The sequence below is a fragment of the Neolamprologus brichardi genome, chromosome 3 (assembly GCF_056152115.1).
Source record: "Neolamprologus brichardi isolate AB-2024 chromosome 3, ASM5615211v1, whole genome shotgun sequence".
Taxonomy (NCBI): Eukaryota; Metazoa; Chordata; class Actinopteri; order Cichliformes; family Cichlidae; genus Neolamprologus; species Neolamprologus brichardi.
The window spans coordinates 27419244-27545815 of NC_142106.1; the positions used below are offsets into that span (position 1 = coordinate 27419244).

Consider the following 126572-nt stretch of genomic DNA (forward strand, 5'->3'; position numbering starts at 1 on the left):
GACGCCTTGCAGTAAACATTGTCAGCCAACAGGAAGTGTGTCTCCATTGGCTCTGTGGTTTCCTGAAGGAAAGCAAACCTGGTTAAAGGTGCTTCATTATCAGTTTCTCTGCCACACATTTTAACTTTGGCCGACCTTCAAGCATCACCACCGCTTTGAACTCGACAATCTCACAGTTAAATGAAGAAGTCTCTGTGGTTTAGTCAGACAAACATGAAAAGATTTAGTTATTTCTGTGTTATTTACATATTTGACAAGTGGCCTGACTGATAATGTGATAAAATATTAAGTTATTGGCTCATTATTTAACCAAGTGTAATAAAATATGTGCAGATTGGTCCTTTTAAAAAAACTATTATTTTTTTAACAAGATACATTTTTATACACTGAATTACATAATTTCTGAACTGATGAAGTTGTGTTTTAAAGAGCTAAGAGTTTGGCTTTGAAATGTACATAATCAATACCATGTTGGATCATTTGTAAACAGTAGAGCTGATGTGTGATGTAAGGATGTAAAGTGCAGTATGATTGCTTCAATGTTTAGTTTAACAATAATTAAAGTAACTTAACCGTGTAATATTTCCAGCAGCTGCACAACACTGTCACACAGTAAAGCTAAAAATACTTTCTACATGGGACTTTTTGACTTGGATCAAGCGTTTTCACCAGCTGCTTAAAGCTCTGCTTTTCCACAAAGTTACAACATCAGTCATTTCCAGCCACTGCTTCCTCTGCCTTTTTCATATGGAGAGCAGTTAGCAACACTTGGTTGAGCCATTTGTTTATATATAGTATCTCCTTCTTTGTAACATGTCTGTACTCAATAGTATGATTTTGCATGAAGTGATGAAACATGTTTGTGGTTTCCACCTTTAGCAGGGACAGTTTTCTTGCGTACTCTGCACAGTATTGTGCTTTGTTTGAGGTTTCCAAAATTTTGTTGTACATATACAATAAAGGGCTATTCTATTTTATTCTATTGTTGAAGTAGATCTTTTTAAAATGTATATATGCTGACACTCAGTTCTCGTTTTCACTAGGGGACTTAAAAGCATTGCGTTGCTATAGCAATGATATCCTAGGATAATATTTTTGTATTGCATAAAAATCTATACTGTTGTTATCATGGACGATATGATGCGCCTCTGTAGATGATGGCATTTCGTCTGTCACGGCTTGAATTGTGTGTTGGTATTAAATGTACAGCCCTTAAATGGATACAGTCACATCTGCAAGACGGGAGTTTCCTCTGCGTCCACACTTAGTTGTCGGGTACCTCAGGGTTCTGTGCTGGGGCCCATTATCTTCTTTCATTTCCACATCGCTATTCATTGCTTTGCAGATAACCTACAGCTATGTAGGTCATCGCCTATACAAACCAGCAGCTACGCTTCTATTCAGGCACTGGTGAACTGTCTCAGAGATATACAATCGTGGTTGGAGAGAAACTTCATTAATCTGAACAAAAGCGAAACAGAAATTATTGTAATTGGACAGTCCAACCTGTTAGATGGGTATGACAGTGCCATTGGTCTCTTAACCTCTAACCTGTAAGGAAACCTTGGTGTGATATTTGACATTTCTATTACCTCTCGTCTAGACTGTTATAACTCTTACATGTTAGCTCTGATCAAACAAGCTGTACAAAATGCAGCAGGTCACTTTGACCGATCACATTACACCTGTACTGGCTGCCTTAAACCGGCTTCCAGTCGATTTCAGTATCCAGTTGTTTTAAGAGTCTCAGTGGATACAGAACTTTTAGCTGCCCATCATTTTTAAAAACCTATTTGTTCTCACTTGCTTTTGGGTCTAGTTGAGCAGAGTACTCTGTCTTTAATCATGCAAATGCAGTCTAATTTACTTGTTTTAGATTTTTTTGTCTATACTTATTGTGGATTTTGCGACTGTTGTATACAGTGTACATTTTGTATAAATTGTACAGCACTTTGGTCAACTGAGGTTGTTTAAAATGTGCAACAGAAATAACCTTTGACCTGACAGGCATCTCTATAAATGAATTCAAACCATTATTTGTTTGATTCACTTAACATCAAGTCAAATTACAACAGGCTCAACACATAATTACACTGGTGTCACACAATGGTAACATTTTAAAGTTGGTTCACAACAACCGTACGCACCTTCTTCTTCTGCATGTGTCGTAGGATTTCTAGCGTTTGTCTGATTTGAGGGATCTGGTTTTTCAACCTGCAAGCAAAGAGATGTGATTTGGATGTTATTATGAAGCATGTGTGGTGTGTGTCCTTATTCTTCTAAATTCTGCTGATGCTCTCCATTAAATAGCTCACTAAATGTCTTTAATATCTGTCCAAATCTTTGATTATCACTCAGAAATTATGTCCACCAGCTGATGATGTCCCATATTAACACCAAACTCTAATGACCTCTGTCAAACTCTGTATAAGCCAATAACAACAAGGTTAAGTGTTCCTTCACTGGTGTCACCTGAGTTTCTTCTGAGACAGGTTGAGCTCCATGTATTTATATTTCTGGTACTGTTCGTCCAGCCTCCTCAGCACCGCGTCCGCCGTCTCATTGCCGGGTTGCTTCATAAAAGAGTCGACATCCTCCTGAAAATCCAGGCAAGAGAGAAAGAAAGCATTAAGCAAGATTAACTAACAATGAACTAAACAATAACAATAAACCAGAAAGCAAACAGTTGAGCTGGTTTAGGCATCAGATTGGGATGCCTCATGAGAGCGAGGTGATTTGGGCACCAGGACACTGGAGAGATTATGTACTACCTCAATTCCAAAAGAGTTAGGATGAGGGCGACAATAGTGGTACTAGAAAGAAAGTTTTCCAACTAATTAGGTTCACTGGCAACAGGTCAGTCACAAGATTCGGTATAAAAGAAGCATTTTGGAGAGGCAGATTTCCTCAGGGTTAAATACAGGCAGAGGCTCAACAGTCTACAAATTGCAGAATCATTTCAGAATAAATTTTTCGAACGGCATCTTCGTGCCACGTTTTCAGTAAGTTAATGTTAAGAAACTTATGAAGTCAACTCTTCTGTAACAAAAACCATTGTACGTTATGGAATAGCTGGTGATTTGGACGTCAATGAGGACAAATAAAAGGCAACTACAGAAAGAACAACATTATAACTTTAGAAATTACTTTATTACACTATCAAGATGTTTAATAATTGGGCCCCATGTATCTTAAAGATCTCATAGCACCATGTCTTTCAAATTAAAGGCCTCTTAGACTCTTACTGGTCAGAAACACTTTGTTTCTTGACAAGGCTTTTATTGTCAAAGATCTGTTGGGACTTGCAACAGCTCAAACTGCTTCCACCATAAAAATCTGAAACAGACACATTTTAAAATCACATTTATAATATCTGTGAATCTGATGTTCAGCTTTTGATAGCCGGTTAGAAATGTACATGTGCTCCTTACAGGTGAGTGAGGGATAGAGGGAGCAGAAACGGAGAGATTACACATCCAGGAAGCAAAGCTGGACGTGGTGGCTGACAGGTGGAGATGGAGACTGTACATTGAACTGCACTGTGCTCTGACATGCACATGCATGTAGGTATATGTGTGACTGATACTTTACCAGACAACCACACCTCAACCTGTAAGCGACAGACCAACTCTAGTTTTAATTGTCTGTATTTGCTCAGCAAAGGCCAAAGGACATACATGAGTGAAGATTAGCAGTGAAATAAGTGATGAATTACTGAAAACTAATCACCTAAGTTGCTTCTCAGTAAATGAAGATCAATATTTTCTAGTTTCGGTGGAGCTTTGAACTGCTGATCTCATGAAACAAACACATTGAAGACACGGCAGTGGGCCCTGTGATATAATGCCCATCCTAAAGGAGAAAAATAACCTGCAGATCACGTGACGCTTAACTTTCTGCTGTATTTGCAACTGTCAGGAGACAGGACACCTGAGAGCAGTAGCTCATACATGTTCGGACGTATTCACTATACACTTTAAATCTAAATGTGCTCATCTTACTGCCTGATTATGCACGGATGAGGCTAATGTCACCAAAGCAGCCTCCAGTTAGACTGAATGAACTGACCTAAAGCCTAAAGAGGAAACGAGGCATAGTGACAATAATGCAGTGATGTCCATAGATGGAAACGAGCTGCCGCCCAGCCTGCACACACAGCAGGATTATCTGTTAGCTTAGCTGTTAGCCAGCATGCTGCACCCGCACACCGGAAGCTACAGCTACAAGTGTTTCTTCAGCGGAGTAATAACAAGTCAAACCAGCGACTCAGCGAGAAATGTCCGGGTTTACCCACCACAAAAACCGCTTCTGGGATACCGAGGTGCTTTCTCTTTGTCGCCCCTACGGCATTGCTGTTGTCTATGATCGCTGCCATCTTGGAGAGAGGATACTCCTTCCTTCCTGACGTACGAGCATGCGTACAACCGTCTTAAGCGGGGAAACAAGACTCTGTTGCTTCTAGTGGTCGCAGGCTGCAACTGGAGTAACACAAAAGGCTCACCGAGTATTTTTGAATCAAGAACCTTTTATTCTCACACATAATAATGATACATTATTGATGATTTATAATAGTGTTAGTAACATGTCTACAGCATTCAAGACACATATAAATTCAGCCAACTAAACAAAACATAATTACAGTACTGTGAAAAAAGTGTAGTCATCCCTCATTTCTCTATATATTACTTCCAAGGAAACAGACTTTCTTGTAATTTTTAAAGTGCTCTTGAGCAACAGTTTTCCAGGCTTTCTGAGTTATTCTCTGGAAATGGGCTGCTTTTTCATTTATTTTCAATCCAGCCCTTCAACCAGACCATTTCCAGTGGAATGCTTTTGATTTTTGTTTTTTATTTGATAAGCCACATAACACTGGTATGAATTATTCAAGCAAAAATGCATCTATATATAGAGTTTTTCACGTTTTAATTAAATGATTCTATCTTTCATTTCTCGCACAAAATATAAAAAAGAAGGGATGGCCAAAGACTTTTGCGCAGTAATGCAAATCTCAGAACACTCATGAAATAAAACCACGGAAAAGGGAAGAGTAGGTTAACTCAAGAGATCATGCAATGTAAATTCATTATGCAATAAAACCAAGAATTAAAAAGAAATGCTTTTTTCACTAACATAGACAAAAATATTTGAAGCTTCAGTCAGTAGCGGTCCTAGCCTGTTTGGCGCCCTGGGCAAACACCCCCTCTGGCGCCCCCCCCCCCCCCCCCCCCCCCTCCTAACACACGAAGAGAGCGACGAAGTATGCATTGTATGCAAACGTTGTATGCAAACGGCTACTAAACAGACATCATAATTCGTCATACAATGAGAACAGGACAAATCAACAATTGACACTGACTAATTAATATTATATTATTGTATATATTGTTTGGAGTTTAGTCTGTTACTGTTACTATTTTTACCATTTCTTCTTGGAGGAACTGTAACCCACATAATTTCCTTAGGGATTAAGAAAGTATCCTGATTCTTAATGTTTTAGGATACAAACCTGCCATTATCCAATGACACATCTGCTTACCTGTATCTTTTGCTCGTTTCTCCTTGTAGGAGTCATAATTAAATGTATTGAATTTTAATGATCACTCAGTTTTCATTTGTTTGGTTGCTATGGTGATGTGTAACGGGAGTCACGTGGGTGCTAGCGGCGACATTAAGAGGGCGTTGTCAGTCTGTCTTTCACTGGTTTGATTTTGACAGAGAGGAGGGCTGGGTAGCCGTAGTTTTTGTTGACCGCAGCACAACGAGTTTCCCCTTGTTGCATTAGAGCCTGTGATGTTTTAAGAGTTTGAATCGCGAGCCGATCACATTGCTCTGTAAACTTTTCAAGCACTTTAATAAACAAGCAAGCAATTCCACCTCTGGCATTACTGCGTAAAGTTGAGAGGCAAATAGACAGGCTCAGTCCCCGGCCTCTAGCGACTGTGGAAGTCGCTACACTCCTCCTATTCTTTTCTCATTTAAAAAATGAGAAAAGAAGTTTTAAAAACGGGTTGTGTGTGAGACTTTAGATCAACAAAATATAAAATATACATTTTAAATTGTTATTGATCCCTTTACCCCTGGTCCTAAAGTGTATATTTATTTTCTTACTCTTCTTATATATATTGTTTGTTTACTTGCACTGCTGTAACTGGAGCCTCGTCGTCTCGTCTCTCTATATACTGGACTGTATGTAGCGGAGATGACAATAAAGTTTACTTTGACTTCAGCAGCGAGCAGGCGCACCGAGGGCTCTCGCGCTCACTTTTCGCGTATAGAATTTTGAAAAAACATCGGTGCAAATTACAAGTCTGTATCATGATGTCTGGTGTTTTCGTGTTTGTTGGTTTGTTTGTAATTTGTTTTATTTTGCGAGTTGGTAATTTTTGCTGCTCCAGCCAGCCAGAGCATCCCCCGCCGCCCCGCCCTTTCCTCCCTGTGCCGCAAGCAGCAGGCGCACCTCGCAAACGGAGGGCGCCCTTACTCCCAGCAAACGGGCGATAGAAAACCAATGCCATTCCCAATATGCGCTGGCATGATGTCGGGGCAGCATGAGAACGAGCCGCGATGCCGCCCCCACCACGATGCCGCCCCGGGCAACCGCCCGTGTCGCCCGTATCTAAAACCGCTACTGGCTTCAGTTAATATGCAGGTTTGATGTGAAATGCGTCCTGGTAAAACACACGGATAAAATTTATCAGTCACTTCAAAACATCTCAGATAAATTGGTTTGAATTTAACTTTGTGAGAGACAAAGAACAATTCATTATGGGCAAGGAAGGTCAAGGAAGATATATTTCCATATTGTTTTTCATGATGCAAACCACAGGGAAATATAACTTCCTTACCTTGAAAATCACTTTTCTTTACCTCAATTCAAAGCAGATGTTAAATTTCATATTTGACTGTAATATTTCTCTGAAGACACCAACAGAGCTCGTCTTCTTTGGAAAATCATCACAGAAATAAGTCATCAAACGAGAGAGATTATGTACCACAACAGAAAGCAAGCAGTCACACAGATATCATGTGAAAAGTAAATGAATCACACCAGTTTTACAGGCTGTAAGCCGCCTTCATCCAGCTATTGAAACAAACAGTGTGAACTATGGAGTACACGCCTCTTGTTTTTTGATATCTTTCTTTTCTGGAGGTTTCCACCAGCTCACTTTTAGGTCACCAGTTGTACCTCCCAACTCATTTTTGACCTGCACAACAGAAAAGAGAATTTAATGATTACACCACAAATTATAGTCTGTTATAGTTACATTTTAAATGAAATTTTACACGAAAGAGACACAGAAAAAAGCAAATAAAGCATTTTTTCTGGGAATATTAATCATCTAAGACTGTCTTAAAAACATCTGGAAGGTTTTTTCCTTAAAAAATAAGTATAGACACTTTACTAAGATTTCTTAACATAAGTTACCGAATTCATGACAGACTCCATCACAGCTGGGTCTTTCATGTCCACGGAGGAGTCAAACGCAGCCAGATTCACTTTCACCAAGAGCTTCTTCCAACTTCCTACTTTCTCACTGGGTGTGACACCTTCGGAGAGGGCATCTGGCCTCAAACATGGGGACATCCAGTCACACTGTTAACATCTAATCAGCCCATGCCCTCTCACACTTTATCCTCCTTTCTCTAGCTGTCTGACTTTTCCACATCCATAATTTAAAACAAATTTAAACTTCAAAATCACTTCGTTACATTTTCTTTTCTTTGTTAATCTTAACGTAGAAAATTCCATCACATTCGAACCTTAATTTACTTTATTTCCGACAGAGCTGGTAATATTATGGAGTCCTCTTTAATTTTAGTTAACATCTGTAAACATTCCCATCATCATCATCATCATCATCAACATGAACACCAACATCACGGCCACTTCGAGTTCTAACAGCGATGATCATAAATGTGGATGCCTAAGACTCAAAACTAGCAACCAGTCATTTTAAAATAACAATAAAGTGTGTGCATTTTGTTTTGAACTTGTTCTATATATTTGGTTGCACTACTATAGTATATTGTAATATAACTGCAGCTACTTTTAACGACTCAAAGAGTTTCCACCAAAGACAGATATGCATGTAATTGATTTGTCACAGATTTAAAGTTAGATGCCGTTCTTGGTTATTTAACATAAACTATTTAACCTTCTGTTTGTACCTGTTTTAAATAATTTGCCCTTTACATTTTAAGTCTGTATCGTTTGATGTAAAAATAAGTTTTCTTTACAGTATTTGACATCTTGTGAATGACCAAGAATATATATATATATATACCAACGAACATGGTGACGTTACATTCTGCACTGACAGAAGATGGTGCCGAACATGTTCGAAAAACTTCAAGTTTAAGGACTTATTTCTTAAATCCATCTACGCAGACAGTGTTACAAGGCTCCATGATGTAAATTAGCTTATAAGTGTTTCATGTGTACTTTAACCACATGCTTAAATGCAAACCTGTAGAGAACTAAGAAAACGTGTGTGTGTGTGAGAGAGAGAGAGAGAAACACAAAAGGAGGAGAGAAAAGTTTTCTTCTTTTCCAAGTAGTACAGAAATTTAAATAAGCAATGCGTGGCACAAATGAGGACAGTGCTATCTATTACCTTTATAATAGCTTTTTTATATATAGCTTATATATAAAAGTGTCTCGAGCCAACTGTTGTTGGGATTTAGCACTATATGAATAAAATAGAATTGAGTTGAACTGAATCTACTTATTGTGTAGCTCAGAGGAAACAAACAGGGTTGAAATCAAACTTGAAACTTGAAGTTGTTAAATTGTTCTTGGATACTTACCAAACTGCTGTGAATGACCATCTGCAAAGTGGAACACATAAATGTGCTATATAAACAAATTTGACTTTGACTTTGACATCGCATGTATCCAGAGATGGGCAGTAACGCGTTACTTGTAACGCGTTACTGTAATCCGATTACTTTTTTCAAGTAATGAGTAAAGTAAGGGATTACTATTGCAAAAACGGTAATTAGATTACCGTTACTTTCCGTAGGAACGCTGCGTTACTGCGTTACTAAAACCGTGATTTTCTTGCGAGAATGTCTCATGACAGTGACGTAAGCGAGTGTGATGTTCGTGACAACAGCTGTGTGCAGATCAACAATGGATCATATATCGAGTGCGGGAGAGAGTATGAGCGTGCAGCGTTTAAAGCGTGGAAGTACTGACCTTATTTTGAGTTTGATTCCGTAAAAAGTGACAAAAACATTAGTGTCCGCTGTGCGTGGGAAGAAAACTTCTTTTTACAGTGGAAAAAAAAAACCCTAAACTTCCAAGCAAGCACCGAGTAGCTATGTCGTAATGAGAAACTCACAGAGAAACTGCGGTATCCTTCCACTGACCGCTGCGGCACACCTGCACCAGGATAAACCTCCGCCTACTCTACTCCTGCTTTACAGGTGAAAATAGAGCAAAAGGACCGCTAGTCTTTGACTTTATTTATTTTCTGCTGTGTTTAAGAATGGTGCATATAATTAAAATTTTGCTTCATGCATAAAGTTAAAAGATTAAAACTAACAAAACAAGTTTTAAAAAAAGACTTTTCCATTTGATTACATTTTGTATGATGGATTATGTAGAAAAAGTAGAATTGGGCTGAAAGATCTATCACTTTATCGCCTATTCAGGTTGTAAATCATGTTTTTAAAAAGTAACTAAGTAACTAAGTAATTAATTACTTTTGAAAATAAGTAATCAGTAAAGTAACGGGATTACTTTTTTGGAGAAGTAATCAGTAATTAATTACTGATTACTTTTTTCAAGTAACTTGACCAACACTGCATGTATCATAAATTCTGTCAGATTATTAATACTTGTTGCTAATCCAATTCCAGCAAAGATCCTGTGTAAAATGTAAATGAAAATGCAATTTAACAATGCCTGTAATCTTAGGTCCTTCTGGCAGCGCTTCATTAAAAGCAGGGATCGTTTGTTCATGGAAAACACTTCATGAGCTCAGAAATATTTGAACTTTGACATCTTTCTCTGTGAACAGAGTTCTCCATCCACAAATGCGAGTTAAAGCTGTATGAATCAGAGACTAATCCACACTTCAATTCAATTGAATGCAATGTTAGGGCCAAATCACACCACTCATGCCCTTTTTATATTATAGGATAAAGACCTGACAATAATACAGAGACAACCCAAACAATCAGACAACCCATTATGAGCAAGCAATTGGTTAAGAGGTAATGCTACACAGTGGTAAAAATGGCCCTGTCCCAACTTCTTTGAGACTTGTCACTGTTATCAAATTCAAAATGAGCGAATGTTTTTCTTAAAGTGGTACGTTTTCTACATTCTATTGTAAATACAATTTGGGTGTATTAGATTTACAAATCATTTATTTGTCTTATCATAAAATTAAAAGTAATTTTATTGATATTTTTTATTTAAAAGTAACATTTTAAAAATAGCCCTAAAAACTAAGTCAGACAGAAAAAGAGTTTAATTTTGAATCACAAAACCAAAAACTTCTAAATCTGAATTATGACAGATGATTCAAAGTGGACTTAAAACACTACATATATAAAGGCTAATTTACGCCATTGAGCCCTGCCCTCAAAAACTGACATGGATACAATTCTGTCTGTGAACCTGGATTTAAGACATAACAGTTTTTCTGTCAAAAAACAAGGATGTAGTGTCTACTTTCACTCTCTTATTGTCCCCTGAGTTATTGGTTCTGCTATTAGCTATCATAAACAAATTTAGACCTATTGACCACAGCCGACCAATGAACATGGTGATGTTACATTCTGCACAGACAGAAGATGGTGCCGAACATGTTCGAAAAACTTCAAGTTTAAGGACTTATTTCTTAAATCCATCTACGCAGACAGTGTTACAAGGCTCCATGATGTAAATTAGCTTATAAGTGCTTCATGTGTACTTTAATCGCATGTTTAAATGCAAACCTGGAGAGAACTAAGAAAACGTGTGTGTGTGTGAGAGAGAGAGAGAAACACAAAAGGAGGAGAGAAAAGTTTTCTTCTTTTCCAAGTAGTACAGAAATTTAAATAAGCAATGCGTGGCACAAATGAGGACAGTGCTATCTATTACCTTTATAATAGCTTTTTTATATATAGCTTATATATAAAAGTGTCTCGAGCCAACTGTTGTTGGGATTTAGCACTATATGAATAAAATAGAATTGAGTTGAACTGAATCTACTTATTGTGTAGCTCAGAGGAAACAAACAGGGTTGAAATCAAACTTGAAACTTGAAGTTGTTAAATTGTTCTTGGATACTTACCAAACTGCTGTGAATGACCATCTGCAAACTGGAACATAAAATAAATATATTAAACCAGGGACTGGTTTGTATTAGGAAGCGTGTTTCAAAGAGAACGGAAATATGTGAAAGTTCAACTTGGATCTGTTCTCTAATCATTTATGTCTCGGCACTTTCAGAATTACTGATGTGAATATTTTGGTGAAAGGTTCAGATTATAGTGATGTGGAATTTGTCAACACATTTTGGTTTCTTACTAACCAAACAGCAAGGGGAAACAAATCTAAACAGTTAGTGAAAAAGGAGTTTTATGATTTACACCACCTGACTGTGTACACTAAGTTTAAAACATGTAGTACTATAATGACCAGTTTCAACATTATAACAATATTATAGCTGCAGTGAACATTAGTAACCATTGAGAAAGTTTTCTAAACACCAGGGACAACTTTACAGTTATGATCCAGATAATTTCACTGGCCAACAAACCTGTTATTAACCAGTTTAGTAGATATTGTTAAAGGTAAACTAAAACGTCCTCGTTATTGTTACTGTTGATTAATAAAGTGTTATTGAATTCAGCACTGCCAGTCACAAGGTAGTTGCTTTCTACTGACTTTCTATTTGTCAGTATAAAAACACTATTATTATTATTTTTTTTTTTTTAAAGTAATATGTATTACTTTTTTTCCTTGGCCTTTAAATCAGAATGAGCTTGTACCACTTTTATTTGTCTTATGGTGGTGGATAGAAGGGGTCCTGGTGATGACACAGGCAGCAGAGTTCTGGACGCGTTGAAGCTTGTGGATGGACTTTTGAGTAAGACCAAAAAGAAGTGAATTACAGTAATCGATCCGGGACGTAACAAGGTTGTGGACAAGAATGGCAGTGGCATGTGGGGTGAGAAAAGGACGGAGACGATCAATGTTGCACAATTAAAAATATGCAGACAGAGTGACATTATTAATGTGTGAATTGAAAGAGAGAGTACTGTGGAGGATGACACCCAAACTTTTCACAGAGGAAGAAACAAAGACCGGCGAGTTATTGATAGTAACAGAGAAACTGTTGGTTTCTGGATAATGTTGACTTAGTGCCGACCAAGAGGAGCTCGGATTTGTTACTGTTGAGTTTGAGAAAATTAGAAGAGAACCATGAATTTAGTTTGGCTAAGCAGAGGGTGAGGGAGGATGGGGGAAGAGCGGAATCAGGTTCAGTGGACAGATAAAGCTGGGTGTCATCGGCATACCAGTGAAACTGGATATTGTATTTTCGGAAAATGTGTCCAAGCGGAAGAAGGTAGATAATGAAAAGAAGGGGCCCCAGGACAGATCCCTGGGGCACGCCAGTGGTCAGAGGAAAGGGCTGAGAAGTAAAGGATTTGAGTTGAATGAACTGAGTGCGATCAGACAGGTATGATTTACCTGTCTGGCAATACTTATCAGCTAGCATTCCTCCAAAAATGTAAAACTACAAGGAAATGTTTGTCCTCTTACACTATGGTTGACACGCTTACTTCCTTTGTTAATGTTGGATTAAGTTAATAAACAGACAACAACAGAAAACAATGGCCCCCTTTTATCAACATTTTTAATGACAAAACTTAAATTTATGTGAGGTTGTTGTAGTAAAGTGGGAGGATTTCAACCTGCCCTTTTTCTCTTGGCTTGGAGTGGGCACCAGGACTACAAACTTGGATTTATCTGCCCTCCCAGTCTCAAACACAAACCATTTAACTTCTGTTTTATCTTTTTGAAGTCATTTAACCTTTGCATTTGAAGACTGTATCAGTAGTTGTAAAAATAAGTTTTATTTACAGTATCTGTAAAAGTGGAAATTAACTGACTTGGTAAATATACAGAAGTTTTCATAGTTGTATTTTTTTAAAACTTTTTTTAAAATGTGATTTTATTTGAAAAATCTTTTAAAGATATTTATTAAAAAAATGAAACCCCATCCACAACAAAAGTCAAAATACGTTCCTAACAGTATGAAGTTTTTAAAAGCACAACAGTCTACCCATAATTTTGATGGCATTTTGTTTAATGTGCATATTTTGTATAACTAACACACCTTTATTGTTAAAGTGGTAAAACAATCTCCAGACAATCCTTATTGCATGTATCATAAATTCTGTCAAGTACGAACTGAGGATTCAGATGTGATTTAATGTTAAATCACGCGTTTTTATGAATAGAAACATCGAAACATTTACACTCATTGAGATATTAGCTTTTTCTTTAAAAAACATGTTACAAACAGTTGTAACACAGGATTACAACTTTACATTTACATTTATTTTATTTTAAAAATATTTTAACACAGTTGAGATTTACTGCTACTATGAGACCACTTCATCAATTCATACATAAAATTACTTAATTAGAACCACTGGGAATTATTTGTCCTCTGTAACTATGTTTATATCATACAAATTATACATTTTTAAGACTTAGTTTCACAATGACAACTCTTAAACAATCAGGACACCCTAATTTCCTGTTGTCAACATTTAATTCTGTTAACAAACCACAACCACACAATTAGAAAAGAAAGAAAGAAAACATTTGCTTCTCAGCATCCTTGATGACAAAACTAAATTTGTATGCATTTTCTAACATTTTGTTATACAAATGAAAGTGTCCTGTGTTGAAGCTTTTTTTTTAAGGAGCCATAGATCACAAAGCAAAACTAAATAATAATGTAACACCTAACCTTCGGTACAGGTGACACTCCCAAAACTAGTGTTTTGGAAACGGTGCTGCTACAGGACCTGCTTAGCTACAAACGTCACCCATCACTATCAGGTAACTTTACATAATTTTTCTGTAATGTTTGGTAATTTAAACATGTCCCTACTATAACATCTATGAAAAGGAGAAGATTTACAGTAATTGTGGCTGGTGATGACTGATAAAAACTATAGTCTGACAGATTATTAATACTTGTTGCTAATCCAATTCCAGCAAAGATCCTGTGTAAAATGTAAATGAAAATGCAATTTAACAATGCCTGTAATCTTAGGTCTTTCAGGCAGCGCTTCATTAAAAGCAGGGATCATTTGTTCATGGAAAACACTTCATGAGCTCAGAAATATTTGAACTTTGACATCTTTCTCTGTGAACAGAGTTCTCCATCCACAAATGCGAGTTAAAGCTGTATGAATCAGAGACGAATCCACACTTCAATTCAATTGAATGCAATGTTAGGGCGAAATCAAACCACTCATGCCCTTTTTATATTATAGGATAAAGACCTGACAATAATACAGAGTCAACCCCAACAATCAGACAACCCTTTATGAGCAAGCAATTGGTTAAGAGGTAATGCTACACAGTGGTAAAAATGGCCCTGTCCCAACTTCTTTGAGACTTGTCACTGTTATCAAATTCAAAATGAGCGAATGTTTTTCTTAAATTGGTACGTTTTCTACATTCTATTGTAAATACAATTTGGGTGTATTAGATCTACAAATCATTTATTTGTTTTTATTATAAAATTAAAAGTAATTTTATTGATATTTTTTATTTAAAAGTAACATTTTAAAAATAGCCCTAAAAACTAAGTCAGACAGAAAAAGAGTTTAATTCTGAATCACAAAACCAAAAACTTCTAAATCTGAATTATGACAGATGATTCAAAGTGGACTTAAAACACTACATGTATAAAGGCTAATTTACGCCATTGAGCCCTGCCCTCAAAAACTGACATGGATACAATTCTGTCTGTGAACCTGGATTTAAGACATAACAGTTTTTCTGTCAAAAAACAAGGATGTAGTGTCTACTTTCACTCTCTTATTGTCCCCTGAGTTATTGGTTCTGCTATTAGCTATAATAAACAAATTTAGACCTATTGACCACAGCCGACCAACGAACATGGTGACGTTACTTTCTGCACTGACAGAAGATGGTGCTGAACATGTTCAAAAAACTTCAAGTTTAAGGACTTATTTCTTAAATCCATCTACGCAGACAGTGTTACAAGGCTCCATGATGTAAATTAGCTTATAAGTGTTTCATGTGTACTTTAACAACATGCTTAAATGCAAACCTGGAGAGAACTAAGAAAACGTGTGTGTGTGTGTGAGAGAGAGAGAAACACAAAAGAAGGAGAGAAAAGTTTTCTTCTTTTCCAAGTAGTACAGAAATTTAAATAAGCAATGCGTGGCACAAATGAGGACAGTGCTATCTATTACCTTTATAATAGCTTTTTTATATATAGCTTATATATAAAAGTGTCTCGAGCCAACTGTTGTTAGATTTAGCACTATATGAATAAAATAGAATTGAGTTGAACTGAATCTACTTATTGTGTAGCTCAGAGGAAACAAACAGGGTTGAAATCAAACTTGAAACTTGAAGTTGTTAAATTGTTCTTGGATACTTACCAAACTGCTGTGAATGACCATCTGCAAACTGGAACATAAAATAAATATATTAAACCAGGGACTGGTTTGCATTAGGAAGCGTGTTTCAAAGAGAACGGAAATATGTGAAAGTTCAACTTGGATCTGTTCTCTAATCATTTATGTCTCGGAACTTTCAGAATTGCTGATGTGAACATTTTGGTGAAAGGTTCAGATTATAGTGATGTGGAATTTGTCAACACATTTTGGTTTCTTACTAACCAAACAGCAAGGGGAAACAAATCTAAACATTTAGTGAAAAAGGACTTTTATGATTTACACCACCTGACTGTGTACACTAAGTTTAAAACATGTAGTACTATAATGACCAGTTTCAACATTATAACAATATTATAGCTGCAGTGAACATTAGTAACCATTGAGAACGTTTTATAAACACCAGGGACAACTTTACAGTTATGATCCAGATAATTTCACTGGCCAACAAACCTGTTATTAACCAGTTTAGTAGATATTGTTAAAGGTAAACTAAAACGTCCTTGTTATTGTTACTCTTGATTAATAAAGTGTTATTGAATTCAGCACTGCCAGTCACAAGGTAGTTGTTCTCTACTGACTTTCTATTTGTCAGTATAAAAACACAATATTTGTTTTTGTTTTTTTTTTTAAAGTAATATGTGTTACTTTTTTTCCTTGGCCTTTAAATCAGCATGAGCTTGTACCACTTTTATTTGTCTTATTTCCTACTCAAATCTTCTCATTTAATGCTTATTTTTCTTAATTTTTCAAATTTAAATTTTTTTTAAAATCATGTCTTCCTTCCTCTTTTTATTATCTTAAATGTAATGCACCTTGGTCAATAGTTGTTTTAAATGTGCTATATAAATAAATTTGACTTTAACTTTGACTACGTAAAAGAAAATTATCGCATTGTAATAATAATGCATTTAATTCTTTGACTTGGTCAGGTGGATTTAAATGAGAGTTCCTTCTTTGATCCATTTTGACTCACATTCCCATGTTGCATCAACCTATTAGCAGGTTCACAATTTTGTTTGTATCTAAAGAACACACTTTTATCTGCAATAGTCTTTAAAGAGGTGCAGTTGAACTTGTAATAAACTACACAATGAGAAAATATTAAATAAAAATCAAACTTCTTTCTCACCTTTTCATAAAAGAATAGTTATCACAGAGAAACAGGAGACAAACAGTTGGAGAGCCATTTCTAACCACACCTGATTCAATTTGACTTATTAAATACAAATAACCACATGCCGAGCTCCACCCACAGGCTGATGTGTGGCCTTCCCATCACAAACAATATACCAAATCAAAGAACGTACCGGTCTTTGAGGACACTGACTTTTTAAATAAAAGCTCTCCATCAGGTAAAAAGCATCAGTAGAAAATTAAATTACTGTTATTGATTACTGATTAACCAAATGACTCAAAAAGGAAAACTATGTGATTGGCTGTGCGTGGACATTGACAGTGGATATTGGAAATTGACACAGTGGCATGCGGTGAATTTTCCCAGTACAGACGCAAACACAGAGTTGAAAATAACAAGTGGTGGAAGCATTTTCAAACCATTCCCTTTAGAAAATAAACAATAAAACACTACAAAAACACCTCAGCACGCGTAAAACTATTATTGGACAAATGTGCATAAAATATTAACAGCAAACATCAGCTGAATTAAAAAAGTTGAACATTGTGTAATATGGTTAACTGTCAGTATCTATAGGGGATTCAAATATAAGTGAAAAATGTAGGGGAAGTGTTGGCAGAACACAAAAACATACACCGTCTTTATATTTTTTTCTTGTTTGCAATTTGTCTCCCTGCAGCTATGTAAATATGTAAATACGCTAACAGTAAAGAGCAAATCACATTTTTAAACACCACCTATTACAAGGTTAATGTATAAGGGTTCATGGTTAATCACACAGTCATATCATGTGGTAAGTAAAATAATTAAAATGTACTTGCTCATTTGGAAATTAGGCCAACCCTGTCATGACTGCTGGGTGGTCCGAGCTGGATAGTGTAATGAAAAGACTACACACCTTTGTCGCAAGTTTGATTCCCGCCCGGTATCCAATAAGGGTCCTGGCTTGACCCCTCCATGCTAAAAGCTGAACTCTGGAACGGTGCAGCTACATGTGCAGCTTGGACAAAAGCATTTCACTACATGTTGTACACTGTATGACTGTGTATGTGACAATAAAGTTTGCTTGTTGCTGTTCAGTTTGAATTCTTGTTCATCATTAGTCTCTCCTTTTGTTTAATATATAGATTTGATTGTGATTTATTCTGTAGTATCAGTTCTTATTATACTTTGTTACTAGTTACCAGTTGTGTTTATAGAGTTTAATTAGCATTAACAGAGCTCCCCCCATCTCATCCTTCTGTCTTCCCCTCTGCTAAGTTCACTTATGTCCTGTCTGTCTCTTTTTCAGTGCGGTTGTTATTCATTCCCTTATTTACATGGGTAGACATTTGTTTCCTGTCTTTTGCATTTAATTTTACTTCTCCTTCTGTCCCATTGCTGTTGTCTCCCTGATTACTGTTTATTGTATGAATAATGACGTCTTTCCCTCAGTCCTTGCCTCAGTATCCTGTTTATTTTCCTCTCTCGTCCTCTTTGCGTTCTTCAGGCTCTTTTGGGTAATTTCCATCTGTTCATACACTTTGTTATTTTGCTTTTAGTAACTTGGCAACAGTCAAAAGCCTCTACATTATCCACACAGTCTTTAATCCCTGCATATAGTGACAAATTGAGATATTCCTCAGAGGTGTATTTGTAAGCATATATCATACTTCATTATTTTTGCACCACTACTAGCAATAAAGTACCTTATAAAGTGGCTGATGTGTGTATAACTAAATATTAAATATGAGTTTTGCTGAATGCTTGTCTGGAAGTTTTTAACAGCTGCTTTTTAGTAAAAAACAAAACAAACAACAACCCTTAAGTTAAGCTAATAATGCTTAGAATGAATTCTTTTGTATTCCAGTTTATTTCACTCTCCCCCTGAACTGTCTTGCAAGTATACACCTCACTGGACTCATCATAACTGAGCATCGAGTTGTGTTAAACAAACACATCTCCTTGTTCTTAAAGAGTCCTTACCTTTAGCAACCATCATCCTTCAGTGCTGAGTCACATCCTCTAACAGTTTGCATATTTTTTTCCTTTGTCTTTTACTGTCAACAGCAACATCCTGATTTAATTTCCCAATGCAAATCTCTCTGTGCTGTTCTGTGCAATGCAATTCTTAAGATTCTGCTACTGCTCAGTGTCAAACTGACCCTACTGAATGGAAGACTTCATATTGTCTTACTCTGTAGCCATATAATCCTTCACATATAAAACATGTTGCTGTACCAGTTTTGTTTTATGACACAATATTCTCACATATATAACTTGTTTATATAAATACCAATAACAAAAACATACAGACTGCTGTCATACAGAAATACGGAGCTGTGTTTCATGATGAAGGTGATTGTTTTACTCTGGAAATTATAATAGAGGAGATGAAAGAAGATGCCGGAGACGTGTGAACTTAGTTGTATAATGCAGTGAAGATGAGTCGGTGTCACAATGAGACTGGGCCATGTGAAATCACCATCATGTTTGACAGGGGGGAGCCAGGGGAAGGCAGCTGCATTCATATACAAGTTTCGACATGACTTGGAAGACCACGGAGTGTGTACTTCATAGAGCTCAGTGAAAATAAATATAAAAATAACCCATTTAAAATCCTGTCTCTTTTTTCCCGTGGGACAAAAAAATGCTCCCATCCCTGCAACTGCTATAAAAAAAACGATGTAGTAATATTTTTATTTTTATTTTTGCCAAGAACCAAGTATTTATTCTCAGTGTCTCAGTGATCTCTTATGTCTGCTGGTCACCTGTGCCTCAGTATTATTCCACAACTTAGACACTCACATTACTCACACTCTCATGAAACATATAGGGACTTGGGGGTGGGGACACTAAACGGCATCCAGGGGACGAAATGTTCATTCAGCCTCACCTCTGGTGCTGATGCCCACCTCTTAATTTTAAATCCATGTAGACACTGAGTGTTTTCGGGAGGGGCCGTGCTGACACCTGCTGTTATCTGGGCTGTTGGCACCACACCCCTCCCATGTCTTAGATGCACTTTAGAACAGCACTCAGCAACACCACATATGAGTGGGTGGAAAGAGGTATGGGGTCTTCACACTCCCATTCTCTGTTCGCCATATGGGGCAGGGGGCCAGAAGGAAGAGCTGGTCATCCCTGCAGCAGCAGGTTGGGCTTCCCTGCTACTGCAGGACTGCCTGGTCTACTTATTTTCACTCCAGAGTGAAGAGGACCATCTCCTGCCTCTCGGGGTGGATTGCCTCTCTGGGTGGATTGCCTCTCTGGGGGTGCTGGTGCCTGGACCTGGGAGTATAAAGTATGTATGGGGGAGTGTCAGTGTGTCTACTGCATTCATTTCTGTCTGCCAACAGACCCAGGGTCCAGTTCTGTCTGCTGAACTGGCCCCTGGGTCTGTTGGCTTCATGTCCTGGGGGGCAGGGCTTTGGCTTCCCACACTAGACGCTTACATGGAGAAACCTTATGAATAAAAGCGTGCTCACACGGACAGGTATACAAACAGGTACACACAAACACGATCACTATCACTCACTATCTTGTATTATTAGTACCTAGTGCTATTCAGTAATGTTTATTATTTATTATTTACTGTTATTAATTCATATTTTGGTTGTTGCCTTGGTTTCTCTGCTGTGTTTTTTTCAGCAGTTGTTGAAGCTGATTCTCATTGTTTCTTCTCTCTCACACCATTATCCCCCATCAATAGCAAAACACACTTATTTTAGTAGCATGGCACTCTTGTGGAAAAAAGTGTTACATTTTGCTTCATGCTCTGAACGGTAGCACCACCTGGTGGCCAAATATAAAAACTCAAACTTTAAGGTGAGTAGTCCAAAATAAAATCTTGCTATTAAATGTGGGATCAAAAATGTCATTTTTAAGGATTTTCATTTGGGCCTTTTTTGGCCTTTTGGACATTTTAGGATAAAATGTGGCGGCTTTTCTGTAGCTTAGCCATTTGAAGCTAATTTCTGAAATTGAGACAAAAAATCTATTTTTTTTAAAAAAAAAAAAAATTACAATATCTGGCAAATATGAACTATATTCATTCAGCACAGCCAAAATTCCATGAACATAAAAAATGGCATGACATGGAAATTTGTGCCACTCCGGAAGAGTGCCCTGCTGACCACCACTATAGCAGTCATAATCCCTACATTTAAAGTCCCTACGCTCACCTCCACATTCCTATATTTCCTTTTTAACATACCTTCCCTCACTCTCTTTATCTTTGGCCAACAGTAGAGGGTTTTCATCAGCACCCTTGTGGCTAACTGGAGATGGTCTCTGTCAACCCTGGTCTTAACTGATCCAGTGTAAAAATGTCCGTGATTATGATCCGCATATTTGATTTGTCCAAGATTTTACAGTGCATGCTATTCTTAAAACTTCTCTGCCTTGTGGCCATGGCGGCATTTTCTGTGTGAAAAACAGTGATGAGTGAGATTGTACTTTTTGGTTAGGCTATTTTTTATGAACAGAGCTACTGGAGCTCTGAGATTACACACAGAAAGGCTAAGACAGACACAGTGAGTATCAGACAAAGGGCGACCAAGTAGAATGAAACCAAATGCACCCACAGGTGCCTTTGAGAGTGCAAAACGTTTCATCAACATTGTTGTTTTCGTTGGGGAGAAAACTTACAAACATACAGTGCAGCACTTCAGAGTCACACTGCTAGCGAGCGAAGATTTATGTAAATTTGACAAGCTGAACGCACTCTGTACTGTACAGGAGACACGGCACGAGACTGATTGACAATGCTCTACAGCCAATCAGGATGCAGTACACAATGCGCTGTAAAAACAAACAAACAAAAAAAACACAACAAAAAGCATGCAAAATTGCACAAAAAAAGCGATGGCACGAAAGGTGAACTGCATGGGACCACTGTATTCACCTTCTCACAAAACAGCTCGCCTGAGAACACTTTGCTAACTGGGCTCAGTTCACTTTCAGGATGACAGCGAAGGTGAAGGTGGGAGAAGAAGAAGCACAGCTTTCCAAAGTGTTTCCACACAAGTGATGAAGATTTTCCTTTCTAGTCACTTTCTCACTCACTGTGTGTTAACAGACTGCTGTGGGTCCCACCAGTGGTTGCTCAGCAAGAATAGGCACAGGCCCCGGCCGGGTACAAGCCGCTCCCACCCAAGGAGTGGGGATGGGGATGAGGGATGAGCCAGGGATTGAACCACTAACCTTCTGATAAGTAGGTGACCTGCTCTACCACCTGAGCTACAGCCACCGACTGGCAAAGATGAGTAAACCGTCACCAGGTTTTGGATAAAGTGTACATTCACAAACCTGTCAAACCTGCATTTGAAACATTGGCTACCATAGCAGTATAGTACTGCAACATGGCATTTGGGTCTTTGTTAGAATTTCACAAACTCTGTTTTTGCCGTATATAATGCATCCATTTCCCATTTTGCAAGCAAAACATAAAGAAATGTGTTCCAAGATTTTTGGTTAGTACTGGACATCTAAAGGAACTCATATGAAAAAAAAAATACACACAGAAAAGGGAAGAGTAGGGTAACACAAGAACGTAATGATCATGTAATTTAAATGCAATATATAATAAAGCCAAACATTAAAAAGGAAAGGCTAAAGTGTGTTATGATTCAGGGTTTTGCACTGTTTTTGTCTGCCACACCAGAGGGTGGCATAGTTTGTATCCTGTGTTATTGATGTTATGTGAGTTCCTGGTGGAGGCTGACCATTGGTGGAGAACTGGGAGATGCCGGCTATAAATGAGGACCCTTCTGAACCGGCACGCCCCCTGCCTACTTCCTGTTCCCAACATACTTCCTGTTCCCAACGAACTGTGCATGTGGCTGCGTATGAATCTGTATGAGTATGAATTCTGGAATGAGAAGCTTTTGCTGTGTTGTAAATAGTTTTGTTGTGAGAAGCCATTTTGTTTTGGAGCCTTTTCTCCTGTTTTTGGTTAGGGAGGCAGGTAAGAAACCTGTATTTTCTTTTGGGGGTTTTTCCGTGTAGGTAAGCCAGTTGCACTTTATTTCTAGAGAGTTTTGTTTGTTGTTTTGGTCATCCTCACCCTGACGCCCGCTACCTTTTGGGACTTAATAAACTGACTGGATGTTGTAAATCTGTGGCAGTTTTTGGTTCGTCTTCCTTGAGAGCAGGGAGTGTGGGGGCATTTTCCTTTTTTTTTTTTTTTTAATTTTCCTTGTGTCGCACACCGGTTTCCCCTGGGCTGGGGTGCAACAAATGTAACATGCTTTTTTTTCCACTAATAAAGAGCAAAATATTCAAAGCTTTAATTAATATACAGGTTTGAACTGAAATGAGTCCTAATAAAACATACAGATGCATTTTATTTGATAGTTTTTCAGTCAATTCTCAAATAAAGTGGCTTGACTTTCAATTCTGACTTTGTGAGAAACAGAGAAAAATTATTTAAGGACAAGGAAGGTCAAGGAAGATATATTTCCATATGTTTTGTTTTTCATGATGCAAACCAAATGGAAATATAACTTCCTTACCTTGAAAATCACTTTCCTTTACCTCAATTCAAAGCAGATGTTAAATTTCATATTGACTGTAATATTTCTCTGAAGACACCAACTGAGCTCGTCTTCTTTGGAAAATCATCACAGAAATAAGTCATCAAACGAGAGAGATTATGTTTGTTTAACAACTAAATGTACCACAACAAAACACAAGTAAACATGCAGATATCATGTGAAAAGTAAAGATTAAATGAATCACATCAGTTTTACAGGCTGTAAGCTGCCTTCATCCAGCTATTGAAACAAACAGTGTGAACTATGGAGTACACGTCTCTTGTTTTTTGATATCTTTCTTTTCTGGAAGTTTCCACCAGCTCACTTTTAGGTCACCAGTCGTACCTCCCAACTCATTTTTGATCTGCACAACAGAAAAGAGAATTTAATGATTACACCACAAATTATAGACTGTTATAGTTACATTTTAAATGAAATTTGACATGAAAGAGACACAGAAACTGCTAATAAAGCAGTTTTTCTGGGATCGTTCCTTACCCAAGACTGTTTTAAAAACATCTGGAAGGTTTTTTTTATTAAAAAATAAGTATAGACACTTTACTAAGATTTCTTAACATAAGTTACCGAATTCATGATGGACTCCATCACAGCTGGGTCTTTCATGTCCACGGAGGAGTCGACAGCAGCCAGATTCACTTTCACCAAGAACTTCTTTGAACTTGCTATTTTCTCACTGGGTGTCACACCTTCGGAGGGGGCATTTGCCCACGGAGCTGGTAAGATAATAAATTCCTTCTTAATTTCAGTTGTCAGTTCTCTCATTCTCAGACAGATAACACTCAACCTTCTTTTTGTACCAGTTTAACTCATTCATCTTTTGCATTTGAAGACTGTAAGAGTAGTTGTAAATAAATGCTTCATTTACAGTGTTTGACATCTTGTGGATGACCAAAAAATATATATATCTCACCTGAACAGATGACACTAGCGTCTTTAGAATGGTCACAATCATGTACACCAAATCCACTGCGTTGACACTCAGTTAGAAAGTTTTCATTTCCTGAACAGGTCACTTCATCAAGCCATATTTCTCCAGTTCCTTCACCAAAGTAAGCGTTCTGAGGAGCTTCTAGTGCTGTCCAACATTTATACTGTCTGCAAACCACCTGGGCATCATTTAAGTCCCAGTTATCACCACAGACTGTTCCCCAGGTGTTATTGTGATAGATTTCAACTCTGCCAGAGCACTTTGTCAATCCAGAGCCAACTAATCTGATGGGAAAACCTGAGAACAAAATAGAGAAGGTAAAAGGTTCAGTGCACAAATGGCAATATTTGATAGGAATTTGAAATACTATTGTAGAACTTGTACCTGGGTAGATAATTACAACTACTGTTGATTTTTGATCACATGCTTTTTTATGTATTAATTTGCATAAAAAAAACAAAAAAACATTAAACCTTTGCAGCTAAAATGTTATTTTTATATAAAACTAATGGATTTACTTTTTCAAAAACCTCCAAAAAATCCTAATGTACTATTCTGATAATGTTAGATGGTTTAAAATACAAACTGATTGATCAGATATGATTTTACATGAAATCTGGAGTAATTAATTCACATAAAACTTGAAAGGGTGCCCTTATTAAGATAATAGGTTTTATATTTTTTAAATGTCATAATACTGCTGTAATACAGCATTACTACATCTCAGTTTAAAATAATTTTTTTAATAGTAGCATTTCAAAATTTCAAAATGTAAATGATCTACTGGCACCGTGAGACCATTTCATCACTTCATAAAAACTGTTATTTATTTTAAACTACAGGGAAATGTTAGTCCTCTTACACTGTGGTTCAGTAACACAGGTATACAATGATGAGACTGAGTTTTTCAATGACAGCTCTTAAATAATTAGGACACACTTACTTCTTGATGTCAACATTTAATTCTGTTAACGAACAGATCACAACAGAAAACAACGGCCCCTTTATCAACATTTTTGATGAGAAAGCTCAAAATTATGTGAAGATTCCAACAATTTGTTATACAAATGAAAGTGAAGTGGGAGGATGGCAACTTGCCATTTCTCTGTGCTTAACACAACCAAGCCCTCTCCTACCTTTGCTGTGCACTCATGCACCTTATAGAACAAATTTTAGAAGAAGTGGCGAAAATGTGGCGCAGAAAGCTAACGGAGAAAAGAAAAAAGAAACTCATAAATAGATACAAATTAATCAACATGTTAGCTGTCAGAAATGATGCTGCTGCACCATCAACAGGAGCAAACAGTCACAGGAGGCTGCTGTTAGCACCAGCTGTGGAGTAGTGCAGGAGGAGGGAAAGCAGCCCAAACAAGAGAGTAAAGAAGAGACAGAAGAAAGTATGTGTGCGTTTTTATTTGTTTTTGAGTGATCACAATGGGCTGCCTGGACCAAAAATGCCAGGACCAATTTTTTGTTCCAGTCCAGCCCTGTTGTAAACACTGCATCAAAAAAAAAAGAAAAAAAGTTTTGTTTACAGTATCTGACATCTTGTTGATGACCAAAAATATTTCTCACCTGAACAGATGACACCAGCATCCTGATCGTGTGCACAGTTGTTTGTTCCCCATCCACTGTGTTGACACTCAGTTAGCAAACTTTCATTTCCTGAACAGGTCACATTATCAAGCCATATCTGTCCACTTCCTGCACCAAAGTGAGCCATCTGAGTAGCTTTTAGTGCCGGTCCACAGTTTAACTCTCTGCAAACCACCTCAGTATCATTTAAGTCCCAGCCATCACCACAGACTGTTCCCCAGATGTTGTTGTGATAGATTTCAACTCTGCCAGAGCATCGAGTCGATCCAGAACCGGCTAATCTGGTGGCTGAAAACAAAACACAGAGAAGCTACGTTGTGCATACAACATACAGGATTTGTAATCTTCATCACTAGTTGCCCACATATAGCAGAATTATAAAAAGTTACAATGTAAAACAAATCAGAAAATTTCAAGGTAAAATAATAACAACAAAACAGGAAAAAAATGTTTTTTTCTGTTTGGTTGAAGCAGAAAATGAAGCAATTGGTAAAAAATAAAGATTTTTCACAAACTAAAATACTTTGTGCAGCTTTAAATTGCATGACATCTTTGGCATGTTTTACATTAAATATAAGAAATTTACATGTAAAAACAATCTGAACTTAGCTCAAAGACATCAATTTAATGCTGCAATACAATTAATCAGGCTTGAACTGCAGTGTATTGTCATTTTGGCTTAATTATGTAATAGCATGTGAAGAACCTTGAAAGTTTAATAAATATTTAATGTCAAATGATAAAGCAACCATAAGTGAAACTAGTGACTAGATTTATAATTTTAACAGTCTACTGTTGATTTTTGATCACATAAAGTGTAAATAGGCATTTTTTTTGTGTAGATTTACATACTAATTGCTGTTAAAATGTCATTCTCACATATGAAACTAATTGATTTACGTTTTCAAAAATCTCCAGACAGGCCTTACTGAATTGATTGAATGTATCATACTGTAAATGATAGATGATACAAAGTAAAAACTGATTGATCAAATGTCATTTCAGGTGAAATCCTGTATGTTTGATTACTATAAACCGTGAAACATGTGCACTTATTAATATATTAGGTTGGTGTGTTTTAAAATGTCTTAATGCTGCTGTAATATAGCATAACTACATTACAATGTGCAGTATTTTCATGTAAAACATTGCCAAACATTATTTAAGGCCACACAAAAGAAAGAAAGTACAAACTTTTTAACATCCAACAATTAAACCAAGCTTAGAGAAAAATGTGAACTGCAGTGAACACAGCAAGTCCTCGTGGTGCTTGAAACACCTTGGGAAGACCGGTCTTCCCAAGAAGACCGGTCTTCCCAAGGCAGAATGAAACACTTACCCATCACATGGAAAGGTGGCAGAAGACCGTTCTACTGATGAGACGGTACCAGCAGGCAGTTCAGGTTGGACAGGTACTCAAACTAAGATGTAACTTAAACTATTTACCTTCTGTTTGTACCTGTTTAACTAGTTCACCCTCCGCATTTGAAGACTGTATGAGTAGTTTTTAAAATGACTAAAAATATATCTCACCTGAACAGATGACACCAGCATCCTCAGAATGGTTACATCTATGTACTCCAAATCCACTGTTTGAACACTGAGCTATAGAACTTTCATTTCCTGAACAGGTCACATTATCCAGCCATATCTGTCCAGTTCCTGCACCAAAGTGAGCCATCCGAGGAGCTTCTAGTGCCGGTACACAGTTTAACTGTCTGCAAACCACCTCAGCATCTTTTAGGTCCCAGCCATCATCACAGACTGTTCCCCAGGTGTTATTGTGATAGACTTCAACTCTGCCAGAGCATCGAGTCGATCCAGATCCGGCCAGTCTGATGTCTGAAAACAAAACACAGAGACCACAGATTGTTGAGAGAACATACAGGACTTGTAATGTTGATCACTAGTTAAACACACTGGTACTAGGCCGCGAGAGTTGAGGCTCGGGTGTGAAATTCATAGTTTTCAGGGTTTTTATTGGCTTTTAGCGTCATCCCCCCCCCCCCCCCCCCTCCACCCGCCTTTTTTAAGTTAACTTGGTTTCCCTGGGTCTTTTCCCGTGTGTTCTGAATAAATCTTCTTTTTTTTAGTACCGGTCCAGGTTTTATTTTGTTGTATTTATCCTCAACATCTCAAAGGCTGGTCCATGAAAATATTGTCTGACATAAACTGGTCCGTGGCGCAAAAAAGGTTTGGGACCGCTGTTTTGATGTCAACACTTAAAATTCTCCAGAAAATCCTTATAGCACAAACAATTTCATGTTAAATCATGTGTGCTGAATGAATATAAACTACATTATAATGATATTATAAGAGTGTCTATATTATATTGTAATGTTTATATTATAAATATCAACACTCATCGAGATACTTGCTTTAAAAAAACATCACAAACAGCTGTTATGCAGAATTACTACATTATATTTACAATTTTCCTTTAAAATATTTTAATGCAGTTTTTAAAGAAATTCCTGTTACTATAAGATAATCATCTTTGATGACTTTATAATTGTATGCAGTTTCTAACTATTTTTTATGGAAATGAAAGTGTTCTGTGTCAAACGTTTTTAAGGAAACAGAACCAAAACAGAACGAAAATAAAGAGGGGGAAGAGGACAAACATTGAGTCCTACAAGATGAACCCTATTGGGCTACTCATTTTAATAATAACAACCTCAGAAACAGATTCAATGACGGTTGCATATGAACCGAAAGTGGTGTAGTACGAGCTGTGCTTTTAGCTCCACACCATGCAGATCGATTGCAATATTGATCGAGAAGAGCAGAACTGGCTGGTCTGTCACTGGCTCTCCATCTCACCTGAACAGATGACACAAGCGTCCTCAGAATGGTTACATGCATTTACTCCAAATCCACCGTTTGAACACTGAGCTAGAGAACTTTCATTTCCTGAGCATGTCACTTCACCAAGCCATATCTCTCCAGTTTCTGCTTAAAGTGAGCGTTCTGAGGAGCTTCTAGTGACTATATATGTGTGTGTGTGTGTATATATAATTATTATTATTAGCTCATATTAAATCTGATATTTATGATTTAATTGAACTTAACTGAAAGCTCTGTGTATATGTTTGTGCACAAGACACAAAAGGGGGACAGAAAAGTCTCCTCCTTAGCAATACAGACATTACAAAAGCAAAATGAGAAACAAATGAGTAGCATCCTCATTTGTTTATTGTACAAACAAATGAGACTAATACTGTCTATTGCCTCTATTTATGTCGTAGCTCAGAGGAAACAAACAAGGTTGAAATCAAACTTGAAACTTGAAGTTCTTAAATTGTTCTTGGATACTTACCAGGCTGCTGTGAACGACCATCTGCAAAGTGGAACATAAAATAAATATGTTAAACCAGGTTTGCATTAGGAAGCGTGTTCCAAAGAGAATGGAAATATGTTTCTTGGATCTATTCTCTCATCAATTATGTCTTGGAGCATTAGTAACCATTTAGAAAGTTTTATAAACAACTTTACAATAATCATCCAGATAATGTCACTGGTCAACAAACCTGTTATTAACCAGTTTAGTAGATATTGTTAACATTGAACCAAAACTTGCCCTTTATTGTTACTCTTGATTACTACAGTGTTATTGAATTCAGCACTGCCAGTCAACAGGTAGTTACTTTCTATTGACGTTCTATTTGTCAGTATAAAAACACTATTGGTGCTTTTTATTATTATTTCTATTTAAAAATTGATATCAAATACAGCAATGTGAATCGTCACAGGCAATCTGGTAGTTATTTAACTGATTTGCTTTTTATTACATTAAAATTCAAAAGTAATTCTGTCTTCATCTAGTATGTATTTAATTCTCAGGTGGATTTTAAAAAAAAGAGTTCCTTCTTTGATCCATTTTGACTCATATTCCAATGTTGCATCAACCTATTAGCAGGTTCACAAGTTTGTTTGAGTATCTAAAGAACACATTTCCATCTGCAATAGTCTTTAAAGAGGTGCGATTGAACTTGTAATAATGAGAAAAATATTAAATACAAATACAAATAAATACTTAAATAAAAATCAAACTTCTTTCTCACCTTTGCATAAAAGAATAGTTATCACGGAGAAACAGGAGACAAACAGTTGGAGAGCCATTTCTAACCACACCTGATTTAATTTGACTTATTAAATACAAATAGGCGTATGCTGAGCTCCACCCACAGGCTGATGTGTCTTAAATGGCCTTCCCACAATTCACTAAACAGTGAATTAACATAGATAACAATGCACCTGTGTTTGAAGACATTGCATACTTATTTAAAAAAGCTGCACACAAAGAATAGAAAATTATGCCAGAGCTCAAATAAATTGCATGCAAATTTTTAACAGACCAAATTTCTGAGACACGATCTTTCAGTTTCGCTTTCTTATGCCAACAATTGGATGTTCATGTGAGTATAAACACGTGTGGCGGACCACCAGTGGGCTCCACTCACACCCAAGTTGAAGGGAAGTGCTGGGGTGGAGATTTTGGTGCTTTTCTGTATGTGAGGTTGTGCTGGCTCAGTAATAAAGTTGGAGTGAGACACTGAGACCTCTCCTGTTGTTTTTACATATCTCCACACTGTGATATTTTCAGTCAATACATTTTTAGGTATAAAGTCAATTGGTGCCACCAGTAGAAAATTAAACTACCGTTATTGATGACATAAAATACTGCTGATTCAGAGTTATGTAAAATATTCCTGAGTTCACTGCTCAGGAATTAACAGATAGTCAGTAATTATACATAGTTACATACAATGTAATGAAACATTTAAGAAGCTAACTAATTCTTTCACATTAGCACTTTCACATTAGTCTCTATTCATATAGAGACTAATGTGAAAGTGCTGCTGAACTTGCACATGGTCAACTTCCTTGTGTTATTAGATGGTTTGTGCTGATATACCCTCTCTATCATCGTCACAGCTTATCTGGCTAATGTAATATAGGAGTTAACAACTTTTTCAAATTCCATCTTCTCTGGATCCCACATGTTGACCAAGGTGGTTAGGAAGAGGAGATTCATCTGTGCTAAAGCTAACTGCCATATGAAGTGCAGATCGCAACTGATCTCAGACCACTGAAACCTACGCTGCTCTCCCATCAGGTTTATCAGGACCAGAGGATTATCCATAATGTAAATGTACAAACCATCAGAAAAAAGCTGCTGTCCCCACAATTTACCTAGCTCCAACCATTGTTAATGGGAGATGAACATGCCTGTATTAGAGTGCTACAGTACCCAATGATATTGAAATAGGTGCAGCTTTCTGTGACCATAGCCAACTGCCACAATAAGGCAATAATTTAAAGGCTGGATGTACATCGTAATTGACAGGTGAGGAGCTGTATCACAGCTTTGTCCGAGCTGAAAGGAAACAGGTTGCTTTACTTTGGTATTTTTAAATTTATGGCTAGTTTTAGATTTCATAAGACAAGAACGGCTTAGGATGTAATAGGGTGAATGAATAATCATACAGTCATACATGGTAAATAAAAATGAAATTTGGCCAATCCTAACATGACCCCTAGGTGGTCCTATACGGTGGTCCTTATGTTTATCATTAAGTGTTCTTTTTGTTTATCACTTAGGCTTGATTTTCATTTATTCTGTGGTATTTTCCCCATTCTTATTATAATTTGTTACTAGTTACAAGTTGTTTTCATAGAGTTTAAGTAATTTTGTATCACTGTTTATTCCATCGCATCCTTCTTTCTTCACTTCTAGTAAGTTCCCTTATGTCCTCTTTGTCTCCTTTTCAGTATAGTTGTTATTCATATTCATACCAATGATTTACATTGGTTTATTTTTCTTTCCTGTCTTTTGCAATTAATTTTCCTTTCTCTCGTGTCCCATTGTCATTGTCTTCAGCTGCATCTTCCTGCCCTCCTCTATCCAATTTCCTGATTACTGTTTTTTATATAATTAGTGCCGTCTTTCCCTCAGTCTTTGTCTCAGCATCCTGTTCATTTTCCTGTTTGTCTTTGTGTTCTCTTGGCTTTTTTGGGTTATTCCCATCTGTTCATAGAGTTTGTTATTTTGCTTTATTGTAACTTGGCAAAAGTTGTAATAAAGCAGCTCTCTTTTTATTTAGTCAGTTTGCCAAGTATCTGCGTGTGGGTCGTCATCATCTAAATTTTCTTCAAACCCTGCTTTGACCTTTGCATTTTGTCTTACCCTGTTCCAATTTGCCAGTGCAATATGGTTCAACAGATATTCCTTTTTCTGCCATGCCCAAAAGCTGTTGGCTAAAAACTGTAATCTGCACCATCGTTTTTGCAGGTACAGATCTTCTTTAATGAATTTTCCAAGAGGTGGAGCAATGATGCTTGATTTCATTGTCAAGATGTGGTTAGGTGTCAAGGGTTCTGGACCAGATGAACTGTGCAAATGCTCTGTTGTTAATGGCCTGCTATTCACAATTGCCATAACCTCATAGATTAATGTTCTTACTTTTATCAAGCTTTTCAGCTGATCGGTTGAGAACAAATACCAGAACATTACTCACAGTGTATATTTGGCGTTCCCAAAAGCCACCTTGATAACTTGCAGATGTTGTGTTTATAACAAACTCATATCTAAATTTCTTGAGGTTCCCTCCATCCATCTCTTTCATGGCTTTAGCAAACTTGCACCTTGCACCAATGAAGTTGCTGCCTTGACTACACTGAATTTTTTTGACACTTCAACGCAAAATGACAAATGAGCTCAGAGTATTGATGAATGCATCAGTTGTTAATTCTTCAAGCATATCAATATGTATGGCTCTTGAGCACGTGCATGTGAGTAAAAGTCCATAACATTTAAGCTCCTTTCTTCCATCTTTGACGTAGATAAGCTCATACAATCCATCCCACAGTATTTGAAAGGTGGAGTAAACTCTGTGTGTTACTGTGGGAGGTTTGTCATCCTTTGTTCTACAGTTTTTCATGTAAAACTCCTGAATAATGTGCAACAGTAAATGAGAAGAGACTGCCTTACTGCTTCCAAGAAGCCAAACACTGTTGGCTCGCAGCTCATAGCCCGTCCTTGGTACTGCAGCCTTTCATGATGATGCTTGATGAGCAGTGCTGACAAATTGCTTTCCTTAGGAAAGATAGCAGGGTGTTTCACACAGGGGTGAATCGACGTCCTCGCAGGGGGCACCCCCAACCCCCCCAGAGTTCAAGGCATCGCATGGGAGGTTCAAGAAGAGGACTGGCATCCACTCCATTGTGCGTCACGGCGAGGCAGTGAGTTCTGATCAAAAGGTGGCCAAAGAATTTGTTAAAACATTCGAGGAAATCATAAATCAAGAAGGGTACATCCCCCAGCAGGTATTCAACTGTGACGAGACCGGACTCTTCTGGAAAAAAATGCCACGGCGTACGTAAATCACCACGGAGGAAAAAGAGATGCCAGGCCACAAACCCTTGCCCTGTGTGCTAATGCCAGTGGGGACTATAAGGTCAAGCCACTCCTAGTCTACCACTCATAAAATCTGCGTGCCTTCAAGCAACACAAAATTTTAAAGGAGAGGCTCGAGGTTATGTGGAGGTCCAATCCCACGGCCTGGGTGACCCAATGGTTCTTTGTCGAATGGGTCAACTTGGTCTTTGGCCCTGCTGTCAAGAAGTTCCTCGAGGAGAACGATCTCCCCATGAAGTGCCTGCTGATCATCAATAAGGCCCCCCGCCCACCCCTCTGGCCTCGAGGACGACATCCTGGAGGAGTTCTTGTTCATCAAGGTTCTCTTCCTCCTTCCCAACACGACCCCTCTCCTCCAGCCCATGGACCAGCAAGTGATCTCTAATTTTAAGAAACTGTACATGAAACACATGTTCAAACAGTGTTCCGACATAACAGAAAGTACGCAGCTCACCCTCAGGGAGTTTTGGAAAAATAATTTTGACATCGATGCATGCCTCAAGTTGACTTCTTTGGCATGGCGGGAGGTGAGTCGTCGAACGCTAAATTCTGCTTGGAGGAAGCTGTGGCCTGATGCTGTTGCCCCTAGAGATTTTGAAGGCTTTGAGGAAGGGAGGGAGGAGGAGGAGGGGGAACCTCAACCTGAAGTCGAGGTTGAGGAGATCATAAATCTTGGCACTGCCCTGGGACTGGAGGTCGACGAGGAGGATATAAACGACCTTGTGCATGAACATCAAGAGGAGCTGTCAACGGCAGAGCTGCAAGTGTTGGAGGCGATGCAGCACTCATCAGTACAGCAACAATTCAGCGAGGATGAGGAGGAGGCTGTCATACCATTGGCCGATATCAAGGACATTCTCTGCGATTTTCAGAGGGTGGCCGATTTTGTCGATAGAAATCACCCTGAAAAGAACTTTACCGCTTGTGCTATAGATCATTTTAGTTACTTCTGCCTCTCCCACTTCAGATCCATTTTGAAACGTAGACAGATGTCTTTAGATAGATTTTTTACAAAGGGGCCAGCAACAAGTCAACCTTCAGGTGAAAGTGCGCCTAAGAAGGCAAAAAGTGATGAAAGTAGCAGTAGTGATTAGTTAAAAAACATAAAAATGCACAAAAAAATATAACATATAAAATTTAAAAAATTATAAAATAGAAAATAAAAAAAATTATACAAGTTTAAAAAAATATCATTGCACAGTGTACGTACGTACATTAATTAACGTAAATGTAAGTTTTAGTTTTAATGTTTAGAATTAAATTCCATAATGTTATTCACATGTACACATACGTATGTATGTGTAACCCCCCTCAGTCTCTATTTCCGGTGCTGTATGAGTAAAACTCTCTGGACTTGAGATGGGTAGAGCTCAGGCGTGGTTTATTCCCCTTTTGTGGGTTTCTGCAATAACATGGGACATGAATAACCATGGGTTTCCCAGCAACAGGATTCCGCCCAAACACAGCAAAAGCTTCATTGCTACTAACGGATAAACAAATGATCATATAGTGGAACTCTTAGTTTTCTTAAAATAAATAAAAAACAAATATTGATTGAAAAATAAAATGGCAACAAAACGTATTACGGAAAATAAAATAAAAACATTACTGCATTGTGGTTTAGGTAAAAAAAGAGAAATTAATTCACTTAAATGCACATTCATGTGAATATAAATAAACTTCCAGACCAAAGCCAAAATTTCTTTTCATGTACAATAGTAAATGGAACAATGCTGCCATCTACTGGGAAAAACTTAATAAGCAGTATTTCTTAAACAGAATTAGCCTGCAGCTCAACCAAATACATGTTTCAAAATACACATACCTGCAATAACATGGGACATGAATAACTATGGGTTTCCAGCAACAGGAGTCCGCCCAAACTATCAAGAGAAGTTTCAAATTATAAGACACGACAGTCTCCTCTAGCTGTTAGCCGCTAGCTCAGCGTGTCCATTTTTCTTACCGTCTAACCCATTAATTGCAAAACAAGATCATAGAACTGAAATCTACTCAGATGTTGCTGTATGGGCAGTTCATGCTGTTAATGCACTGTCATGTTAACCTCAATGAGGATTTTCAAATATGTTTTAAACTCATGTTCAGTCAGGGCGGACTGAGGAAGAACTTACCACAGCAAAAGCTTCATTGCTACTAACGGATAAGCACAGGGAAAACCCATTTACCAGTAGCAGACTTCCGCTGCGGATTTTCAAAATAAAAGTTAAAAAATAAACCCATGGTTGCGATCCCAAGTTTAACAGGAATTTAACAACAATAAAACCATATTCTTTCTTTTACATCGTTACATATGCATGCGTATGCTTTCTTCAGCCTCCACCACCTCTGCCACCTCCTCCTCCACCAAGAACTTTGTCTACAGCCAGCAACGCCTCACTCAAAAGGCGATGGAAAAAGTTGCTTCCACTTATGAAAATTTTGACTTACAAAAGACCTATGGAAGAAATATAGTATCATCAGAATTTAAGTGTTTTTAGACATTGAACTTATAACACTGAATTTTTATCTTCCAAATTTCCCTGCAAAAATATTCACCTGCAAAATTTCATCTGCAAAAAATTCACCTGCAAAAAATTCACCTGCAAATATTCATCTGCAAAAATTCAACTGCAAAAGTGATGAACTTGAATGACCCAAGCCAGAGCAATCAGCACTAGATCGAGTCGAGTGGCTCTCAGCCAATTAAATTACGCTGTTTGATCACATGACACTGTTAGCCAGCAGTGTGTCTCCTAAAAGAGAGCTGTTTAAAGGTGAGTGATTAAGTTTTTCTCCTAAATAGAGATCATTACAGAACGCCTAGTCCTACTTAAAATCCCATTTATTTTTATTTTATTTTATCATCTACTCGAACTAAGGAAAACGTTTGACTAACTCAAAGACAATTTCCACGCCTCCCCTGCCTGTCTGCAGAGGCAGTTCTGAATTTAGGAGCAGCAAGATGGAAGCGGCAAACCCTGGCGGTTCTCCGGTAAGTATATTGTTTTTTATCTTCAAGTTTGTCTTTTGAAACGTTAATTTTATTTAAATCCGTTGCTCACGTATAAAGTACACAGACGGGGTCTTTGCTCAACTCGTCTGAGGCGTGTCTCACTAAGCGCCACATGCTAGCATCCTGCTAACCGAGCTACCCTTTACATGCTGTGCTTTAGAAAATAGGATACTCGTTAAAAAAAAAATACTCCGCAGATATTGATAGATAGACGATCACTGCAAATATAATGCTGAAAACGAGAACGGCCTTTGGTGAAGGGGTAAAATACACCATGAATAAAGCCATAGAGTGAATTAGTGATGGGATTTCCGGCTCTTTTTAGAGACCCGGCTCTTTCGGCTCGGCTCACTAAAAAGAGCCGGCTCTTTCGGCTCCGATCTGGCTCTTCAGGTTGTTTTGTTGCTTTAATTATTTAATCATTAACAATAATATAAAATTATGCAGAAAAGGAATTACTAATGTAAAAAAAGTGGTTTTATTTATATATGTTTATATATGGCCCCTAGAGACAAAGCACGTACAAACTCTAAAGCATATACAAACTCCAAAAAGCACGTACAAACTCCAAAACACATTTCTAGCGTTTACTGAACTTCCAAAACAGAGCTACCCAGATCACTTAAATTACACAATTGAAAACATGTGTGTATTGTTTGTGTATTTATAGACAAGCACTCATATTTATTCAAATAATTTAACAAAAAAAGTTCATTTACCTGTTACTACCACACACCAAATCTGGTTGTTGATACTTCCTGGCTTGTGTAGCCACTAGGTAACAAAAGCTCAACACTGCGCCCTAGAAACCTGGAGCACTTCTGTTGTCATTTGTACGTGTTTTGGAGTTTGTACGTGCTTCTGAGTTTTTACGTGTTTTGGAGTTTGTACGTGCTTCTGAGTTTTTACGTGTTTTGGAGTTTGTACGTGCTTCTGAGTTTTTACGTGTTTTGGAGTTTGTACGTGCTTCTGAGTTTTTACAAGTTTTGGAGTTTGTACGTGCTTCTGAGTTTTTACGTGTTTTGGAGTTTGTACGTGCTTCTGAGTTTTTACGTGTTTTGGAGTTTTTACGCGTTTTGGAGTTTGTACATGCTTAGGAGTTTGTACGTGTTTTGGAGTTTGTACGTGCTTTGTCTCTAAGGTCCACCATAAATATACTTTATTTATTCACTCCACATAAAATGTAATAAATAAATCATATAATACAAAAAACAACTATTTACATTTTAAACTTTTAACTATTTAAATTTTCAGCTTTTTCCTTTTAAACAAATTTAACGTGAAACAACACAAAACACTGCAAACCACAACACAATTAAATATAAATTAAAATATTAAAACAAAAAGAAGATGCACATTCTCTGTCATATGGGCCTGCATGATTTCTGAATCCTTTATAATCTGCAACTGAAAATAGCGGATGATTACTATACCTTTCTAATGTGACGTTGTTGTCCCTGGCTCTCTTTCTCTCTGGCTCTGTTCCTGTGCTACTGCGAGTGTAACTAACGCCCCTCCCCCCTCTGCCCAGCGCAAAGTACAGGCCGCGCATGCGGAGTTTAGCGGAAAAAAGGGCGAGAGAGAGGGTGAGAGAAAGAAAAAAAAAAACCTCACGGCTCCCAATAAGGAGCCGGCTCGCGTCGTTCACTTCAAAGAGCCGGCTCGCGTCGTTCACTTCAAAGATCCGGCTCGCGTCGTTCACTTCAAAGAGCCGGCTCGCGTCGTTCACTTCAAAGAGCCGGCTCGCGTCGTTCACTTCAAAGAGCCGGCTCGCGTCGTTCACTTCAAAGATCCGGATCTAAGAGCCATTTCGTTCGCGAACGACCCATCACTATTGTATACACCCTGAGGGTTTGTGATCAGCCAGCGGCTGATATGATAATTAATCCTGTAAAATAATATTCTTTCGGATTATGAATCTGTTTGCATGGATTTCTTAATCCATTTCCACTGTTAGCAGAAGTTGTGCATGCAGTTTTGGTGTGCTGCTCTCCAAGACTACAAGCTGCGTTAAAGTTGGAAGTAACTGGCCGATGTTCCACTGTTGAAGATCAGCTGTGCCCATTTGTTGCACATTGTGGGAATGGAGAAGTTGAGGACCTTGCAGGCTACCCACAATTTCCCCAAACTGAGCAATTATACATCTTGCTTCCATATTTGTATCTTGTGTCACTAAAAATACATTTTATTTTAATTTTATACATTGATTAATGACCTGCAGAATCTCCTCATCATATTAAGTGATTCATAATTGTCACTTTATGCTTTCTCCATCTCTAAAGTGATGACACCCTTGCATTACATCTTTTAGGTTCATTTTCTGCAGGCAGGTTTCTGAGAGAGAACAGGCAGATTTACACTATAACATGCAGCATTCTATAGATGGACACATAAAGAAATGAAAAATTACATGTATGTGCTAACTTTCTAAACACTTTGTTACATTTATGATTAAGTAGATAAAACACATTTATGTCGGCCTTGGCTCATAGTTCTTGTCTTTAAATTAACTTTGTGTGTGTTTCATGGCCCTCTTCCTATTGAAAAAATAAAAGTTGTATCCAAGATGGCCGACTTCTAAATGGCCACCATGGTCACCACCCATCTTGAGGAGTTTGCCCCCTCACATATACTAATGTGCCACAAACAGGACTTTAATATCACCAACCATTCCCATGTTATTACGGTGTATTCATATAAATGGCCCACCCTGTAGTTTAAACTTAATTTCTAACTTTGGGAGTGATAAAGAAAAACTCTCTGAGGACAAGAAAGGTTGGGTATGGTATATTTCCATATGGTTTGTCTTCCATTATGCAAACCACATGGAAATATAATTTCCTTCCTTTAAGGTCACTTTCCTGTATCTCAATTCAAAGCAGATGCTAAGTTTCAGATTTGAAAGTGATATTTTTCTGCTGGCACCAACAGAACTCGTCTTCTTTGGAAATGCATCACAGAAATAAGTCATCAAATGCATTAAAGTAAAGTTTGCACTCAAAGAGATTAAGTGTCATGTACTGTGTGCGGGAGGCAGAAATAGTGGACCCAAAGTACAGACTCCAGGAGATGAAAAAGTACACTCAAACAGCTTTATTGCTGGATACCAAAATAATTAAACTGAAAATATAAATAAACTATGCAGGCAGGCTGACAGACAGAACACACAGTGTAGAATGAGAGATGACGCGACAACAAGCAGGGGAAGACGCAGACACTAGATACAAAAGGTGAACAGGACCAAGAGGAAAAAGCTGGGAGAGTATTTGACATCTTGTGAATGACCAAAAAAATATATCTTACCTGAACAAATGACACCAGCATCCTGAGAATGTTTACAGTTGTGTGCTCCAAATCCACTGAACTGACACCCAGTTAGAAAGTTTTCATTTCCTGAACAGGTCACTTCATCAAGCCAAATCTGTCCAGTTCCTTGACCAAAGTAAGCAAACTGGGGAGCTTGTAGTGCCGGTCCACATTTTAACTCTCTGCAAACCACCTCAGCATCATTTAAGTCCCAGCCATCATCACAGACTGTTCCCCAGATGTTATTGTGATAAACTTCAACTCTGCCAGAGCATTGAGTTGATTCAGGCCCAGCTAATCTGATGGGTGAACCTGAAAATGCAGAAAAGGACTTAAGGACAAAAAAATATTGTAATGGCAATTAATAGTTAAAATGGTTTCCATAATTAAAATACAGTTTGTAGTTCTATATTTAAATTAAATCTTTTTGTTCAAAGTTATTGTATTTCATATTAATTAAAATATTTTAAGAAAGCCTATTAAATTTAACGTTAAGATGCTCAAACACTGTTAATCTTTGATCTCTTTATTTGCATGATATTGCTGTAAGCATCACAGTACTGCCACTATAAGGCTATGTCCACACGTACTTGGGTATTTTTGAAAACGCAGATTTTTCTATGCGTTTGCACCTTTCGTCCACACGTAAACGGCGTTTTTGGTCACTGAAAACGTAGATTTTTAAAAACTCCGGCCGGGGTGGATATTTTTGAAAACTCAGTTTTTGCATTTACGTGTGGACGAGAAAACTGAGAAAACGCAGCGTCAAAGGTGTGCGCCTTTTTTGACGTCACAGTGTGCACCACGTTATTGTTTCGGTGAAATGAATTTCTACAACACTGTTACTGTTAATTGTACTCTCTGCAGTGTTTAAATGCTTACATATACACACACAGTTACCGTCCCTCCACACATACGACTCGGTTCTGCTTCTATGCCCCAGCTTTGTTTACTATTTCCCACCGAGGCTTCTAGACTTCTGATTGGCCAACATTTCTACACGGTTAGGAATATATCGCCACCTGTTGCTTTGGCATGTTCCTAGCAGCGTTTTCCTTCATTTCTGCCTTTACGTGTGGACGGGATTATTTTTTAAAACGAAAACGGAAAATCTTCGTTTTCAAAAATACCCGTGTACGTGTGGACGTAGCCTCAGACATTTCGCTTTGTATACATATGAGGCTTCATATAAATTGTCACTAAACTACAGAGAAATATTTGTTATTTTACACTGTGGTTGAATAACGAATTATAACACACTTAATTCCTGTCGTCAACATTTAATTCAGTTAACAGAAAGCAATGTCAATACTCTTGATAACAAAACTTGAAATTTGTGTTCTAGTCCTGGGTTCTATGTTTGTTTGTATTCTAGTTTGTCTCATTTTGTCTTATATGATTCTATTCTTGGGTTTTCTTAGTTCTAGGTAAGCCTATCTATCTATCTATCTATTTATCTATCTATATGTGTGTGTGTGTGTGTGTGTGTGTTTATAAATTCCCTGCTCGCCCCTGCTGGCGGTCAATCCCTAAAGCTCGGGTCCTCTACCAGAGGCCTGGGAGCTTGAGGGTCTGGCGCAGTATCTTAGTTGTTCCTAGGACTGCGCTCTTCTGGACAGAGATCTCAGATGTTGTTCCTGGGGTCTGCTGGAGACACTCGCCTAGTTTGGGAGACACTGCACCTAGTGCTCTGATTACCACTGGGACCACCGTTACCTTCACCCTCAAAATTTTCTCGAGCTCTTCTCTGAGCCCTTGGTATTTCTCGAGCTGCTCGTGTTCCTTCTTTCTGATGTTGTTGTCATTTGGAACCGCTACATCGATCACTATGCCCGTCTTCTGTTTGTCTACCGCAGCTATGTGGTGAGCATCCTCTTTTTTTTTGGCCCCATACACTCCTCCATATTCCTCACTTTATTATCGCTGCAGCAACCCAGTCACTGGAGCAGTGAGCACCTGGACAGCCCTCTGAAAGATGAAGCAAGGCTCCTCTGATGGACTCACAACTGCAAGACAGGAGTTGCAATCATCTTTGACCAGCTGCCTTAGTTCTAGAGCCAGTAGACTTTGCTTGTCCTGTTGAGCACTCCCAGTCAGATGGGACCACATGCCCTGTGCTAAACTCCCTGAACCTGAGGGTCCTGAGCTGCCTGAAGGACCCTGCCGTATTAGTCAGAGGTCCCTTTGCTAATGTTCGGAGCCGCGGACCTTCAGTAATAGTAATAAATCACACAGCAATAGTACATTCACGTAATTGTAAAAAGCATGATAATATATTAAGTAATCCAAAGTATTCAGAATACGTTACTGTCATTGAGTAACGTAACGGAATACGTTACAGAATACATTTTGGGGCATGTATTCTGTAATCTGTAATAGAATACATTTTAAAAGTAACCTTCCCAACACTAGTGGTAGCAGCCGGGGGCTGAAGGCGAAGCTCGTTCAGAATGAACTGTGCGAGCAGGTGAAGTGAGCTGAACAGCCTGGGGAGACCGGAAACCAATCGCTGTAGCCGGTTAGCCACAGCTTGCCGAAGTTCTTTCCCCTCGTGCTCCAGCCACAAATTAATCAATTTGTCCACAGAGTACACAATATTCTCACGGAGCTCCTTGGGCGAGTCAAATGCTGCTGGGATGGCAAACAACGAAAAAAGGGCGAGGCTGGCGAGAACAGAACTGACAAACCTAAACTGGCAAAACTAACGTGAAACCAGAACAGAGATGCAGGGAGATAACGCAGACTAGAGAACAAAACACCATATAACGCAGACAAACCAGCAACTGCAATCAGAGGCAGACACAAGGCTTAAATACACAGAAGGATAACGAGGGAATGAGACACAGAAGGAGGCCACAGCTGGGACTAATTAGACTGGACGGGACAGGGGAAACGAAACGAAAACACACTGAACACACTGACATCAGACACGGACCTTCAAAGTAAAACACAAAACACACACACATAAAGACACAGATTCAGAGACGCGGGCTTAACACAGAGACCTGACGACACTAGAAGGGATATATAGGCAGAGATGACACAAAACAGAGGGAGCACTGAATAAACACTGGGAAACCAAAACACAAATAGTCATAATTCATAATAAAATCCAAAGTAAAAGTACAAAAACCAAAAACACAGGACCGTGACAGTTAGCCTCTGGTCAAAGCTCTTGTGGTGCCTTTTCACCTCCATGTTTTTCATTTGGGTTTTAGGTCCCTCCATCCTGATCTTCACACAACCTGAAGCTGGATTTGCATGCCCTGCCAGTGTTTTAACTCATTTGCCTTTGAAGACTATGACGACTATACAAATAATTGTGAAAACAAGAAATTATTTTTTACAGTATTTGGCATTCTCACCTAAACAAATGACACCAGTGTTGTGATAGTGCCCATAGTTGTTTGAACAATATTACTTAAAATAGGATTAGGGTTAGTATCTAAACGTTTTCTCACCTGAACAAATGACACCAGCATCCTCACCATGTCCACAGTTGTGTGATCCCCATCCATTGTGCTGACACCCAGTTAGAGAACTTTCCTTTCCTGAACAGCCCACGTCATCAAGCCAAATTTGTCCAGTTCCTTGACCAAAGTAAGCAAACTGGGGAGCTTGTTGTGCAGACCCACAGTCTAACTGTCTGCAAACCATCTCAGCATCATTTAAGTCCCAGCCATCATCACAGACTGTTCCCCAGATGTTATTGTGATAAACTTCAACTCTGCCAGAGCATCGAGTCGATCCAGACCCACCTAATCGGATGGGCACACCTGAAAAAAAAACAACAACAAAAAAACAGAAAAGATAGGAACATAAAGGACTTGTAATGTTCATCTATAGTTGTATGTAAATATAAAGTACAAACTGACTGATCAGATGTGATTTTGCATAAAATCATGTGTATTCACGAGATATAAACCTTGAAAATTATACACATATTGTGTGTCCTCCTGGTCTCAGGTTACCTTATCTGTTTTAACTCAATTGCCTTTTATATATTTCCAGTATTTGGCACGCCTTGGATGAGAAAAATATATCTTAACAGAACAGATGACGCCAGCATTATTATTGTGCCCACAGTTATGTGTGACACAACTCATGTATGTCACACAAGAGGATAATGACCTAAAATATATCCCGTCTCTAAACGTTTTCTCACCTGAACAGATGACACCAGCATCCTCACCATGTCCACAGTTGTGTGCTCCCCATCCATTGTGCTGACACCCAGTTAGAGAAGTTTCCTTTCCTGAACAGCCCACGTCATCAAGCCAAATCTGTCCAGTTCCTGCACCAAAGTGAGCTGATTGAGCAGCTTTTAGTGCTGTCCCACAGTTTAACTGTCTGCAAACCACCTCAGCATCATTTAAGTCCCAGCCATCATCACAGACTGTTCCCCAGATGTTATTGTGATAAACTTCAACTCTGCCAGAGCAACGAGTCGATCCAGACCCAGCCAATAAAATGGGCACACCTGCAAACAAAACACAAAAAAGATATGTTGTGGATATAAGATTCAGAAGTTGTAATATTGTAAATTGTAACTGTAAATTTTAAAGTGGTAGGATGGCTCCGTTAACAGTGAAGTTTAAAAAAGAAAAGGTTAACAGATGGAAATTAAACTAATTCCAAAGTCAATAGAAACTGCTTAAATTTCCTAGTATTAGTTAGCTTTCGCCAATTCTAAAAGAAAATAATGTGTTTGTGTTATTTTAGCCAACATATAATTGGTGCAGGCAGACCCTATACAGATCAGAGCTTTGGCTCAGGCTTAGTTGTCCCAATCCCATCTCCCAGTACCCACACTCCTGACACTGAACCAGCACCTCTGTTAGTTGAAGAACAAGGTGCCTTCTTTTATGTCAAGCAATGTGTCTAATTGCAGGGAGGCCTCTTGGGATTTTTTTCCTACACACTTTTTATTTATTTTGCAATATAATGCATTTGTCACACAACAGGCAGGTCAGCCGGTGAGGAATTATTATAAAAAAGCATTATAAAATTAAATAAAATCTATCTGAGTTCCACTTAGGTCTCATGACATAGATACTTTTCAGTTGGCTACACTTAAGTTATATTTGCCAGTACCTTAATAATTTAAATAAAACAATTTTGATCAGTAAAACATAATTTTAAACCATTTTATAGATGAGATTTTAAATTTATATCCATCCAAAAAGTTAATGACTATTTAATTTATATTTGTATTTGATGTAAAGGTACCAATCAATGTAAAAAACTGACAAACAAAAAACAAAAAAAATCTAATAATATTATCATGAAAAATATTAAAATGAAACAAATTGCACATTTCTCAGTCTTGCATAAATTTAAAAAAAATCTATTCATCTAAGCAGAACATTGGTCGATGTCTGCACAGAGTTATAATTCTATGTTTGCAACATTAAAGTGGTGGGGCCCAAAGTGATATTTCTTTTTCACGGTTCCCAAATCCATGGTGTTACTCCTGCAAGGAAATGTACATTACTGATCGAAGGTTTTAGAATATTTTTTTTAACACATCAATTCTTCTTCTTGTCCAATGAATAGCCTGAAATGATACAAAAGTAAGTAGGCACCCTCAACCAAATTGGGTACCACAGCATTCTGCAGAGCCATGCAGCATCCTGTGGTATGTGCCTAGCTGTTTAGGGGTTCATCCTACAGAAAGATAATAACCCAAAATATAAGATAAAGCTATGCCAGAACTACCTCATGAAAAAAGAACAAGTTAATAAGCTTCCAAGGAGCTTTCCAAGCTCCTTAAACAACGATGACCTGGATGACTGAGAACCTTCATAGACGTATCTTGAAAAAGGTACCTGTCAAATATGTTACAACACAATAACTAACTCAAACTGGATCCTGCTTTTTTCTTGTTATTCGTTTTAAGTCGTTTTACATTTTTTCATTGGTATTTTGTTGTTTGATTCTTTATGTTATTTCAGTGTAAATGGATAGGTTTATGAATATAAATATTATCAGAGTAGAGAGTTTTTTGCCAAATTTAGTTGTTTTTAATTTCTTTTTGATATTTTACAAGATTTATATTTTTTGCAGCACTCTGTTCCATGTTAACTACTAAACCATATAAATAATCCTATAATCTACATAATCAGCTGTAGAGCTAGAGCCAAAAGACAATTTTCTAGTCTAGGCTCTCCAACTCCCACATCTGAGTTTGTGAGGACTGCAAAACATCCACTATAAGACAAGTGAACCATGATTTAACTACAAGACCTGAAAAGAACTAAAAGAAAATCATTTTCATCTTTACATGCAAACACAGACATACACACAACATGTATCTCTTATATTAAAAGTTCCTATTCTCTATATGGCACGCTCTATGGCTACACTGTAGCTTTCAAAAATCTTTAGACTGTGCTGGTGCTCTTCACTTGTTATGGTTAATTGGTCCAATTAGTTAACTTTAGATTGTTACTGACAGTGATAAACAGTGATCTCCTGCTTCTTAGAAAAGGGGGACACGATCTCCAAAGTGTCCTTTAGTAGTAGTATAGGTGTTAAAGATAGCAAAGGAAGGAATAAAGACATTTAATCCCCAGTTGTCTTTTGCTCAAACCAATGAGATTAGTACTGCCTCCTTTTTCTTTTCTTTTTTTTAGCTCAGCAGAGAAAACAGCTAAGGTTGAAACTAAACTTAAAACTTGTTCTTGGATATTATAAATACAAATATCCTTACCAGACATCTGTGCACGGCCATCTGAAAAATAAAGGAGAAAATAATTATAAAAAATGTTAAACCAGTGTACTGCACATCATGATTTACATTTTGAAGCATTAGTCAGACAGAAAGTAAATACCTGAAAAGTCAACTTGGATCTACACTGCCTTTTCTTGTTTCCTCAAACTTTCAGAATTGTTTACCTGAACATTTTGGGAAAGGGGCAGTCCAAATTATAATGATGTTGAATTGGTCAAAAATGTACTGTCATAAGTGCTATATATAAAGTATATATGATGCTTGCTCACTACCCAAACATGAAGTGAAAACAAACATTTAGTGCAGACTTTTGTTTTACACACTTTTCCCTGTGCGTTCTCTGTATGAATATGCAGGGTTACAGTGATCAGTTTCAACATCATAACGGGTATTATAATAATGTTACAGCTGTACAGCACATTGTTACCCATTTGGGAACAATACCCATTTATAAAGACCAACAGCAACTGGAGAGTTAACAAACCATGTAATTAACCAGTTAGTAAACATTGTTAACACTAAACTAAAACCTGTTTGATGTTTAATGATCAAGTTGTACTTTATCAGTAGTAGTTAACATCATGTCACTGAATGTGGCCCTCTCAGTGAGCACATAGTTACTCCCTACTACATTTCTATTTGTCAATACAAAAAATATAATAAATAACCCAATTAACTTGAAATGTTTACATCACTATTGCTTAAATATTTCAAACAGAAAAAGTTTTGGAAAGAAAAGGGGACACGAACTGCTGGCTGGACAGAAAATGCATTAGCAGAAAATTGATAAAATGATAAATAAAGTGCTGTGGATCACAGCAGATCCAGGGACTTTACTGAGCTGATCTACATTATAAAGTGAAACATAGTCCTGCTTTCACCTCTAGGTATTTGCTTTTTTACCAGGTGGATTTTTTGACTCTCTTTCTTATCTTCGATCCATCTACAAGCAGGCTACCAAGTGGGCTGCTTTGAAGTATAGTAGAGTACTTTTAATTACAACAGTTGTTAAAATCTGTACAGCTGAACCTTAAATTAACATTGTACTCTGCCCAGTCTTCATATAAAATAGGTAATGAGAAACAAAATTGAATTTTTTTCTCACCTTTGCATGAGAGAATGATCGTCACAAAGAAACAGCAGACAAACTGTTGGAGAGCCATTGTTAACCACACCAGTCTGAATTTGACTTTTTGACTTTTAAATATGTATGCTGAGCCCCTCCCACACACCATTTACTGTTGGACACAGGCTGTCCTAAATGGCCTTCCCATCACTAAGCAATGAATGAACATACATATAAAACAAGGTAACAAATCAAAGGACTTGAATTTGAGGACATTGCATATTTATACAAAAATTGCATACAGCAGTGGCTTTGCAGGGCAGTGTCAGAGGAGGCTGGTTGGGTGGCTGATTGAGTCCCGGTGTCTGGCAGAGGAGGCAAAAAAAGAAAAGCAATGAAAACAAAGAGTACTGAATTGCAGTCTGAGTCCTGTGTATGTGGGTTGTGCTGGGTGTCTTTGTAACCCTGAGTGTTACAGTATAATTTTGACATTTTCTGTCAATTCTTGAATGTTTTGGTTTTTTTTTACCTAAATATCCATCAGGTAAAAAGTCCATTGGTGCCACCGGTAGAAAATTATATCACTGCAATGGATGAGACAAAATGCTGCTGGTTCAGACGTTTACAAAATGCTCAACAATAAAAAAAAATTTTTAAAGTCAGTGTAGTTGGATTTAGTAAGATTCAAAGCACTTCAGTATTGAGGAAAAGTGCTACATTGGACATAAATTGGGTGGAGGGTATTATTACACACTTCAGTTGACCAAACTTTTCCTGCTAAACTTTGTGTCAGGGTGTGGTCTGCAGCTCGGCTGCGGGGGAAGGGTGGTGCAATGGGTTCAGGGGGTGAGTGCCAGTGGAGGATGGCTGACACAGCTGGTATTCATCATTCCTCCCCTATGTTCAGTTAGGTTCTGCCTGTCAGTGTGGTTGCTATTAATTTGCTGTTTTACATTGGTAGTCATTTGTGACTGTCTTGAGCTACATTTTGCTGCCCTCCTGTGTCCAACTCCCTGATTACCCTTTTTTGTATAAATAACACTGCCTTTACCTTACTCCTGGTCCTAGTATCCTGTTCACCTTTCTGTGTGTTCCTCTTTGGACTTTATGTCAGGGCGACTCGGTTTGGATTCAATCACTGTTGAGAACTCCAGGTTGGCTGGTTGGAAGAGGCAAAACAGCAAAAAGTGACCTCTAGCTTCTTGTTGTCTTCCTGAGCTTGCCCATTGGTCTGGGGCAAACTCAGACTTGAGTCAAATGATTTAATAAATACAATACAAATACGCTGTTTCTTAAACAGCGGTGGAGACATGACAAAATCGAATACAATAATAAATCAGGTAAATATCAGGCAGATTTACGTAAGTAAAATAAAGAAAAAACAACAATTACAGTTATCAAGGACTCAGCAGGGAAAACATTTCATAATTTTACAGATATAAATAAGGTTTTTAGGAAGTTTTACATGAATCTATACACCTCTGACCATGACTCAAATATGGACGATATTCACAAATTTCCTAGTGCTTTAGATCAACCTCATTTAACACAAGCTCAAGTTAGGGTGTTGGATACAGCTCTAGATGAACTATTCTGCACTCTTGATAAAATCCTCAATAATAAGACACCTGCTCCAGATGGCTTCCTTGCTGAGTTATACAAACATTTCTGGTGAACCCTGTCCAGACCATTTGTAAGAATGATTGAAGAATTTATGATTACCTCTAGAATTTCTCCTACCACGAATACTGCAGTGATTGCCCACTGTCTCTGGTAAATACAGAGAGTCCTTGCATCCCACCTAGCAAAAGTAATTCCAGCACTTTTTCATGCTGACTAGATGGGTTTTATTGTAGGCAGACAATCAGCTATTAATACTCCTAAACTAATTAGCTTAATGCAGCTTTCACACTATCAAAAAAGTAACAGTCTAATTGATGCAGAAAAAGCATTTGACAAAGTAAGCTGGAACTTCCTGTTTGTAAAATTTTAAGAAATTTGGATTTGGAGAATCGTTTTTCAACTGGATAAGAGCATTTTACACATTGTCAATCGCCACAGTCACCACCAATGTGGTTTATTTTCATTGGTTCTCTGGTTTATTTTCTATATTCTTTTTATATTTTCCAAACATTTTCTTGGCGATAATCTGCCATAACTTTTGAATATGCTCACATCAAAAATTGCAAAAAAAATTACAAGAGGGTTTTATGTAAATTACTTCTAAATTTGAATGAGACAAAATGGTTTTTGGAAAAAGTAAAAGGAGGTGATGGTGTTTTAACTGTTTGCTAGTCTACCAGAGGTCTGCTTGTAGAGTTGTCATGGTGATGACCAGGCGTTTTGGAGATTGAAAATGTGACGTCATTCTGGGGTAAATCCGCAAAGGATTATAGGTACGAGTGGAAAGCGGTATGAGCGCACGCAGGCTTTCACACGAAAACAGTCACACAGCGATAAAAAGAAACACAAAAAATGGCAAGAAGATGTTGTATTATTAACTGCAATAGCCGGTCGCATGACAGCCACGGGAAGCCGACGGGTAAAGAGATCGGTTGTTATCAGATTACGTCGTGGAAGAGAAATTGTTTAAGCCGACGGATGGTCTGGATTGCAGCCATTCGAAGACCAAATATAACGTCCCAGAACACTCCAGCTCACATGTTAATCTGCTCCAAGCATTTCCACAAAGGTCAGTCTTCTGTTGTAGTTATCATAACATAATTGTTGATGTAGGTTACAATATGTGCCGAAGGGTTGTATTGAAGCAATCAAGTGATGAATAACTGTTTTCCAGTATGTTGTTTTTATTTGCATTATTGATTTGTTTTTCACTGAAGCAGCTAATACAGCCTAATGGAATCCAATTTTGCCTCTTTCTTGTAAGATTCTATGATAGAATGAAAGAATAATGCCAGTTATAGATAAATACAAAAAATTGAATGAATTACAAAACACTCATTTTTTTTCTATTAGATCTGAAAATGTTGTGTAATACTACAATCTGAAACGACAAATAGATTGCGTTGGCCTGTACAGGAGATAAAGGGAAAAAATGTAACAACAGCGGTGAAATGGAATAGTCCAAATCACCAAAGTACACTGGTTCAATCCCCGGGCTCTCTGTCCTGGTCGTTGTGTCCTTGGGCAAGACACTTCACCTACCGCCTACTGGTGATGGCCAGAGGGGCCGATGGCGCGATATGGCAGCCTCGCTTCTGTCAGTCTGCCCCAGGGCAGCTGTGGCTACAACCGTAGCTTGCCTCCACCAGTGTCTGAAGGCGAGAATGAATGAATAGTGGAATTGTAAAGCGCTTTGGGTGCCTTGAAAAGCGCTATATAAATCCAATCCATCATTATTATTATTAATGCGCGAAAGTCACGTGGTCTGTCAATCTCCATAGATACCAAAATTTGCTGGTAGCACTTTAGTCATATTCATGGCACATTGTTGCCATTATTTTACGCTTATTTATTCTATCCTGTTATTTTATTGTTAATTTAGGTTTTACCTAATATTTATTGATTTTATTCTTATTCATTTTTTAATCTTCTTACTCTATTTATATTTATATTTATATTGTATCCCGTTCTTATTTATTTTATCTTTTTACCCAGTATATACTCTTATTAGGTCATATCTCCAGTGTTTCCTCAGAGGGCGCTCTCTGCACCGGGGCTGTGATCGACCGCGGCTGCTGGGGCTCTGGGGGTCCTCTCAGCCTGGCTGGGGGGCTTCTTTGCCTCCCTCCTGCTGTGTGCCCAGCCTGGAGGCTGCGGTCTGTGACCGGCTTCCGGTGCAGACGGCTCCCCATGATAGTGTTTCCTCACTTGGCTCATGCGTACCCAGTCCAATTTTACTTTTTAAGTGTGTGCGTGTGTGTGTGTGTGTGGGGGGGGGGCTGCTTTTAACCATGTAAAGCACTTTGTGCTACATTTTCTTTTTGTATGAAAAGTGCTTTATAAATAAAGATTGATTGATTGATTGATTGATTGATTGATTGATTGCAGCATTTCAGTTTTGCTCAAGCAAAGGACAGGATAAATTAAAAATCATTTTTCATTCTTTACTGTTCTTTGGCGTTACTGTATCCAAGTTCCTATGCGAAGGTCTTAGTAAATGCTGTAGCTCATTAAAGCCTCTGTATTTATTGCAAAAAAGGACCATAAGATTTTAAGCAGTAATGCACTTATTCTTGCAGCACTGGTTGTGTGTGTCCACACAACTAGTTATATAAATAAATTACCTGATTCGGTGTTACACGAAAACCATGATTTGTAAATTATTACTGTTAAAATAGGTAGAACTAAACAACTGTAAACTTCATCCTTCTGCTTTTTGAGAATATTTAAAGATATTTGTTGCAACTTTATTATTTTTATTTTTTTCCTAAACTGTTTACAGTGTACTTTGTTATATTTTTATTTCAAGTTCAAAATAAAATAGTCAATCTATCAATTAATTAATCTTTAATAATTCATAAAATGCAGTACAATACATAATTTATATGAATTCACAATAATTAATAATTGATCATTACTGAATCCAAGTAAGTAAAATAAGGGCAAAAAACAAAGCAGAACTACACACTCTCATGAAAAACAAACACAAAGGGAAGAGAAATCATTATCTAACTTAAACACATTATTGAAGAAGACAAAGGTCTCCTGCTATGTGTGTCCTATTTAAGTATTGGTCTCATAAAAAGAAGCGTTTTTCATTAATAAAGACAAAATATTTTGAGGCTTCTTGAATTAAAATGCAAGTTTATATTGAAATGGATCCTAACAGAATGATCTTGCTGTTGTGTCTAATATATAGACTTCAATTATAAAGTAAAGTCAAGTAAAATCTAAATTTGATAGTCACTCTCTTTGCTGAGACAAACCAAACTCATCACTGTTGAAAATTCATCACAGAAAATATTTGCTAAATCCATTGAAGTTAGCACTCTTTAACAGGTTACGTTTAGCTTACAACTAAATGCAGCACAGCAGTAAACAAAAAGAAAACCCCCCCACAAAAAGCAGATATACTTTATGAAAAATATGGAATGAATCAATAAGGTGCTTTTTAAAGGTTTGATATAACATTAGGTCTTTTTTTATACAGTTTTGGAAACAAACAGGCTGAACTATGGACACTTCTCTTTGGGCCTTTTCTTTTCTGGAAGTTTCTGCCAGCTCACCTTTACGTCATCAGATGTCCCTCCCAACGTCTTTTCAATCTGTGTAACAGAAACGAGGATTTAATTGTTGCCCTGTATTTTACAGATTCTCTGGGTAAAGATTAGAAAGTTGTCTCAGTGGAAAAGTAAGCTGCGTGTTTAAAAATTTGACTGTTTAGAGAAATAAGCATGTCTGTCTGGGAATTAGGCAAGTAAATTACCTTACTTGAACAGTACAGAGAAATCTCCATCAACAAATACGAACATCTTGAAGATGAAACTTTACTCTGCATTTAAGAATTCTATAGACGTTACCCATTTCAAGATGTTCTCCCTCACAACGGGGTCTGTCATGTCCACTTGGGAGTTGACATCAGCCAGATTCAGTGTTACCGCGAACTTTTTCCGTGAAGCTGGTGAGATCATAAAATTCTCTTTAATTTTAGTTCATATCTATACAGTTTATATAATTACAGTCACCACCAACATTGGCAATATTTCTAACAGTGGTGTTTATGTGGGTGTCTCAGGTTCAAAACTGGTTTGCACTCATTCTTATGTCAAACTGGCAGCATGTTCTTGTTCTATACAACTTACTGAACAACGACATTACAGTGTAATTGATTGTAATGATGACCCGATGGGATGTGAAAGGAAGTGAGCTGAGAGGTGATTGAACATAACTGTAGTAAAGTCTGTGTCTTTCTCTGTGGATAGAGGTGCATTATAGACAAAATGATTTTCCCAATGAGATATATGATGAAGCAATGAAATAGCTATAATTACCATTTTTAACATTCTGTGGATGATCCAAAATCTTTCTCACCTGAACAGATGACAGTAGCGCTCTGACCACGTTCACATTTTTTTGTTCCAAATCCACTGTGTTTACAGTCAGTTAGAGAACTTTCATTTCCTGAACAGGTCACATTATCAAGCCAAATCTGTCCAGTTCCTGGACCAAACTGAGCCGATTGAGGAGCCTTTACTGCCGACCCACAGTTCAGCTCTCTGCAAACCACCGCGGCATCATTTAAGTCCCAGCCATTATTACAGACTGTTCCCCAGCTGTTATCGTAGTAAATTTCAACTCTGCCAGAACACCGAGTCGATCCAGAGCCAACTAATCTGATCAAATCTATCAGGGAAAAGAAATGATTTCTATGTTCAAATGTTTCTTAAAAAATATGTATTTCACATTAAGACAGACTGATCTGCAATGTTTTTAGCACTGAATTTTATTTTTTACCTGAACAAATGACACCAGCATCCTGACCATGTTGACAGTTGTGCACTCCAAATCCAAGATGCTGACACTCCGTTAGAGAACTTTCACTTCCTGAACAGGTCACATTATCAAGCCAAATCTGTCCAGTTCCTGCATCAAAATGAGCTGATCGAGGAGCCTCTAGTGCCGGTCCACAGTTTAACTGTCTGCAAACCACCGCAGCATCATTTAAGTCCCAGTTAAAATCAGAGACTGTTCCCCAGCTCTTATTGTGATAAACTTCAACTCTTCCAGAGCATCGAGTCGATCCAGAGCCAACTAATCTGATTGGACCTATGAGACAAAAGACATGCTCAATATATGAATTTGTTCCTGATATACAGATTTTGATTTTTCTTAATTGCATGACTGCAATTACATTTCAATGTGTTTATTATCTGAATGTTTTCTCACCTGAACAAATGACAGCAGCATCCTGACCACGTTCACATTTTTTTATTCCAAATCCACTGTGTTTACAGTCAGTTAGAGAACTTTCATTTCCTGAACAGGTCACACCACTGAGCCAAATCTGTCCAGTTCCTGCACCAAAGTGAGCTGATCGAGGAGCTTGTAGTGCCGACCCACAGTTTAACTGTCTGCAAACCACCGCAGCATCATTTAAGTCCCAGCGATCATCACAGACTGTTCCCCAGATGTTACTGTAGTAAATTTCAACTCTTCCAGAGCATCGAGTTGATCCAGATCCAACTAATCTGATTGCATCTTTCACATAACAGATGAAAGATATTTTAAAATTTCCATTGCACTAATTAAAGGACTCCATGTAAAACGCACAAGAAAAGACTGATCTGCAATGTCTTCTTGTATTTTAGTGTATCTCACCTGAACAGATGACAGCAGCATCCTGACCATGTCCACAACTGTTTGATCCAAATCCACTGTGTTGACACCCAATAAGAGAACTTTCATTTCCTGAACAGCTCACATTGTTAAGCCAAATCTGTCCAGTTCCTTGACCAAAGTGAGCTGATCGAGGAGCTTGTAGTGCCGACCCACAGTTTATCTGTCTGCAAACCACCTCAGCATCATTTAAATCCCAGTTATAATCACAGACTGTTCCCCAGCTGTTATTGTGATAAACTTCAACTCTGCCAGAGCACCGAATTGATCCAGGCCCAGCTAATCTGATCAGATCTATTAGTTAAATGACAAGAACTATGGTTTGATAGTTTATTTAAACTTTTTTTTAAAAAAAAGGAATGTACGAGATACAAGAACAGACTGCATTGCAATTTTTCACTATCTAAAAATGTATCTCACCTGAACAGATGACAGCAGCATCCTCATGATGTCCACAGTCGTGTGATCCAAATTGATTGTGTACACACGTAGTTAGCGAACTTTCATTTCCTGAACAGGTCACATCATCAAGCCAAATCTGTCCAGTTCCTTGACCAAAGTGAGCTGATTGAGGAGCTTGTAGTGCCGACCCACAGTTTATCTGTCTGCAAACCACCTCAGCATCATTTAAGTCCCAGCGATCATCACAGACTGTTCCCCAGATGTTATTGTAGTAAATTTCAACTCTGCCAGAACATCGAGTTGATCCAGATCCAACTAATCTGATTGCATCTATCACATAACAGATGAAAGATATTTTAAAATTTCCATTGCACTAATTAAAGGACTCCATGTAAAACGCAAAAGAAAAGACTGATCTGCAATGTCTTCAGTATTTCAGTGTATCTCACCTGTACAGATGACAGCAGCATCCTCAAAATGTCCACAGTTGTGTGATCCAAATCCACTGTGTTGACACCCAATAAGAGAACTTTCATTTCCTGAGCAGGTCACACCACTGAGCCAAATCTGTCCAGTTCCTGCACCAAAGTGAGCTGATCGAGGAGCTTGTAGTGCAGACCCACAGTTTATCTGTCTGCAAACCACCTCAGCATCATTTAAGTCCCAGTTATAATCACAGACTGTTCCCCAGATGTTATTGTAGTAAATTTCAACTCTGCCAGAGCATCGAGTTGATCCAGATCCAACTAATCTGATTGCATCTATCACATAACAGATGAAAGATATTTTAAAATTTCCATTGCACTAATTAAAGGACTCCATGTAAAACGCACAAGAAAAGACTGATCTGCAATGTCTTCAGTATTTCAGTGTATCTCACCTGAACAGATGACAGCAGCATCCTGACCATGTCCACAACTGTTTGATCCAAATCCACTGTGTTGACACCCAATAAGAGAACTTTCACTTCCTGAACAGCTCACATTGTTAAGCCAAATCTGTCCAGTTCCTGCACCAAAGTGAGCTGATCGAGGAGCTTGTAGTGCAGACCCACAGTTTATCTGTCTGCAAACCACCTCAGCATCATTTAAATCCCAGTTATAATCACAGACTGTTCCCCAGCTGTTATTGTGATAAACTTCAACTCTGCCAGAGCACCGAGTTGATCCAGGCCCAGCTAATCTGATCAGACCTATCAGTTAAATGACAAGAACTATGGTTTGATAGTTTATTTAAATTTTAAAAAAGGAATGTACGAGATACAAGAACAGACTGCATTGCAATTTTTCACTATCTAAAAATGTATCTCACCTGAACAGATGACAGCAGCATCCTCAAAATGTCCACAGTTGTGTGATCCAAATCCACTGTGTTGACACCCAATAAGAGAACTTTCATTTCCTGAGCAGGTCACACCACTGAGCCAAATCTGTCCAGTTCCTTGACCAAAGTGAGCTGATTGAGGAGCTTGTAGTGCCGACCCACAGTTTATCTGTCTGCAAACCACCTCAGCATCATTTAAGTCCCAGCGATCATCACAGACTGTTCCCCAGATGTTATTGTAGTAAATTTCAACTCTTCCAGAGCATCGAGTTGATCCAGATCCAACTAATCTGATTGCATCTTTCACATAACAGATGAAAGATATTTTAAAATTTCCATTGCACTAATTAAAGGACTCTATGTAAAACGCACAAGAAAAGACTGATCTGCAATGTCTTCAGTATTTCAGTGTATCTCACCTGAACAGATGACAGCAGCATCCTGACCATGTCCACAACTGTTTGATCCAAATCCACTGTGTTGACACCCAATAAGAGAACTTTCATTTCCTGAGCAGGTCACACCACTGAGCCAAATCTGTCCAGTTCCTGCACCAAAGTGAGCTGATCGAGGAGCTTGTAGTGCAGACCCACAGTTTATCTGTCTGCAAACCACCTCAACATCATTTAAGTCCCAGCCATCATCACAGACTGTTCCCCAGATGTTATTGTGGTAAACTTCAACTCTGCCAGAGCACCGAGTTGATCCAGGCCCAGCTAATCTGATCAGATCTATTAGTTAAATGACAAGAACTATGGTTTGATAGTTTATTTAAACTTTTTTTTAAAAAAAAAGGAATGTACGAGATACAAGAACAGACTGCATTGCAATTTTTCACCATCTAAAAATGTATCTCACCTGAACAGATGACACCAGCATCCTCCCTGTGATCACAGTTGTGTGATCCAAATTGATTGTGTACACACGTAGTTAGCGAACTTTCATTTCCTGAACAGGTCACATCATCAAGCCAAATCTGTCCAGTTCCTTGACCAAAGTGAGCTGATTGAGGAGCTTGTAGTGCCGACCCACAGTTTATCTGTCTGCAAACCACCTCAGCATCATTTAAGTCCCAGCCATCATCACAGACTGTTCCCCAGATGTTATTGTGATAAACTTCAACTCTTCCAGAGCACCGAGTTGATCCAGACCCAGCTAATCTGATGGACACACCTGAAAATCAAATACAGAGAATACACATTATGAATAAAACATCCAGTATTTTTAATGCTTTCATCACCCATCTTAATTATGCTGTGAAATCATGTAGTAAAAATAATCTTTGAGGTCAAAAATTCTTACAAGGTGTTTAACATGGTAATCTGTAATCCTGTAAGTTCCTACAATACAGTAGCTGCTTTGGCTGCTTTGCAGGTTTACAAATCCCAGTCAGTGATCTGCAAGTTAGTCTATAGTGAGCAATATTCTGCCAAGCCTTGTTAAAATGTTTCTTAATAGTAATTCTATAGCAGGATATTTTTGTAATATACAGTTTTGTTGTTGATGTTGTTAATGATAGAGTAGAAAGTGGTCCATGGTCCTTCTTTTGTTAGCTTGTCAGGTAACAAACACGTGTCAGTCATTTGAACTTCAAGCATTTGCAAAGTTGTTCTTGGATGCTTACCGGATATCTGTGAATGAGCACCTGAAAAGTGAATCACAAAGATAAACAGGTTAAAACAGTGTGTTGCACATTATGATTCACATCTCTCAACATGTGGCAGAGAGAAAGGAAATATGTGAAAGTTCAACCAGGGCCTAGTCCCACCCATCCATCCATTCATCTTTTTCCACTTATCTGGGGCCGGGTTGCAGGGGCAGCAGCCTCAGCAGAGAAGCCCAGACCTCCCTCTCCCTTGCCACCTGCTCCAGCTTGTCCGGGGGAACACCAAGGCATTCCCAGGCCAGCCGAGAGATATAACCTCTCCAGCAAGTTCTGGGTCTGCCCCGGGGCCTCCGCCCGCTGGGACATACCCAGAACACCTTACCCAGGAGGCACCCAGGAGGCATCCTTGCCAGATGCCCAAATCACCTTAACTGGCTCCTTTCGATGGCTCCCTCCTGGATGGCCAAACCTCACCCTATCTCTAAGGTAGAGGCCAGCCACCCTTCAGAAGAAGCCCATTTCCTCCACTTGTATACATGATCTCGTTCTTTTGGTCACTACCCACAGCTCGTGACGATAGGTGAGGGTAGGGACGTAGATCGACCGGTAAATTGAGAGCTTCGCTTTTACACTCAGCTCTCTCTTCACCACAACAGACCGGTACAGCGTCCGCATCACTGCAGCCGCAGCACCAATCTGTCTGTCGATCTCCCGCTCCCTTCTCCTGTCACTCGTGACCAAGAACCCGAGATACTTAAACTGCTCCACTTTGGGCAGGAACTCGTCCCTGACCCGGATTGGACACTCCACCCTTTTTTGGCTGAGGACCATGGCCTCAGATTTGGAGGTGCTGATTTTCATTCCCACCGCTTCACACTCGGCTGCGAACTGTTCTAATGCGTGCTGGAGGCCATCACCCGATGAAGGCAGCAGAACCCCATCATCCACAGAAAGCAGAGACGAGATTCTGAGACCACCCACGTATGCGATTATTTCTTGAACTTAAAGAATGGCTGAACAAACATTTTGGACAAACCCAGTCCAGGTTGTAGTGACGCTATTTCAAAAATCTGAATGTAAAAAATTATAAATCATTTTTACTGGCTTGCTTATCAAATAGCAAGTTAAAAAAAACCTGAACATTAGCAAATAACAGTATACTAATCAGTTTCAAGTATTATAGTTTTGATCACAACAATCTACTCATTGATTCCCTTTTGATTGTGTTTTTATAGCCTGAGGCCGGAGGGGGCGTGAAGGAGGAGTGGTCCCGCTCCTGAAATTCAAATAATATCTCCACTTCACTAGCAGGGACCACTTCCTTGGTAACGATGGGCGATGAGGGATGAGGAAGTGTGAATAGTGCTGCGGTTTGGGGAAGGCCTTGAAGAAGGAATCCCCTACAGGAGCGAAGACTGGGCATTACGGAGGTCTTGGAGATTGTTGTGAATGTATAACAGATAGGCTTGTGATGACCATCGAACCCAGGAGCTTGATTAAGTGTTCGGGGATTCCTTTGCGGGAGGCAGAAGTCGCGGCGCCGATGCGGAAAGAATGGCCAGAGAACAGATTTGGAGGAATCGAGAGCACTTGGCGAAAATGTGAGAGGAATCATGTCCTTGTTGGGGCGTGGCCAGATTCGGTGATGAACAGAGAATCTGAAGGTAAGGCGTGCTGAGATTTTCTGAGCTGTGAGGCAAAGGAATGCTGGGGGTGGAGATTGTGGGTTTAGAAGGTTCTGGTACGGGCCCTGGTATTGGGTCAAGCGGGAGAGAACAGGAGGACGGCGCAAGGGCTGTGGATCGTTTTGGGCTGGGACTATGCAGGCGGAAGCGGGATGTGATGGGGCGCCGGACAACTTGCAGGAGAGAGAAGAATGGGCGGTGAAGACGCAGCAGTAGATTTCCTGATCGAGATTGCCCCAGAAGTTTTCTTGGTTAAACTGCTGAAGGCAAGCAGCTGCCTGAGAAGCAAACTGGATGTGGTACTGATAGAATCTGGTGCCACCAAATCAAGGTCAAGGTCAAGGTAACTTTATTTATACCCATAGGCAAGGTAAATTTGCTTTACAGAAAAAATGATAGCATTTGGCATCCCTTCAAAAACACACATACAGTACCTAATAAAGATATAAACCTCCCTGTAGCACATATATAGTAATTTAAAATTTTGAATCAAAAACAGTTCTTATTTAATTCAGTGACAGCAACGGGGACAAAGCTATTTTTATAACGCTTTGTCCTGCATCTCGGAAATAGAAACCTCCATCCTGAAGGAAGAAGCTGAAATTCACCCCTTAGAGGATGGGAACCATTTTTAAGGATTGATAAAGCCATCCTCTGTACCTGCTTGGAGTACAGGGAGGCTAAACAAGACTGTGGCTCACCTATCAGACGACTGGACCATCTCACTATCTGATTTAGAGAGTTTTTCTCTGTGACAGAGATCTGACCAAACCATGCCACCAAACAAAAGGATAAAACAGACTCAATAAAAGAACGATAAAACAAAGTTAAACATTTTTTGGTCAATGTGGAAATGAGCAAGTTTCCTAAGGCAATAAAAGTGCTGGTGACCCTTTTTACAAACTGATTTGCAATTTTGATCAAAGTTCAGTTTTTCATTGATTATGGTCCCAAGATATTTATATGATTGTAGATTAAAGTGACTCCGTGCCCATTTTGTTGTTTCCTAAAATCAACAACCATATCTTTTTTTTTAGATATGTTCAGCTGGAGATAAGACTCCTCACACCACTGAACAAAGTCATCAATGACTGGACCGTGGTTAGTTTCACCCTCTTTCAGTAAGCTGACAATAACAGAGTCATCTGCATATTTAATAATGACCCTGTTTTCATGTCTGCTCTGACACAGGTTTGTATAGAGAATGAATAATAAGGGCGATAAGACGCACCCTTGAGGAGAACCTGTGGAGGAGAACACTCGGTCAGACAGAATCCCATTTATTCTCACTCTTTGTGACCTGTCAGTTAAAAAATATAAAATCCAGCCCACCAGGTTTTTCCTGATTTCAAACTGTTCTAAAAGTCTTTTAATTAAAATATAGGGTTGTATTGTATTAAAAGCCGAAGAAAAAACAATGAAAAGAAGTCTTGCAAAAGTCCCTTTACTCTCTACATGTTTAAGAATCAAATTTAGTAAAGTCAAAAGTACGTCCTCCACTCCTCTATTGGGCCTATATGCAAACTGCATTGGATCCAGCTGATGTTCAGTCTCTTTCATAATCACATTTCTGATGATTTTCAGACTTTCATTACAACTGAAGTGAGGGCAACAGGCCTGAAGTTGTTTAGAATTGTTGGACGACTAGATTTAGGGACAGGGACCACGACTGCTTCTTTCCAAAGAGAGGGCACATGTTGTGTTTGCAAGGATTTATAAAAATTAACCTAAAATATAGGACTGAGTTCGTCAGCACAAGATTTAATTAGGCGGCCACTAATATTATCCGGACCCTGGTTCTTGTTCACATTGACTGTATTAAAGGCCTTTTTGACATTGCTGAGTTCAATGATAAAGTGCTGAGTATCTCTCAGTTTCTGTTTCTGTTCCAAAATATCCTCGCTAAAATCAGAAGAACTAAAACGAGCATAAAACATATTTAAAGCATTTGCAAAATCTCTGTCTGAATTAAAACAATCTAAAATGACCTGACTACTGCTCTGGGGATTTTGAAACCCTGCTATGGTTTTCATACAAGTCCAGGCAGACCCAAAAATTTTTGCAGCAAATTTGCTTTCAAGAAGGTTTTTGTAGCTCTGTTTTGCTTTCAAGATCTCGATTTTCAGTTCCTTGGTGGCTGTCTGAAAATCAGTAACAGCCCCCTCTTTAAAGGCCTGTCTCTTTTTCCTTAAACAGGATTTGACGCTTTTAGTGACCCATGGCTTATTGTTAGCGTAGACTTTAACGCGCTTACGGGGTATAATCATATCTTTACAAAATACTGCATAAGAGCTAGTAACATCCACAAAAGCGTCGAGATCATCTCCACAAGACTGAATAAAAACTTCCCAATCTGTACACTTAAAACCTGCAAGGTAAGCACAGATTCTTCTGACCATATGTCAACATCCTTAGTCTTTGTCTTCTCTCGTTTTAAGACAGTTTTATAGATGGGCAGAAGATGCACACAGTTATGGTCAGAAGATCCCAGAGGAGGAAGCGGGAGAGATTTATAAGCATTCTTCACCGATCCGCAACAAAGGTCCAACACTTTATCCCGTCTGGTAGGACAGGATACATATTGATACAGATTGCCCAAAGTTGATTTAAGAGACACATGGTTAAAGTCCCCCCTTATAAAGTTTGGGGCGTCAGGAGAGAGTGCCTGCAGCTTCTGCACTACGTCTGAAATGATGCTGCAAGTGGAGGTGGGGTGAGCCCTCGGGTGAATGTAAACTACGGTAATAAAAAGTTGTGGAAACTCACGAGGGAGATGTATAAAATCCGGCATACATGAGGTGAGGTCCTTACCATCATACGGTAAGTTTAGTTGTAACAGTTCGTCGCGGGAGTAAACAATCCTCAGCTGACTCACGGCCTCGCCCACATCATCGGAAACAAGCCAGCACAGTAGAAATCCAACCACAATGAAGAAAAAAGAATCCATGATGTTCTTACTGTTGTGGAGCCTGTGTCACTCTGTAAGAAAACTGTCACTTCCTTCAACCAAAACACATGCCAGCGATAGAAACGAAAAGAAATGATAGGAACTTAAAGAACTTAAAAACTTAAAAACTTAGGATGCCAAGCTCTCACTTGCTGCCGGTCGCTGCGCGCGCATGCGCCCTTTTCGTAACACGAGGTCGAAAATAATGATCAGATAGGAGTCGAACTCTTGTCTTCGGGAGGGAAAAGCGGTGCAGAGCACGTCTCTGTATAACGAGAAGGCTAGAGCAAACGGGGCAGCACCACGTATAATAATGGGACCGTCGTGACCATCTATCACCCTAGGTAGAGCAGGTTGCGTGAGAAGAGGAAGAATGAGCTCAGCTAAATCTACGTATATACCAGCGATGATTAGTTGGCGAAGGTTAGCAGATACAGGAGAAGGCTTTAGGGCTGGTGGGTTGGGAGGAAGGATTGCCATGGCCAGCGAAAACTTGGCGGTGTTAGCTTGGAGAAATGGAGCCTGGGCCAGGTGCACCTCTGAACTTCACCAATGGGAGGAGGAAAGGCTGCTTGGTAGGAGGGAGGAACAGTCGGACGGCTGGTTGTAGGAATGTTAGCTGAAATACGGTGGGAAGTAGCGGAGGTGAGAGGACCTGGCAACGCTGTGCAGGTGTTAGCTGTGGTGTTTAACAGGGGAGGAATGAGTGAGCTGAGGAGGGAGCATGTGGAGTGGTGGCGGGCTGTGGCTGTAGCCGGTGTTCTGGGAATCCATCCTACCTGACAAACCATCCTACCGGATGTTTCTGCGCATGCACACAACACGACATTCAGTGGCGAACCGTCCTACCTTTGTGAATATTGGCTAGAAAAAATACTCTGACGGGTAAAATTAAGTGCCAAACCATGCTACCCTTGTGAATGTTACCTACAAGCATACTTTAACGGGTAAAGTGAAGTGGCAAACCGCTTAAATTGGTGCTGGAATTACTCTGTGACAGCAGAAATGTGCATAAACTACTTACGGTAGGACATTTTGCAAAAGTAGGATGGTTTGTCAGAACACCGGCTGGGTGAGGCTGAAAGGAGCAAGGAAGCGTTGGTAATGGAAGTGCTAGCTTCATTTGTGCCCGGAAGAGAATTAACTCTGTTCGGTGTTAAGAAGAAATGGAATAATGTAGCCTTGTTATCGGATCGACGAAAGCAGATGCCTCTCTCTTTCAGAACGCGTTGGAGACGGGCAACAGTCCAGTCGGAGATCTTCGTGTGCAAAGAAGCTTCGGGAGACCTCACCAGAGCGTGGGAACGGCGGCACGACCTCGGAGTTGAACACTGAGATTGATCGTGTTTCCGGGAAACTCTGCGGGGCTGGAGACGTGCCTCAGGGCGATCCGAGTGGAGCTCGCCGAGAACTTTTACTGGGAGGGGATCGTCCTCTAGTAGCTGATCGGAGGTTAAAGTTTGGTGGGAAAGGGGGGCGACTGGAGCCGCTGTATTGTTGAATGGAGCGGAGAGAGGTGTTCCGTGGAATGTGAATGACAGAACTGACGGCTGCGTGGCGAGGACGGCTGCTGGAAGGCGCGCCGGACGGGCCGGCTGTAATAGGGCACTCCGCGGCGGCTCCACTAGGAAGATCAGTTTGCAGATCCCGAGCTCCCAGTGGAAAATCAGGTGGAAAGGAGTGAGGTCTTGGTACGATGGGCTGAGCCACGGGGAATCCATGGTGATGAGCTGAAGGGTGAGTAGGAATCAAGCTCTTAGAATTTGCGAGGCATCTAGCGACGAGGAGTGTTCGCATGAAAATGAGAACGGCAGCCTGAGGGGGCGTGAAGGAGGAGTGGTCCCACTCCTGAAATTCAGATGATATCTCCACTATAAAATCAAATGTAACGCTATCTTCACCTAGCATGTAGCTCTAGTCAGTAGAATTTTCCATTATGGCTCTACTTCAATTCATTTTAACTCTCCCATCTTGAAGTAATCTAGAGGCAGAATGCCAACGGGGTTATTTCCAGAAGTGGGAGGCAACAAAGTACAAATACTTCATTAATGTACTTAAGTAGAATTTTTAGACATTTGTACTTTACTTTAGCATTCATTTTTCTGACCACTTTTTAACTTTTACTCTCTTTATTTTAACACAAATATATGTTCTGTACTTTCTACTCCTTACATTTTCAAAACTCTATCATTTGTAGCGCACATACTCGACGATTAAAGTGGGCTGGAAGGAGTGCAGGTGTCCACAAGTCCTAGTCAGCAAATAGCTAATGGTACAGAAGAGGAATGAGCATAAAGGGACTAACACTTCTACACAACATAATGTTTCTACAACATTTCTATCAGCTTAACAAACATCAGCAATCACAGTTTGCCTCGGAGTGTGTTGCCAGCTAAGGTCCAGCTGCTGTATTTCACAGGGAGAAAAAAGAAAGAGCTAACTTCACTCAGAGAGAGAGAAAGATGCAAGAAGACACGACAGGAGAGGAAGCAGAGAGGTTAGATTTAAAGGGAAGGACTGCTCAGTGATACACAAGTGTAACAGAGAAGACTTTACATTTAAGTTGATGACACTTATTCATTCACTGAATTCAATCATTATACTAACTTTATACAGTCTAGTTTAATGACAACATACAGTGCACTGCCAGTGTAGGAAATGGAAATCAGCCAGGATCACTGTGAAACTGCCACATTTTGTTGAATTCAGTTCTGTAAATCAGCAGAGCAGCAGTTGAGCTGATCACAGCTTGTGTGATAAGAAAGCCTAGTGGAGTTCTAGCAATGATTGGGAGTTATTAGTATTTTTCCCCTAACGAATCTTAGTGTTCCCCCACCTGCTGAATCCCTCTTTAACGCCTATTTTACACTTTTTCCGGGTGTGGAGGTAAACTCACCCTCTAAGATGTATTTTTTTTAAATAATCTTTTACTGCTTGTGTCCTAAAAAACAGATTCAAGCTGAGTGTATTCATTTGAATTCAAATTTAGGTTTGAATAGCATTGGTATTTTTGTATTATATTAAAATATCAGAAGGTTCAGTTACCTGTGCCTGAAAATGGTTAGCATAATTGTATAATTCTAAATAATATAAAGGAGTATAATTATAAAGGAGCTACTTTTTTACTTTCTTACTCTGAGTACATTTTTAGACACAAGTATATTTCTACTTAACCTCAGGTTATTTCACAGTATCCAGATAGAGCTTTAAAATAATTTACAGTAGTTTAAAAGAGCTAGATAATAAGAAAATGTGTACTCCAAATAAAAATCTGACTTTCTCACCTTTATATAAGAGAATGGTCATGACAGAGACGCAGTAGACAAACTGTTGGACAGCCATGCTTAACTACACCTGTTTTAATTTGACTTCAGATATTAAATACTGAAATTTGCCCCACCCAATCCACAGGCTCATATGTCCTAACTTGGCTTTCCTCTCACTGACTACAGAACTAACACGAGCAACAAAAAGAAGACAGCAAATCTTTTCTGTATAAACATACAGTTTAATATAAAATATATAGCATATACACACAAATACAAAATAGCAGGACAGTATATATATGACCAAATTCCTGAGACAGAATTTTCCACAAACACTTTCTTCAGCCAGTAATCAGATGTTGGTGTGAATTTAATTAAATGAGAAGAAAAATAAGGAGAACATTTTTATTCATTAATGAAAATGTTCTGTTTTATAAATACGGGGCAGTCTGCACAGTGGGCTGCCAGAACATTTTCTGTAATTTTGTGTATTTATTATGTAGAAAAGCTGAGATGTGTTGTTGAAATTCCATTTGAGATATAAGATGTTTCAGGGATTGATGGGTAGTTAAATGTTTTTTACACTGACAGAAAGGGGAGTTTCAGTCATGTGGTCCACTTAAAATTAAAGCCTCTTAATTTCTTGTTAGAGGTCATGATTGAGTATATCTAGTAGTTTCTCTTTGCTTGACAACACTCGCTGGATAAAGTACTCAGAACAGTGGAACTCAGTGAAGATCTACGAATGAGAATTCAAGATTTACACATTGGAAATGTCTGTTATAGCCAATTCCAAACTACTGCAAATTCCAAGACATCAGTTCAACCAAGTAGTACTGGATATACAGTGGCAAACGCTGTCCATCTAATCTGACTGAGCTGGAGCTGTTTTGCAAAGAAGAATGGGCAAGGATTTCAGTCTCTAGATGTGCAAAGCTGGTAGAGACATACCCTAAAAGACTGACAGCTGTAATTGCAGCAAGAGGTGGTTCTACAAAGTATTGACTCAGGGGGCTGAATAATTACGCACACCCCACTTTGCAGTTATTTATTTGTAAAAAATGTTTGGAATCATGAATGATTTTCGTTCCACTTCTCACGTGTACACCACTTTGTATTGGTCTTTCACGTGGAATTCCAATAAAACTGATTCATGTTTGTGGCTGTAATGTGACAAAATGTGGGAAAGTTCAAGGGGGCCGAATACTTAAGTAAAATACTTTGCAAGCCACATATCCAGCAGTAGCCAGATAATAATAATGCGGAAGTAGCAAGGGCATACCAGACCGTTTGAGAAACTTTCAGAGGTGTTGAATTTCATGTAGATGAATTTGCATGTTTTTTCCTGGCAGGAAAACAAAATAAATGAAAGACTATCACCTCTTTTTAAATCTATGTAAACATTAAAAAAGAGAGAGAAAAATACAGTTTGAAAATAAATGTGAGCGGTATCTGTATCCTAGAAGACATGAAAAACTGCATAAGTAAAAAAGAAAAGAGTAAAATAATTACCGTTGCTTGCTTGCTAGCTCAAAGTGCTTCCTACCACAAGTCTAATTCACTAAATCACACTCACATTCATGTAACACTTTTATCTATACATAAGTATGTTTGCAAATATTTACAACTTAAAGTTCAGTATCCTGCCCAAGGAGGCTTTAACAAGTTTAGGGATTTCACCCACTGCCATTCCAACTGGTAAACAAGACACTCTCCTACGCACACCTGGTCTGGTCTTGGCTGTTGGTGATTTTTCGTTTTTATGGGCTGATTTTTTTGTTTGTTCAATTCAATTCAATTTTATTTATATAGCGCCAAATCACAACAAAAGTCGCCTCAAGGCGCTTTATAGATACAGAGAAAAACTAAACAATCATATGACCCCCTATGAGCAAGCACTTTGGCGACAGTGAGAAGGAAAAACTCCCTTTTAACAGGAAGAAACCTCCGGCAGAACCAGGCTCAGGGAGGAGTGGCCATCTGCTGTGACTGGTTGGGGTGAGAGAAGGAAGACAGGATAAAAGACATGCTGTGGAAGAGAGACAGAGATTAATAACACGTATGATTCAATGCAGAGAGGTCTATTAACACATAGTGAGTGAGAAAGGTGACTGGAAAGGAAAAACTCAATGCATCATGGGAATCCCCCGGCAGCCTACATCTATTGCAGCATAACTAAGGGAGGATTCAGGGTCACCTGGTCCAGCCCTAACTATATGCTTTAGCAAAAAGGAAAGTTTTAAGCCTAATCTTGAAAGTAGAGATAGTTTCTGTCTCCCGAATCCAAACTGGAAGCTGGTTCCACAGAAGAGGGGCCTGAAAACTGAAGGCTCTCCCTCCCATTCTACTTTTAAATACTCTGGGACAGCGGTCCCCAACCCCTGGGCCTCGGACCCGGGTCTGTGAGTCGTTTGGTACCGGGCCGCGAGAGTTGAGGCTCAGGTGTGAAATGTATGGTTTTCAGGGTTTTTATCGTTTTTCAGCGTTATTTTGTTATCGTTTTTATCGTTAACTCGGTTTTCTGTATAATGAAGAAGGACTACTTCCAATTCTTCAACTTCACTTCAAACCAACAGCTAGGCGGTTGAAAATTGTACGGAATTGGGTGTTCTAGCAGGACAATGATCCCAGAAACAGAAACATTAAATTTCTGGAATGACCTTCCCAACATCTCAAGCTTAACCGCATTGAAAATGTGTGGACTGCACAATTTAAAGGAACTTTTACAGTTTTTTCTGATGGCTTTAACCCTAACTGTGATTCTTATAGCACAATTCCTAAAACTATTAATACTTATAGCAAAGCCACTCACTGAGTTTGCAAAACTAAAAGCACAAACACTGCTTTGCACTCAGTTTGCAATTTTGTAACACACACTTTGCAAAACTGTAGGCACAATTCACTGCACAACACTCTTTTTGCAGAACTTTAAACACAACTCACTGCTTACACTCAATTACCAAATTTCCAACACACTCCTAGCAAAATTATACACATGTATGGCTATCATTAACACTATTTTGCCAACTGTCTGGCACACTTTCACATGTGAAAACTGTTTTAGATAATTAGTCCACTTTGCAATCAGCCTAAGCACTATAAACAGGTCACAGGTAAGCTGTCTATGTGGAGTACAATGGAAGGAGCAGTAAGAGTGAGAAGAGTGAGAATCAGAGGAGGCCGAGGGAGAGGACGTGGAGGTGAAGAAGTTGGAGGAAGAGGACGTGGAGGTGAAGAAGCAAGAGGGTTAGAGGAAGTTAGAGGAAGAGGACAAGGAGGAGCAAGAAGAGGACGAGGAGGGGAAAGAGGAAGGGTAAGAAGAGTAAGAAACAGAATAACTGATGACATCAGAGCTACAATAGTGGACCATGTCATCAACCATGGGATGACCCTGAGGGAAGCTGGCCAACGGGTTCAGCCTAAACTGAGCCGCTACACTGTGGCAAGCATCATTAGGACATTTCGAAATGAGAATCAGTAAGTACTTTATAGCACTGCCATGCTCTGATGAGAAACACAACAGTACCATACATGCAAAAATACTGAAATTGTTACTTTACAGAATTGCTTGACGTCCAGATGTTGGGGGCAGAGGCAGAATGTTCACTCCAGAGCAAGAGACCCATATAGTGAACATGGTGATTGCCAATAATGCAATAAGACTACGCGCAATACAGCAGCGCATAATTGATAATGACACCATCTTTCAAAATATACACAGTGCAAGCATTTCTGCACTAAGTCGTGTACTTGCGCGCCACAGAATAAGAATGAAGCAAATTTACAGAGTTCCTTTCGAGAGAAACACAGAACGTGTAAAGCAACTGCGATATGACTATGCGCAGGTAAGCTAGTGTCATTGGTTCTGAATTTGGAAGTGCATACTGTAGTGCTGTGCATGGGCCTGATGTGTTGCATTTGTTTTGTCTTGTCCAGAGAGTGGTGGAACTAGAAGCAGATGCAACGGGACATGAGCTACTTTTTGTAGATGAGGCCGGTTTTAACCTCAGTAAAACCAGGAGACGTGGCAGGAACATTATTGGACACCGTGCCATCATCAATGTCCCAGGACAACGTGGTGGTAACATAACCATGTGTGCAGCTATAAGCCAAAATGGTGTTGTTCACCATCATGCAACCATAGGCCCATACAACACTGCACACATTATTGCATTCCTGGACACCTTGCCTGACATGCTCACTGTTCAGAGACCAGAGCAGACCCGATATGTCATCATATGGGACAATGTTAGTTTCCATAGGGCTGCTTTGGTCCGCAACTGGTTTACAGACCACCCATCCTTCATGGCACTCAACCTCCCTCCATACTCTCCATTCTTAAATCCCATCGAGGAGTTCTTCTCTGCCTGGCGCTGGAAAGTGTACGACCGTCATCCTCATCAACAGGTAGCCCTTTTACAGGCAATGGAGGAGGCATGTGGAGATATTGACCAGGCATCATGTCAGGCCTGGATACGGCATTCAAGGAGATATTTTCCCCGGTGCCTTGGACTGGAGGATATCGCATGCGATGTGGACGAAATTTTGTGGCCGGACCCAGAAAGACGACATGATGTAGGCTGATTGTCTTTTTTTTTCCTTTTTTTTTGTGAAATTCCTATTTTGTGTTCTGACTTTGTCTTGGTTTTGATGAGTGTGAATAAACACCAATACTTGAAGTTTGGATCCTTGTATGTTTACATGACACTATGACAAAAGTTTGACCTCAAATTGACATCTGTACACAGAGAAAGCAAAAAACAGATGTGTTTTGTATTCATACCATCAGTGTGCAGTTGGCGCATTGTGTGCTTAGTAGATGATGGCTTGTGTGTACTGTTTGATACGAAAACACCATTTTTACGAAGGTGTGAAGAGTTAATCTAGCTGTGTTCGCTTTTGCAAGAGAACTACAATGTTTTGATAATTGGGTGACAGGTTTTCTAATTTGTGTGCAGAGTTTTGCAAAAATAGCCAATAGTTACAAAAAATGTGCTTAAGCAATCAGAAAAAACTGTAAAATACACAACTTCTTTCCAATTTTTTGATATTACCCATTTGTTGTGTGACACTGAAAGTAAGCTTGAAAAAGTCATTCTTATATTAGCAAATGAAACTGTTATCATCTTGTCCCACAGTAGCACCCTGTTAATATGCAAATTATGGTAAATTCAAATCCAGTAGAATCGATACCGTAGTAAGGAAAGAGACTTTCTCATGAATCAGACCTTCCAGATATTTTTAGAGGTGTATTGACTAGCAAATGTTTTGAATTTGCATGTTTTTCCTGGTAACCTAACAAAATACCAAAGCAAGTTGAGGAATATTCTGAGCCTCATGTTTTCCTCTTCATGCACAAGATAAATGTGCCCGAATTAAATCTCCCCTCCACTTAGTGCTATTTGGTGAGCTGTTCCCTTTAAATTCTGCATTTCTTAAAAACAGAAAATGAGATTGTAGTTGTTGTTGGCTGAGAAACGCAAAACCTTTTTCCTATGATTATTTTTGATCTACAATGTAAATTTTGTTTCTTTTTTGTTTTTTTCCCCACTACGATAGCTGGTGACCTGCAGAATCACCTGCTCTCACAGTTGGAGACAATTACTTTTACACAGCGCACACACACACACACAGCGCACACACACACACACAGCGACGTCAGGCACATCCACACTCCTTTTTTTAATCTGCATAAATCATATGGCCAATGGTATGTGCCATGGTGATCCAAAGGTATGATCACAAGTTTATTTAGTTATTTTTCAACCCAACAAGACAAATAAGCAAAAACATGATGCTGATGCTATGAACACTCTACACACATGAGTCAAGATACAGGAAACCTGCTGCGCATCTGAGTTGTGAGGAAGAAGCTGAACTCACGGATAGCTGCATGTTTGAGTTATCATAGTTCTGTTTCCCTCTCTTTGATGAGTTCTCAGCCAGCTCCCAATCTGATAATGTGTAGCTTGCTCATCAGCCCAGAAGAGACCGCAACGCAACCTCACACAGCGGTTGCGTGCTTTGCCTGCAGTGGCAAAGACTTGCACTTTAATATTCAATTCAGCTTCTCCATCATGTAGTTTTCAGCTGTTTTATACAGGGTTCAGCATATTAGTTATTTTTATAGGTGTGCTCTATATATAGCAATGGCTCATAATAGGATGACAGTTTTTCAAAGAGGTCAAGTGCCTCTATGCACTTCATTAGTTTAGCTATTTTCCTTGTGATAGGTTTGTAGCATAAACCTATTCGCTGGAACGTTGATGACAATTCTACTACACAGCAAAAGCAAGACACAAGTCACCAAAGTTCTTTGTGTTACTCATGCATGAGGGAGAGGACTGGACGAGCGCCGTTCGTCGCATGCTGACTGAAAGTCCAATAGTGTCGTTTTATATGAACCTAAATGGGCATAAGTAATATACAGGGTGGGCCATTTATATGGATACACCGTAATAACATGGGAGTGGTTGGTTATATTAAAGTCCTGTTTGGTGTGAAGATACGAGATGTGCAGCACCTGAAACTACGGATACTGGATGCCTGTGCTGGCATTTCTCCTGCGGTGTTGCTATCAGTGTGTGAAGAGTGGGAGAAGAGGGTTGCATTGACAATCCAACATGCGTCCAACAAGCACATTGAACACATTTTATAAGTGGTTAGAAACTTGTAAATAACTCGTGAAAGAAAAAAGTTACGTTGAAACCAAGCACACCATTGTTTTTCTTGTGACATTACCAATAAGTTTGATGTGTCACATGGCCCTCTTCCTATTGAAAAAACAAAAGTTGTATCCAAGATGGCCGACTTCTAAATGGCCACCATGGTCACCACCCATCTTGAGGAGTTTGCCCCCTCACATATACTAATGTGCCACAAACAGGACTTTAATATCACCAACCATTCCCATGTTATTACGGTGTATCCATATAAATGGCCCACCCTGTAGTTTAAACTTAATTTCTAACTTTGGGAGAGATAAAGAAAAACTCTCTGAGGACAAGAAAGGTTGGGTATGGTATATTTCCATATGGTTTGTCTTCCATTATGCAAACCACATGGAAATATAATTTCCTTCCTTTAAGGTCACTTTCCTGTATCTCAATTCAAAGCAGATGCTAAGTTTCAGATTTGAAAGTAATATTTTTCTGCTGGCACCAACAGAACTCGTCTTCTTTGGAAATGCATCACAGAAATAAGTCATCAAACGCATTAAAGTAAAGTTTGCACTCAAAGAGATTATGTGTCATGTACTGTGTGCGGGAGGCAGAAATAGTGGACCCAAAGTGCAGACTCCAGGAAGTGAAAAAGTGCACTCAAACAGCTTTATTGCTGGATACCAAAATAATTAAACTGAAAATATAAATAAACTATGCAGGCAGGCTGACAGACAGAACACACAGTGTAGAATGAGGGATGATGCGACAACGAGCAGGGGAAGACGCAGACACTAGATACAAAAGGTGAACAGGACCAAGAGGAAAAAGCTGGGAGATATGCCTGACACTGATTACACAAACGAGACGGTGAGCACGCAAAACTGAAATCACTGACATAAGACACAGACCTTCAAAGTAAAACAGGAAACTCAACACAAATGCAGAGAGACAGGCTTTACACTGAGACCTGACGGAACTGGAACAGAGGGAGTACAGAACCAAAACCTAACAACTAGCAAATCTTAACAGAATACATAACCAAAATAAACAAGAACTTAAGACATATTAATAAACACAAAACAGTGAATGATCAGACTCAGGACCATGGCATTATGTTTGATTTACAACTAAATGTACCACAACAGAAAGCAAGCAGTTACACAGATATCATGTGAAAAGTAAAGATTAAATCAATCACATCACTTTTACAGGATGTAAGCCGCCTTCATCCAGCTATTGAAACAAACAGTGTGAACTATGGAGTACACGTCTCTTGTTTTTTGATATCTTTCTTTTCTGGAAGTTTCCACCAGCTCACTTTTAGGTCACCAGTTGTACCTCCCAGCTCATTTTTGACCTGCACAACAGAAAAAAGAAAATTTAATGATTACACCACAAATTATAGACTGTTATTGTTACATTTTAAATGAAATGAAAACATGACAGAGACTCAAGACGCTAATGCTAATAAAGCAATTTTTTGGGATTTCTCATTACCCAAGACTTTTTTTTTTTAAACACCTTGAAGGTTTTGTTATTAAAATATAAGTATAGTCGTTTCACTAAGATTTTGGGATCACACAAATTATCAAATTCATGATGGACTCCATCACAGCCGGGTCTTTCATGTCCACAGAAGAGTTGACAGCAGCCAGATTCACTTTCACCAAGAACTTTCTCCATGGAGCTGGTAAGAGTATTAATTTATTAATTATTAATGCAACCCTTTCATTTCTCTGGACTGCCATAGGAGTATACGAGCTTTTGATAAGCTCAAACACAAAGCATTCACCTTCTGTTCGTATTTGTTTTAACTCATTTGCGCTTTACATTTGAACACTGTTTTCAGTAGTTGTAAAAATAAGTTTTATTTGCTGTATTTGACATCTTGTGAATGACCAAAAAATATATCTTACCTAAACAGATGACACCAGCATCCTGAGAATGTTTACAGTTGTGTGCTCCAAATCCACTGAACTGACACCCAGTTAGAAAGTTTTCATTTCCTGAACAGGTCACTTCATCAAGCCAAATCTGTCCAGTTCCTTGACCAAAGTAAGCAAACTGGGGAGCCTGTAGTGCCGGTCCACTTTTTAACTCTCTGCAAACCACCTCAGCATCATTTAAGTCCCAGCCATCATCACAGACTGTTCCCCAGATGTTATTGTGATAAACTTCAACTCTGCCAGAGCATTGAGTTGATTCAGGCCCAGCTAATCTGATGGGTGAACCTGAAAATGCAGAAAAGGACTTAAGGACAAAAAATATTGTAATGGCAATTAATAGTTAAAATGGAGAAGTTTTCCATAATTAAAATACAGTTTGTAGTTCTATATTTAAATTAAATCTTTTTGTTCAAAGTTATTGTATTTCATATTAAATAAAATATTTTAAGAAAGCCTATTAAATTTAACGTTAAGATGCTCAAACACTTAATCTTTGATCTTTTTATTTGCATGATATTGCTGTAAGCATCACAGTACTGCCACTATAAGGCTATGTCCACACGTACCCGGGTATTTTTGAAAACGCAGATTTTTCTATGCGTTTGCACCTTTCGTCCACACGTAAACGGCGTTTTTGGTCACTGAAAACGTCGATTTTTTAAAACTCCGGCCAGGAGTGAATATTTTTGAAAACTCAGTTTTTGCATTTACGTGTGGACGAGAAAACGGAGAAAACGCAGCGTCAAAAGTGTGCGTATTTTTTGACGTCACACTGTGCGCCACGTTATTGTTTCGGTGAAATGAATTTCTACAACACTGTTACTGTTAATTGTTCTCTCTGCAGTGTTTAAATGCTTACATATACACACACAGTTACTGTCCCTCCACACATACGACTCGGTTCTGCTTCTATGCCCCAACTTTGTTTACTTTTTCCCACCGAGGCTTCTAGACTTCTGATTGGCCAACATTTCTACACGGATAGGAATATATTGCCACCTGTTGCTTTGGCATGTTCCTAGCAGCGTTTTCCTTCATTTCTGCCTTTACGTGTGGACGGGATTATTTTTTAAAACGAAAACGGAAAATCTCAGTTTTCAAAAATACCCGTGTACGTGTGGACGTAGCCTCAGACATTTCACTTTGTATACATATGAGGCTTCATATAAATTGTCACTAAACTACAGAGAAATATTTGTTATTTTACACTGTGGTTGAATAACGAATTATAACACACTTAATTCCTGTCGTCAACATTTAATTCTGTTAACAGAAATCAATGTCAATACTCTTGATAACAAAACTTGAAATTTGTGTTCTAGTCCTGGGTTCTATGTTTGTTTGTATTCTAGTTTGTCTCATTTTGTCTTATATGATTCTATTCTTGGGTTTTCTTAGTTCTAGGTAAGCATATATATATATATATATATATATATATATATATATATATATATATATATATATATATATATGTGTGTGTATGTGTGTGTGTGTGTGTTTATAAATTCCCTGCTCGCCCCTGCTGGCGGTCAATCCCTAAAGCTCGGGTCCTCTACCAGAGGCCTGGGAGCTTGAGGGTCTGGCGCAGTATCTTAGTTGTTCCTAGGACTGCGCTCTTCTGGACAGAGATCTCAGATGTTGTTCCTGGGATCTGCTGGAGACACTCGCCTAGTTTGGGAGTCACTGCACCTAGTGCTCTGATTACCACTGGGACCACCGTTACCTTCACCCTCAAAATTTTCTCGAGCTCTTCTCTGAGCCCTTGGTATTTCTCGAGCTGCTTGTGTTCCTTCTTTCTGATGTTGTTGTCATTTGGAACCGCTACATCGATCACTATGCCCGTCTTCTGTTTGTCTACTGCAGCTATGTGGTGAGCATCCTCTCTTTTTTTGGCCCCATACACTCCTCCATATTCCTCACTTTATTATCGCTGCAGCAACCCAGTCACTGGAGCAGTGAGCACCTGGACAGCCCTCTGAAAGATGAAGCAAGGCTCCTCTGATGGACTCACAACTGCAAGACAGGAGTTGCAATCATCTTTGACCAGCTGCCTTAGTTCTAGAGCCAGTAGACTTTGCTTGTCCTGTTGAGCACTCCCAGTCAGATGGGACCACATGCCCTGTGCTAAACTCCCTGAGCCTGAGGGTCCTGAGCTGCCTGAAGGACCCTGCCGTATTAGTCAGAGGTCCCTTTGCTAAGGTTCGGAGCCGCGGACCTTCAGTAATAGTAATAAATCACACAGCAATAGTACATTCACGTAGTTGTAAAAAGCATGATAATATATTAAGTAATCCAAAGTATTCAGAATACGTTACTGTCATTGAGTAACGTAACGGAATACGTTACAGAATACATTTTGGGGCATGTATTCTGTAATCTGTAATAGAATACATTTTAAAAGTAACCTTCCCAACACTAGTGGTAGCAGCCGGGGGCTGAAGGCGAAGCTCGTTCAGAATGAACTGTGCGAGCAGGTGAAGTGAGCTGAACAGCCTGGGGAGACCGGAAACCAATCGCTGTAGCCGGTTAGCCACAGCTTGCCGAAGTTCTTTCCCCTCGTGCTCCAGCCACAAATTAATCAATTTGTCCACAGAGTACACAATATTCTCACGGAGCTCCTTGGGCGAGTCAAATGCTGCTGGGATGGCAAACAACGAAAAAAGGGCGAGGCTGGCGAGAACAGAACTGACAAACCTAAACTGGCAAAACTAACCTGAAACCAGAACAGAGATGCAGGGAGATAACGCAGACTAGAGAACAAAACACCATATAACGCAGACAAACCAGCAACTGCAATCAGAGGCAGACACAAGGCTTAAATACACAGAAGGATAACGAGGGAATGAGACACAGAAGGAGGCCACAGCTGGGACTAATTAGACTGGACGGGACAGGGGAAACGAAACGAAAACACACTGAACACACTGACATCAGACACGGACCTTCAAAGTAAAACACAAAACACACACACATAAAGACACAGATTCAGAGACGCGGGCTTAACACAGAGACCTGACGACACTAGAAGGGATATATAGGCAGAGATGACACAAAACAGAGGGAGCACTGAATAAACACTGGGAAACCAAAACACAAATAGTCATAATTCATAATAAAATCCAAAGTAAAAGTACAAAAACCAAAAACACAGGACCGTGACAGTTAGCCTCTGGTCAAAGCTCTTGTGGTGCCTTTTCACCTCCATGTTTTTCATTTGGGTTTTAGGTCCCTCCATCCTGATCTCCTCCACACAACCTGAAGCTGGATTTGCATGCCCTGCCAGTGTTTTAACTCATTTGCCTTTGAAGACTATGACGACTATACAAATAATTGTGAAAACAAGAAATTATTTTTTACAGTATTTGGCATTCTCACCTAAACAAATGACACCAGTGTTGTGATAGTGCCCATAGTTGTTTGAACAGTATTACTTAAAATAGGATTAGGGTTAGTATCTAAACGTTTTCTCACCTGAACAAATGACACCAGCATCCTCACCATGTCCACAGTTGTGTGATCCCCATCCACTGTGCTGACACCCAGTTAGAGAACTTTCCTTTCCTGAACAGCCCACGTCATCAAGCCAAATTTGTCCAGTTCCTTGACCAAAGTAAGCAAACTGGGGAGCTTGTTGTGCAGACCCACAGTTTAACTGTCTGCAAACCACCTCAGCATCATTTAAGTCCCAGCCATCATCACAGACTGTTCCCCAGATGTTATTGTGATAAACTTCAACTCTGCCAGAGCATCGAGTTGATCCAGACCCACTTAATCGGATGGGCACACCTGAAAAAAAAACAACAACAAAAAAACAGAAAAGATAGGAACATAAAGGACTTGTAATGTTCATCTATAGTTGTATGTAAATATAAAGTAGAAAACTGACTGATCAGATGTGATTTTGCATAAAATCATGTGTATTCACGAGATATAAACCTTGAAAATTTTACACATATTGTGTGTCCTCCTGGTCTCAGGTTACCTTATCTGTTTTAACTCAATTGCCTTTTATATATTTCCAGTATTTGGCACACCTTGGATGAGAAAAATATATCTTAACAGAACAGATGACGCCAGCATTATTATTGTGCCCACAGTTATGTGTGACACAACTCATGTATGTCACACAAGAGGATAATGACCTAAAATATATCCCGTCTCTAAACGTTTTCTCACCTGAACAAATGACACCAGCATCCTCACCATGTCCACAGTTGTGTGATCCCCATCCACTGTGCTGACACCCAGTTAGAGAACTTTCCTTTCCTGAACAGCCCATGTTATCAAGCCAAATTTGTCCAGTTCCTTGACCAAAGTAAGCAAACTGGGGAGCTTGTTGTGCAGACCCACAGTTTAACTGTCTGCAAACCACCTCAGCATCATTTAAGTCCCAGCCATCATCACAGACTGTTCCCCAGATGTTATTGTGATAAACTTCAACTCTGCCAGAGCACCGAGTTGATCCAGGCCCAGCCAATAAAATGGGCACACCTGCAAACAAAACACAAAAAAGATATGTTGTGGATATAAGATTCAGAAGTTGTAATATTGTAAATTGTAACTGTAAATTTTAAAGTGGTAGGATGGCTCCGTTAACAGTGAAGTTTAAAAAAGAAAAGGTTAACAGATGGAAATTAAACTAATTCCAAAGTCAATAGAAACTGCTTAAATTTCCTAGTATTAGTTAGCTTTTGCCAATTCTAAAAGAAAATAATGTGTTTGTGTTATTTTAGCCAACATATAATTGGTTCAGACAGACCCTATACAGATCAGAGCTTTGGCTCAGGCTTAGTTGTCCCAATCCCATCTCCCAGTACCCACACTCCTGACACTGAACCAGCACCTCTGTTAGTTGAAGAACAAGGTGCCTTCTTTTATGTCAAGCAATGTGTCTAATTGCAGGGAGGCCCCTTGGGATTTTTTTCCTACACACTTTTTATTTATTTTGCAATATAATGCATTTGTCACACAACAGGCAGGTCGGCCGGTGAGGAATTATTATAAAAAAGCATTATAAAATTAAATAAAATCTATCTGAGTTCCACTTAGGTCTCATGACATAGATACTTTTCAGTTGGCTACACTTAAGTTATATTTGCCAGTTCCTTAATAATTTAAATAAAACAATTTTGATCAGTAAAACATAATTTTAAACCATTTTATAGATGAGATTTTAAATTTATATCCATCCAAAAAGTTAATGGCTATTTAATTTATATTTGTATTTGATGTAAAGGTACCAATCAATGTAAAAAACAGACAAACAAAAAACAAAAAAATCTAATAATATTATCATGAAAAATATTAAAATGTAACAAATTGCACATTTCTCAGTCTTGCATAAATTAAAAAAAATCTATTCATCTAAGCAGAACATTGGTCGATGTCTGCACAGAGTTATAATTCTATGTTTGCAACATTAAAGTGGTGGGGCCCAAAGCGATATTTCTTTTTCACGGTTCCCAAATCCATGGTGTTACTCCTGCAAGGAAATGTACATTACTGATCGAAGGTTTTAGAATATTTTTTTTAACACATCAATTCTTCTTCTTGTCCAATGAATAGCCTGAAATGATACAAAAGTAAGTAGGCACCCTCAACCAAATTGGGTACCACAGCATTCTGCAGAGCCATGCAGCATCCTGTGGTATGTGCCTAGCTGTTTAGGGGTTCATCCTACAGAAAGATAATAACCCAAAATATAAGATAAAGCTATGCCAGAACTGCCTCATGAAAAAAGAACAAGTTAATAAGCTTCAAAACATGGACTTAGAGCCCACTGAGCTGATTTTGAATACCTGGACATAAGAGTGAAAACAAAGCACCCTACAAGTGCCACGCATTTATGGGAACTTCTGCAACACAGTTGGGAAGAACTTTCTGAAGAACATTTGGTTTGCATTGTAGAAAGAATGCCATGGGTGTTGTTACGGATTCAAATATTGGGAATGGATACAAGAGGAAAACCAAAATAACAACACTGGTCCGGCCGGGTCAAGTCAAACGATGATTTAATGAACACACGCGTGGGAGATGGACACCATACACAGACAGCATCAGATCTCAAAATGGTGGAGCCTTGATCAAACTCTTATAGCCTCTAGTGGCCCCCACCTAATCATCAGAGCCTAAACATTCTTTCTCACACAGCGCCTAAGCTACGACCTTGGCTCCCTGTTTATCTGCTCCTGATGAAATGGGGCAGTATGCTCTGTTCTCTTCTAATCAGACAAATGAGACGATGACTTTCTGTGAACAGTATTTCTTATAACTCAGCAGTATAATGCATCATAAAACAATATCATTCATTCACAATAAATCAACAGTCTAATGTAATGCAAATCAGTTTACCAAATGTAATAATTATCACCTTCTTCTAGTTCAGGAGCATAATGCAAACTGAAACTACATAATAATTCACAATCTTTAATTAGGGGTCTAACATGGCCTAAAATAATATCATAATCCCACAATTCCCCCTGATGAGCTCTTTAGACATAAAGAGCTCACTTACACCCTGCAATCCAGTGTTGCCGGGTTCATTTCTCCTTACTCCTGAGGCCTTTTGTCCCCCTGTTGGGTGAACCATATGTGAGATGACCTCTGTGTTTACGCAGTTCAGATGCAAGAAAAACTTTTATTACAACAACAATAGTAGGTACAGATGATACTCCCATCACTCCCCAGTTCTCCCACAGCTTTATTTCGGTGCTACCTTATACCCTCCAAACGTACTCGGACTAGAACCTCTGTCCGAGGAGCTTTTAACCTTTATTTTATTGCTGTAGGCACCAGTGTCTTCCAGTCGGGTGATCCTCTGCTCTTGTTTCCTTCAACCTCAGGGGTTAGACAACCCTTCAGTCGTTGCACAGATCAGGGGATTATTCTGCCCCGATTTCAAACAATGATCTGTGTATTCTGGGATCACAGCTGTGTTCCCCAGGAAAAGGAACAGAAAGGTGTTCTCCTTATGACCAACAGCCTCTCGAACGTCGTTGGTGTGGTGTTCCTGGATTTCCGTCAACCCCTTCATGATTATTGCTGTGTTTATGGTATCCATCCATTTGAGGTGACTAACTGGAGCCCAAAATGCCATGACACTTGAACCCAGTTGATGTTTCCGCAGTCACCGTAACTGTCTCTGCTGCCAAGGATCCTCGTATATCTGTGACCTCGTCTGGTGTCTGTTCCTTTCTCTGTAAGAGACAGAAAACCAAAACACCTCTCTTCCTAGCTCTAACAATCTAATGTTGCTGTCTACTGATCTTTTAGTGGTTCAGAATTTGTTTAGAATATTCAGAATGTCCCAAGGACTTATCCTAATTTAGTGTATGTGTGTGTAAGCGTGTTTGCATTTAGCCCGCTGCACTCAAGGCATTTCTTACACTTTATCAGTCCGGACTATCGCCGAACGAAGCTTATGACCTTCAAAAGACCGAGTGCCAACTCATTATAAGCACATTTGCAAGATATATATAAAAATGATTAAAACCACTCATTCTAATAAAAGACATAAAAAACAAATTAGCCATTTCTAATTCTAACATGTGTCCATTCAATTAAGCTAGAAAATTAAAAGAAAAGGTTAGCGACCTCATATCTTAGAAAGTATCAGACTTTCTCCTGTCCAGTGTCGTTGCTCCAGTCTTGTTATTCTGTGTTAGGGAATGAAATCAATTTAATTGTCATGTTAGATCTGTTCAACACCTGGCTCCGCCCAGAGCCTGCGTCTTCACAATTGTCTACAAACAAAACCTGTATTATTATGAACTTCACTTCAACATGAACTTGTTGACTACTTTTGACACCTGTAGATAGAAGATTAACATGGGGTTATAACAATCACTGTAATACAAATGTTAATATGTCAATAGCTTCAATAAATGTTCAATGCAATGCTTGTTATATGATTCTGATGTAACAATAATGCTGATGCTAAAATAACAGTAAAACACACCCTTTTTATCCCTTACTGACCACAGCAGGGGCCTCTATGTTTTGATTCAGCCATGAAGCTCACCTGATTCATCACTGAGCCCCACCGGCACTGGCATTTGACAGGGTGGTGCTGCATATTCTTCCTTTAATGTCACTATTTTCAATCTGTTAATTAGAGTGCTTAAACATGAAGTAGACTACGTCCACTACAAGTCAATACAACTGTGAATGTGGCCAATTATCAATCTATTACCAATCAATAACAAAAAATAGCTTTTATTTTATGCATGCTTTTAGTCAACCACTCACCCACAGGATCTCCAATCCCAGAAAATTCCTTCTCCTCATTTAATGAGTCTGTCCTCCTTCCATGCCCTGGTAACTGGTCCATCCAGAGCTGTATCATTATGAAATATACATACAACAAGCCAAACCACACCTTGGTCACACCAACCCTTTTCCGCCCTGAAGATGTCCAACGCCATCTTAGTCTGGACTGTCAAAGGTGATTTTAACGCTGATTGTTCCGACAATCCATTTATAACATTTCCTGGTCAGATTAGCCAATCCCTGCACACTGGAATAAACATAATCAACATGATCAACATTTTTCCTGCGTGTTTTTTCACCATCTTATTAATTCCAACGCTCCATCCTTATGTGGTTTGTTGCATTATGTTTATCTAGAACTCCACTCTGTCTCTAAATGTTTGAAGAATTTTTCATGTTTGGGGTCAAGTTTTAAGAATTTGACCATACGTGAAATTAATGGTGTTATTGTAACATGGTAGACTAGTGTGCCTGTGTTAATTCAGCTCCATATTATTGTGTGAAGTTGCACTGGGTTGGGAGTGGTTTTTTGTGTGTGTGTCACATTTTTGGTTAGCCAATGGCTGGAATGGGGTTGGACTAATTAGAGGCAGGTGTACTTGATTGCACTGATACACTGGTCTACTTATAGCCCACACTACAAACACTGCTGTGTCATTTTGTCTCTCTGTGCATGTATGTAATGTGATAATCTGATATGTTTGGGATGGATGGGTTTTGCGCTATGAATTTTATACTGAAGGTGTCATTTTGTCTCTCTGTGCAGGCCAGGGCCTATTATATGCCACAGCCTAAAGGCAGCATAGTTGCACAGGTTGGAGTGATCACTGGCTATATGCTTGCAGGGTAGTGGGTCTCCAAGGACAACTTCTACCCCTGTTAAAGGCAACATGTGGAGTGCAACTGGCCGTGTGGCATGGCTGGCTCTGGCCTTGGGACTGTGTGTTTTTATTTGATTCATGAATGGGACACTGGACTGTTTTATCTTTTATCTCTTGATATTTTTTTTTGTCAATAAATTATCTTTTAGAATTTTATTGACTGTCATCGTTTTGCCCACGACTGAGACGGTTGGTCAGACCTAAAATCTTTCTTTGGGTGTGTTACATTATCACCCCCATCGGGGCTTACCTTTCCCACTTCTGATGATATTCCTCCCTATTCTTTGCAAGTACCCCGTTTTGGTGGCGAGAAACTGTTGGTGTGGTCAAGTGGGCGCTGTAAAAACAAAAGCTCAGGACAGAACAGTTATCAGTCATGTACTTCATACAAAATTAGCATATATTGAATTTCATATTGATCCTCTGAGTGTAATGGTACATTTTAATTTTAATTTATCAAAGCTAAACACAATAATTTTTCTTTATTTTGCTCTTGTTCTTGTGCAGCACCACATGCCCCTGTCGGTTCTATCTTACTTTTCTAAATTATTGACTATTTCAATGGAGAACCTAAATGACGTGGACCAAGGTTTGTCATTACATATCTCTATTTTGAATGTGACAAGTCTATCATTCCCCTGTTATTCATACACAGCAAATTCAAAAGTGTTAAATGTTTTGGTGTTAGTAGTCTTACAGTTAATTTTACTCTAAGTAGAGTCACATTCTTTTAATGTAACTCTGAGGTGTAAAATGATAGTAGTTAAAATCGAGTGTTAAAAATGAGTGTTTCCATTTCAAATCTGGAGGTGTTACAATGGAAACATTAACTCTTAACCTCTTAACTCTGAACTCCTACAGGGGCTATGACATCAATAGAGTAAATTCACAGACTCCGCCCCCAGCACGGCTCCAATCGAAGCTGAAGTGAAGCCGTTTCAGAACATTTTGCTCTACATATTTGAGTTGTTTGCCATGCTTGGTAAGTCATGTTTTCAAAGATTGTTTCAATTATTGTTATTAGCTTTTACTTCTGTGGCTCTTTGGAGTTGAGACAAAGCTGTGTGAAAGGCATTAGCCATGTTGCTCGGTGATAGCATAATATTCTGTTTTAGCTAGCTGAAAGGTATTGTTTGCGGGCAAATACCACAGCCTTGAAAAAAAGCTTGCATGTGAATTTTCAGTCAAATTTCTTGGTCAAATACACTTAAAACAATGTCTAGAATGTGAAATGTTGATATAATGGTGCTACTTGAAGCCTGAAAACGATCTCCCATAAAAAACGAGCAAACAGCAGTAGCAGATGTCCCAACTCCCGACTGAGTTCTACGTTAGCATTTAGATTCCTCCAGAGTTTTGTGCACACGGTTTTAGGTAAAAATGAAAAAGGTTGAGGTTTTACATTTAGTTCAGTATTACCTGTTGTCTGTGTCCTTGTCTTTTGGGAAAATACTTTACACAAGTAATGGCTCAAAAAGGATTCCTTTTTTTTTTTTTTTTTTTTACTGTGCTGCAATTGATTTGTGCCATTAATTAGTGTCAACTAATTTTTATTCAATCTCCACATAGGATATGCTTGTGAAGATGGAATATGGGGGAGAGCAGAAGTGCGTTGAAGTTCCACAAAGTGATGAATGAAGGACATGCATATTGTATTTTGTATTTATTGAAATAAGTGATGAGAATGCTGTTATTTGCATTTACCAGCTCACCTATGTCAGACCTTCTGATAAACGAAATTCTAATGAAAGTGAGAACATGTACACTGTTACATCTTTCAGAAAATGTTTTGAAATTGTGGTGCACAGTTCAGAATAAATGTTTTTCAAAAACCATTGCGTCTTTTTAGTAAATGTTTATTTCCAAAAGAAATTTCTAGAAGTTCAGACCAGTAAAATTCCCGCTTTTTAGAATTAATTAGAAGATAACTCTTACGTAGCTAAACTAAAATACTCTTTGAGAGTTAATATATAAACTCTTAACACCAAGTGCCAAATTATCAACTCCAGAGAGATTTGGTGTTTAACACTAAATCAGAGTTAACGTACCAACTCTCCAAAAAGAGTCAAATTAACACTCTCTGGTGTGGACCCATATAGACACTTTAAAAGTGTTGAAATCAAATCTGACAGTGTTAATTTGGACATGCTGGATTTGCTGTGTAGGTATCAATAGAGTTTTTTCTTGCTTTTTCTATCAAAATTGATTGACTTTTTACAGTGGCCCGCTATGGTTAATAATAACATGTTCAGTCATGAGTGAAATCAAAGCTTCTCTTCACTTTAGCATTTAACATTCCCAACAATATAATGTGCTGCATTAATCGAAACACAGCTAATAAAACACAATTTTCTTGATGGAAACATCAGTAGCTCAAAATTAGCAACCAAAGGGTTAAGTCTGCAGTTCACACTCATGTGAAGCTACAGCCTCCCCCCCTAGTCTCTGTCCTCCTACTCCTGCAAAAACAAAACAAAGCGAGACAAAACATCCACCCTTCTTTTACAAGCTGGGTGAATTGTTTGTAGACATGCACTAATCCTAAAGTCGGTATCGTTTTTGTCTCAGTGTCAAGTCAGTTTAAACATTTAGTCGTCAGTCCATCACAGTCCAGTCACATGCATACATTCACACACATTCATACCAGATATTGCTGATAATGGAGTCTCACACGCAACCTATTCGAGGCTCCATCACCAGCAAGATGACGTCATCATTTTAAAGGAAAACAGTTCCTTGTTTTTTTTTGGACTGGATTGACTCGCTGCAATCCTTTTAGGCTCAGGACTTCTCATGTGATCAATGTCCCATATAAGTGAATTTCTCCAGAGCCCATTATAATTATGGAGAAAAATACTTTGCGACTGTTTCTAGTAATCATGTTTTATAGCGCTTTAAAGTTCAATCTCTCAGGCCTGGATTAAAGAGCTGATTTGTTAAATCAGGAACTCACAAAATACCAAAATATCACCACCGGTGGATCACTCCTCTCAGATGTTCTTATTTCAGTGCACTGTAACAAAAGCAAAGACAAACGTAACCAATAAAATACTCATATAATAACAAATACTGGGGCCCGTTGGAAACATGTCCAAACATAAAACCATCTTTCTCTCTCTTAGAGAAAGAAAACAATCCAAACCTCACTGATAAAATCAACCTAGTGTTAAGCAAAACCCAAAATCAACCAAAACTTCACCAGAAAGTTTTTCTCCGTCCCGGGACAATATTGTGTAAGCATACAGGTACCGTAACTTCTTTTTGCACTGACAAAAACATGTTGGACTTATTTCAGTCAATAGTGGACACTAGTTGCACACAAATGTTTTGCTTTGGTAGAAACTTAAACAACTGAGTTAAATCAACACAACCTTTTCATATTCAGTAAACCTGTGCATTTTGAGTTCATATTACACGATTAAGACATGTTCAGATGGAGTAAGTTAAGCTCCTGGAATATTTTAATCCTTCACAATTCTGTAATTTTTTCAACACTATTCACTAACTTTTATCCAAATTCTACTTGGTCCCTTAAATACTACATGTTGTCTTCATATTGCCTACGGTTCAACAAAGTCTAAATTCTGATTACCATAAAAATTGAATGGGTCTACAACAACTACCATCCTCCTATCTTTATCCTAATTGCACGAGGGCTGGGAAATAACTCTAAAGTGATAGGTTACGAGGCAGGGTGCACCCCGAACCGGTCACCAGTTTATCACCTAGAAACAAACAACCATTTACACTTACATTCACGGATAATTTAGAATCATCAATTAACCTAACTCTAACAGCTGCATGACTTTTCACTGTGGCAGGAAACCAGAATACCCAGAGAGAAACCACTGCAAACTAGCCAGACTGTGGACCTGCACCCAGGACCTTCTTACTGTGGAGCAACAGCACTTACCAGCATGCCAACAATGTAGGAAATACAGGGAAGCTATGATTTCCTGTTGAATTTTGTACAAATCTTTAAAGCCTGAGGCAATTGTGTTAAATACATGTAGGATGCTTACGTAAATCCGAGGGCTGGCCCCCTTTTCTTCTTCTTTTTTTTTTTTTTCAGTGTGTTCCTCCTTCAATTAAATCTCAATCACAAAAATGTGGCGCTCCGAAATAAGGCTCACACCGTTAATTCATCATTTTCACTCTGTACCACTGCTCCTTATCAGGCTGTGTGAAGCACAGTAAACAATTCAGTCGAGGCCTTGAGCCATAAACAGACATCACTCACAGACATTGTTTTCATAACCAAACTGCTTTAGACCCTGTCCCCTAAATCTACACAAATGCCCTCTGGGTGACATGAAATGCATTTAACCAATTAACAATCAATGGCTTCTTATTGTTGTAACAAATTCTGTATTTGGACGTTTGTGTGCAGCATTTTGCGTATCAGCATAGCATTTGTTAGTAAAGCATTCTTCATTGCATCAGCGTGTGTGTATCACTCTTCATTGCACAAACATGTGTATGTGTGTGTGTGTGGATCACTTCTCCGTGAATTGAATCAACATTTCAATTTGTGTGCGTGCGTGTGTGTCATTTCTCAGTCAATCAACAAGTGCATATGTGTTCATATGTGTGTTTCTCTTGATTCTGAGTCAGTGTATGTAGATGTGTGTGTTTGTGTGTGTTTGTGTTCATCACTTTCCTGTTCTGGTGTTCTGGGTAAACCATGGCCTGAAGCGTGCTCTGGGGTCCTGCTCTCCTCCTTTTCAGTCCGTTTGGGTCCATTGGTGCTACTGCCCAAAGTTCTCTCCATACTGGTTCTGGCCCCAATTGAGGCAGTCCTTTTCTCCAGTGTCCTGCATCTTCTCCTTGTCCAGCTTCTCCTTAACTTGACCCTTTTTGCTTCTGTAGGTCCTTCAGGGTTTGCTCCTGCTGTTGGAGCTTCTCGTCAGGTTTGGCAACCTCCTGCTCCAGCAAGCTCCGGCCTGATTTCAAGTCCTGTATCTGGGACTCTAAGCCTGACTGATGGGTTCGATTAGCAGCCAGCTCCTCCTGAGCCATGCTCAGTTTCTGCTCTGATGTCTTGAGCTCTCACTGAGGGCAGAAACCTCAGAGTCTTTTCCGTACACGTCAGATTGAAGTTTATTGATGTTTTCCTTGCTTTGCTCCACGGCCTTCTGCAGCTCTGCTGTTCGGCTCTTCTCAGAGGTCAGCTCCTGACTGAGCCCCGACACCTGTGCCTTCAGCTTATGTTCTTCTGCTGCTTTTGTCCAATCTGAGGTGCCTTCTGACCTCAGTTACTCCTCGTGTCTCTGGCACGCCCTTTTTGCTGCCCGATCCTCCGTGTTGGTCCATCACTGTCCTGCACAGTTTTAATGCAGAGTTGTTAAGGTTAGCCTTTTTTGCTCGGCCTCACTTTTCATCCGGGCTTAATAGGCGTCTCGTCACAGCTCTGTCAGCTGAAGCTGTCTGGAAATCTCCCCCGTGTAGTGAAACGGGCCTTGGATTTAACGCTCTCCGTCTCCGCTGCATGAGATCTTTCCTGCAGCACTGTTGACATTCTCAGGCTGTTGTTGTGGGTCCAGCTGCTGTAGCATTTGGTCAGGGTCACATCAAAGATGGTAGAAGGGAGAGCCAAGATGGTAGAGGGGAGAGCAGGAGTCCAGGTCAGCCTCGGCTTTCCGGGCCGATAAAGCAGCCTGTAATTAAGCATAAAGAGAAAAAACAAAAACAAAACAAAAACAGACGAACAGGAAAATGATGTTGTTTGAAAATAATGTTGTTTTGGCTATGTTATTCAGAGAGGGGCCAGGCCCTGTGTCAGCCTTCTCCCCCCCTTTTTTTTGTTTTTTCTCACTATATAATCAACTCATAACCCACCAAGTTGACAGGACAACACAGGTACACGTTAAAATTCTTAAGATCATGTTTAATAATTCAAAAAAGGAATTTTATTTCATTCAGTAATCTCTTGTATTATTCAATCAGAAAAAAATCATGTCACAATTTGACTCTTTTAACCACTAAATTTATTATTTCATCACTGGTTTGTGATTTACCAGTGTCTGTCATTTTGAAGTTAAGTTGTTGTCCTGCAACCCAGAGAGTTTAATTGTTAGTAGTGGATAGACTTTATCATTTAACATCAGGTGTATGTTAAGTTTCGCTGCTTTAAACTTGCTGGAAAATCTTCACGTGTTCATGAATGTAAGCTGTTTCTTCATTGCGTGTATGTGCGTTTGTGGGTGGGATATTTTAACTTTTTTCTCAAACAAGACATTTCTCTAATTGTGTATGTTTTTAATTTTGTTTCCCAAATTTTGATTTCCCACCTTAAATAACAGCATTCCATGTCTTCAGCCAGGAATTAGAGCTTGCTTGTGAGATTCAGGGACACATGGTGCCAAAAACAATTCAGTGAAAAACTTGCCTGAAAATTTCCAGTGATGGTAACCGATAACTGGAGGAGAAGATGTCCTTTAAGCTTCTTTTTCGGGTGGGGACAAAGTGATAGGTCAACCTGTAAAATTTTGAGCCAGAGCTTGGCATGTGTGTCGTCCCAATTTTATTAATCTATCCTTTTGCTGCTGTACTCAGGTCTCCTGGTTGAGAGAAATCCACCTGTATTAAGAGACTAAAACATTCATTTACTATTTTTCTTACAACATCCATTTAATTCATCCACCTAGATTTTACTCTCTCTCTTGGTGTATAGTTCACACAGTCAGGCAGTTGCCTTTTATGGGCATGCAAGTTTCCGGTCACTTACCCCCAGCAGCTGCGAAGCCGTCTCTCCCATATCAAAACTCAGCCAAACATTAAACATTCACCGTAGTCATTCAAAACTTTATTTGTAATATTATAATCAGCAAAATCAGCGTTTTAATTACAGCCATGTATCATTGTTTGCAAATCATACTTACATAAAACTCAATAACACGCTAAACAGGAAGTCCTCTGTGGGCTTCACAGCAGCCACCTCATTTGCATGTTCACACACCGTCTAAACTAGCTCGCAGCGCGCTGTCGTCACACACAGCCTCGTTTCACACTCAACTCTCTATTATATTACAAAGACGTCTTATATTTACAATCACTCTCAGGCCTGAAAGTTTTAGCGCCTACACAATTTTGACAAATTTAAGATAACGGGTCCAACCGAAGAAAGTCCAACTTTTTTGTAATCAATTAACCAGTATCAGACTCTAACTGTATCTGGCCTCATCTCTAAAATCCCTAAGTCAATTTACAGTGCCCAAAAAAGCGCAGATAAGGAGACTCTAACTCCTAGCTTGTTCCAGGATGCCCTGTACCCCACAGTCAAGCCAACTGAACTAACCCTGTTCGCCGACAGGTCAAGGTCGCGCGTCCGCGGCCAGGAGGGAGCGTAACCTCCGGGCTATGCGCCTCTTAGTGGACTCTAACCACCGTTCTAACAAAATTTATAATACTTTTAAACAACAGACAACACCCAAAAAACAAGAGTATGACTGAGGCAGATGCAACGTTATGGACATTGGAGACTCTAACTCGCAAAATGACCAACACAGATGCAATCTTTAGACCAATGGAGACTCTAACTCACAAAATGACCAATTCCCTATCCAACTACCTGAGACTCTAACTCAGTATTATTTTCCTTTACCTTGGGACTCTAACCCAGTATTATTACCTTTACCTGAGACTCTAACTCAGTATTTTTACTTGTAACCTTACTTCAAATTTCAACACTCATGAGATTTTTCTTCAAAATCAAAACAGACACTCACCGGCAACTTTTACTGAATAGACATTTAATTTCATCGTCCAATTCAGCACACTTCGGATAAAATCAACAGGCCTGTGCCTACCTCTTTTATAAAGGCGCCTGTCCACTCAGTTCGATTGCCGGATAATGTCTGCCCGTCTGACCACCTCGGACCGTCCAAGCCTCCAAAACTTCCATCCCAATACCACAGGACGAGCCCCCAAAACTGTTACGGATTCAAATATTGGGAATGGATACAAGAGGAAAACCAAAATAACAACACTGGTCCGGCCGGGTCAAGTCAAACGATGATTTAATGAACACACGCGTGGGAGATGGACACCATACACAGACAGCATCAGATCTCAAAATGGTGGAGCCTTGATCAAACTCTTATAGCCTCTAGTGGCCCCCACCTAATCATCAGAGCCTAAACATTCTTTCTCACACAGCGCCTAAGCTACGACCTTGGCTCCCTGTTTATCTGCTCCTGATGAAATGGGGCAGTATGCTCTGTTCTCTTCTAATCAGACAAATGAGACGATGACTTTCTGTGAACAGTATTTCTTATAACTCAGCAGTATAATGCATCATAAAACAATATCGTTAATTCACAATAAATCAACAGTCTAATGTAATGCAAATCAGTTTACCAAATGTAATAATTATCACCTTCTTCTAGTTCAGGAGCATAATGCAAACTGAAACTACATAATAATTCACAATCTTTAATTAGGGGTCTAACATGGCATAAAATAATATCATAATCCCACAGTGTGTTCAGCTTTTATATCTGCCAAAGGTAGGTACTTTGATGAGTCAATAGAATACATTAAAAAAAACTTCAGTGGTTTATTAAGTCTATTCTTTCATTTCAGCGTATGAAATGAAACAACAGAAAAGGGTATCTTGGAAAGGTACCTGTCAAATATGTTACAACACAATAACTAACTCAAACTGGATCCTGCTTTTTTCTTGTTATTCGTTTTAAGTCGTTTTACATTTTTTCATTGGTATTTTGTTGTTTGATTCTTTATGTTATTTCAGTGTAAATGGATAGGTTTATGAATATAAATATTATCAGAGTAGAGAGCTTTTTGCCAAATTTAGTTGTTTTTTATTTTTTTTTGATATTTTACAAGATTCATATTTTTTGCAGCAATCTGTTCCATGTTAACTACTAAACCATATAAATAATCCTATAATCTACATAATCAGCTGTGGAGCTAGAGCCAAAAGACAATTTTCATCTAGTCTAGGCTCTCCAACTCCCACATCTGAATTATAACAGAGTTTGTGAGGACTGCAGAACATCCACTATAAGACAAGTGAACCATGGGGTCTTGCCTGGTGTGATAGACCCCAGCCTCTATGGATCTTGTACTCAGAGCTTGTTCTTGTGCTGCCATGATTAGTGCCTCTGTGCTATCTTTCAGTCCAGCTTTGTCCAGCCACTGGTAGGATTTCTGGATATCAGCCACCTCCTCTATCTGCCGGTGGTACATACCGTGCAGGGGCCTGTCCTTCCATGATGGTTCCTCGTCTCCCTCCTCTTTCTTGGGTTTCTGCTGCCTGAGGTATTCACTGAGCACGCTGTCAGTTGGGGCCATCTTCGTGATGTATTCTTGGATGTTCGTTGTCTCATCCTGGACTGTGGTGCTGACACTCACCAGTCCCCGACCCCCTTCCTTCCGCTTAGCGTACAGCCTCAGGGTGCTGGACTTGGGGTGAAACCCTCCATGCATGGTAAGGAGCTTTCTTGTCTTTATGTCAGTGGCTTCTATCTCCTCCTTTGGCCAGCCTATTACCCCAGCAGGGTACCTGATCACGGGCAGGGCGTACGTGTTGATGGCCCGGATCTTGTTCTTACCGTTCAACTGACTCCTCAGGACTTGCCTGACCCTCTGCAGGTACTTGGTGGTTGCAGCTTTCCTAGCGGCCTCTTCATGGTTCCCATTCGCCTGCGGGATCCCCAGGTACTTGTAACTGTCCTCTATGTCTGCAATGTTGCCTTCTGGTAGTTCAATCCCCTCAGTTCTGACTACCTTCCCTCTCTTTGTTACCATCCGACTACACTTCTCCAGCCCGAACGACATTCCAATGTCATTGCTGTATAGCCTGGTAGTGTGGATCAGTGAATCGATGTCTCGTTCACTCTTGATAAATAAAGTGCTGTGGATCACAGCAGATCCAGGGACTTTACTGATCTGATCTACATTATAAAGTGAAACATAGTCCTGCTTTCACCTCTAGGTATTTGCTTTTTTTACCAGGTGGATTTTTTGATTCTCTTTCTTATCTTGGATCCATCTACAAGCAGGCTACCAAGTGGGCTGCTTTGAAGTATAGTAGAGTACTCTTAATTACAACAGTTGTTAAAATCTGTACAGCTGAACCTTAAATTAACATTGTACTCTGCCCAGTCTTCATATAAAATAGGTAATGAGAAACAAAATTGAATTTTTTTCTCACCTTTGCATGAGAGAATGATCGTCACAAAGAAACAGCAGACAAACTGTTGGAGAGCCATTGTTAACCACACCAGTCTGAATTTGACTTTTTGACTTTTAAATATGTATGCTGAGCCCCTCCCACACACCATTTACTGTTGGACACAGGCTGTCCTAAATGGCCTTCCCATCACTAAGCAATGAATGAACATACATATAAAACAAGGTAACAAATCAAAGGACTTGAATTTGAGGACATTGCATATTTATACAAAAATTGCATACAGCAGTGGCTTTGCAGGGCAGTGTCAGAGGAGGCTGGTTGGGTGGCTGATTGAGTCCCGGTGTCTGGCAGAGGAGGCAAAAAAAGAAAAGCAATGAAAACAAAGAGTACTGAATTACAGTCTGAGTCCTGTGTATGTGGGTTGTGCTGGGTGTCTTTGTAACCCTGAGTGTTACAGTATAATTTTGACATTTTCTGTCAATTCTTGAATGTTTTTTTTTTTTTTACCTAAATATCCATCAGGTAAAAAGTCCATTGGTGCCACCGGTAGAAAATTATATCACTGCAATGGATGAGACAAAATGCTGCTATAAATTGGGTGGAGGGTATTATTACACACTTCAGTTGACCAAACTTTTCCTGCTAAACTTTGTGTCAGGGTGTGGTCTGCAGCTCGGCTGCGGGGGAAGGGTGGTGCAATGGGTTCAGGGGGTGAGTGCCAGTGGAGGATGGCTGACACAGCTGGTATTCATCATTCCTCCCCTATGTTCAGTTAGGTTCTGCCTGTCAGTGTGGTTGCTATTAATTTGCTGTTTTACATTGGTAGTCATTTGTGACTGTCTTGAGCTACATTTTGCTGCCTTCCTGTGTCCAACTCCCTGATTACCCTTTTTTGTATAAATAACACTGCCTTTACCTTACTCCTGGTCCTAGTATCCTGTTCACCTTTCTGTGTGTTCCTCTTTGGACTTTATGTCAGGGCGACTCGGTTTGGATTCAATCACTGTTGAGAACTCCAGGTTGGCTGGTTGGAAGAGGCAAAACAGCAAAAAGTGACCTCTAGCTTCTTGTTGTCTTCCTGAGCTTGCCCATTGGTCTGGGGCAAACTCAGACTTGAGTCAAATGATTTAATAAATACAAAGACGCAGTTTCTTAAACAGCGGTGGAGACATGACAAAATCGAATACAATAATAAATCAGGTAAATATCAGGCAGATTTACGTAAGTAAAATAAAGAAAAAACAACAATTACAGTTATCAAGGACTCAGCAGGGAAAACATTTCATAATTTTACAGATATAAATAAGGTTTTTAGGAAGTTTTACATGAATCTATACACCTCTGACCATGACTCAAATATGGACGATATTCACAAATTTCCTAGTGCTTTAGATCAACCTCATTTAACACAAGCTCAAGTTAGGGTGTTGGATACAGCTCTAGAAGAACTATTCTGCACTCTTGATAAAATCTTCAATAATAAGACACCTGCTCCAGATGGCTTCCCTGCTGAGTTATACAAACATTTCTGGTGAACCCTGTCCACACCATTTGTAAGAATGATTGAAGAATTTATGATTACCTCTAGAATTTCTCCTACCACGAATACTGCAGTGATTGCCCACTGTCTCTGGTATATACAGAGAGTCCTTGCATCCCACATAGCAAAAGTAATTCCAGCACTTTTTTCATGCTGACTAGATGGGTTTTATTGTAGGCAGACATTCAGCTATTAATACTCCTAAACTAATTAGCTTAATGCAGCTTTCACACTATCAAAAAAGTAACAGTCTAATTGATGCAGAAAAAGCATTTGACAAAGTAAGCTGGAACTTCCTGTTTGTAATATTTTAAGAAATTTGGATTTGGAGAATCGTTTTTCAACTGGATAAGAGCATTTTACACATTGTCAATCGCCACAGTCACCACCAATGTGGTTTATTTTCATTGGTTCTCTGGTTTATTTTCTATATTCTTTTTATATTTTCCAAACATTTTCTTGGCGATAATTTGCCATAACTTTTGAATATGCTCACATCAAAAATTGCAAAAAAAATTACAAGAGGGTTTTATGTAAATTACTTCTAAATTTGAATGAGACAAAATGGTTTTTGGAAAAAGTAACATAATCAAGTGAACTGACCCTCCACATAAAAAAGGTTTAAAAGGAGGTGATGGTGTTTTAACTGTTTGCTAGTCTACCAGAGGTCTGCTTGTAGAGTTGTCATGGTGATGACCAGGCGTTTTGGAGATTGAAAATGTGACGTCATTCTGGGGTAAATCCGCAAAGGATTATAGGTACGAGTGGCAAGCGGTATGAGCGCACGCAGGCTTTCACATAAAAACAGTCACACAGCGATAAAAAGAAACACAAAAAATGGCAAGAAGCTGTTGTATTATTAACTGCAATAGCCGGTCGCATGACAGCCACGGGAAGCCGACGGGTAAAGAGATCGGTTGTTATCAGATTACGTCGTGGAAGAGAAATTGTTTAAGCCGACGGATGGTCTGGATTGCAGCCATTCGAAGACCAAATATAACGTCCCAGAACACTCCAGCTCACATGTTAATCTGCTCCAAGCATTTCCACAAAGGTCAGTCTTCTGTTGTAGTTATCATAACATAATTGTTGATGTAGGTTACAATATGTGCCGAAGGGTTGTATTGAAGCAATCAAGTGATGAATAACTGTTTTCCAGTATGTTGTTTTGATATGTTTTTTTGGGTTTTTTTGCATTATTGATTTGTTTTTCACTGAAGCAGCTAATACAGCCTAATGGAATCCAATTTTGCCTCTTTCTTGTAAGATTCTATGATAGAATGAAAGAATAATGCCAGATAAATACAAAAAATTGAATGAATTACAAAACACTCATTTTTTTTCTATTAGATCTGAAAATGTTGTGTAATACTACAACCTGAAACGACAAATAGATTGCGTTGGCCTGTACAGGAGATAAAGGGAAAAAATTTAACAACAGCGGTGAAATGGAATAGTCCACATCACCAAAGTACACTGGTTCAATCCCCGGGCTCTCTGTCCTGGTCGTTGTGTCCTTGGGCAAGACACTTCACCTACCGCCTACTGGTGATGGCCAGAGGGGCCGATGGCGCGATATGGCAGCCTCGCTTCTGTCAGTCTGCCCCAGGGCAGCTGTGGCTACAACCGTAGCTTGCCTCCACCAGTGTCTGAAGGCGAGAATGAATGAATAGTGGAATTGTAAAGCGCTTTGGGTGCCTTGAAAAGCGCTATATAAATGCAATCCATCATTATTATTATTAATGCGCGAAAGTCACGTGGTCTGTCAATCTCCATAGATAACAAAATTTGCTGGTAGCACTTTAGTCATATTCATGGCACATTGCAGCATTTCAGTTTTGCTCAAGCAAAGGACAGGATAAATTAAAAATCATTTTTCATTCTTTACTGTTCTTTGGCGTTACTGTATCCAAGTTCCTATGCGAAGGTCTTAGTAAATGCTGTAGCTCATTAAAGCCTCTGTATTTATTGCAAAATAGGACCATAAGATTTTAAGCAGTAATGCACTTATTCTTGCAGCACTGGTTGTGTGTGTCCACACAACTAGTTATATAAATAAATTACCTGATTCGGTGTTACACGAAAACCATGATTTGTAAATTATTACTGTTAAAATAGGTAGAACTAAACAACTGTAAACTTCATCCTTCTGCTTTTTGAGAATATTTAAAGATATTTGTTGCAACTTTATTATTTTTATTTTTTTCCTAAACTGTTTACAGTGTACTTTGTTATATTTTTATTTCAAGTTCAAAATAAAATAGTCAATCTATCAATTAATTAATCTTTAATAATTCATAAAATGCAGTACAATACATAATTTATATGAATTCACAATAATTAATAATTGATCATTACTGAATCCAAGTAAGTAAAATAAGGGCAAAAAACAAAGCAGAACTACACACTCTCATGAAAAACAAACACAAAGGGAAGAGAAACCATTATCTAACTTAAACACATTATTGAAGAAGACAAAGGTCTCCTGCTATGTGTGTCCTATTTAAGTATTGGTCTCATAAAAAGAAGCGTTTTTCATTAATAAAGACAAAATAATTTGAGGCTTCTTAAATTAATATGCAAGTTTATATTGAAATGGATCCTAACAGAATGATCTTGCTGTTGTGTCTAATATATAGACTTCAATTATAAAGTAAAGTCAAGTAAAATCTAAATTTGATAGTCACTCTCTTTACTGAGACAAACCAAACTCATCACTGTTGAAAATTCATCACAGAAAATATTTGCTAAATCCATTGAAGTTAGCACTCTTTAACAGGTTACGTTTAGCTTACAACTAAATGCAGCACAGCAGTAAACAAAAAGAAAAAACCCCCACAAAAAGCAGATATACTTTATGAAAAATATGGAATGAATCAATAAGGTGCTTTTTAAAGGTTTGATATAACATTAGGTCTTTTTTTATACAGTTTTGGAAACAAACAAACTGAACTATGGACACTTCTCTTTGGGCCTTTTCTTTTCTGGAAGTTTCTGCCAGCTCACCTTTACGTCATCAGATGTCCCTCCCAACGTCTTTTCAATCTGTGTAACAGAAACGAGGATTTAATTGTTGCCCTGTATTTTACAGATTCTCTGGGTAAAGATTAGAAAGTTGTCTCAGTGGAAAAGTAAGCTGTGTGTTTAAAAATTTGACTGTTTAGAGAAATAAGCATGTCTGTCTGGGAATTAGGCAAGTAAATTACCTTACTTGAACAGTACAGAGAAATCTCCATCAACAAATACGAACATCTTGAAGATGAAACTTTACTCTGCATTTAAGAATTCTATAGACGTTACCCATTTCAAGATGTTCTCCCTCACAACAGGGTCTGTCATGTCCACTTGGGAGTTGACATCAGCCAGATTCAGTTTCACCGAGAACTTTTTCCGTGAAGCTGGTGAGATCATAAAATTCTCTTTAATTTTAGTTCATATCTATACAGTTTATATAATTACAGTCACCACCAACATTGGCAATATTTCTAACAGTGGTGTTTATGTGGGTGTCTCAGGTTCAAAACTGGTTTGCACTCATTCTTATGTCAAACTGGCAGCATGTTCTTGTTCTATACAACTTACTGAACAACTACATTACAGTGTAATTGATTGTAATGATGACCCGATGGGATGTGAAAGGAAGTGAGCTGAGAGGTGATTGAACATAACTGTAGTAAAGTCTGTGTCTTTCTCTGTGGATAGAGGTGCATTATAGACAAAATGATTTTCCCAATGAGATATATGATGAAGCAATGAAATAGCTATAATTACCATTTTTAACATTCTGTGGATGATCCAAAGTTTTTCTCACCTGAACAGATGACAGTAGCGCTCTGACCACGTTCACATTTTTTTATTCCAAATCCACTGTGTTTACAGTCAGTTAGAGAACTTTCATTTCCTGAACAGGTCACATTATCAAGCCAAATCTGTCCAGTTCCTGGACCAAACTGAGCCGATTGAGGAGCCTTTACTGCCAACCCACAGTTCAGCTCTCTGCAAACCACCGCGGCATCATTTAAGTCCCAGCCATTATCACAGACTGTTCCCCAGCTGTTATTGTAGTAAACTTCAACTCTGCCAGAACATCTAGTGGATCCAGACCCAGTTAATCTGACTGGACCTGTGAGGCAAAAAGATATGAAGAGTATTTTAAAATATTCCTTAAAGTAAAAAAGAGAAAAATTTCATGAATGATGCACAAGAACAGACTGACTTGCCCTGTATTGAATATCTAAAAGTTTCTCACCCGAACAGATAACACCTGTGTCATTGCCATGTCCATAGATGTGCACTCCAAATCCAAGATGCTGACACTCCGTTAGAGAACTTTCACTTCCTGAACAGGTCACATTATCAAGCCAAATCTGTCCAGTTCCTGCACCAAAATGAGCTGATCGAGGAGCCTCTAGTGCCGGTCCACAGTTTAACTGTCTGCAAACCACCGCAGCATCATTTAAGTCCCAGTTAAAATCAGAGACTGTTCCCCAGCTGTTATTGTGATAAACTTCAACTCTTCCAGAGCAATGAGTCGATCCAGAGCCAACTAATCTGATCGGACCTATGAGACAAAAGACATGCTCAATATATGAATTTGTTCCTGATATACAGATTTTGATTTTTCTTAATTGCATGAGACACAAGGACAGATTACATTTCAATGTCTTTATTATCTGAATGTTTTCTCACCTGAACAAATGACAGCAGCATCCTGACCATGTCCACATCTGTTTGATCCAAATCCACTGTGTTGACACTCAGTTAGAGAACTTTCATTTCCTGAACAGGTCACATTATCAAGACAAATCTGTCCAGTTCCTGGACCAAACTGAGCCGATTGAGGAGCCTTTACTGCCAACCCACAGTTCAGCTCTCTGCAAACCACCGCGGCATCATTTAAGTCCCAGCCATTATTACAGACTGTTCCCCAGATGTTATTGTAGTAAACTTCAACTCTGCCAGAACATCGAGTCGATCCAGACCCAGCTAATCTGACTGGACCTGTGAGGCAAAAAGATATGAAGAGTATTTTAAAATATTCCTTAAAGTAAAAAAGAGAAAAATTTCATGTATGATGCACAAGAACAGACTGACTTGCCTTGTATTGAATATCTAAAAGTTTCTCACCTGAACAGATAACACCTGCATCATTGCCATGTCCATAGATGTATGTTCTCCATCCACTGCTTTGACACTCAGTTAGAGAACTTTCACTTCCTGAACAGGCAACATTATCAAGCCAAATCTGTCCAGTTCCTGCACCAAAGTAAGAAAACCGAGGAGCCTGTAGTGCCGGTCCACAGTTTAACTTTCTACAAACCACCTCAGCATCATTTAAGTCCCAGTTAAAATCAGAGACTGTTCCCCAGATGTTATTGTGATAAACTTCAACTCTTCCAGAGCATCGAGTCGATCCAGAGCCAACTAATCTGATCGGACCTATGAGACATAAGATTTGATCAATATTGGAATTTGTTCCTGATAAATAAATATTGAATTTTTTTATTGTATGAGACACAAGGACAGATTACATTTCAATGTCTTTATCATCTAAATGTTATCTCACCTGAACAGATGACACCAGCATCTTTATCATGTCCACACTTTTTTGATCCAAATCCACTGTGCTGACAGTCAGGTAGAGAATTTTCATTTCCTGAACAGGTCACATTGTCAAACCAAATCTGTCCAGTTCCTGCACCAAAGTGAGCTGATCGAGGAGCCTGAAGTGCCGGTCCACAGTTTAACTGTCTGCAAACCACCGCAGCATCGTTTAAGTCCCAGCCATCATCACAAACTGTTCCCCAGTTGTTATTGTGATAGATTTCAACTCTTCCAGAGCATGGAGTCGATCCAGATCCAACTAATCTGATTGGACCTGTCAGGAAAAATAATGAAGAATATTCTGAGATTGTTAATATTATTCTTCCTTACATTAACAAAAGTATTTCAGACACAACATCCAAGAACAAAGTGATCTTCAGTCTCTTGAGTATCTGGAAGTTATCTCACCTGAACAAATGACACCAGCAGTCTGATAATATTCACAGGTGTATGTTCCAAATCCAAGATGTTGACACTGAGTTAGAGAACTTTCATTTCCTGAACAGATCACGTTATCAAGCCAAATCCGTCTACGTACTGCCCCAAAGTAAGCCGATCGAGGAGCCTGTAGTGCCGTCCCACAGTTTAACTCTCTGCACACCACCTCTGCATCATTTAAGTCCCAGCCATTGTCACAGACTGTTCCCCAGGTGTTGCCATAATAGAATTCAACTCTTCCAGAGCATCGAGTCAATCCAGACCCAACTAACCGGACTGGACCTGCCAGGCAATAGATGTTATTTATATTTCAAGTCCTCTTTGCACTAGAAAAACCCCAACACTTTTATAAATTTATAAAGCACTTTTAAAAACAACAGCAGGGCTGAACAAATGCTGTGAAAACATTTAATGTATGACAGACAAGACCAGGCTGACCAACAATAACATGAGTATCTAAAATGTTTCTCACCTGAACAGATGACACCAGCATCTTGTTGATGTCCACAGTAGTTTGGTCCAAATCCACTGTGTTGACACTCTGTTAAAGAATTTTCATTTCCTGAACAGGTCATATACGAAAACCAAATTTGTCCAGTTCCTGCACCAAAGTAAGCTGATGGAAGAGCCTGTAGTGCTGTCCCACAGTTTAACTGTCTGCAAACCACCCGAGCATCATTTACATCCCAGTCATTATCACAGACTGTTCCCCAGATGTTATTGTGATAAACTTCAACTCTACCAGAACATCGAGTTGATCCAGATCCAGTTAATCTGATGGGAACACCTGAAAACAAAACAGGGAACATTCATTGTAAATGGTATTATGTTTAATTTTCATGACTAGTTAACTATGTTCAACATATATTCTAAAAAGTCTAAGCGTGCCATCACACATCCCATTTTTCTATTGCCCATCTATCATCATTATTAACCCTGTTATCTTCTCGTAGTAATTTCTAATGCTGTTTGGATGCAAATGGCTCTCCTACATGCATGTAAACTGAGCACGAGGAGCATGCGGGTCTCTCCTTCTTGCTTTCTCCCTCACCACCATAATCTTTGCTACTAGTTTTCAGTTGCTTCTAGCAGATATGTTTAATTATTACTAATCAAATAATCATTCTTATAAACAAGAATCTTTCCTGCTCTTTTTCCATTGTTGAAGGAAAAGAGCAGGTAAAATTGAAGGAAATTTGAAATTGCTGACTAAGGATGAAGGAATATTTGGTAAGAGTCATGTTGCTGTGATGACACTCGGTTGCATCAAACTGATATTGAATCAGTGTGCAGTTTTACTAAAACAATGATGGACTCTGTAGTTTTCTCTCGTCCTTTGCCCTATCAGCCAGATGTGACATGTAAGCCATATGTTCTTCTTAAACTGCTGACTGACTCAGGGTTGTCCACAGAATGATGTGGAATTCTTAGGTAATATAAACAATTATGGGGAAATCCTGGTCCTGTTCAAAAAACTGGCATCCATCCCACTTAAGATGTAGGAATTTATTAAACACCCGAAAACATCATGAAGGAGAGTTACAGTCCTATTTGCCTATTTACCCATCGAAGTGGGATTGTTGTGTGACTTCCTGTTAGTTCCCCAGCAAGCCAGTAAGTGTTAGGCTGTGTCCCAAATCAGGGTTTGCACGCTTGAAGTACGCATTTTAAGTGTGATTATGTTACCGCCACGCGATGACGGCTGTCCCACTTCGAAGTGTACTTCAAATGCATACTCCAAATGCGCCGTCGATTTTCCCAAATATCAAGCGTGGTCCGGTGCACGCTTCGTGGTCTCATATATCCCACAATTCATAGCGCTGCAGTGGGTGTGGATAATTTTGCCGCAAAATACGGCAGAAGGGAGCGGCCGAAGAGTGAACTGTCAAAAGTAAGTACTGAATATGACGTCACTTATCTATGTGCGAATGTTTAATAACGAAGAACAGTAAAACGTTGCTGTTGGCCACATGTCGGCAAAGTTATGTGACATTAGTGATGTTTGTACTTGCAACGTTAACTTGGTTTTCAAAGCATATATATATATATATATAGTGAGATTAGGTTAAAGAACATGACCCCCTTCGCAGTATATTCTTGTAGTATGTTAGACAAAATGTTCCAGTAGTAGGTTAGACAAAAGTTCAAGTATATCTTTGGGGATTAAAAAGAATGTGACCATCCTTTGGGTTCTGTTAGACAGGTGGGCGCCACCATTTATCTGGTGTGAATGTTTTACACTGTTTTCTTGTCATGTCAGACTGCTTAAATCATTTTCTGAGAATGTTGCGTGCAGAAGGACCTTGGTCCAGTAATAGCAAAAGCAGACAACATTCTGTGCCCCCACTCCTGTAGGAGGTAGAAAGACAGGGAGCCCGAGGTCATAACTTAGGCACCATGACAGATAAGGGACTGTGAATGTTTAGGTTTACGACCAGGTGGGGGCCAGTAGAAAGTATAAAAAGCTGTGTAACACACCACCATTTTGAGACTTGCTGTGACCCTCTCATGCATCTCTCCCCATCCGGATGGTTTATGCTCATTGTGTGAAAATTGTATGGAAATAAAGGATTGTTGATTGAGCATTTATACACCGAGTATTGTCCTTCCTTCAGCCCAAAGATTCAAAGAATTGGGAGATTTCAACAGCTTGGTGCCGGTGACCCGGATCTTTGGTGTGCTGAGGAGGGGCAGATTTGGCCTGTGGTGAGATCGTGGGGCGAGGCGAACAGAGGACGGTCCAAACATAAAAAGGTAAGCACAGCCTGTTGTATTATGAATCCCAAATGTGCATATTGGGCTTTCCAAATTAATCTGTTCGCTGAGTTACACGTATTTTCACATTAAATTGTCGGTGTCTGGTTTTCGGCGCAAGATACTAACAACATAAGTTGAGGCTGAATTCAAGTGTTATAGGAATTTTCTAGCAAGATACTAAAAATATTCTACGTTGAGACTAGAAATCAAGTGTGTTATAGGAACTGGCTCTAGCAAGATACTAAAAATATTCTACGTTGAGACTAGAAATCAAGTGTGTTATAGGAACTGGCTCTAGCAAGATACTAAACATATTCTACGTTGAGACTAGGGTGCAGCCCACTTAACCCCACAAATTAATTTTGTCTATGACTGGCTTCTGTTGCAAGAAATGGGGAAAAGCTTCCAAAACGCGGCCAAAGTGTAGAATATGAAATAGAGGTGAAATAGAATCTGGCTTGTGGTGCGCTTGCATTTTCAAAGGTGAGCTCAGAGGTTTCTGTGTGTGTTTCTGATGGTGAGACGCGCTTGTTGTGTTTCTGTGTGTTTCTGCTGATGAGATGCGCTTGCTGTGTTTCTGTGTGTGAAATATGAACATGGTGACAGTGACGGTTGATGTGTGAATGGGAGGACATTAGAGCAAAGACACATTTTAGGATCAAAGGTTGATGCCTAGTGGACCTGTGGAAATTGGTTTTGTTCATGGTGTGGCAACCCCCCTGCCTGTGGACGCGCAGTCAGGTCCAGCGGCGTCTGGTTAGCTGAGGTGGTGACTTGGGAACTGAGGACTCCCGCATAGCTACAGAATAATACTGAAAACGTTTGTGTAATCACGGGTTTACATTTATTCTGGACTAGAACATAGAACAAGACACATTTTGCGAACAAAGGTTGAGTTCTAAGAATAGTAAGAGAAAAAGGTTAAATAAGGTTAAAAAGGTTGAAAAAGGTTGTATTCCTCGTTTCAGTGGTTGAAATTGTTGTTTGCCTGTCCCCTGACGAGTGTTAAATTAAATAAAGAGGGCATTTGGAGCCACATAGAGATAGACGGGCTAAATTGGGTGTATTACTCTGTGGTGTAATAAAAAAAAATAATAAAAAAAGGAGAGGGAGAAAGAGAGTTGGAGGTGTGTAGTTTGTGTGAAAGCGCCGTTAGAGTCGGCGTCTCGTCTGAAGTACGGGAGTCAATTAAAGCAACAAAAAGAATTTGTGTCTAAAAGTGTGTGTTTGTGGTGTGTAGAAATTGCAGCAGGAGGCCGTGTCACGAATTGTTGCGAACTGTGAAGTCAATTGGGGGGGTTTAATTTGGTTTTATTTTTATGGGGAAGAGAAACTGCGGTATCCAGTCCGTGGCGCAGTTTGAATAAATCGTGAGGCAAATGTGGCGTGATCTGAAGATCGTGAGAAATAAAAATTGTAATCCGATCCATTAAATATCAAAAAAGCACCTCACAAAACTTGCGACATGGCGTAACTCGGCTCGTAACCGTAGCACGTTGGAGCAGTGTGCATCACGTGATAGAGCGGCTGTGGTGTGTGAGACCTGTTGGAGGTCTGGTTGAGCATTTGGAGCTTCGCTACCAACCCAGCATTTCATCTCCGACAAAGTGATCCCCAAAAGAAGTAAAGCAAGTGTGTAAGTCCATCTCTGAATGTTTGTAAAGCGTTCCCACGTTAAGCTTAACAACCGATTTATGGAGCGACTGCCTCTTCTCTCTCTCTCTCTCCTGCTGCTACTTCAATCATGAAACTGATCAATGATCAGCTGATCGGCTTTTCTGTCGCGAGTCCGTCTCTCTTGTTTGTTTTTGGCCCACTTCTCACCAGAAAGAGGAAACCAGCGGCTGAACAACAGCAGCACGTTTAAGCTTGATAAGCTGTTGTTAGAATTTATTTAATATTACTTTCTACACCAGGATCTTTTTCTACATAGCTGACGGCTGGTAACCGTGCAGGGGGGGATCTAGCGAAGTTTAGCCAGGGGGGCAGGTAGGGCATTAACAGGGAAAGGGGGCACAAAGACATACTTTTCTTTCTTATTCTCATTTAAAATGTCTAGCTTTTAATAAATAATTATCTGACACCCAAAGTTTTAATTTGTGTAAAATGTATAGAAGTCCATTACTGTATATAGTAACTATTAAGTCTAATATACCCTAGCAAGCTATAGTACTTTTTCCTTTGGGAAGCTACCATCTGTGCAGTCTGCAATTCTGTAGAAGAAAGATGTTGAATCTATTTAATATTTCTTGAAAAATAATTGATTTCTGTGCATTTTTTTTTCACACTGGATCAAATTAAGGTTGATTACGTCGGTTAAGCATCATGAGGTGGAGCGTGAGGGGTGGTTCCCTATTTTTTATTTATTTTTTGTTGCTAGGAGTTGGAACCCTATTAGTTAGGCTGCTTAATATTTATGCTAACTACTCTATAAAATACCAGAATAGGGAGGATGGTGTAGGTTTAACTTTATTAGATTGATCAGTATTTCTGAACTATGAAATATTTTTTTGCATACAGGTATAACAGAATAGCTTTAGTGTGGTTGTTTTTTTAAACTTGAGTATGAACCAATACAAAATGCAGCAAGATATTAAAAAAAACAGTTTTATTGATTAAAAAACAGACTATATCGGATTCATATCGGTATTGGCAGATATCCAAATTTATGATATCGGTATCGGCCATACCAGCGACCTCCTGGTTGCAGATGCGCTTCCCAACCCCCTGAGCCACAGTCGCTTTCCTTGTTGTTTGTTAATTATTTCCAGTGTTTAAGTGTTCTCTGTGCCTGCCTTGTGTTCCTGGTGTTGTGTCTAGTGTCCCCGGTTCAATATTCGTGTTATTTCATGTTTTACTTTGACAGTCCCCTGCCCTGCATCAGTGTATTCTTTTCTGCTTTATGTGTGTGGTGTAGTGTAGTGTGTATAGAGATATATCTATATATAAATAATTTTAATTATAGTCTGTGCTTCACTTTTTGTTTCATGTCCGATCGTCTGCGCCTTTGCTGGTCTTTCCCCTGTGTTTCCAGGTCTCAGGTTTTCTAGTTATGTTTCCTGTTTAGCTTTCCCAGTATAGGTTTTGTTTGTTAGTTTCTAGTTGTCATTGCCTTTGTGTGTGTGTGTCTTTGTTTGTTTGTTTTTTCTAACATTTGTATAGCCCTAACAAAAGGCGAGCCTTTTGATATCATCATCGCCAGAGGTGACAATTAGTCAAGTTGGAAGTTACTGTCAGTCTCATTTTCTGATTGATTTCTGTTAGTTCAGTTTTGTTAATGTTGAGTGACTAAGCCTGAATCTGCTTCCCCATTGTATGGTTGGTTCCTGTTCATCTTCCTCTTTGGTCTCTTCAACTGCAACTGTGTTGAGGTGTCTTATATATTAGAATCCATTGAGCCATATATTAGCAAACCAACACTCTTGACACAAGAATTGTGTTAAACATCAACCAACCAAAAATAGAATTTCATCCTGACTCAGAAAGGCATAAGACTTCCAAATCTAAGTTTATGACAACTATATAACACCCAAAATACGAAAAATTAATCATGAAATAAAGTTTCCCCGTTTTCAGATAAAGATTTTACCATTGAAATCCTGCATTGAATGGTGACTGTGCAGCTTAATTTGATGGCTAACGCTTAATTTCAGTATGAAACACAATAACGAATGGACAAAAAATCTGTAAAGGGAAACTCTTGTATTTACAGTGTCTGACATGGTATAGATGATCGGGAAAAAAAATTCTCACCTGAACAGATGGCACCAGCATCGTGATCATGTCCACATTTGTTTGATCCAAATCCACTGTGCTGACAGTCAGTTAGAGAATTTTCATTTCCTGAACAGGTCACATTATCAAGCCAAATCTGTCCAGTTCCTGCACCAAACTGAGCGAATGGAGGAGCTCCTAGTGCCGTCCCACAGTTCAACTCTCTGCAAACCACTTGAGCATCATTCAAGTCCCAATTATCATCACAGACTGTTCCCCAGCTGTTATTGTGAAATATTTCAACTCTTCCAGAACATCGAGTCGATCCAGATCCAACTAATCTGATCAGATCTATCAGGCAAAAGATGTGAAGCAAATTCTAATGTGTCTTAAATTAACAAAGAAAAATTATGGTAGTATATACCAGTTGAACGTTTTAAAACACCCCAATTTTTCCACTTGAATTTCATGCTTTTTCTTATTTACCTTATGCCTAAATTTGTATTTTGCCATGTTTTCTTATATTGTATTGTTGCTATTGTTCTGTACTTTTGTAAGGTGACCATGAGAGTCTTAAAGGGGCCTATAAATAAAATGTATTATTATTATTATTATTACTATTATTATTATTATTAGTGGTCATAGTAAGCAAGTCTCAGGCTACGTCCACATGTACACGGGTATTTTTGAAAACTGAGATTTTCCGTTTTCGTTTTAAAAAATAATCCCGTCCACACGTAAAGGCAGAAATGAAGGAAAACGCTGCTAGGAACATGCCAAAGCAGCAGGTGGCGATATATTCCTAACCGTGTAGAAATGTTGGCCAATCAGAAGTCTAGAAGCCTCGGTGGGAAATAGTAAACAAAGATGGGGCATAGAAGCAGAACCGAGTCGTATGTGTGGAGGGACAGTAACTGTGTGTGTATATGTAAGCATTTAAACACTGCAGAGAGTACAATTAACAGTAATAGTATTGTAGAAATTCATTTCACCGAAACAATAACGTGGCGCATAGTGTGACGTCAAAAAAGGCGCACACCTTTGACGCTGCATTTTCTCAGTTTTTCCCGTCCACACGTAAATGCAAAAACTGAGTTTTCAAAAATATCCACCCTGGCCGGAGTTTTTAAAAATCTCAGTTTTCAGTGACCGAAAACAACGTTTACGTGTGGACGAAAGGTGCAAACGCATAGAAAAATCTGCGTTTTCAAAAATACCCGGGTACGTGTGGACGTATCCTCTAGTTTCAACTGTGAAAAGACGACTTTGCCTTATTCTGATATCTTGGCAATGGTTTTCTTGCTTTAACTCATCTTGTCAAACCTGCAACTCAAAGAGGTTTGCCTAGGTCATGAAACGCCACCAATGGACTACTGAAGAGTGAAAGAAGGTATTTTTGACAGAATCAAAATTTGAAATCTTCACTTCATCACACGGGATCTTTGTATGTTGTAAGTAGGTGAAAGGATGATTCCACGTTGTGTGGTATCAACTGTCAAACACTGACGAGGAAGTGTGATGGTCTGGGGCTGTTTAGCTGGATCCAGTATCAGTGACTTGTAAAGAAAAGTGAGATGCACTCTGAACCAAAATGGCTTCCTCTGTCACGATTTGACTGTGCGGAGCAGGCAGGAAGGGACCCAAATGCAGACTCGTAAGCGGGATATGGACTCAAAACACAGCTTTATTTGCTGAATGGAAAATAATACAACACAAACTGGGAAATTAGAAGACCTAAACACACAGGGAGGCACACAGCTATGAGGGAGATGCTGACATAAATACACAGGAGGATAACGAGTGCAGTGAGAACACACAGGGAACACAGCTGACACAACATGACGTCACAGAGGAAGCACAACTAGAAACACCGAACATGGAAACACAAGAGCTTCGCAATAAAACAGGAAACGCAGGAACATGATGGAGGAAAGACAGACGAGAAGAGCAAGGGAACATGAGGGAGAGAGAGGAGAGATGACGAGCCCTGGAAACATAATGGAACACAGGGAGGGAAACAAGACGCAAGGGGCTCATATAACATATATAAAAACAGACGGAGAGAGACATAGAGGGCAACTAATAATTAAGAATCTAAACAGGGAATAAAAGAAACTCACAATAGAATAACTAAGACTATAAATGAACCTTAACATAAACCATAACACAAAATATTACTAGAATACAACAAAATAAAAAATGCTGGCTCAAAAGGACCCAGAACCTTTACAACTGCAGCATTCTGCAGCACCATGCAGTTCCCTCTGGTATGTGCCTAATTGGTAAGAGGTTCATCCTACGGCAATATAATGACCCAAAACTAAATCCAAGCTATGCCAGAACTACCTCAGGAAAAAAATGACAAAACCGTAAGCTTGAAAACATGGAACGGACAGCACAGTCTCCAGTCTTAATTAGCCCCATCACGGTGGTTTAGGATGAACTGAATAAAAGAGTGAAAGCAAAGCAATCATGCATTTATGGGAAGTTCTGCAACAAATATGGGAAGAATTTTCTGAAGAATATTTTATTTCTATTGCAGATAGAATGGTGTGTTAAGCTGTTATATGTACCAAAGGTGGCTACTTCGATGTGTCAAAAGATTAGAATACATTTTGGTCTGTAAATTTAGTCCATGGTTTAATTTTAATTTTAATTACTTATTTTTACTATGCTTTAATTTCAGAGTTCAATGACACATTACACTGCATAAATGAAATCATCATTAAAAAAACTGGAGAAATTGGGGTGTTCTAAAACTTTGACCGATAGTATATTACACCCAAGAAAAGATTTGGTTGAAATGCTTTCAGAATCAAAAATCTTTCTCACCTGAACAGATGACACCAGCATCTTGATTATGTACACAGTTGTTTGTTCCAAAACCACCATGTTGACACTGAGTTAATGAGCCTTCACTTCCTGAGCAGGTCACATGATCAAGCCAAATCTGTCCAGTTCCTGCACCAAAGTGAGCAGATCGAGGAGCCCCCTTTGCGGTCCCACAGTTTAACTGTCTACAAACAATCTCAGCATCATTTAAGTCCCAGCCATCATCACAGACTGTTCCAAAGCTGTTATTGTGATAAACTTCAACTCTGCCAGAACATCGAGTCAATCCAGAGCCAGCTAATCTGATCAGATCTATTGGTTAAAAGATGTGAAGAACTTGATAATATGTTCTTGACCTTAAAACAAAATGGTTTCTGAATGATTCACGTGTCTTTGGTACCTAAACATTTTCTCACCTGAACAGATGACAGCAGCATCCTGACCATGTCCACAGTTGTTTGTTCCAAATCCACTGTGTTGACACCCAATAAGAGAACTTTCATTTCCTGAACAGCTCACATTGTTAAGCCAAATCTGTCCAGTTCCTGCACCAAAGTGAGCTGAATGAGGAGCTTCTAGTGCCGACCCACAGTTTAACTGTCTGCAAACCACCGCAGCATCGTTTAAGTCCCAGCCATCATCACAGACTGTTCCCCAGCTGTTATTGTGATAGATTTCAACTCTTCCAGAGCATCGAGTCGATCCAGATCCAACTAATCTGATTGGACCTATGAGACAAAAGATATGGACAATATTTTAATGCTATTTGCAATAAAAACAATTCAAGTATAACAAATAAGAACAGACTGACGTGCAATGTGTTCAGTATTCAAAATGTGCCTCACCTGAACAGATGACACCAGCGTCTTGTTGATGTCCACAGTTATTTGTTCCAAATTGGTTGTATTTACATTCAATTAGAGAACTTTCATTTCCTGAACAGCCCACATTATCAAGCCAAATCTGTCCAGTTCCTGCACCAAAGCGAGCTGATCGAGGAGCCTCTAGTGCCGTCCCACAGTTTATCTGTCTGCAAACAACCTGAGCGTCTTTTAAGTCCCAGTAATCATCACAGACTGTTCCCCAGTTGTTATTGTGATAAATTTCAACTCTTCCAGAACATCGGGTCGATCCAGACCCGGCTAATCTGATCCGATCTATGATTTAAAAGACATAAACAAAATATTTCATGTATGACACACAATAGCAGACTGACCTGAAATGTCATTGGTACCTAAAAGCTTTCTTACCTGAACAGATGACATCAGCATCATGGTGATTTCCACAACTGTATGTCCCAAATCCACTGCCGTTACATTCAATTAGAGAACTTTCATTTCCTGAACAGCCCACATTATCAAGACAAATCTGTCCAGTTCCTGCACCAAACTGAGCTGATTGAGGAACTTCCAGTGCCGACCCACAGTTTATCTGTCTGCAAACCACTGCAGCATCATTTAAGTCCCAGCCATCATCACAGACTGTTCCCCAGCTGTTATTGTGATAAACTTCAACTCTGCCAGAACATCGAGTCGATCCAGATCCAGTTAATCTGATCAGATCTGAAATGAAAAATATTTTAATACTTTCCTCACAAAATATAAATCATTTATGACATAGAGTGACCTATGCTGTGTTCAGTATTTAAAATATTTTCTTACCTGAACAGATGACACCAGCATCATAATAATAATAATAATTATAATAATAATAATTATTATTGTACATTCCCCATCCAGTGTAACGACACTGAGTTAAAGAACTTTCACTTCCCAAACAGGCCACATTATAAAGCCAAATTTGTTTAGCTTCTTGACTATGGTAAGATGATAGAGGAGCCTGTATTGCTGTTCCACAGTTTAACTGTCTGCAAACAACCTCAGCCTCGTTTAAGTCCCAGCCATTACCGTAGACTGTTCCCCAGATGTTATTGTAATAAATTTCAACTCTGCCAGAACACTGTGTTGCTCCAGACCCAGCTAACCTGATGGACACACCTGAAAACAAAATACAGAGAATACACATTGTGAATAAAACATACAGTATGTTTAATGTTTTCTTAATTTTGCTGTGAAATCATGTAGTAAAAATAATCTTAGAGGTCAAAACGTCTTATAAAATGCTTAACATGGTAATGTGTAATCCTATAAGTTCCTACACTATAGTAGCTACTTTGGCTGCTTTGTAGGTTTTCAAATGTCCTCAGGCTGTTGCTTGATCTTCCTCTTTGGTGCTCTCTACGTCTCATGGGTCAGTGATCTGCTTGGCTGAAGTTAGTCTATAGTTGGCAAACCAATTCTTGTGAAAATGTTTCTAAATACTAACTCTATAGTTGGATATTGTTGTAATATACAGTTTTGTTGTTGATGTTGTTAGCAATAGAGTAGAAAATGGTCCATGGTACTTCTTTTTCTAGCTTGTTAAGTAACATACATGTGTCAATTGTTTGAACTTGAAGCATTTGCGGAGTTGTTCTAGGATACTTACCCGGTGTCTGTGAATGACCACCTGAAAAGTGGATCATAAAGATAAACAAGTCAAACGAGTTTATTGCACATTATGATTCACATTTCTCAACATGTGTGTTAGAGAAAGGAAATATGTGAGTTCAACTAGGGCCTAGTCCCATGTATAAGATTTTTTCTTCAAACTTACAAAATGGCTAAACAAACATTTTGGACAAACTCAGTCCAGGTTGTAGTGATGCTGACTATGTCATTTTTTTTCAAATCATTTTTACTGGCTTGCTAATTAAATAGCAAATAAAAAACCCTAAACATTAGCAAATAACCGTATACTAATCAGTTTCAAGTAATGCAGTGTGGGTCACAACAGTCTACTCACTGATTTCCTTTTGATTACATTAAAAAATCAAACGTAACTCTATCTTCACCTAGCATGTAGCTCAGTTACAGTGACAGTTAATAAAGAACTATTTAAAGATCATATATAAAGTCATAATTTTTAATCAAATATTGGCTCTGTATATGATGTGTTTGATGAATTACATATTATAATTTTATGAAACATTCTTTAAAACAAACTAAATATACAAATTTTGTGCTATTCAAATGTTGTATGAAAATTCTGGGTACTTCTTTCCAAGATAAACAGGTTAGTTTGCATTAATATGGGGAATTCCCAACTCTGTGTTGAACTGTGGCTTTAGTGGTCAGTGTTGGATCACATCAAGTGAAGCAGAGATTACTTTAAATTTAGGTTGATGACCCTTATAGTCATTCACTGAATTGAATCATTATACTAACTTTATACAGTCTAGTTTAAAGACAACATACAGTGCACTGCTAGCGTAGGAAATGGAAACCAGCCACGATCACTGTGAAACTGCCACATTTTTTAAATTCAGTTCTGTAAATCAACAAAGAGCAGCAGGTGAGCTGATCACAGCTTGCGTGCTAAGAAAGCCTAGTGGAGCTCTAAAAAGGGAGTTGTTAGTATTTTTCCTAACAGATCTTAGTGTTCCCTGCTTGCTGAATCCCACTTTAACCCCTGTTTTACACGTTGTCCAGGTGTGGAGGCAAAGTGACTCTCTAACATGTATGCAACAGAAAATAGTTATTTATTTATTTATTTTATCCTCTTCGACTGCTTGTGTCCGATTCAAGCTGAGTGCATTCATTAGAATTTTAGTTTAGATTTGAATAACATGTATGTTCTAATGTACTCATATTTTTTGTATTATATTAATATAGCAGAAGGTTCAGTTGCCTGTGCCTGAAACAATGAGTAGAATTGTCTTTCAATGAGCTACTTTCTACTTTCTACTCTAAGTACATTTTTTAACACAAGTATCTGTACTTCTACTTGACCTCCAGTCATTTCACAGTTTCCAGATAGAGTTTTAAAAATAATTTACAGTAGTTTGTAAGAGCTTGGTAACAAGAAAATGTGTACTCCAAATAAAAATCAGACTTTCTCACCTTTATATAAGAGAATGGTCATCACAGAGACACAGTAGACAAACTGTTGGAGAGCCATGCTTAACTACACCTGTTTTAATTTGACTTCAGCTATTAAATACTGAAATTTGCTCCACCCCACCCACAGGCTCATATGTCCTAACTTGGCTTTCCTCTCACTGACTACAGAACTAACATGAGCAACAAAAACAAGACAGCAAAGTTTTCCTGTATAAATATACAGTGTAATATAAAATATATAGCATATACACACAAATACAAAATAACAGGACAGCATATAAATGACCAAATTCCTGAGACTGAATTTTCCACAAACACTTTCTTTAGCCAGTAATCAGATGTGTGAATTTAATAAAAATAAGCAGGAAAAAAAAAGAAAAACTTTGTTTTATAAATCTGGGACAGTCTGCACAGTGAGCTGCCAGAACATTTTCTGCATTTTTGTGTATTTATCTTGTAGGAATGCTGTGATATGCTGTTGAAACTGCATTTTAGATATAAGATATTTCAGGGATTGATGTGTAGTTAAATGTTTTTTACACTGACAGAAAGGGAGTTTCATTCATGTGGCCACTTAAGTTTAAAGTGGGCTGTATGTGGGCCTCATTGTAAAATAAATTTAACATCCCTGGTCTAAAGTATCCCTACAGACTCAAATATATACATACACTAACCTATGTAGTGTAGCAAGAGCAAGGTTCTATACAATGTTTAGAAGATGGCAAGGCCTTTTAATTTCTTGTTAGAGGTCATAATATCTAGTAGTTTCTCTTCGCGGCATAAAAAAGATTGTTTGACAGCAGTCGCTCGGTATGATACTCAGAACAGTGGAACTCAGTGAAATGTCTGTTGTAACCAATTCTAACCTACTGACAATTCCAAGACCATCAGTTCAAACAAGTAGTAAGGGGAGATTGCACAATGTTGATGTAATGAAGGAGGACTACTTCCAATTCTTCAACTTCAAACCAATAGCTAGACGGTAGAAAACTGTACGCAGTTGGTTGTTCCAGCAGGACAATGATCCGAATCAGAAACATTAGGTTTCTGGAATGACCTTGCCAACGTCTCAAGATTAACCTTATTGAAAATTTGTGGACTGTGCAATTTGAATGAACTTTTAAAAGAAGCAGAATTTCTGCCAAGAAGAGTAGTGAAATATTCAGCCAGAATTATGGCAAAATCTTGTTGATGGATAGCAAAAAACTCTGGTTGAGGTGCAACCAGCAAAATATTTCTTGGGGTGTATGTGTATACAGTATTTGCATGTATATATTTGAGGCTGCATATATACTTTTGACCCTGTGTGTGTTAGAGAACTGAGAAAGCTAGAAATACAAAACAGAAACCAGAACACTAGCAGTGATAAACCAAAATGAAATCACAAAAAACACAACAGTGGGTCCCAGACCCAGCCCCTGACAAAGTGTTAATTTAACTCAAATGTTTAAGCTGCTGACAAAGCAAAGCGTGTGTGCATCATAGCTGAATCAAGTAAATCCAACATGGTGTGTGTGTGTGTGTGTGTGTGTGTGTGTGGGGGGGGGGGGGGGGGGGGGGGGTTCAGTGCAGAATTGGGGATGATTTTTTTTTTAATTTCTTTTCATTGCTAACAAGGAAAATAAAAATAATTTTTCAGAGGGAGTCATGTAAAATCAGAGAAAGGGGAAATCCCCTTTCTTTCTTTGAAGATTTGCATCCTGTGTACAGCTAAAACCTGCGTGGCCCTGAATTTAAATCATTCAAACTATCATTCACGAGACAAACAAAAAACCTCTGTTAGCATGTCATGAAGTCACATATGAGTGTGGAAAGTTTGTTGATTTTTATCCAGCAGTAGCACCATAACAATAATGTGGAGGCAACAAGGGCATACCAGGCCATTTGGGAAACTTTCAGAGGTGTCGAGTTCTATCACCTCTTTTTAAAATCTATGTAAACATAAATGGACAGGAAAAAAACTACAGTTTGAAAATAAATGCTAGAGGTATCTCTATCCTAGAAGAAATGCAAAACTGCAGAAGTCCAACAAAAAGTAAACTGACCCATATGGAAAAGAAATAGTAAAATCATATATGATTTACTCATAAAAGTGGCCACTTTCATGAGTAAATCATATATAAATCATATAAGGCTTACATGATTTACTCATGAAAGTGGCCACTTTCTCATTACTTTCATTTTTTTTTTTTGTAAGTATACAAAACATACAAGTTTCATTATATAATTTTTCAAGGGATCTTATATGTGTTTTCACTCTTGTATGCTTTTGATACAAGTTTCATACAAGACAGATAAAAACTTTATAAGATTTATATATATCTTTTCCATATGGGGACTGGTACTTACTTAACACCTTTTTACTTACATCGACTAACACAAAGTGCTCCCTCCACCAGTCTCATTCACCAAATCACACACATTCATGTAACACTTTTGTCTATACATTAATGTGTTTGCAAATATTCACAATTTAAAGTTCAGTATCCTTCCCAAGGATGATTCTTATTTATTTTTTATTTCTACAAACATTTTAAATGTAAACTGTTGGACAACGTTCAGATTGGGCATCAAATCCTCAAACATTCAAACATTTCCCAGTTAAACAATCAATGTTTTCATCTCTTTTCTTTTCTCCTTGTCATACTTTGGCCATCACAATTAGTAGATCACAGTCAGCCAGGTTGGAGACCTATTTTGGACAGATCTCATGTAGTCCCTAGATCTCTAAAGTTCCCAAACCGGAGCCTTGTCACTCAATGCCTTGTGGTGAAGGAGGAGACAATACTGACTTCCGCAGGAGGCGCTGAGGACAAGATGCAGACACGAAACAAACTAGAAATACTGATAAACTCAGAGAGACCTGAAAAAACTAAACTCACGGGTAAAACACACAAATGCAAAGTAAAGAAACCACAACAAAATGCTGGGTCACAAACCCGGGACCATGACACTATGAAAGTCCCACCAATAGGATTCAGACAGACAGCAGTCTCAGCGGTCCTGAGAGTCATAAAATGTCGAGGTGCTAACTCTGTCCTCCTGGACTACATCTGCATCTCCAGTTTGCATATTTTCCTTCCTCTTCGTATGTTTACAACATCAACATCCCGATTGACCTGTCAAATGCAAATTACTCGGTGTTGTACTGTTGAACAAGAAATCATGTGTGATTTTCCACCGAAAACTCAAATGAACCTATTGCAAATTTGTATCTTTAACCCTCTGGGGTCGCCGGACACGCCGGAATTTCATATTTGCTCTAAAAAAGCCGTCAAAGGCAGATTTCAGTGTAAACACTGTTCCCACATGGAAAACTGGACTGATACACCTCCTGTTGTCAGACCTGCAGGGTTTAGGCCTTTGGTGCTCTCCTCTGTCTTATACTGAACACAAACTATTTTTTTTTGGACTGGCACAAATAATTTGTGTGCCTTCTTATTTGATGCAGCACACCTGATTGTTCTGTAAATAGATTTAAATGGTTATATAAAAGGCCTTGGCTGCATTTTTAGGTAAATAGTACCATATAACTTTGTTGTTTGCAAAACTTGTGCATACTTTTTAGAGATGTACAATTTCTATTTGCATTTCAAGTTATTAAAATGATTCGTTAAACATGTTTGTGGGTTTTACAGTAAGAAATATAACTTTTTTCTACTCGGATTTTGAATTTTTTGTCTGAATTTAGATCAACTGTGCTAATATAGTATACCAAAATGAAAAAAATAACTCAAATGTCAGATATTTGAGGTTGTGCTGAAAATAATGATACCAAAAAAGGCAAGAAAAACATATTTTAAAGGTGAACTATAGAGGTAAAATCAAAAGTAGTCAAAAACAGCCAATTATACCCTGGACCCCAGAGGGTTAAAAGGTCTGGGACACTATGACCACAAACTTAAACAGACAGTAAAAAATAAAGCGAAATGATCATACGTACCACTCACCATTCTACAAAAGTTTCCTCGGGGGTCAAGAATGGCAATGGAAAAATTATTGATATGCTATATGTCATTTTTTTTTTCTCCTGTCCTGTTTGGTTCTTTTGCCATCAGAATTATTGTCTAAAGGCAAATAAAGATGCCCAATGGATTTACTTTACCAAATGGACCATCCCAGCCTTGCCGTATTGGTCTACTTGATTCACCTTTGCTTTTATTGTTTATTTTATTTTATTTTCACTTGCTAAACACGGGACAGACTTGACTGGGGAAAAGAAAAGAGAGAAAGAAAGAGGGAAAGAAAAACAGTGCGGAAGAGGAACAGTGATAAAGCGCAAAAAAACCCCAAAACCAACAAAACAAACAGCCAAAAAATACATATATCAATCACCTGGATCACCTGTTGACAAAGAAAAAAGAAAACAAGCAGAAGAAAAAGAGAGCAATAGAATAAACAACATCACGATGATATATGGGAATATAACAGTAAATACTAAATATTAAACATTATTGTGCAGCACGTAAGATCGACAGCGCACAGTGTGCTTTGAGGTAGGAGCCAAAAAGGGTGTAGTTTGTGTGTGTGAGCACCAGAGGTGGGTAGTAACGAGTTACATTTACTCCGTTACATTTACTTGAGTAAGTTTTTGAAAAAAATGTACTTTTAAAGTACCTTTTTTGCACGATACTTTTTACTTTTACTTGAGTACATTTGTGAAGAAGAAACTGTACTTTTACTCCGCTACATTTGCAAAATTTGACTCGTTACTTTTTAAAAAATAATTAGTTTAACACATTAGATAACATGCCGCCAGTGGAGTTTCCGGTAACTTTTTTACCAATCAGATGTGGCCATGCAGTCACATGACCAGTTTGAAACTGTGGCGGGCAGAGCGACCCAAGCGTTTCAAAGTAGCGGACACACGGAAAGAAGAAACATGAAAACATGTCAGAGTCTACGCTAGAGCTGAAGAGGATGAACAGCATTTTCCTCACATACAAAGAATGTTTCGCTTAAAAGCAGTACAAAAGAACAGCTATGTCTTCAGTGTCGGTGTCTTCAGTGAGAGCCAAAACAAACCAACTTTTCAGCGTGAAACAACTCAGCTCGTGTAACCTGAGGAAACGGTAAGTTTTCTCTAAATATCTTTTTAGCTGTGGTTAGCTGGATGTCAGTCTTATGTTACAGTAGCTGTGTCGAGCTGCGAGTCATATTTTCGGCGCTACGTTGTAGTGAGATAAGTTTGTGGGTGTTTTGTGCAGCTTCAGCTGTCTTTTTAACTGCTCGCTGGTTAGCTAGCGTGAGCTATAAGCTAACAGCTAGCCTGGTTAATGACGCTGGAGTTCCGCGCACATGTAAACAGCTCGTCTCTACTACTTTAACTGTTCAAACAGAAGGCAATACTGCGGCTGACAGGGTTTATTATGTGAAACAGCAGCTTGTTTAGTTTAAACAGTCTGCATTAAGCTGGGCAAACACTGTGCGATTTTTTTCAGTCGCATTGTTCAGCTCCTGCTCAAACTGTACAATTAAATCTCGGGGGCTAGAAGCTCATAGGCCACGATGCAGGGTCTCACACTATACGGCCTGATGCTCTGATGCGACCTGAGTGCTCAAACTGTGCGTCCATAACATGAAGATTATCATACAAAATCTGTCTCTCACTCACTCACACAGGCACACACACCACCACCGTCAACTTTGCTAAATTACTAATGAAAAGTGCAGTGTATACAGCACTATAATGACCAGACCTAATTCTTTTGAAAACCATACATCTTTCCACAGGTCTTAACTTCATCAGACATCACCTGGACACAGAGCTGGATGATGCCAGCGCAAACAGCAGCCTAACTATTGCATGATCTATTGCATGGCGTTCCTCACATCAAGAAGCTGTTGATCAAAATCAATACAGCTCTTCATGCATCTGGAGCTTGTGAAGGACTTCTTAGTCATGCAGGACTCCTGTTCACTGCTAAACAGTTAGAGCTTCACAGAAAGAACCTTGAGAGCAAACTGCTGCTGAAGCTTAACCATCACCTCACTTCGCTACTGCGAAGATATACTCCAAAATCATGTCCAAAACTCGAAAACAGAAAGATCGCGTTAAGTTACAAAGAGCAGAAGGTGGGAACACTCACCACTGTTATGTCATAAAAAAATCTAATGATCAATTTTGACGTTTAAAGAGTTTAGATCGATCAGTTGTTTACATCACTCAACACAAGCAGAACTGCATCACTGCATGCAGAAGACACATCGTCCACATTCAGAAGCACATCTCTGTATAGTGACAGTTCTTATGATTTAAACAGGCAAATGTTCAGCATTCAAACTACAGGTGAAGAATAGTCAAACCAGATGTTTCCCCGTTATGTCGAGATCAGATAGTCAAGTACACACCTACACAGCCGTGAAAAAAGCCACACAAAAAATGAATGATTGCTGGTAAGGGTTTCTATACATGAGTATTTACGAAGAGTATGTTGTGACTTACCTTCAAAATTACAGTGGTCCCTCGCTATAACGCGGTTCACATTTCACCTCGCTGTCTCGCAGATTTTTTAGTGCAAGTTTGCATGCTTATTTTTTACATCACATTGTGTCCTGCGTCCTGATCGCTGCAGACGATCTCCTCCATGCCATCTCTCCTGTACAGTACAGAATCGCTGCATCAATCGCTAGCAGTGTGACTCTGAAGTGCAGCGCTGTATGTCCACGATGTCCACGAAACTTTTTGCACCGTCAACAAATAAAATTGGCTACTTGATTTCACCTATCGCTGGTTATTTTTAGAACATAACGCCCGCGATAAACGAGGGACAGCTGAGAAATATAACATTTGAATCCTTTTTCTCTTTTGCTCTGAGGCGCCGGGAAAAATATCGACAAGTCGATGAACATCATTTACAGATATATTGGGTAAATGCCCAAGACATAGAAATGTAAATCGCTGCTTGATTCATTCATTTGCTTAACTTGTTTTGGACCGTAAACAAGGCGCAAATAGGACACCGGAAACAAAGCTCCCCACAGGAGTTTCCGCACCGGAAGTAGCATATGCTAACGTGCACATAGTCAATTGTGCCTTATTTTGTTGATCTTTTTACATATATTCCTTTTGAAAATACTAAAATTTGTATATTTATTTATTTTTGTTTGTCTGATAGCATTTATTTATAAAATAAATCTGACATTTCAAACAGTTACTTGCTACTTGAGTAGTCTTTTCACCAAGTACTTTTTTACTCTTACTCGAGTAACTTTTTTGAAGACTACTTTTCACTTTTACTTGAATAATAATATTTTAAAGTAATGCTACTCTTACTTGAGTACAATTTTTGGATACTCGACCCACCTCTGGTGAGCACCCGTGTGTACACCTGTGAGCGTGGACGCGCTTGTTTTTAAAAGGTTCCTTCATGTAATGATCTGTTAGAGGGTGTGGGGAGCCACAGCCCCGTCCTCCAGGGCATGAAGCAGGTATGGAGGAGATCCAGGCATCCAGAGGCCCCCAGGGCACAAGAGACCAAGGAAGAACAACAGAGGGGCAGCTGTGCCACTATCCCAGAAAGAGCTGAGGAGAGCCCCAGATGAGGGGTCGCTCAGCAGCCGCGGAGCAGAAGCCAGGGGGGGTTGCAGTGACGTGCCTGTGAGCTCCGCCGGCAGCCAGCTGTGCCAGAGCGACCGAGCCCCAGGCCTAGAGGCCGAGGGCATCCCACCCCCAAAGGGGCCCGAGTGAGCCCCAGGCTCCAGGCCTGGACAAGCAGCCACCAGGAGTGAGCCGGTGTGTACCTAGACGCCCATCCGTGGACACAAAGAACCACCAACGCACCGATGTCTGAGGGCGTCTGCCACTGGCAGGGGGAGTGATGGGGGGAGATAGGCCTACATACCTTGGAGGGCCTGAGATGTCCCCAGAGAGATGGCATCTGATACCCAACCTGACATATAAACACAGACAAACAGGCACACACAGATACAAACATCCATTCCCACCCTCATGCTCTCATATGCAATTACTCAACACTCACCCAACATGGAGACAGACATAAATAGACACTGTAAACACAATCACACTCCCCAAGCGTACTCTATACCCCAGGTCTAGGTACCTTTGCCCCTGGAAGGGGAAACTGCACCCAGACCCAGGTAGTGTTACCCTTTTCCCTGGGGTGGAGAGAAGCAGACCGCCCCGACTCCGCAGCAGCAGGGAGGCCCAACATTTAAGACCCCAGTTGGAGGGCCAACTCCTCCTCCCGGCCCCCCCGCCCCAACAGGCAACAGAGAATGGGGGAGTGTGAAGACTCCAAACCTCCCTCCGCCCGCTCATATGTAGTGTTGATGCATGTGTGTTCTAAGGTGCATTTAAAACGCAGGAGGGCATGGAGCTACCTGCCAGAGAGCAGCAGGTCAGTGCATAGCTCCTCCTGATAGCTCTCAATGTAAACGTGTATTTAAAATTGAGAGGTGGGCAACGATGCCAGGGGTGAGGTTGTACAGGGGTGATGGTCTTCTGGATGCCGTGTAGCGTGCCCACCCCCAAGGTCCTATATGTATGTGTTATGAGAGTGTGAGTAATGTGAATGTCTAAGTTGTGGGATAAAATTGAGGCAGAGGCAGCCAGAAGGGGACGGGGGGGGGGGGGGGGGGGGGGGGGGGGGGGATGTCTCCCCTGCACCCTGGTGTGTGGGTGATTGTGGTGGAGCGGGAAGAGGGAGGCAGCTGGAGGTGGGGAGGGAAGGAAGGGAGGGGCAAGCTCCCCCGCTGACCCCAGTAGGCACCCCCATACTCTGCAACCCACCAGGGCAAAGGGGCCCCGGTCCGGATGGGCCGGGCAGCGCTGCAGTTCAGCAGCGCCATCCGGCCCCACAGAGCCCAGGACAGCCCACCCGACCCCACCACAGAGAAAACTGCACCCACCCAGTGTTGCCAACTTAGCGACTTTGTCGCTATATTTAGCGAGTTTTCAGACCCCCTTAGCGACTTTTTTTCTAAAAAGCGACTAGCGACAAATCTGGCGACTTTTTCTGGTGTTATTGGAGACTTATTTATGACGACTTTTTGACATGAAAGCGCATATCGCTCTTACTCTCAACAAGCAGCGGGTGCTGCCGTGGGCACCTCGCACGTGCCAAAGCGTTCACAGGCGGAGGATAGTCCTCCCCCAGCTGCCCATCAGGGCAGGAGATGTTCACACCTATGCGTCCAAACTGCAAATGAATCGCGCATCAGTGAAGCCGCTGCTCCCGCACTGACTGTAACGCAGTCAGTTCTTCTTTTACTGTTATGCTGTTTTGTGGATCAGGTTTAAAACTACTTATAAACACACACATAAAGTAACTCCACCAGAGTGCCTATTTCGGGTCACTTTTGCCGGTCCAAGCCTGGATAAAGGAGCAGAGTTGGAATTGTGACATTAAAAAAGCAATAATTGCTAAAATAAATTTAATTCGTAGTTCTAAATAAATTCTAAATGCATTTAGGACGTTTTTTACTCACTTTATTTCTCTTCCACGATGTTATTTCTCTCTCCAACAACGTAGGTTACAATTATATTAGCATGACCAATTATGCAAATTAGGTGATTTGGACTTCTTCTTTAGCGACTTTTAGGACAGCCAATAGCGATTTTCCTTACTGAGGAGTTGGCAACACTGCACCCACCCCGTCATCCACTCATCTTCCAGACTACACAAGACAATAGACAATCTTCCTCCACCTCTCCTATATCTCCCCCACCTGCAGAGTGAGTTCCTGGAGGCTTTTCTCTCTTGTTTGTTTATCGCCCACTTTGCGCCAGAAAGAAACCAGCTGATGTCGCTAAACAACAGCAGCACGTTTAAGCTTGATCAGCTGTTGTTAGAATTTATTTAATATTAATTTCTAGTATCAGCTGATGTTTGCTGGAGCCACAGCTGTATAGCTGCTGGTCATGATATCGGTTTGGTTATCTGGTGAGAGGGAAACATGAAGATGAAACCAGGAGATGTCCTTACTGAATCATCAGAGCTGAACAGGTGACGGAGAAACAGGTTTACCTTTTAGGTGACATAAATGAGTTGAAGGGAAGTTATGAACTGTTTCTGAGAGACAAATTACACCAGGATCCTTTTCTACGTACACATTAAGATGTGTATCTCTGTATTAACAAACATGCAATATTGGCGCAGTTTATTTTTCTTATTATTGTTGTGATGAGACCATAAAGAGCATTTGCATTTTCTGTTGTACAGTTCATTTGCTGTTATGGAGTTTGTTTTATGGATAAAAGTTTCTTTTTTTTGTTTCAAAATAGCTGATAACTATTCGCTCATAGCTGCCAACATCTGCAAACAAATATAATTCTGTCACGGTTCGCGAGGCAAGCCGTGTGATGTTATTAAAGGACCCAAGATGCGGCACCACTGAGGTGAGGAAGCTTTATTGACAGTGAGATAATAAACAAAGAAAAGGGCGGTGAGAAACAGAATTGAAAACACTCTAAACTGGGAAAACTAAAACTTAAACAACAAAACCTGCACATGAGTGAGGGTACCTTGCAGGGAGAACAACGCGGGGAGAATGCACAGGAAGACGGAGGAAGATACACAGACAAACCAGCAACGAGGATGAGGTAACACACACTATAAATACACACACCAGGAATCAGGGGATGGGAAACAGGAGGGGAACACACCTGGGAGACATCACAGCTGACGAGGCAGGGGAAACGTAAAGAGAACACACTGACATCAGATAGGGACCTTCAAAGTAAAACAGGAAACACACAGACACGCAAATACACCGACTCAGAGACTTAGATTAAACACAGAGACCTGACTACACAAGAGGGGATACACAGGCAGGGGTGACACCAAACAGAGAGAGCATAAACTAAACCCTGGGAAACCAAAACACAACAGTCATAATACATAACAATGTCAAAAGTAAAAGTACAAAAACCAAAAACACTGGGTCACCATCCCAGGACCCTGACAAATTCTATAAAGTTGTTCTATATAGTGTGTAACTGTTAATATAGAGTGTTATTAAATTTATTGCTAATGCAATCATATGGCACATTGACTTCTGAGGAAAGTTTAGATGGCACTCATCAGAAAGGTTGCCGACCCCTGATGTAGTTCAACAGAATATTGAGTTTGCAAACATACTAAGAACTCTAAAAAGTTTACAATAGATAAGCTACCAAATAAGGCTAATGAGTTTTGTCTATGCAATGAATAGTCACCTGGGGTTGCCACTGAAGAACACGCTGACAGGCCGACTATTTAATGATGGGGTTCTGGCACATGCTACAGCATCAGGCCAGAGTAGACCTGGGAACCGCAAGGAGTAACTCCATATTCCTACAATGATGACCTCTCTCTGACTTTTTATTGGCTGTGATTTAGTTATAAAATTATAGGATCACAGCTTAGTTGAAAGCAATTAATTTTATTATACTTGGGTTCACATTTCAGCCGTACACACAGAGAGAATCAATTATTTATCAGACATTTCAAATTAAAAGCAACCAAAAGAAACAACAGATTTCAGAGCTTCACTCTCATCATGAAATGAACTTCATAATAAATATTTCACTCAGGGGGTTTTTTTGTTTTTGTTTTAAATTTCAGATTATGTTTTCAGATTATGTTTCAATGCTTCAATAAAACAGTTTAAAAAAAGAAGGAATAGTCTCAATTATATGTTATTGTACCACCAGGTGGTGCCAAAATGACGCTATAAAAGCAATCCTTTCAGGCGTGTTTGTCAGTAGAAAATAATTGTAATTGCATGTAACTCTGCAGCAGGGCCTACAAGAAGCAATGAAAACAACCAAGGAGATTGTTGAAACTACTAAAACTGGATTAAAAGTACTCCCATGCATCATTAAAACCTGTAAGAATAGCCTGGAGAAATCATCTTCAATTAAGAAATTTGATTTAAAAAGTCCTTGAATT

The 126572-nt window shown here is 39.2% G+C and overlaps 2 protein-coding genes across 2 annotated transcripts in view; both read right to left on the bottom strand.

Annotated features, from left to right (window-relative positions):
* The window catches only part of vbp1 (von Hippel-Lindau binding protein 1), a 6931-nt gene extending 2512 nt beyond the window's left edge, over nucleotides 1-4419 (bottom strand). Inside the window, exons 1-4 of the mRNA XM_006807057.3 lie at nucleotides 4295-4419; nucleotides 2473-2597; nucleotides 2148-2214; nucleotides 1-62 (exon numbers count right to left, since the gene is read on the bottom strand). The exon at nucleotides 1-62 is cut by the window's left edge and continues 37 nt beyond it. Coding sequence (XP_006807120.1) covers nucleotides 1-62; nucleotides 2148-2214; nucleotides 2473-2597; nucleotides 4295-4375 — 335 coding nt within the window. The 5' untranslated portion in view covers nucleotides 4376-4419. The remainder of the gene's footprint in view (nucleotides 63-2147; nucleotides 2215-2472; nucleotides 2598-4294) is intronic.
* A 19168-nt stretch (nucleotides 4420-23587) lies between these two features.
* Nucleotides 23588-114736, bottom strand: LOC118455566 (uncharacterized). Its single transcript, XM_087838252.1, is given in 35 exon segments — nucleotides 23588-23689; nucleotides 23911-24008; nucleotides 24257-24571; nucleotides 25850-26158; nucleotides 27404-27712; nucleotides 39607-39921; nucleotides 43071-43385; nucleotides 43481-43483; nucleotides 43775-44089; nucleotides 53403-53714; nucleotides 53826-54137; nucleotides 54258-54569; nucleotides 54690-55001; nucleotides 55128-55439; nucleotides 55559-55870; nucleotides 55990-56301; nucleotides 56421-56732; nucleotides 56852-57163; nucleotides 57291-57605; nucleotides 74521-74829; nucleotides 78016-78330; nucleotides 78721-79035; nucleotides 99204-99515; nucleotides 99642-99953; nucleotides 100082-100831; nucleotides 100959-101270; nucleotides 101405-101716; nucleotides 101907-102221; nucleotides 107945-108256; nucleotides 110738-111049; nucleotides 111154-111465; nucleotides 111583-111894; nucleotides 111988-112299; nucleotides 112399-112734; nucleotides 114679-114736. Coding segments are annotated over 35 exon segments (10410 nt in total).
* Between the last annotated feature and the right edge of the window lie 11836 nt (nucleotides 114737-126572).